Below are 121,494 nucleotides of genomic sequence, written 5' to 3' on the forward strand. Positions count from 1 at the left end.
GGGAGCCCAAAACCAAACACCACAAAAGATCTGACTCAAAACGTTATTGGGCCGAGCAACCCCATGACGATCCTCATGAAAAGTTGGAGACAAGTAGACAATAAGAGGGAGGAGTCCAAATTAGAACACTCAAGTCCACAGAAAGGCCCGTAACTGGCAAGCCTTAACAATGTGGCAAGAAGATGGCAAATTACCCACATTCTGCTCATCTAGGGAGAGTAAAGAACTTTTCTCTTAAGAAAAAAATGCAAGCATCTTTCTTGGAATATGCTTCATTGCAATGATCGAAATCGCCTATACTTTTTTATCATTCCTCTATTTTTACTAGTATTGCCTACATATTCAATTTATGGAAATAAAGAAAGTTGTCACACATTTGCATATATTAATATTGCCGGCCAAGCTACCCAAATTATGGAAAAAGAAACAAGTTCTCTCATGCATGAGAAAAAGCTTAATTACAATGGAGTATGGAGCGACAAATTAAGAAGTAATAGTGCGAAGGGGTAGTTGGCCAAGGAAGTTTGCGTTGAAGTTTGTCCCTAATTTACCAGCTAGAGATAAGTTACATATCTCAGCTATGCATAGAAATTGACGGGGCATAAGTGATAACCAACGATGAAATAGCTGCATTATCGAAAGCATGGTTAATTTTGAAACAAATCATGCAGATAGTGAGCTATGACCTAGAGGCTCGATCTTTTGGGTGCTCCCCAATTTTATTTCCTGACACAAATTGCGTGTGATATCCAGCACTATATCTAAGCTTCCCATCCATATATATCTTATTCTATATACTAATGCTCATGCAGCATATGCATGCAGCTTCTAGCTTCTTATATATAACCGCCTAAACTACCATCCTTTCTCTCCTAGCCTGCACATTAATTAATTGTTGCTACCATGTCGCATTTAGACCTCACGGGGTGCAAGAAGAGGAAGAGAGGGGAGAGGGTGTTTAGGTTCAAGACTTTCGGAGAATCCGGGTACCCAGTTGGGTTTGTTGGGTCCTCATTTAGGGAAAATGTCAAGGCCCTCCTTGAATATGGGCATTTGGAGGGTACTACTACTACTACTAGTGCTGGAATGCAAAGCTGGTCGTTTCAGCTCCAAGTCCATCGCCATGCTCATCCCCTCCACGTCGTGCTCTTTGTTGTCGAAGAACCTATCGAGGCATCACTCAATCGTCATTGCAAGCAATGCCAATACGTCGGTAAAGTTTTAGTCCCATCTCCATCTCTAACTAATTTTCAAATAAAATTATCTGTACTACATTTTTATACCACATCTAATAAAATTGGTATCATCCGATGCTCTTCTGGCTATGTATTACTTAATTTCTATTACATATAGCTTAGGCTGGGGCCATCATATGGTTTGCAACAAGAAGTACCACTTTGTGTTGCCTTCCACGGACACAATGGTGGCTGCAGCTTGTTTGAACTGCAAAGCAGCTGCTGGCAACTACGATATTGGGGGGGTGGACCCGGCGGCAAATGGCGGTAAGCCCTCCAATTTAGTGGAATTACAGGGTCATATCATGCATGGTGTCTTTCACTCTAATGGCTTCGGCCATTTGCTGTACGTCAATGGCATTGAAACTGGCTCCGACTTGACTGGACAAAAAATCTTGGAGTTTTGGGATCGTTTGTGCACTGGATTGCGAGCAAGGTAAGGAAAAAATTTTGTGTCTGACGGTAACACCACGTTATGAATCTCAACATGACCATCGATATTGACTCTGTGTGCATGCTATATTTATACATTTGATAGGAAAGTGAGTTTGAATGACGTTGCACAAAAGAGAGGGATGGAGTTGAGGCTAATCCACGGAGTAGCATACAGTGAGCCATGGTTTGGTCGTTGGGGTTACAAATTTGGCCGTGGAACCTTCTGTGTCACTCAACAAATGTACCAAAAAGCCATAGAAGCACTACAAGGCATTCCCCTATGCTTACTTGTTCACCATCTTGCCACTTCAAACCATGACATTGCTCTCATCTTCTCAAGGTACCACACATTGTCTGATCATTCTTTGGTCACTCTTGGGGACTTATTCAACTTCATGCTAGAGCTCAAGTCCCGCCTACCAACAGATCAAAATTGCATTGATTCCTACAACCCCGGAATGCTGGTGGAAACAACTTGTAGATGGTCTCCTAAAAGGGTTGAAATGGCCACTCGGGTAATCGTCGAAGCCTTGAAGAGGGCTCAGTTTAGGTGGGTGTCTAGGCAAGAAGTTAGGGACGCAGCTCGGGCTTATATAGGTGACACTGGTTTGCTAGACTTTGTGTTGAAGTCATTGGGAAACCACATCGTGGGGAATTACTTGGTCCGCCGGAGCTTGAATCCGGTGACCAAAGTTCTTGAGTATTGCTTAGAAGATATCTCAAATGTGTCCCCTAACCAAGATGGTTTGCTCATGACGAGCAATTCCAAAGTGAAGTCATGGTACAAGATTTCGAGGTTCCAGTTGATGAAGGACATGTTCTACTTGTACAAGTACATCCTCAAAGACCAAAATCTGAGCACAGCTGGGATCTTTTCAGCAATACCAATGGCTGTGAGGATCGTTCTTGATTCCAAGTACCTTGTCAAAGATTATTGTGGGGAGGTGCCTATGAAAGTTGAATTGGGTGGCCTGGAGGGAAAATCAAATCTCTACTGCACAGTAATGCTAAGAAACACTACTGAAGAAGAAGAGCTCAATAAAATTAATAATGCAATGTTGCCACCGTATGAGTGTGTCACATTGAGAAACAATGCTACAATCAATGACCTTAAGCTAGAAGTGGAAAGGAATTTCAAAGAGATTTATTGGGGTTTGAGGAGCTTTGTTGTGGAATCAGTTGCAAATTTGAACAATACAAAGGGAACAGATATGGTTTTTGGGCTGGTTGAGGTGGGCCAAAAGATTGTGGTTGAGGGAAGCAACAAAGAGATTGGGATTGTGAAACAGGAGGTGTATGAATGTGGGCCAAGTAACTATGTTGTGGATTGTCCTTGTGGTGCCAAAGATGATGATGGGGAACGAATGGTGTGCTGTGATATTTGTGAAGTGTGGCAGCATACTCTGTGTGTTCGACTTCCAGACAATCAACAAGTCCCTCATATATTTCTCTGCAATCGATGTGAACGAGAAATCATACTTCTACCATCTCCGTAGGAGACTCACTATATTATCCCTTTAATTTTCTGCTCATTTTTGTGTTGTATTTATGTCATATTAATTTCCGAAGATATCAATCAAGAATAACAAATCAGTCTAAGTGTTTTATTTTCATTTTTACAGCACCTCCATATCTCTATTCTTTTTTTTTTTTTGGGTAATGCTGGGGGCCAAAGGCCCAAAGAAAATTAGCATTCCAAAAAGATAGATTATGTCTTAAAATTATAAAAAGTATTATGTGATGAACTATTGTTGGATTATGATACCAAATCAGTCATATTTCTGTTGCAGGAAAGTTTCTCTTCCAACAATATATTGAACACTTCAAATTAAAAATATATATATACTAATATATAAAAGTTTTATAATTAATTGAAGAAATTAAAACACCAATACGTTTCTTATATTATATTCATACTTTCGCCATATATCCTTACCATCTCATTTTTTCTTTTACGGTGAATAAATCCAAAATTTCACCAAGTATTATTTATTTTTGGTCATGAATTTCACAAAGTACAAACTTAATTTGTCTACAATTCAATTTTGTTTTTGTTGTACAAACAAATAGATTTGTCTACGATTCAATTTCCTGGCCCAAATCCAAATAGATTTTTCATATAGAGAGAACGGGTGGGCTCCGTTTAGACTGGTATTGTGGGTTTTACGTTGGGCTGCTTGGGCACACTAATGGGCCTTAAATAACGACTATCATATTCTGATATGATAAACATAAACTCGAGTGTGATTGTTCACCTAATTAAAGTCTTAATATAAATGGTTATTTATTTTTATCCTTTTTTTTTGGTGAAATCGACAAAGAAAAGGACCTGAAGAAATCTGATCAATAAAGAAAAATATGGACACAATTAATTAATTAACAACTAGTCATTTTAGGGCTAAAACAAGCATATATATAAAGTAGAAATGAATTGAAGTAGCTAGCTTGTTGGAGATGATGAGCACCAAATTTATGTTAGTGGTTGGTTGTTGGCTCGTTGCAGCCTTGCAGGCCTAAAAAGAGAAAGATCAATATCTGTCCCTTCATCTATAAGGATCATATTTTGAAATGGCAACAACTTTGTGTAGATACACTTGTATCACTTACCAAAAATTAAGATAAAAAGAAAATTAAGGAAAGCTCCACACCACCAAATTTGCAGTATGACCACATGAACGTTGTCCTTAATATATTGTCCCTGAAAATGCTACAATCACAATCACTATGACAATTAATGCAATATATTTGACCACCATGGTTTTAACGTAAAAATTGGGCTTCTATTTAAAGGACATATATGCATGTGCAACATTAATAAACTAATTTTGCAAGAAAGCATTCGCAGTGTAATGTTGGGTACCTAATCATAGCATATAAATTTTGCCCCATACGTACATGCATGTATATATGTACCTGATCACTGATGGGCTGATGGCTGATGATGATGAGCCCAAGTACCCTAGTTTGGAGTTGAGGTTAACTGGAAAAAAGTTGCTTTAAAATGAAGTTTTGATGAATTAAGTGTTTGGTTATAAATGTTAGAAGTATTTTTCTTTTCAAACTTTGTACTAAAAATAGCTGTTTTTGGGGAGTCAAAATAAACAAGTAGAGGGTTCTTTTACTTTAGAGTAGCTTTGTCTCATAACTAGTTTAGTTCATAGCAATGCCAAAGTGGTGTTTAAGAGTGGTGTAAAATGTAAATATGTATTGTGGCAGCGGTTAAAACTTAAACACAGGCGATCGAGATCAGTTCTGTTTATAGGAAGCTAAGGTATATTTGTCTCTGCGCACGTTGGGCCAAACTTCGAAGACCACTTGGATCACTTTCTGGAAATTACTCAGTCCGGCTGGAGTCATTTTCTGTCATACTTTATTTTCTTTATCTAATTCCATATTTTCTTTACTTTTCCCTTTTCCTTTTTGCCTTTTGGGTAACTTTGTTTTTCCCATATGCATTTTTATTATTACGTAGGGGCAGGTAGCTTTTTCAGACCCTGACATTACCCACTAAACTCTCTCAGTCTCTCATATGCACACGTCAAAAATGAAAGTTCCATGAAGGTAGAATAAACAGACAAATCTTCTCTATATGCTTGTGCTTGCGATGAAACGATGGATAAATGGCCATGAATATGATAGCTAGCATTAATTCTGTATTCTAACTTGTCCTATTTGAAAATATCAATTAAAGCTTTATTTTATTTTATTATTTTTCTACTTTTTGGTTTTCAGTGTCACAGTAAGGAATACAAATAGAATAGATGATGCCAACTTTGGTTCTTTTCTTAGAATACCAACAAAACTAAACCAGACAAAAGCTCAGGTACCAGTGCAATAACAGATGGTTATTTGCCCCTACCCATCATGAAATTATTGAACCAACTCATTTACTTTCTTAAATATTTTCAGATTTTTTTTTGGGGGGTAATATGGCGCCAAGCAGTTCAAAAAATACAAAACTAGCCAGGAATTACCTTAGGCCTAGTAATACCAGAACAATCAACTTACACAAAAAAAAAAGGTGAAGAAATCTAAACATCTATTCTAAAATTAATTGTAAATGAAAAAAGTATCCTAAACCTTTATAAGTCATTATACAAGCCTCACATTTTCGATGTATAATTTTTCTCTCAACACGCATCCGCACGTATGACGTCATTCAAGCCTAATACGTGGATAATTCATATTGGGTGATATAAGAGTATGTGTGGCAGTTGAGCCTACCACGTGGATAGTCTACTCTAATACCATGAAGAAATTTAGATATTCATCCTAAAATTAATTGGTAATGAAAAAAATAGCTCAAACATTTATAAATTATTATGTAAAATCTCATATTTTCATTGTGATATTTTCTCTTAACAATAGCAGGGGCGGGAATGAAAGACAATTTTCAGATATATCTAACAAAGAACAAAAGTAATTTTAGATCTTTCTGGATTGTACTGTACATTGATTTGAATTAAGTCGGAAATAGCAAGTACTTCGGTAAGGAAAATTGCTTGGAATTTTAGATATTTGCATTGCAAAACAACCTTTACCTAATCGTACCATTAATGATAGCTCTCAAGCGTTGTATTTTAAACAGGTACGTTCATTAATGGGTATATATTTCAATTATAAAATGGGTTTCAATTAGATTTTAGAATGGAGTGAAGAGAGAAATATTATTTTAGTTTAATATATATATTATTACAATTCTTAATTAGAATAGTAATCACAACACTTTTGAGGATATATATTGAAATATTTAAATTTGAATTCAGTTACATAAATGGGAGGAAGAAAATATATGTGGAACATGATCACCGATGTCAAAAAAAATCTAAAATACTCAATCATGACAATTAATGGACAATATATTCTTGTCTAATTTTTCTTTGTTTTGAAGTGTACTTTTAAATATGAAAAGGATGTATTTGTAATTTTCCTAAGTCTCAGGGGGATATTAGGTAATTTAGTTTAAATTAATTAAAAGTGAGAGTGAGACATTATTGTTTGCTTCTGAATGAATTGCAGAGGTTCCAAGTCTAGGAAACTTCAAATCTTGTTTCTTCGTATATAAATATATATATATATATATGGAAACTCAACGTGTTACTCTAAAAGAACTTGGTTGTTGGCTGAGAAAATTATAGTAAAATCCATTTCCTCGTAAATAAAATGATTATTCTAATTAATGTATACATTGCGAAGTGTGGTGGAAGTAGTCCACTATATGTTAATTAATGAATATGAATCTCATAAAGTAAAGGTAAAGGCTTAAAGCTACATATGTTAAAAGTTAAAACATACACATATAATTAGTTAATTAATTAATTAATTGGACTTTTGGGGCTAAGTCAACAGAATTTTTTAAAGCATATTATATGGTTACCACGTTGGATAAAGCCTAAAGGAAAGGGATTAGTTTTAAGAAAAGGTGATTAGATTTGGAATCCACAACACTTGGGAAGGATGATTGCTTTTTCTGATGCAGCATGCCATTGCCTGCCAGCATGTGCTAAGAATCCTTCTCCCATCAATCCATCATCCTCCCACTCTTTCCAACTCAACGTGTATAAGCAGCATCTTCTCCTTTTGAACAATACTCGTCACCTAACCTCTTCAAATTATGATTTCGATAATCTCAGCATATAATCAGAATCGTTCAATATTTATATAATATATTAAAAATTATCTCTGTAAAAAATTAAATCAATCGAAAATTGTTTGGCTATATAATTATTGTCAATTAAATAGAAAAAATCGATGATTTGATAAAAAAATCACTCTTTAATTGAAAACTATCTATTTTTTCTATTTAATTGACAACAATTATATAACCAAACGATTTCCGATTGATTTGATTTTTTGCAGAGATGATCTTAAATATGTTATATAAAAAGTGAACGGTTCTGATTATGCGCTGACATTGCCAAAATCATAATTTGAGGGGGTGGGATGACCCAAGTATTGTTTTTTCCTACTTATATTCACGCATTCTTAATTACTAATATTGTACTGCGTACTCATTAAATTTGTTTATCAACTTTGTTTTACTAAATATTGTCGATCAAATAAAAAACTCTATTAGAGATAAGAAAAAATAATGAAGAAAAAAATTAACATGATTAAATTAGTAAAATATTGGGCTAAAGAGCATATATTATATGATAAACAAATTTGATGAATCTAACATTAACCCCCACCCCATCTTCCCTATTTGTAGATACAATATTATTTTTATGTTTTGGGGACGGTAACCAAACATGCTCTTAATTCTTCAGTGAGAAAGAAATATATATTTTCTACGAGGAGATGCTGAGAGAGAGAGACAGAGACAGAGAGAGCTTTCATCATTTCATGGAGAAAAACCCCACCTCTAGTTCGCTCAGACTTTTTTTTAAATGATATTAATTTGTTCTGCACTTCTACCAAAAAGAAGAATAATACAAGGGAGAGAGAGAGAGAGAGCGAGAGCTTTAATGGAGAAAACCCCCCCTCTAGTGCGCTCAGATTTTCTTTTAAATGATATTAACTTGTTTTTACCAAAAAGAAGAATAATACAAAAGAAACTATATATATTGGATTTGTTTTGATCGATCAATAATTAATATCTGGTATGGTGAGGATATCCATCTAATAACGGTTGGTGATATGTGTTTAAGAAGACTGTGGAAGTGCTGTAGATCGAGTTTCATAATGATATGGTATATCGATAGACTTGGGGCAGCAAGAGTAAATGTGCATTACTGAATCTGAGGACATGTGGTTAGTCTTGTTGCCTTTTTATCTAATTCATCCGTACGCACAACACTAAATTCATTATAATTAGAGGCACTTTCAGATGAGAAAATAATTTATATATGGCAATATTAATGGAACTGAGTTTTGTGCTGGAGGTTGGTGATGAAGTCAGGGGCTGTGAAGGTGGATGTACATGTTCTGGTGAAAATAAGGATACAAATTGATTAATTAATTAAACTTAGAAAATCACGTCCACAGAAGACTATAAATTCCCGGCCAAATGCCCATCTATTAATCACGAGAGCTAGCAATAATACAAAAGAATAAAGAAGTTTTAGATAGATTTAAGGCTTATTCGCACAAATATTTCTTGAAAGTAATTTTCATTCTCACTTTATTCTCTTAAAGTTTACAAACTTTTTCAATAAGTCATATTTCGTCAAATCCATCAATAACTTCGTCAAAAAAGCTAACATGATGCTCATACACTTAAACAACACGTCATATTTTGTAACGGAGCCATTGACAGACTATGAGGGTTTTAAAGTAAGAATAAAAGTTATTTTCAAAGAGCATTTGCGCGAATAAGCCTAGATTTAAAGTAATTAATTAAAATGCTTTAATTAATGTTAATTTAAGTTAACCATTGATAGATAATTCGATATGATGGTCATGGTTTAAGATTAATAGATCGACAATGCTTGTCAGAAATCGAATATACCTATCTTAATTCTAACTTTAAGAGATTACAATGTTTGTCTTTTGATGCACATATATATATTTATAAATTGTGGAAAATGATACTACATTATTAATGATAATTATTTGAGGAGAAATTTTGTTCGGTTGGACAATTAATATGACATATAATCTTGTCAAAGTGTCATTTTGATCATTGATATGTTGGCTTTCACTAAACATATATGTGATTAAGATTCAAAATATGACAATATATAATATCAATATTTAGCAAGAAAACATTACCCTTAATTTGAATGTTATTTCTTAGAGTGACAAAAAAAGGGGGACAGAAATACCCCAATGGATTGCCACTTTACTGGACATAAAAGAGAGTTATTGAAACACTAATTTACACCAAATTTGAAGACCATGAAGTCATGTTATATGCAATAACGAGCGGCAAATGCTTTAGTTTTGAAGTTATAAGATGAAAATCAAACTTGTAGAAATGATTACAGCCCCCTTGAAAATGACCAATCGTGCTAGCTTTTACCTTTTCAAAAGCTGCTTCAAGAAACATGTTAATCTGGATTAGCTCGCCATCAGCATTCATGAAAGCAGTAGTTGTACAGCTAAATAATCCAACTGTTTTATTTGTTTTTCTTTGTTTAAAAATTTTGACCTGATTTTACCTCTGGTTTTTTTGAGACAGAGAGAGAGAGAGAGAGAGAAAAGGTCATGTGAGGGGGGATGTGAGGTCACGTGCAAGGGAGGTGTCTGGCCTGCATTTATTCATGCAAATTACAGTGTGACGAATAATGACTGTTTGTTGTATTCTTATGGGAAGGATGTTTTTTTGTTTCTGTCTAATTCTGTGTGTGTGGGGCTCATTGTTTTAAGCCGCAGTGTGATTGGGTCTGCCAGCCCAACCTCCTCTTCTCTCCTCTATCAGACAGAGACTATCACACACATACGCACGCACATACACACACAACACACACTACACACTACACACTGATCAGCATCATCTCTCTTTCTATAATATCTTTCCTGTACAAAGGGCTTTATAAACAAGACTTGCCACAACCTCACCTGCTCAAGGTGGGGGGTCAATGAAACAAAGAAAGAAAAAGCTCTGGAGAAAAAAGAAAAGCTAAAAGCTACCCTTAAAGCTTAAAGAAAGTTGATTGCAGAAAGCAAGACCCTTTAATTTTCTTCTATCTATCTATCTCTCTCTTTTCTTTTCTTTTTCTTTTTTCTTTTTCTCTCTCTCTCTCTCTCTCTCTCTCTCTCTCTCTCTCTCTCTCTCTCTCTCTCTCTCTATTTTCTCCCCTCTGAGAGAGTAAAGCTGAAACCCACTATTCCAACTTCACCCACTGTACGTGTGTAGGGATTGATCGTGTTACTTCCCCCAACATATAGTCTTGGATCACAAAAATTCACCCATGTTGGACAACAACATCAACCACAACAACACTGCTTCTTCTGCTGCTCCATCATCTTCCTCTGATGCCTTTGCTGCCTTAGAAAATGGAGGCACCAACAAAAGAAAAAGAAGACCAGCAGGCACTCCAGGTATTTGATAATATAATTGTTGGGTTGGGTTGGGTTGGGTTGGGTTGATTGATCTTAATTTATTAAGGAGTTAATGTTTGGATGGATGATTTGAATGGGTAGATCCGGATGCAGAAGTTGTGTCCCTGTCTCCAAAAACGTTACTGGAATCAGACCGATACGTGTGCGAGATCTGCAACCAAGGATTTCAGCGAGACCAGAACCTCCAAATGCACAGGCGGAGGCACAAAGTGCCATGGAAATTGCTCAAGAGAGAAACACAAGATCATGAGGTGAAGAAGAGGGTGTTTGTGTGCCCAGAGCCGAGCTGTCTTCACCATGACCCCTGCCACGCTCTCGGCGATCTTGTTGGGATTAAAAAGCACTTCCGAAGAAAACACAGCAATCACAAGCAGTGGGTCTGTGACAAATGCTCCAAGGGATATGCGGTTCAATCCGATTACAAAGCCCATCTCAAAACCTGTGGTACCAGAGGACATTCTTGTGATTGTGGTCGTGTCTTTTCCAGGTTAAAATATTTCATTTTCCCCAAAAACGCCAAAATTACGTTTTGTATTGTCAAATGTCAATCCATCATTTATTAATTGCACCCTCCTCTCTCCTTTCATTATATATTCAAACCCTAAAACCTTTTTTCCGATCGATCGATCTTCAAATTTGTTTGTTGGGTTTCTTTTTTTGTGGGTACAATTAATCTTCTTGTTGGTTTCTCTCTCATCATGCTTCTCATGTATTCAAAATATACGAATCATTTGCTGCACAAGCTAGATGACCTCATCCTCATGCTTGTCTTCGTATTTGTGATCTAGGCCACCCAATGGAAGTTCTAGGCCGCTTCAGAACCACTAGTGTTCCCAAAAAGAGTTTCCATAAGGCTAAAATAAAATTCAATACTTACCTTATATATGTATATATGACCACTAAAACCACAATATTTTAGTTAAACAAACAAATATATATAATTTCTGTGGTTTACATGTTACTTACTGTTTGTTCTATTTTAATTAATATATTAAACCTAATCTCATATATAATATATCTATTCTACTCTACAAAGATCCCCTATAAATTTTATATTGATTGGTTTGCTTGCTACATGAAGAAGCTCTTGTTTTTGTTAGTTAGTAATTAAAGCTAGCCACCAAGAAAAGGCCATACGTTTTGTTTGTAATGATCATAATCTTTATCTATAGTTCTATACATATACATATATTCAAGTTTGAATCATTCTAATTGTTGGTCGTTAATTTCAGAGTGGAGAGTTTTATTGAGCACCAAGACACTTGCACTGTCCGACATGTGGTTCGGCCAGAATTAGCGGCGGGACTGCAACCGGCCTGCTCATCGCGAACAGCATCGAGCACCAGCCCCTCGAGCGACGCCAATTTGAGCATTAATGCAAAGTTAGCAGCAGCAGCTCCATTGCCTGGAATACCAGTACTGCAAAGGCCAACTGAAGATGATGGGACTCCTTCCACTTCTAACCACCAACAACATATGCTAGAACTTCAGCTCCTTCCATCCTCGGACACCCACACCTCCTCACCAAATTTAGTCGAAAACTGCGCAACCCATTTGAAGCTTTCCATTGGCGGCTCATCTTCATGTGATCAAAACCCCATTCCCATTCCTTCATCAAGTGACCAAAAGAAGAGTAATAGTAATAGTAATATTGCTGCAATGGATGTGGCAAGGTTGAAAGACTTTGCTAGCGAGGAGTTAAGAGTTGCCATGGCCCAAAAGGCTTATGCGGAAGACGCAAGACGAGAAGCAAAACGCCAAATAGAGATAGCTGAGCTTGAGTTCGCAAGCGCCAAGAGGATTAGGCAACAAGCGCAGGCCGAACTGGAAAAGGCTCACTTGCTGAAAGATCAATCCACCAAGAAAATCAACTCCGCCCTTATGCAAATCACTTGTCAAGCTTGTAAGCAACACTTCTTCCATACTTCCACCGCCGCCGGAGTCGGACTGGGACCCTCCGATGAGACCTCCCTCGCCATGAGTTACATGTCCTCCGCCACCACAGAAGGAGAAGGAGAATAAGCTTGCACAGATCGATATATATCCTCATCATCATCAACATGCACCACTGTGAATCAAGTGCATGTTTTGTTGGTTTGTTTTTGTTTTTTTCTTCTCACATGCAACGCTTATTTAAACAGACCTCATAATCTTCTTTTTTTCTCTCTACTTTACTTTTTTCAGTTAATTATTGCTGTATCAGGGTAGGATCTTTATTTCTGACCATTGTTGGCAATTGGCATGGGGAACTATATATTTTGTAATTCGGGTCCTTGTATTTAATATTTAATATATCTTCATTAATTTGTTACAAATAGAAAATGAAAAAAAGTGACGTACTTTCTGGGTTTGCTTTACATTCAATGGTGCAATACTGCAATGCCTTGATATATATCATCATTTCAAGAGAAATACTCATCACGTCCCTAACCTAATGCAACCGTGGTTAGAACATCACATCACCGAAAAAGACAAAAAGATAAAAAACAAAGCCCGATCTTTGAACCTTACCAGCTTACCTCACCGTTTAATTGTCGTTAATTCTTAGCAAGACTAAGCACGCATCCGGCCAAAAAGAAGAAAAAGACTAAGTATGCATGATAAGATGGCAGCTTGTTTAAGCATGTATACCGGCCCTTAATGAAATAAATTAATGAAGGGACATTTGGATTATATATATATGTGTAGTGCACTAGTGCTATTGGAGACTTGAGCAATTTAATTATATATATATATATTTGTTGTACATTTTGGGACCATATATTTTGCTAAAAGATGGGAAAGCGCCTTTCAAAGATGCTGACCTCCAAATTACAAGTTTACAACACAAATAGAGTAGAAAGGAAATTTGAATGGGAGAAGCTAGGAAAGAGAGAGTACTAGTGCATGTGGGGAGAAAAAGATGGGAGGTCGTTTTCAATGCATTTGTAATCCATTTAAATGCTTTAAATTAAAACCAACCATGTTTTTCAGTGCCACTGTTGGAATTGTTACTCTCAGGCACTCGTCCCTCTCAACATAATTAAACAATGCACGACTCACTCTCTCACTCACTCATGTATTATACAGTACTGTCCAGAGAGAGAGAGAGAGAGAGACACTTTCACTCACACATATTGATCACTTTTTCAGCAGAATCAGGAGGGAGGGTGGTGCAGGGTGAGCAGAGCAGCAGTAACTAGCTAGCTTTTCATGACCATTAATTAATTTATAGCTAGCTATAGACTGGTAGGGGGGCCAATACATAACATGGAGTGAAGAAAACTTAGACGATTTCAAAACAAAGCAAAAGCGAGCTCAAAGCACCAAAAGGGTTGGGTTGGGTTGGGTTGGGTTCCCATTTCAGCAATAATATAATTTCTATTTCTCTTCTTTGTTTGTTTCTTTTCGCTTTTGTTTCTGCGTTGGGAGGGACCACGTGCATTTCTTACTCTTTCCCACCTTTTAATGCTGCCTTCCTTTTTCTGTTTAGTGGATTGCCTACGGATGCAATATTGCATTGCTGCCTTGCTGCTTTCGTACATCTTATCACTACCATACCTTCTTTTCAAATTACCTCTTGCGTGTTACTGCCACACCTTCCTTTTTCCAACTTCCTTTTACCCTTTTTATTCTTTTACCCGTACTAATAAATTAATAATTAATACACAGAATAATGGATGATTTTATTTCATTTGTTTTTTTATGTATCACATATATTCATTAACAATATTATGTAGTGTCAGTAGTTGGAAGACCACCATGCCTTGTTTGAAGATGAAGAGAGCGAGGGTGCATGGCACATCTTAGAAATGGAGACAAACTTTTTCCAACATGTAGCATTGTAGCGTAGCGAGTGGATATATATGGAACTTTCCAATTTCCATTTCACCTTAGAGCCAGTCGGTCAGACTCAGACACTCAGCTATATGTGATTATGATTTATGAAAATGTCACTGTTCCTTTTCCCACCCAAAAACTAAAACTTTATTAATAGAGAACCAAAATTTTTTTATATAAATGTATATTCATTCCTCCACCTACAAAAAGTAAAAAAGTTGGGGAAAAAGGTCTATCGGGAGTGCTTTGTCTCCATTTCGTAATGAACCTTCGTCCATGAATGCATACAAAATCTCTTTCCACATGGAATGCAAGGTTCAATTAGGGAGGGTGAGATGTAAAAGCAACACCTTACTTTGGAAAGCTACTGGGTACAGCTTATAGCTACTAAAACATGACATGCATTTTCTTATCGATCGGTCGTTCGTACCAAAAATGTTATGAGATTAAAGACCACAAGTGAACACCTTTGTCTTGTGTAAACCACTAATTTTTATTGCAGTGTGGACCATTTATAGATCCTGCTCTATATAAATAGATATTGGTGATGATGAGGACACTAATGAATATCAGTAATCAATTGGGTTGTAGGCAAGGACTGGTTTATTTATGTAGATGGGGTCTAGTCGTGGCCTAGATCTATTATCTATCCCTGAGTCCTTCCCTGCAGGCCACCAATTATACTGTTATCAATAATGATCCTTCCTTGTACTACTTCTATAGTCCTATATCCTCAATAAATCTTTCACAAAACTGTATCTAGTTACTAGTACCTATATGCATGGTTGGTGTCCTATTCTGCTGTCCTCCTCTCCCAAACCCAAGTTGGGCCAGATTCAAAATTCTCTTAACTAGACTCCCCATCCTACCAGCCCAAGTTTTAGAAAGAATGACTCAAATTAAGCCCAATACAATCTTTGATCTTGGGATGGGCTTAGGTCGGTTTGTGGATTATTGGGCTTCCATATAAGTGTATACAAATGTTACTATAAATGCTGATGTGATATACATTCTGCTGTCCACCTCCCACAAACCCAAGTTGGGCCAGATTCTAAAATCAATTTACCTCAACCCAAGCTTCGAAATTCTCAACTTGATCCCATCCTAGCCCAAGCTTTAGAAAGAATGACTCATAGCTCAACGCAATGTTTGAGCTTGGTGTGGATCGACTAAGGTCGGTTGGTGTATTATTGGACTTCCGTATGAATGATGGTTGAGACTTGAGAATGTAACATATATCTTTTTTCTTCTTCTTTTTTTGCTTTTTTGAGGGGTAACATACATTTAAAATAGAAATAGATTGAAAGAGGTTGATAAAGATGGCTTAAAGAGCCATGTACATGCATACACGTGTATGTAGAATAGATTAAGTTTCCCCGGTTTGATGAGTTGTACTCTGATTGATGTTCTTTTGGGGGTTGGGTAGTGCAAAAGATGATATTATGGATGAGGTTGCGATGCATAAGAAAGCCATGAGTAGGAAGGCTGCGGAGACATTTGCCATGCTGAAGAAGTCGTGAATGACAGAGTAAAGACGCTCCATATCAGAAGTGGCACCAAATCCTGCACCCATTCCCATAGCGAACAGGGCTGATATAACCTGCATATATATGCAGCTCAATTAACCCATTACCCATATATTTGTATTATAATGTATTCATATCTAGACTTGTACTATAACTTTGTAATTGACCAACCTTGTCACCATAAAATTCAAAGAGAAGGAGTCCATCATGGTCTACTAGGCGTTTCCCTGATCTTACATAGTGGACTGCAAAGGGAATTTGGACCAGTGTGTAGGCCAGTCCAATCACACTTGTACAAATCATGTACCTGCAGTATTCAGTAATAAACTAATAATATGTATCAGACAGCATTATAATATATGATAATGTACAGAGGACGTTTAATTACGTACAGATAGGAGTTGAATTGCTTGAAGTGAATTGTGCTTTCCGATCCAGGGTCATATTGGGAGTCAGTTCCAAGGATGATGAGAGAGATTAAAAGGAAGACGAGGCAGAGGACTCTCATCAAAAGCGATGTGATTGCCATCATTGATGCCATGCTAATTGCCATTGCCAGTTTGCCACCCAATAAATAAAGCCATTAGTCCCTTAATACTGGCCTATGGGTACAAACAAAAGGATCCTTAATCGAAGAATGAGGAAGCCATATTATTATTTCAGCAAGCTAGGTAACATATATTTTTTTCTTTGGCTTCAACTAGGAGTTAAAAATACTTACAATTACCTTTTACAGTGACTAAATGGTTACCACTACAGCCATCTGTCCCTTAATTGTAGCGTATGGATACAAATCAATGTTCATTTTATAATTAGCCAATGGATAATGGAAAGAATGAGGAGGTAGTGTTGAACAAATCATGATACAAGATACACATCTCCGGAAAGGATAAGTGCAACAGGCCCAAGAGATCATGGGCCTAAAACATATTTTGGTCGAGCCCAAATACCCAACTCAATTTGTTAGCCGATGAAAAGCCCAAAAGGCAGGACCGCGTCGAAGCTCTGTACGTTTCTTAATTCTTTTTAACAAAAAAAACTTAAATCAGGGAAGTTAAATGCAACTTAAATAATGTCTTAGAGAAACTCTGGCAATTCAAACATAAATGTAACTTTATGTTCAATGTTTTTATAAGACAGCACTAGCATAGGCGATTCTGAAACATTTGCAATTTCTAGTAATTTTAAAGCCACTATACTATACTCTTCGTTCCATTTAGCTAGTGGTGAACATAGCTTAGCTAAAGAAGAAAATTAAGATTTGCAAAGTAGGTAGAAGATCGAAAATCTTTAATATCTGAGCAACAAATCTTACAAAGCTTATAAGAATATTGTTACAATGATGATGATATTGATTGACAAACAAGAAACATACATCTGATCAAGCACTGTTGCTGCTTCCATTTGCTGATCCAGGCATGAGCTCTCTGAGCATGGCCACCACCTGCAACATGTTAGGCCTCTTGGATGGGAAGTCATCAACACACTGCAGTGTTATTTCTAAATACCTGACCATCTCTTTGACTTGTTCAGCTTCTGCTTCATCAGTGCCTTTGGTTACTGAAAGCAATTCAAGGTCTATGACTTCCATCTGTTTCCCTTCTCTGACCTTCATTTTGGCCCAGCCCACCAAGTTAGTATCCCCAAAGTCCTCCTTGTCTGTTGGGCGTTTCCCCGTGACAAGCTCCAACAGGACAACCCCAAATGAGTAAACGTCGCCTTTTGCAGTGCAGCGGAAACTTTGGTAGTATTCAGGTGGGACGTAACCAGGAGTGCCTGCAAGAGTGCTTACACTTAAATGGGTGTCAAGAGCACTAATGAGCCTGGCCATTCCAAAATCGGAGACTCTTGCTTCCATTTCGTGGTCCAACAATACATTGCTTGACTTCATGTCTCTGTGTATAATGTGAGGGATGCAATTGTGGTGGAGGAAACAGAGTCCTTTTGCTGCACCTCTTGCAATCTTTTTCCTTTCCTCCCATGTTAGAATCCGTCTGTCACGTGTCTTGGTTCTCCCATGAAGCATTTCTTCAAGGCTTCCATACTCCATGTATTCGTACACCAGGAGCCTCTCTTCACCAATTTTGCAATAACCCAATAGGGGCACAAGATTTCGATGCTTAATCTTCCCCAGAGTTTCCATCTCTGCCATGAATTCACGGTCGCCTTGGCAGCTCAACCTTATAAGTTTCTTGATTGCAACACTGGAGCCATCTTTCAACGTTGCCTTGAACACTTCTCCAAAACCTCCACACCCTATAAGACTATCTGCTGAGAAGCCATTGGTTGCTTCAATGAGTTGGGAGAATTTGAGCTTCCTTAGCTGTCTTTGGAAAGTTGCAACATTAATGCTCAATGGTTCTTTCTCTTTGTCAATTTTCCAAGTGGTGGCGGCACGAGAGGCTTGCAAGCGATTAAGCATCTTGACCTCCTTTGCCTCCTTGCGCCTTGCACGCATTGCAATGGCCCAGACAATGAGAATGCAGAGTGAAGCAACGGAAATGAGAATCCCCACAAGAATGCTATTAGCCCAGGATGCAACGGATGGCTTTCGACTTGCTCTGCCTGCATCCTCATCAGTTGGAGTGGTGGTTGGTTGGTCATTGTTGCTCTGGCACTCAGGCAATGGAACCCCACAAAGTCCTGGATTGTTAGCATACTGGGTTGCAGGAAGTGTACTCAGCTGCCCCCTTGTGGGAATTTGGCCGGTCAATTCATTGTTTGATAAATCAATTTGCACCAAGAAAGAGAGGTTGGAGAATGAATCAGGAATATGACCCTGCAGTCTGTTATGGGATGCATCAAAGACGCCTAAATTTTTGAGCTGCCCAAGTGATGCAGGAATCTCACCTGATAACTGATTGTGGGCTAACTCAAGAACTTGTAATGCAATCATGTCCCCCATTTCTTCTGGGATTTTCCCACGGAGCTGATTGTAAGAGAGATCAAGATATTCCAGCGTTTGGTATTTTGTAAAGAGACTCAGGACAGGGCCAGAGTACAATCTGGTGAAATCACAAGTCTTCAATGTTGGGTCTTGTTGAAGCCTTTCAGCTCGGATTCCAGCAAATTCTAATAATCCTCCAACTCCTTTACAAGAATTCCCCACATTCCGAACAAACACCAAAGTATTGCCAGACAGAATTCCGCTCAATGATTTTGCTCCAAGCTGCCTTCCAAGTCGGGGTGGGATCTCTCCAGTTAGTCTGTTGCTGTTCAAATCCAACCAAACCAAACTGCTGCAATTTGCTAGTTCACCTGGTATCTGCCCACTCAAGCTATTATTCCCAAGTTGCACAACTGCCAGCCTTGTCAAAACCCCAAATTGCCTTGGGATTTCACCACTCAGTCTATTCATTGTCAGTGATATCCATTCAAGATTACTGCAACTGAACAATTCAACTGGGATTTCACCGCTTAGGCGGTTATTATTCAGAATAAGATCCTTGAGATTCCTGCATTTTCCCAAGTCTGGTGGGATTGTCCCCTCTAACCCATTGTACCATGCTATTAGCTGCTGCAAATTCTCTAGCTTCCCAAGCTCAGCAGGAATCGACCCATTCAGATAGTTTAAACTAAAATCAATGCTCTTCAGCTTCGAACATTCTGACAGTTGGGCAGGAATTTCTCCTGTAATCAGGTTATCTGGCATTCTCAGCTCTTGAAGTGAGGCAGCTCCTGGACATATATCTGGTGGGATCATACCAGATATCTTATTAGAGCTCAAGTCTATAACCTGTAGACTTTTACAAGCTGAAATGGAACCTGGAAGTGATCCAGAGATCACGTTATTACTCAACAGCAAGCTCTCCAAGGAGCTCAGATTCTGAAAGATAGAATCTGGCAGGGGACCTGTCAAATTGTTGTTAGACAGATCGACAAGTTGCAGCCAAGAACAAGAGGAAAAAGAGGCTGGAATTGGGCCAGTAATGTTGTTGTATGAAAGCTTGAGTTCAACAAGTGAGCCGCATGCATTTCCTAATTCAGGAGGAATCCAACCGGTTATCTGATTGTGAGAAAGATCCAATCTCTGTAGGCTGCTCAGTTCCCCAAACGATCTTGGGATCTCCCCTGTAACCATGTTGAATGACAAATTTATAGTCTTGAGACTGGTGCAGTTTGACAAGGACATGGGAATGGAACCCAATATATGGTTTCCTGACAAATCAAGCTGCAACAAAGAGGTGCAAGAGTTCTCAATTTTCAAACCGGAAATTGACCCGGTCAGATTGTTATAAGAGAGGTCGAGAACCTGAAGTTTCTCAGAATTCAATAAGAGATCTCTGGGCAGAGCACCTGTTAAATTGTTGAAAGAAAGATTCACAACGACGAGATTTGGACACTTTGAGAAAAGGTTCTCAGGAACAACACCAGAAACTCCAGTGAATGATAAATCAAGCTGCTGCAAACCATATGGAAGCTGAAGCAAAGAAGTAGAATTTACAGTGACTGAATTTGATGACAGTTTTAAGACAGAAAGCATATCTAGAGAGGCCAAAGAGTCAAAAGAGATTGTCCCCACAAGAGAACACCCGCTAAGATCGAGTTGAGTTACTCGACTCATAGAGCATGTAACTCCATACCAGGTGCATGGACTCCTACCAAGCTGCCAACCTGACAAAACTCCATTTGGGTCCTTCTGAATCACCTTTTTGAACTTAAGAAGAGATTCTGCATCAGTTTTGATGGATCGAACAACACCTTGTTCAGCTGTGGAAATCGAAACAAGGTCTGCAAAGACAAGTATCAGAGAAAGACGAAGAAAAAGCTGAACAGGAGTGTTCTCCATAAGTGTTGAAACAAGCTTTTCTCAGGAAGAGAATTGAGATCACAGAGAGAGCGATGAGAAAGAGTGTAGTGTGTAGAGTGAGAGAGTGGTGAGTATGATGAGAATTTGTTGTGACAAAGCAAAGGGGGGAGCTTTAGGAAAAGAAGTTGCTTTTTGTGTTTTATAAAATGGAAAGCATGGAACGTGGGAAGGAATAAGAAAAGAAGGGAATTGGATTGAAGTTGGTGGTGGGTATGTACTTATACGGTTTTAGTTTGAGTACCATGAATGAACTGTAGTACCAGTGTACTACTGTAAGGAGAGAGAGAGAGAGAGAGAGAGAGTGTAGTGAGCGACTGATTTGACTTTTGGTCAAAAGGGGTGGGATCCACAGACAAGGTCTATCTAAGATCGGCGCATATACCCTAAAATATATAGCAAATAAATAATACTGGCCTGTTTATGATCAAGGATCACTGTCTGTCAGTGAGCGTGAGAATGTTCCCTATTAGAAATGTGAATTGGATCACTCATACAGTCATACTTGTCTCTGATCCACAGTCATGACTTATACCCCATATATGCATTTGGGGAGCAGACCAGTGTAGTTTGTCAATATTTTTGTGATCTATAGCATATATATTCTCATTGTTTGGAAGGTAAAATTGCTTTCCAAATGATTTTCTTTATTTGGTTATGACCCAATTAATATTTTACCTGGATTTGGCTGAGTAGTTCTAAATATTTTCTCCTTTCATGGTCAATAAATTAAGCATAGTTGATTTTGATTTTGTATTGGGGAAGAGTGAGGAAGGAGGAGAAGGTAGTGCAATGTGGGGCCCAAAGGCTGACATTTGAAGGATAATGAATGATACAGTTCAATTGGTGAAACGTTGCCCAGGCTTGAAAAGATAAAACAATACACATAGATCGTTTAATTTAAGATGGGATGGGACTCATGGGAGTGAAGGAATAGAATACAGGCCCACATTATATGATATATACAACAGCAACATCAATGCCCTCTGTGGTTAATGGCACTGGCATGGGAGGTTATGATGTCTCCCCCATTTGCATTTGGTCCCTCTTTTGCTTTTCTTTCTTCTTTTTTTTGGCAAATCACAAATGGCTTGCTGGGCTGAGCCCCTCCTTCTGTTTGAAATATTCATCATCCCAAATCCCAACTCTGAATTTGGTTTAAACCACTAATCTGATCGACTTTAAAGTTATGACTTTATAGCTGGTTTTGGGACCATCCCCTGCTTTAACAACAGCATTTTGACAGCTTCTCCAAACAGCTCAGTTGATGAGATGATATGTCTTTGCAGTCTTGGGTTCTGAAATCCAATGTTCATTGTTCAGTTACTAGCCACATCCATCCTCTTAAGTCTTAACAAATAACAATTAACAAACACATGTTTTAGGGCTGAAGCCATCATATATGTTCATATAGGCTTTAAAGAAACTAATTTAATTTAATGGTACCTACAGAGTACAGACATCTAAACCAAGAGTAATTAATAGTGTAATACATAACAATTTTTTTTTTTTTTTTGGTAAGCAGATTGGTTGTAATCGCTCAGATTTTTCAACCCCATTGCCTAGAGGCTTAGACCCAATGAGAGCACCAGAACAGAGAGATCCACTCACTCCAAAGTGTAGAGATAGAACTGATGATAAGGGTGGATTATTGCATTTTGACCGCAATAAAAGGTGTTACAATCTGTTATTATTACATTTATAATTAGTGCCCAATTTGTCCTTTTAATAATTATTTTCATTTTGGGGTCTGTTTATATATAAAAACTTTGGGTGTGCTTATATTGGTGCTGTTCTCAACACCACCCCAAACCTTGACCTATTACTGTAGTACTAAAGGCTTTCAAGAACTTCTCGGCTCAAAGGCTGAACAAAAGGAAAAATGTGATGACTATTTCTTTTGGGTATTATTACCATTATTAAAAGAATCATTATCATCTTCACAGTATGGTCAACTTGAGGAGGAAAACCCTTCACTTTAAACCTTTCTACTGGATAGAGCCTGACCACTTTTTGAGGCAAAAAGAAGCTAGCTACACTCACTCTAACAGTCATGACTGTAATGGGTTTTGTTTAAAATTTAAATCATTAACTATGGTGAGATTGTGATACACTGATACCTTAACCTTTTACTAACTGCTAGTCTTTGATACCTTGATTTGGTATTGATAATTGTACGTTGATCACAAGGATAGGCCAAATATCTCACCCCCAATCCTTAGTACGTTTATAATTAATTGTATGTCTATCTACCATAAAACAAAATTAAGAAATGGAAAATGTGTTGTTTAGGTCTCATATTCGATCTGCTTGAGGTTGATATATAAATAGGTTGGGAGTAGAAATTGAATCATACAATGATACAAGAATGATATGTAAAAGCCACTAGCAACAGTTGAGACGATAGTTCTTTGAAAAAGAAAATAGGTTTAGGCAATATTTGACGGTCCATATAAATGATAAATCCTATCCTCATCAAAAGCCATGAAACTTGGAAACACCTTTACCCCAACAAAAAACTTAGAGTTGCACGCCAAGGGAATCATCTTTCATCATTTGCAAAGGTCTTTGATATATGCTAAGATTTTCTTGCCAAATTTATTAGATTCACACAAAGAAAGAGAGAAAGAAAATTGAAATTGGAGAGACAAAAGGAATCGAGGTGGTTTTTGGGGTCACCACCAATCATTTGGATTATGCAGAAATGCAATTAGTGGGAAGTGATATCCAAGTCGGGCCCTTGGCGTGCCATCAACGACAACTAGCTTGGTCTTACACTCTTACCCTTCTATATTTGTAGCCCTTTTGCATCAAAAGCCACACTCCAATAGTATTACTTCCCTTGGAGAGATATATATATATATATATTGTAATTAGTTATCCCTTAAAGTTATAACTTTGAAATTGACTCTTTGTTACTAGGTCTAGGTAATTAAAGATCATCGCAAATCGAATGTGTTGGTTGAAAACAGTTAATAATAAGTAGTGGGGTTTGTTCAGCAACAATATCTAGATAGGGCCAGTGTAATCATAAGTTATATATATGGAGAAGCTGAAGTGTTGAAATTAATTCCCATCTTTTTATCATAATTAATTCCATTCAAACACACAAACCATATCAATCGTATCCATATAGTATATACCATGTCGATAAAGGGGCATTGTGGTCTATTTGTATTTTCAAATGTATGCCTTACTAATACTAAATGTACGAGATAGATGATTTCTTATGTGATAATTAACAGTAATTTTCTCTTAGAGTAAAGTAGTGGTCCAACTTTGAATGGTATAATCATAGACTTGAGAAGGTGGGTGCATGCTTGTACGTACATGAATTGATCACAACCTTATTATATAATCGGGGCCGCCTTCAGGACAGTCTTCAAATGTTGAGGGCCTTAAAATTTTATAAATCCTTTATATATTTCTATATTATGTTAAATTTAAGATAATATACATCAAAAGTTGATGATCTCAATTTTAGGTTGCCTCAAACCCTTTAAATCTCAATTTTAATTAAACAACACATGAAAGTTTTAAATTAAGAAGAAAAAAAATGATTGAACTTTTTGATGCATCGTGCCCAATTTCTTAAGAAAAACAAAAACATCAAAGTGTAATGGACTTTAATTTGAGCTCCATTTTAAGTCTAGATATTGGGCCTGTAAAGTTCGGCTTACGGCTGGACCTTCCATTGAGCCTTCAAAGTTTGCTTCTGGGCTTGATTATAATCTTTAAATGGGTGTTAAATTTAAGGAATTAGAATTCCTAATAATAATAAGGCATAAATTCAATTTAGACACATAACTATATATACTATTTCAACGGGGTCCACGAACTTTCAAATATTTCAAATATACACCTGATTTATTATGTAAATTGAAAAATGAAATTCCGTCCATCAATTTATTGAGAGATCAGTTAAATGTCAGCTTGGCTTTTGCTAACGGGGATTAATTGGCGACGTGGCACCAACTCAGCATACATTTCCCGCCAAATGAGGAACACATGTCCACTTGACACGGGCCCACACACCCATCACCTCTTTCCCGCTCGTCGAATGCTCTCCTGACCATTTAGTCTCCCAAAAACATCACGTTTTCCCCCAAATTCGAATATAAATCTCTCACTTGTGTTCAACGAGCGAGAAAGAGATGATGAGTTTGTGGACCCGTGTCAGGGGTTAGATGGACCCGTGTCGCTCATTTGGCGAGAAATGAGCGACACGGGTCCATCTAACCCCTGACATGGGCCTACAAACTCTTTCTCTCTATTATTATTAAATTGTGGGCCTGTGTCGCTCATTTGGCGAGAAATTTTTGCTGAGATAGCGCCACATCGCCAAGTAATCCCGGTCAGCAAAAGCCAAGCTGTCATTTAACTGATCTCTCAACAAATCAATGGACATAAATTCATTTTTCAATTTAGATAATAGATCGGGTGTATATTTGAAATATTTTAAAGTTCATGGACCCCGTTGAAATAGCTTATATAGTTATGTGTCTAAATTGAATTTATGCCTAATAATAATGATAATAGTCTTTTTATTTTTATTTTTAATGATAATAGAGTTGAAGCGCTGCATCATCATAATTTATCTTCAAATAAGGCAGAAGAGGGCTATCGGGCTGGGACCGTTGCGTTGGGGCTGGTGTGCTCTACCGCATGCATGAATTCATCCAAATAATCGAGTCCATATATTCAAATTAATTTGCAAATAAATTAAGTTGAATGACAAAAGAGTAAAAGACTAGAATGAAAATTAAGGCACGTATGTATTAATTTTTCGAGTTAGTCAATGTAACCATCATTGGAGTCCTATAATATATGTGTGTCTTGCATATACGTCTTGAAGTGAAAAAATTAGAAAATGCTTGGGTCCTCATATTTGAAGACCAATTTTGTCTTTATGGCCAATTAAATGAGCTTAATTATAAGAGAGAAAAGAGAATTGTGATAGTAGACTTCATTAAATGCTCATTTGATTGACTATAAGGACAAAATTGGTCCTCAAATATAAGAATCTAAGCATTGCTCAAAGTATTATTGTTAGAATATATAATAGTAATATCTCTTGACAAACAGCAAAAGAAAAATCTACCTGTTACACCTACGTACGGTTAGGACACGTGCCTGAAAAGTACTTGCCTGGTGACTAGCAGGAGGAGGTTTCTGCTTCCAGTTAGCATAATTTCTTGGTCAATAACATTATTAATTTTAAAACAACCTAGTATAGTGCAGGGTTGCCTCTAGTGGGAGTGGGGTCTAGTTCTAGAATCATAGTAGAGTACAGAGTAAAGCATTTGTGGCGGACACGTAAAGAGTTGCCTGGACAGGTACGCTTTCTCTTTGTGAAACCAGTAATTAAGGCAGAAACCTAATTAACCTCAAATTATAGATACAAGCATCTATCTTTTTGTTTAATTATGAGCAATGAAAACCACCAATCAGGATTAGAGATCTCCTTGCATATATGATGTACTTCACAGCTGTGGGATGCCCCCTTCCACTTCAACAACCATGTGAAATTTTAGAGAAGTGGGGCTTGTAAACAACTTCCAATTAAAACAATTCTGATGGCTTCCTGAATGACCTTGAGATATGATTTAGATTGGGAAGTGCTAGAACTTCGTTCCTTGCCCCCTTTTTAGAGATAGAGAAGGCATTGGTATTATTGGAAAAGGATGCTTTTCTATTTGAAAATTTGAATTGAAAAAATATATAGGTCCGTTGATTTTAAGTATCAAATTTTAATAGTTTTTTAGTTTAGATACCAAAATTTAATAGTATCTTAAATTAGTTACTTATTGAAAAGTTAAACATAATAATATAGTAAAGGGTATTATAATTCAAAAATATTATATCACATGCCACTACAATAAAAAAAAATATTTGGTTTGTGTTTGACTGCTACGCAGCAAAAAGGTTTAGGTCTTGGGAGCTAAACCCTAAACCCTAAACTCGAAACCCGAGGCCTAAACCCTAAGCCATAAGCTCCAAAACCGTAGTTCTAAACCATAAACCTCATTTATATACCTTGCACCTCATTTCTATAGCCTACATCACATTTTTATATCATAAATTAAATTAAGGGCAACATTGTACTTTTATGCTCACAAGTACAATTATATTACATTAGCCAACTTCCAAGACAAACTAAAAGCCTCAAGAACAAAAATGTCAAATGAAAAGGCCCAAAACAAATTGGTCAACATGTTTGTGATCTAATTTAAAAAATTATATTTAAATTTGATAATCCAATTAAAATATTATATGATTTTCATGTTATTCTAAAAAATTATTATGATTTGACATTTAATCAAATTGATGCATATAGGTTTACAATATCTTTATTTATAATAATGAATAAACCTGAGCACATTTATTGGATACTAGCTTTTGAGCTGAGTTTTTCCAAAGTCAGAATTATTAATAACCACTCTATAAGATATAATTAATGTCCTCCTAATTCAAAGTTGAAACCACGTACAAATTAAGCTAGCATTATTTAGTGATAACGTACAGCTGTGGTAAATCTGTGTCGACATAAACTCCAGTGTCGCCCTCCAAATTGGATCGAATTAAATAACATTATCTTAAGCTAGTTGGGGTGCCTATATAAAGGCAAGGCATTGGTGCAGTTGGAGAAAGAGCACCAACACATTCTCATAGATCAATCTATCTATCTATAATCTTTTTTGTTTGAAATTTGGAATGGCAAAGGTGACAATTCCTGGGGTGACACTGAGCTCCTCCAGTATTAGCATGCCAGTCATAGGCATGGGAACTGCATCGTACCCACGGGTCGATCCAGAAACCGCCAAGGCTGCAATTCTTGAAGCCATCAAAGCCGGCTACCGCCACTTTGACACCGCCTTTTCTTATGGGTCGGAGCAAGATTTAGGTCAAGCAATCGCCGAGGCTCTGCGTCTCCGCCTCATCACCTCCAGGAACGACCTCTTCATCACAACCAAGCTTTGGGCCAGCTTTGCTCAACGGGATCTTGTGCTGCCTGCCCTCAACACCAGTTTAAGGTTTGGATAATTAAGTATAATATAATGACAAATGAAACAGTACGTGCTTAAGCTTTGTTTTTAATCCAATATTTATATATTGTTGTAATTAAATTGCAATATACGTATATATATATATAGGAATCTTGAGTTGGAGTATGTGGACATGTACATAGTACATTGGCCGTTCAAATTGGGGCAGGGGGTGAAGAGTATGCCTGTGGCGAAGGAGGAGGTAGAGCCCCTCGATATAAAGTCAATTTGGGAAGGCATGGAAGAGTGTAAGAAACTGGGGCTTGCAAGGGCCATTGGGGTCAGTAACTTCACCTGCAACATGCTTCAGGACCTCCTTGCCATCGCCAAAATCCCTCCCGCTGTCAACCAAGTACGTAATAATTAATCAACTTAATTACTCATTAAATTAATTAATCATATATAAATTAATATACTCTTAATTTGCATATATAATTACTTTTATTGAATTTATTTATATATAGTTGGAGATGAGCCCAGCATGGCAGCTGAAGAAATTGAGGGGCTTCTGTCAGGCAAATGGAATCCATGTTACAGCTTACTCTCCTTTGGGTGCAGCAACCACTAAATGGGGAGACGATAGGGTTTTAGGCTCTCATGTCGTCCAACAGATTGCCAAAGCCAAAGGAAAAACAACTGCTCAGGTACAAATTCATTTATTTTTTCGACATGCAGCTTATAAATTAGTCTTTTAATTGCTAAATTAAGCTTGATCAATTAATAAATTACACAAGACTTCGCAATCTTAACTTCTTATAAATTAAGTAAACAATTAGTGCATGATATGCATGGTTTATTAATTTATGAATGCACACATGCCTTGCAGATTTCGCTGAGATGGGTATATGAGCAAGGGGTGAGCTTGGTAACAAAAAGTTTCAACAAGGAAAGAATGAAGCAGAACCTTGACATCTTCGACTGGTCTTTGACTGAGGAGGAGTTAGAGAAGATGAGTCATATTCCACAACGCAAAGGGTTCACATTTGCATCACTTGTTGGGCCGCATGATTTAGTGCTCCAGATTGACGCTGAGTTATGATCCATCCATCATTTGGATTTTTTGCCCTCAACAATTATGATGATCATTTGGCTAGCTACATATGTTGCTGAAAAAGAAAACACAAAATAAAGTGATAGCTATTTAGTCCATGTAAAATTTTTTCACGTGAGGATCATATGTAGGTCTCATCATAAAAAATAAAAAACATTTCCTAGTCGGGAGATATCATATCATCCTAGGACCCACATATATCATAAGGGTGTTGATATACTAATTATGATTCGTACCAGCCTTTTGGTTAAAATTAAATTAAAATATTTTCTATTGTAGCTAGTGATGAAATATGTAATATTAGTTTCACGTTTTAAGCACAGATAAATTTGTTTTGTATATTGATATAGAATTCAAAATCTACATTTATAAAGAGTTCGTTTGAATGTTATGTGAAACTTGAATTGTTGATTATTTTGATGGTCTATAAATTTCTTCATTTGTGTTTTATACTTTTATCATATGGAGACTCGGTCATGTCTATTACATTAGTAAAAAGCAAAAGAGAAGTGGGCTATGTGCTCACAGCACGGCTCCGTATTTTGGGAACTATTCCGCTGCCTGTATTTATGTTAGTGGGATGACCTTCCTTGTCCTTAGACTTCACCATTTCGATGTGGGACAATCCACCTCCTTTACTGCATTCTCCTTTTCTGATAGTGCGGTTGTGGGACATCATACAAATTAATTCGTTTCCTCTTTAAACGTTTTAAAGGCTAATTACAATTAAATGATCTTCAAATAAATTAACTTACTTGGAACCTTGTATAGATTCATGCTGAGATCCCATATGGGACATCTCTCTCTCTCTCTCTCTCTCTCTCTCTCTCTCTCTCTCTCTCTCTCTCTCTCTCTCTCTCTCTAACATTAGATTGAGGTACATACTCAACCAGTTAGTCGTTGCTCATCTGCAAATGCAATTCTATTGTAATATTTTATACTGGATGAGTAGGTCAACTCATATTCCTATGATATTGTTGGATATCATAGGAATATGAGTTGACCTACTCATATTCCTATGATCGAGAACAAAAATCTACTCTGATGGAGATTGTTGGATTGATCGATTCCTATGATATTGGAAAGGAAGGAACAATTCAGGACAATTCATATTCACCAGAAAGATCAACGAACCCACCACTATTCACACTTGATGGCAGAATTAGAAGTTTTAGGTGAATAATTTGTTAGGGGGGCAGAAAGAGCAAATTCAAGGTAGCAATGGAGGTCCCATTTAGTATTCTGTTATGTTTATGGAAATTAATAAGCTAGGGTGTTGATCCAGCACTCAGCAGGTTGAGTCTAAATTCAGCCCAAGCTGATGGTTCAACACGAGCTTAGTCTAGCCCATCTTTGAGCCAAAGTTTTGGCCCAATTTTGGTTTGGCATTTGTCATTTTTTTTTTGTACAGGCTATTCCGATCAACCTAAATTGTTAAGTTGACCATCTTATTTTTAAATTTCAATTTTACCCTTAAAATAAAAAATTTCAATTTTATTTGTCGGGTTATTCGACACTTGTCTGTCGAAATATTTGTAGTTATTCTACACCTAACTGTCGAACATTGACGAATTTTTTGATAAGTAACCATCGAATGAAAATGAAAAAGACATTATTGTCATTAATTATATTCAACCGTAAACTGCCGAATTTCTTAGCATATTTCGGTGGCATATTGCCGAATGAATCGGAGTAATTCCATAATTTATTGCAATAAAGGATAAAATAAAAAAAAATTTATCCAAAATATATTAGGTGGCCTTCGCCTTTTTGTTTATTTTTAATAATTAGGAATTTAGGATGGACTTTATATATATGAACAAAAAGGTCTGGTTGTTTAACTTGTTCTTAGAAATGATATCGACTCCGTTCAAAATAAATCGCAAAGGTGAATGACAAAGAGTCAAAGACTAGTGTGAAAAGGCCACGTTTATATTATTAAAGTTAGTCAAGGTTCCCCGGCCAGAAAAAAGAAGTTAGTCAAGGTTCAATTGATTATTGATGGCCATCAGATATATCATGAATTGAAATATTAATTGTTAGAATAAAAGCAGTATCATGATCATCTCATTGACAAAAAGTAAGGAAAAGAAATTACCTGCTACTTAGGACTTGGCTTAGGAATGAATGAATTAATTAATTAATTAAATGTATCAATTTATACAATAAAACAAAATGATTTTTGAATCCTAAAATTTATTTTTAGGTCTGAATAGCTGAGATCGTTTCGGATTAAATATAATGGTCAGTTATCTCTTTTTTAAATTTATTTTCCCGCACTCATGAGAATTGGTTTGCCGCCTCTCTCTCCTTAATTAATTTTCCCTTAATTGTATATATTCAATTTTTTTTTGGTCTTTCATTTAGATTGAATAATTAGGTTTATTTGTATTTATAATTTGAGAATAGAAATATGAGAAGCCTATTAAATGAATTACGCTTACCAAAATATCAGTGTTTACGCAATAAAACGAGCCGCTTCTCACTCGCGAGAACAAGTGTAGAGAGGCTAATATATCCACATTTTACGTTTTGATAAACAAAGACTTTAACATTATTCTTTTTAATTGAGAGAAATCGGTGAAGGCATTTCATTCATACGAGGCTTTGAAATTTTTTTAATTTATTAATTAACAATTGGTTTTCATGATAGTTGACCTAGAAGATTGGATAATACTCACTAGATCAAATAATTATTGTTCGTATGATTAATCGTCTGGGCATAACGACAAGTCACACAAGGCTTAACATCATGTTGTTTGGGCCTAAGCCCTTCCTAGGCTCCTAGCCCCTGACCTACCAGGCTCCTCCTAGGCTACGACCTCTTAGGCTCCGGCCCCATAGGCTCCGGCCTCCTAGGCTCCGGCCCCATAGGCTCCGGCCCCATAGGCTCCGGCCTCCTAAGCTCCAGCCTCCTAGGCCCCGACTCGTGTCAACTCACTCGGATCCTGGAGACCGGTGACACGTGGCGCTCCTACAGTGCAAGTCATCACAAGGGACACGTGTCATCACCGGATTGGTTGACACTCTTCCAAACGTACTATAAAAAGGTACCTTCTTGTCACAAAAAAGGACAATTCAATCATTATTATACTATTCACTCACTCTGCTCTCAGATCTCTCTGAACACTGACTTGAGCGTCGGAGGAGCTTTGGCCGGCACCACACCGGTGTCCTTCCCGCTCACTTTTGTGTACTTGCGCAGGGTGCTTTGGATATCATTCTCTCTGATTACCTACCAGTCAGACCCAGCTACCCGTTCCTGCCCCACTTCGACGTGTCATCCACTCGGTGGTGGGTCAACGGGCCTACGTGGTTCGACTCGACGTTGACTGCTTTACCATTTTTGAGCATCAACAGTTTGGCGCCGTCTGTGAGAAATCAGTACTTACTGTCAATTATAGAGTAAGTTTTGACAGTAAATTAACAGATTGTTAATTTCATAATTTCATCTTATATATAAATTGTAACTTTCAATAAAAAAAAGTTTATTTTTTAATTAAATACATGGATACTGCATTGTACCATTGCTTTATCAAGAGTTATTTATAGCAAATGTCCTATAAATTATCACATGTGTCTTGCTCTATGCTCCAATTGCTTTCGTCAATCTTATTTTTCTAAAATTTTAATTCGTGTTTCATTTTGCTCAAATTTATGGACTTCGTCAGTCATATTGACGTGACTTATAACTAACAAATTAAAGAAACTTTTTTTTTTACAATATAAGTCTAAAAAGGAAAACCAATTTCAGTAAAAAAATGAAAAAACCTCTTTAAAATTTTGATTTCAGACTTGCCTTAAGGAAAATTAGTGTCTTGGCTACGCGCATGCTATTGATATTTCTAAACATACAATTAAAATTTTTTAATAATTTATTTATCTTAAAATAAAAGTGCTGAAGAAGTGGATTGCTAAAAATAAGTATGTAATTTTGTATTTTTTTTATTTTTTAATTCTAATTATTTTATTTTACCTTAGGACATTGCCATAAAAAATCCTTTTATGAATTAGTCAAAGTGTGTGGTAGTCAAATCCGGGAGTTATGGCTACGTCTTCGATTAGGTAGTGATTGAGTGACTGATCACAATCACAAACATAAATGCTCATGTGGTGGACACGTGGTTGAAAGGAACTAATTGCCTGGAGACACGTACCCTGTTTCTGCTTCCCCTTGGCATCTGCAACAACGCTACTGGGCTCCACTTCTAGAATCATCATTTATAGAAATTCTTGAGGTTCTGGAAAACAGATAAAACTTGAAAATAAATTCAGTGCTGCAGAGTGCAGAATATCTTTTTATTTCTGAATTTATACGAGTTATTAGACCAAAAAAAAAAAAAAGGTTGCCTTAACAAGTTAATTGTGACAACACGTTTTGACAATTTTTCCACACCCTCCTTAATTGGTCTTACAAAATACAACTGCATGCGCATTTTATATTTGTATTTTTAAGGTAGGTTGTCAATTAATTAGTTGTGAACATAGATGTCCATTCCATTCCATAATTTCCACTTCAATACATGGATGAAATTAAGGTGGGTCATGGCCGCCCTGGCTATCTACCTCATTTACTGCATGCTCGATCTACGAATTCATTCCAATCGGTCAATATGTTGCTAGCTATTTTTGAATTATTGTTTATGGATAAAAAATAAAAATACATGTATTAATTGATCGGCAATTAGCAGAGAGCATGCCACTTTAATTGACAATTGATGTGTATATATATATATATCAATAATAAGTCCTAAGTTTTAACTAGCAGATTAAATAATCTAACTGATACGTCAAAGTCTGAAACTTACTCGAAACTTTGAATTGAAAGGAAAAAGGAAAGAGGAAAAAGAATTCATATTCTGAAGGAAAAAGAATTCATATTCAAAAAGTTTCCAACTTTTCGTCGCTTTCTGCTTTCATATGAATATTCAGTGGAGCCTGAATCCACATTAATTTGTCTTTTATTCGTTGGTTGGCGTAAACCAAGTCAGGCTAGCTATCTATCCCATGTTAATTAATATTATGTTCAAGTTCAAGTTCAACTGGAAACTTCTATTCAAGTCTTTTTGTCGCTAGAAAACGTAGGTGACCAAATTGCTACAACTTATGTAAGCAACTACGTATCCTAGGACCTAAGCTCAAATTCAGAGTAATTAATCCCAAATTAAATTGAAGTCTAATAGTGTTATAATTACCGGACTTGATATATGTAGAAAGAAAACCCATCTTCACAAGACACCATTATTATTACTATATATAATCGAATACTTATTATAATTATATATAGGGAAAATATTTTGTGCCCTATTAGGGCACAACATTTATGGGCCCTAATCCTATGTGGTAAAGTAAATTATACACGTCACTATTTATTTATTTTAAAATTTAAGACAAATCATTAATTATTTCTTATATCAAATTAATATAATTTTTTCTAAAAGATCATCTCACCCAACTCAAATTCAAGGGTTATAATTTAATTTTTATTTTGCAAAAATTTTATAATTTTTTGGCACACAAGGCTCATAAAAAAAATCCACCATTTGCTGTGCTCTTTGGAAATTGGATTTGAAAGACTACATGCCCATGGTCATGTCCATGATAATCTGTATGCCATCAAATGAGAAATCGTAGAGTGCTCTTAATCCCTACAACTAATTTCCTCCGACCTGCAAAAGAAGTGGGGTGGCCACTAGTATCCACCTCCAATAATTGGGTGGTGATTAGGTTTAGGTTTTATTTAAAAGTTTGATCAATGGAAACTTTGGCCAAAAAAAAAAAAAGATCAATGAAACATATATATTGATATATATATAAAATCGCAATTACCATTTTATTCGAAAATTTTGATCTTTCTTATGCTACAGTGGCTGGATTGTTTTTTAGAAAAAATTTTCTTAGATCTGCTGGATTTCTTTTCTTATTTTAGTTTGTTCTTAAATCTTCTCTTTTTATAACTTTTTCATTTAAATTTTATAAAATTGTAAGAAAGGTTAAATGAGTCTTTTTCAAAAGTCTACGTGGAAAATAAAATATGAGATGTATTTAAAAATATTAAATACCCTAATTTTTAAAAGTATTTAAAAATTTTATATTTTCATGTCATTAGGGCACCAATAATTAAGGCACCCTAGCACAGCCCTTATATATATATTTGTGAGTCACTGGCCGGCCTCATGATCCATTCACAGGATGTTCCTATTTGAATTGCTTTGCTTCACAACAAATTGAGTATAATTAATTAACCTACAACTACAGGAAATTTACACTATTAGAAATATGATTTTGCTTGAATTGCTCTCATATGGTCTGAGTTCTACCGATGCATAGAGAGGAACTTATTTATTATTTGTTACATATAACATGTGAGACACAAATATGGTCATGTAATAATCGATTACATGACCATATATGTGTCTCACATGTTGTATATAACAAGAAATATGTAAGTTTTAACCCAAATATATAAACTCATCAAATGAGTTATTCTAGAAGATAGACTGTTCAGATGAGATATTCTAAAAGATAAACTGTCATGGCTGTGCTATTGGAACTTTGAATTTATGTACTTTTAAATTTAAATGTGTCCGTTTTATAATTCATATAAAAAAAAATTCGTAATTAAATTTAAAGAAACGGGTGAAAAAGTATAATTGGTGGGTGAGAATAGCCGCACTCTCTATTTTTTGGGATAGCTTGTATTAATTTGTAAGTACTTGTAGTTGTAGATAAGACACCAACAAGTTGATTAATAAGAGTCATGTCATTATCCATCTACCACCCACCCATGGCCCAGCTCGATCGAATAATATATGCAACACAAAAAATAAAGGGTTTTTTTTTAAATAAAATTTTGGACTTTATTTCAATTAGATACCTCGTATTTTGGATTTTTGTCTTAATTTTATATTAAAATTTTTATTTTGTCTGTATATAATATGACATGGGCAGTGTACGTACGTGCGTGCCTATATAAACAGAAGGCATTGGTGCAGCTGGACATCACCAAGACTAGACATCTAAATATCTTTTTGGTCGTACGAACGAATTACTCAAGTGTTTATTTGGGATGGCAGAGATGGTAATTCCTGAGGTGAGTCTGGGGTCCGGTGGTGAGAATAGTATTATAAGCATGCCAGTGATGGGCATGGGAACTTCATCGTACCCACGGGTCGATCCAGAAACCGCCAAGGCTGCAATTCTTGAAGCCATCAAAGCCGGCTACCGCCACTTTGACACCGCATTTTCTTATGGGTCGGAGCACGACCTTGGTGAAGCAATCGCTGAGGCTCTGCGTCTCCATCTCATCAGCTCCAGGAATGACCTCTTCATCACAACCAAGCTCTGGGCCAGCTTTGCTCACCGGGATCTTGTGCTGCCTGCCATCAAGGCCAGTTTAAGGTTTGGATAATTAAGTATAATATAATGACAAATGAAACAGTACGTGCTTAATTAAGCTTTGTTTTTAATCCAATATTTCTTGTTGTAATTAAATTGCAATATATGTAAGGAATCTTGAGTTGGAGTATGTGGACATGTACATAGTACATTGGCCCTTCAAATTGGGGCAGGGGGTGAAGAGTATGCCTGTGGCGAAGGAAGAGGTAGAGCCCCTCGATATAAAGTCAGTTTGGGAAGGCATGGAAGAGTGTAAGAAACTGGGGCTTGCAAGGGCCATTGGGGTCAGTAACTTCACCTGCAACATGCTTCAGGACCTCCTCTCCATCGCCAAAATCCCTCCCGCCCTCAACCAAGTACGTAATAATTAAGCAACTTAATTACTCGATCATTAAATTAATTAATTAATATACACTTCATTTGCATATATAATTACTTTTATTGAATTTATTTATAGTTGGAGATGAGCCCAGCATGGCAGCTGAAGAACTTGAGGGGCTTCTGTCAGGCAAATGGAATCCATGTTACAGCTTACTCCCCTTTGGGTGCAGCAAACACTAAATGGGGAGACGATAGGGTTTTAGGCTCTGATGTCGTCGAACAGATTGCCAAAGCCAAAGGAAAAACAACTGCTCAGGTACAAATTAATTCATTTATTTTTTCTACATGCAGCTTATAAATTAGTCTTTTGCCAAATTAAGCTTGATCAATTAATTAATTAGACAAGACTTTGCAATCTTAACTTGTTATAAATTAAGTAAACAATTAGTGCATGATATGCATGGTTAATTAATTTATGAATGCACACATGCCTTGCAGATTTCGCTGAGATGGGTATATGAGCAAGGGGTGAGCTTGGTAACAAAAAGTTTCAACAAGGAAAGAATGAAGCAGAACCTTGACATCTTTGACTGGTCTTTGACTGAGGAGGAGTTAGAGAAGATGAGTCATATTCCACAACGCAAAGGGTTCACATTTGCATCACTTGTTGGGCCGCATGATTTAGTGCTCCAGATTGACGCTGAATTATGATCCGCATCCATCATTTGGATTTTTTTGGCCTCAACAATTATGATGATCATCTGAATATGTTGCTGAACATTCATGGCATCCTAGGACGTACCCCATATATGCTGCTGTAGTCAATGTTTTTCTTTTTCTTTTTTTGTATAACATATATAGGTTGAATAAAATAAGGCAGAAATATAGAATAATATATATATTAGGATGTAGGGTTTAAATTTGGTGAAGGATCGTGTTGCTTAATTTAATGAATATCTTTGTTTTTTCTTCTTTTTAATGGTTAAAGTCAAGTTAATTAATATTTTTTGGGCATCATAGTGATGCACGTGGCACTACGTTTAAAGCTGACAAATTTTTGTATTCTTTTTAAGGAACGCGCGACTATAGAGTTTGTTTAGACATATCCAATATGATACAGTATTGCCAAAAAATTGACATCTGATTAAGCCCATATTAGTATGACAGACTTGACAGTGAATTTGTAACAAGCTCAAAATAGAAATTGTTGTAGGGGCAGTGAAAGGAAGCACCCTGGCCTCCAAAAATAGGCGTATGCGGCTTGAAGAATAGTTGGCTCTGTTCTGTACTCACCACACGGCTCCGTATTTTCCAAATGCTTCAGCTGCTTGTATTTATTCTCCATTCAGAATAGTTATGTATGTCAAACATCAACAATGTCCAATTTTGTTGTACCTTTAAAGGTCTCCAAAGACATTAATTCAGGATCGTCTATTCAATTCAGAAATTCATGAACATTTCTTGGCACGACCAGAATACACCGGTATTAATTGGTTTCTTCTTTCAACGACAATTAATTTGTCATATAATGTCATAATTATATGTGATCATATATGGTCCAAGATGTACACCGACCCTCATCATCTTCTCTCAATCCTAGGAAAATTAACCATCCGACCTGAGCTAGTCCAACTAAAATCCAAGTGACAGGTGTACTTCCACCCACATCAAAAATGTTTTTCTCTTTTTAATTCAAAAATGTTCAGTATACTAGTATAGTGATCAATCCATCGCTTTCTAAAGGTACTGCACCGTCTAATGAATTCAAATACGGCAACCTAAAATAAAATAAAATCATTCACCATGGTGGCCACATGCACGGATGATGCACCCTTTATTATAATCACCTAATATTCCTTCAAGAATATTCAAAACCCATTAAGGAATTGGGACTATTGACCCTATTATGCATCCAGGATTCAAGGGCAATTTGATCGATTTCCCAAAATCCCCCTTAATTTTTTGTCAGAAGAAGAGTCAAATCATTCATGAAAAACATTAAAGACATTAATTGTTTGGTATTTTAAAGAAAATTAAATAGATATTAAATGGTATCTTTCCTACAAATTATCAACTAGAATACCACGGAAGTAACTTTTTAACTTGGGATTTAACTAGATATCAATTGAGGCGATCACTTTTTATTATGAGAGATCTTGATTTCAAATCTTATGAACAGTTGATTAATAAAATAAAAAAAATAGCTATCAATTGAAAATAAAATACATAGAAATTATTTTTGAAAAAATCATAAGAACTCGGTTCTAAATTTAAAACCAGGTGATTGGACATAAATTATTACGTATAATTGTATACATGCATGTACATACCACACATAAGACGACAGTTACTACAACTATAAATTATTTATAATATAACAAAAGTGAAAAAGTGTTATTAGCATTTATCAGGTGGTAAATATGATAGTAATGCATGCAGTTTATATTGAATTACAAACTGAACCTGATTGGAAGAGGGAAGTATACGTATAAATATATGTATATATATATATACACACATATGAGTGAGGAGATCTGAAAGACTGCCACGTAATCACGTATGTAAGATTCGTTAGGCTAAAAGGCTAAAAGCAGCTTTTCGTTGTGAACAGTTATAATGATTATGATTTGCGATTCGCCTATATTTTACATACCAGGTTGAAGTACTGGACTATTATGTCAATGAAATTATGTACATACGTAGTGTTATTGCAAGAATAATATTTTGAGAGGTTAAGAGGACGGAAAATTTATTTGAAGTGCAAATAAATTAAAGCTCGAGCTGTTGCAAAAATAAATGGATCGGTGAAATAAATTAAAAACCAAAACCCAGAAACCAACAGAAAACTGTATGTTATGATTTTGGGCCTTTTGGCCTTGTAATATATTGAATCTTTTTTCTTAATTTGGCCGTGTGAAAAGTGGTAATGTGATATATATTACTTGTGTATACAGCCGTTACAAAGATATATAGCAACTATACAGAAACAAACATGGAAAGAAGTAATAACTACAGCCTAAACTACAGAGATTTGCTGGATGAGAGAAGGAAACAGAATCAGTCAAAGGTCTGCAGCAATCTACTCCTATGATTAGGATTTGAAATGGTAACACTCCCCCTCAAGTTGGAGAGTATGTAGCAGTAATCATTCCGAATTGAATTTTCTCCCGTACCAAATGACAGTCCAGCTCGATATGTTTCGTACGCTCGTGAAAAACTGGATTAGCTGCTATGTGTAGTGCAGCTTGATTGTCACAACGCAAAACAACGGGCTCTTGAATATTGACTTGAAAATATTGTAACAAGTATCTCAACCAGGTCATCTCACAAGTTGCATGTGTCATGGCTCGATATTCGGCTTCGGCTGAAGAGCATGAGATAACATTCTACTTCTTTGTTTTCCATGATATTAGTGCGTCCCTTAGAAAGGTACAATACCCAGTGGTAGATCTTCTCGTAGTTGGGCAACTAGCCCAGTCAAAGTCACAAAAAGCTGTCAGCTTCAGGTTGTTTTCTGAAGGAAACAAAAGTCCTTGGCCTGGTGAACCCTTTAGATATCGCAAAACTCGAAGTACCGCCTCAAGGTGTGGCTTTCATGGCTGGTGCATGAATTGACTAAGTATATGTACTGAGAAAACAATGTCTGGCCTGGTTATAGTAAGATATATGAGGCGCCCAACAAGTCTCCTATAGTGAGCAGGGTCATGTAACAAATCACCATCAGTTGGAGTCAGCTTTAACTTTTGCTCCATAAGAAAATCATATGGGCGTGCTCCAAGAAGACCAGCATCTTTCAGAATGTCCAAGGTGTATTTTCGTTGAGAGATGGCAATTCCACGCTTGGATCTTGACACTTCAATGCCCAAAAAATATTTAAGGTCACCTAGGTCCTTGAGACGAAATTTTTCATGAAGGACTCCTTTGAGAGATTTAATGGAGGTTGGATCATTGCCTGTAATTACAATGTCGTCAACATAAATCAATAAAGCAGTAATAGAGGAGCCATGTGACCTGGTGAATAGAGAATAGTCTGCTTTGGACTGAGTAAATCACGCCATTTTTATAGCATTAGCAAATTTGGAAAACCAGTTTCGTGGTACTTGTTTAAGTCCATATAGTGACTTGTTGAGTTGGCACACAAGATTCTCCCCCTGTCGACGAAAGCCAGGTGGAGGAAGTATATATACTTCCTTATCAAGATCTCCGTGGAGGAACGCATTTTGGACGTCGAGTTGGTGGAGAGGCCAATTCCGAGTAGCGGCAATGGCAAGCAAGCATCGAACAGTGACAAGTTTGGCGGTGGGAGAGAAGGTCTTATGATAGTCAAGGCCTTCTTGTTAGGTGTAGCCTTTAGCCACTAAGCGAGCTTTGTAGCGCTCAATGGTGCCATCCAAACGATGTTTGATTTTATACACCCATTTGCAACCAATGGGCTTGTGACCAGGAGGCAGTGACGTGAGGGTCCACGTGTTATTTTACTCTAAAGCAGTAATCTCAGCAGCCATGGCTTGTTGCCAATTGGGATCATGCACATCTTGATCATAAGTAGTGGGCTCTGTTTGGCCTGTAATAACAGCTAAGAAAGAACGATGTGTAGGTGATAGACGTGCATAAGAAACAAAATTGGACAAGGGATAACGAGTACCTTTCATAGAACTTGGCATAGAGTCAGACAATGGAACCTGGGTATGCAATATAGCATGAGACATTTTATAGTCACGATGCCAAATAGGAGGTTGTGTAGGACGAGTGGAATGACGGGTTGGTTGCAGATGAGGAGATAGAGGAGCCGTCGCCGAGGAATCCGGTTCTGTGGGGGCGAAAGCGATGGGAAGAGTTGGATTAAGAAAAACCGGCTCCGATGAAGCAAGATGAGCGGAGCTGTGGTGGTCCGCATGAATGGTGGAAGAATTAGATTCATCCACAAGAACAACAGAAGGGGACTCCTCCACTGAAGGAAGAGATTGGTCAAGATGCTGTGAAACATTAGATTGATGATGAAGTGTGGAGGATGGATCCATATATGGCTCATGAGAAGAATCTATGTACGGCAAAACAATTGAATTTGGCCGTGTGTCATCTGCAAAGTTTGAATAAGGAAAAACATTCTCATAAAAAGTGACATCACGACTAGAAAAAAATTGTTTAGTGGTGAGATCATAAAGGCGATATGCCTTTTGCCCAAAAGGGTAGCCGACGAAGATACAACGGCGAGCACGTGAGTCAAATTTTTGGACAGGATGGACATTTGTGGCATAACAAAGACACCCAAAAACCCGCAAGTGATCCATGTAAATTAACCCGAAAAGAAGTGTTGTGAATTGTAAATTAACCCGAAAAGAAGGGACACAAAGAACATTGTTTAAAGAAATATTGGAGTTAAAAGATATGGACCCAATGGAATGTATTGAGCGTTAGCACCAATAGGTAATTTAACAGATGAAGAAGTCGATGAAGACGACGATAGAGAAAAAATTGAAGGTCGGTATGTGATGTGATCCGTCGCACCACTATCAAGAATCCAAACCTGTGAAAAATTATTGGAAGAAACTGAATTTTGTAAATCAGAAAAATAAGAACTCGCCAGACCTGTAATGTTTGTTTCCGCGTGAATGGCAAAGGTGGAACAAAACTGATCCATGATAAAGAGTAGAATTTTAAAATACAAAGAGCTTCTCAACCAAAATAATAAAAAAAAACACCAAAAGACTGAGAAGAAATCAGATCGTGGTGAAAGTCCCAGAGCTTATTGCTCTGATACCATGTGAAAAGTGGTAATATGATGTATATTACTTGTGTATACAGCTATAACAGTTACAAAGATATATAGCAATTATACAGAAACAAACATGGAAAGAAGTAATAACTACAGCCTAAACTACAGGGATTTGCTGGACGAGAGAAGGAAACAGAATCAGTCAAAGTTCTGCAGCAATCTACTCCTATGATTAAGGTCTGCAGCAGTCTACTCCTATGATTAGGATTTGAAATCGTAACAGGAAGATTCTACAAATATATTCTGGTCGTGTCCAGAAAGCAACAACTTCATTTGATTTTTTATACCCACGTGACCGATCGACCCATCAACGACTACCAACCAACTACTCGTGACCCAGGTGGATATGTGGAGAAAACAAAAATAAAAAATAAAAATTATGATGATTTAATTAATTATCACATGGGGATGCATGCAACATGCGTTCCATGCCTATATAAACGCAAGGCATTGGTGCAGCTGGACCTCATAACACAACCTTAGACATCCATCGATCTATTATCATTTTTGTTTGTTGTTCGAATTTGGAATGGCAAAGATGGTAATTCCTGAGGTGACACTGGGCTGCGGTGGTGAGAATAGTATTATAAGCATGCCAGTGATGGGCATGGGAACTTCATCGTACCCACCGGCCGATCCAGAAACAGCCAAGGCTGCAATTCTTGAAGCCATCAAAGCCGGCTACCGCCACTTCGACACCGCCTTTGCTTATGGCTCCGAGCATGACCTTGGTGAAGCAGTCGCCGAGGCTCTGCGTCTCCACCTCATCAGCTCCAGGAATGAGCTCTTCATCACAACCAAGCTCTGGGCCAGCTTTGCTGACCGGGACCTTGTGCTGCCTGCGATCAAGGCCAGTTTAAGGTTTGGATCCAAACATCAATTTGTTGTTGTTGCATGTTGTTGATGCAAATACTAATATATATATATATATATATATAGGAATCTTGAAATGGAGTATGTGGATATGTACATAGTACACTGGCCGTTGAAATTGGGGCAGGAGGTGAGGAGTATGCCTGTTGCAAAGCATCTTGTACAACCCTTGGATATCAAGTCAGTTTGGGAAGGCATGGAAGAGTGCAAGAAACTAGGCCTCGCCAGGGGCATTGGCGTCAGTAACTTCACTTGCAAGATGCTCCAAGACCTCCTTTCCATCGCCAAAATTCCTCCCGCCCTAAACCAAGTATGATTATTCATAAATAGAACATGCATGATCCTCATTTGTTATATGTATATATATGTATATGTTTTTTAATTAATTGCATGTATATATTCAATTTGATTATGTAGTTGGAGATGAACCCAGCATGGCAACTGAAGAAAATGAGGGAGTTTTGTAAGGCAAAGGGAATCCATGTTACAGCTTACTCTCCCCTGGGTGCTGCCAGGACTAAATGGGGAGACGACAGGGTTTTAGGCTCTGATGTCATCGAACAGATTGCCAAAACCAAAGGAAAAACAACTGCTCAGGTACTCAAAGGCCATTAAATAAATTCATTTTCTCTGCTGGATCGCATGCAATTAAGCAACAACTGAAATGTTTCAAATTAAATATTAATTTATGGGTTGCAGATTTCGTTGAGGTGGGCATATGAGCAAGGGGTGAGCATCGTAACCAAAAGCTACAACAAGGAAAGAATGAAACAGAACCTTGACATCTTCGACTGGTCTTTGACTCAGGAGGAATTAGACAAGATGAGTCGTCTTCCTCAGCGCAAAGGGGTCACATTTGCCTCCCTTGTTGGACCGCATGATTTCGTCCTTCAGATTGACGCTGAATTATGATTATCATTCATTTATCAATTATTTGTGATGCTTCCACAATTGCTTTGTAATAGTTACGTTGATGAAAATAATAATATAAAAATGCCGAATAAGATTAAATTTTAATTGAGAACGTACTTAAGCTTTGGACTAGAAATGTAGGGGCAATCCGGAGGAAGTACCCCTCAAAAAATAGGCATATGCCGCTTTATGCGACGAGCACACGGTATTCTTTAGTAAAAGGCGAAAGAATAGTTCGCTCTGTGCTCGATGCACGGCTCCGTGCTTTGGTCTTGCTTCAACTACTTTTTATTTATACTCAAGGGAGGACCTGGTGCTCGCCTCTCCATTCCGATGTGGGATAACCGACTCACTCCTTTTCTCGTAGAATCTAATCTTTGTTAAAACCCTTGTTCCATCATACAAATTATTCGGTTCCTCTTTAGAAGTTTTAAAAGCTAATTAATTGATCTTCAAATAAACTTTACTTGGAAGTTGGAACCTTATATAGTTTCATGCTGAGGACCTATATAATGGGGCATCTCTTTCTTTTTCTTTTAATCTTCTCTCTTTAAGAATGAAGTACATACTCAGCCAGTTGCTCATTCATGAACTGGAAATCCTAGGGAGATTTTAGGCTATTTAAAGGCAAGTGAAATGATAGTTATCTATTACAATGCAAACGGGTGTGCTTGATCTATACATTCAGATATCAACTAATAGAAATCTCTTAACTAGATGGAGGGAAATGGATCTTTGGATACGGTATGCTTAAAATGTATGACTGAATTGCGCGTATGGTTTGTGCTGGACAAGTACTTGATCCACCCTTTTAAACACACAATCTACTCTAATGGAAATTATTCTGTTAATTGATCAGTTATCAGCTGTTATACTATCAAACTTAATGTGGACGATTGCACATAAAGTTATGAGGATGGGCCTTACACCCAAATGCAGGCCTTTCTCTGATTTCTGTTATTTAAATGTGAGATATGAAAATGATGAGCGCACAAGTATAGCAAGATTAACAACAAGGCTGGATTACTCAAGAGCAACATGGAAAAAAGTCATTTCAGAGAGTAAGTAAAATGTGACCATACAAAGTGTTCCCCACATTAATGTGTCTCATAGATACATACAGTGAAGAATAGTTATGGATGGCCAACAATGTCCAAATCTTCCTAAAGCCTAAAGCAAACGCACAACAGAGGCCTCAAAAGACCTCAATTCAGGAAAGCTTGCTTCCTCTGCTTCTGAAGGCACTTTCTCACCTACCGTCTAACAAAAATCATAGACTTTTCCCTATGATGGAAAGTAAGAAACAAGGACAAATCCACAAAGAAGGCCAACTAACCCACTACTCACACTTGATGGACTTGTAAATGTGACGAACAAAGAGCAAAGCAGCACGAAAACCCACGGTACCAAGCATGAGAAAGAAGCCATAGCAAATGCAAGCCATGTAACCAAAGAAGAATGAGGTTTGCATAAAACCAGACATATCAGATCGGGCATAGTAATAATACAAGCAGTAGCCATAGATGAAGAGGCCAGTAGATCCACCACATAGAAAAGACCTGTCATAAAACAAGAACTCTAATTAGTCCAGACAAGTGGCAGGCAGGCAATCCAATTGGCACTAATTCGAAGATTTTCTAGCTTAAAATGAATGGCATTGAGTATCCAGAATGAAGAAAATATATTTGAAAAATTATACGCTCTACCTGTAGAGAAAATAAAAACCTTTATCAGCATCTTTCTTTTTCTTCTTTTATTTTTGCCAGTAAAATATGAATTTCCTAAATATATAGGCATGGAAACTCCAAACTCCCACACAAATTTCAATAATAAAAAAAGTAGGAAGAAAAATCATAATTTGGGAAAGCACAAATCACAGTACAAACTGCAAATAAGAACTCTGATTAGTCTGAACTCTGCAAATTCCTAGCCCAAAAACTTTCTTGAGAATTTTCATTAATACTTGCTTTCATCTGTGTATAATGGGAAATATAACTGTACTTGCTATTATTGAAACTAGAATATGAATATCTATGGAAAACTTAATGCAAGAAAGAACTTGTTTACCTCCACCACCACTCATGATCTTCAGCAGCAAGTTGGAAATAGGTCAAAGCCACAGTTATAAAGGCAGTGACAATCAAAAGAATTATAAAAACAATAAACAGAATGCTGTAGATGGTGTAAATCCTGTGACCCCAGACACTGGCAAATATGTAGTAAAGTTCAATGTATATAGCGCTGAAAGGGAGAAATCCTGCCATGGCCATCTGAGGAATACTTGTCCTGTACCATGGCAGAGGTGGAATTTCTCGAGGATACTTTGTAGTGCGGCAAGGAGCTTGGAACTCAGCCTTGCTGTTTTTGCCAGCAATACCACCCAAGACAAGCAATGGTGATGTCACCAATGTCCAGATAAGGACAATTACCACAATAGTACCAAAAGGAAGAGCTGCAGTTGCACTATAAGCAATTGCAACAGTGTTGAGGAAGCAGAATGTCAGGAACAGAGGACCACAAAAGAGGCACCCAGTAAGCAATAAATTTCTCACCTGTCAACCAGAAAATGGAAACTAAATCATTCCATTTCACTGATTAAGTATCGACTTGTAAGCTACATTTATTTATTTATTTTTATAAGCTACATTTATTGCTGACAGAATCCATGTATACTTACCCAATTCGTTCCTTCAAGCTGACAATAGAAAGAAGTTGCAGTATATCCTGCTATGCCAGACGTGAGTGCATATATGACCACAAGGGCAGTGAATAAAGCTCCTCGGTTGTATGGATAAAATACACCAACCAGTGCAAGCATAAAAATGAATATTGTGCTGGAAATGTACAAAGAAGCAGACAGTAACATTTAGTACAGACACGTAATATTCCAAAATTCATATCAGAAAAAGATTACGATAAGATCCTTAGTTCCTTACAGCGTGAACAACTGGGTTCCAGAACCATGAGCTGCAGAAAATAAAGATTTGTGTTTTGGGTACCGGAAAACATCACCGTGAATGTACTTCCATCCTGTTTCTTCTTGGTCATCAGCAGCTTCCTCATCTTGTGCATACCTTTTTAAGAAATTAAATATATATGATGAGTAAAGTAAATTGTAAACAGACAACCCAGAGATTTTCAGATCAACAAGCTACCAAGGTTCACAAATAAATCTCACTTCATGAAATCGTTCTTCAAGACCCTCATAAGAATCGTTGCAAGAAAACCCGTCAGGAGGAGAACTGTGACACAAGAATTTATGATTGAGAACCAATGAATTTCCAAGTGATGTGGCAGCGAAGAAGACTGTGAGTATTTATCCATTCTATTCTCGAAGGGAATATTTGTATCCCTCCATTTCACCGTGTACATGAAATCAGCATCAACATCCTTGTCCTCTGTCAAGTCCACAACAGAATGAGGATCCATCTTGGCGCCAATTTCAATTACCCGATCTTTGTTGTAGAGAACTTCAAATTGGATATGCTTGTAAAGGAAATATTTGTATTCACTTGGGTCAGTTTTTCCTTCCTTGTCAACCTTTCCTAAAAATCCCCAGATGGGCAAGTCATCATAATACATTTGGAAGTAGTAGTCCTTTTTCACAGCGTTTCGAAACTGAGCAACTTCTTCCTTGGTCAGCTTCCTTCTACAAGCAACTTCAGAGTCTTTCTCTTTTCTGAACTCGAGATTATAAGGAGCACTAACAAGACGATCTCCATTCAACACCTCTCCAAGAGCTTCCCTCTTCTCTTTCACATCACCTACCATTCAGATTCATTGTCCGCCAATTAAGATACAAAAGAGACAATGCTTAAAGGGTCCATCTATTCTTATAAAACATCGACTTGTTCTGGAAATTTCAGTAGAAACAAATTCCGTAAACCCAGCTGCATAATTTAAGTCAAGTGGGGCGTAGTAATGTGCTTATATTGATGGAAAAATTTAACGGGAAAATCATTCCAGCATTATTTTCACCACAAAAAAAAAAAAAAAAAAAAAGCGCATGAAGAATTACTGAACTATTTTAGTAAGTGAGAAAAATATTAGATATTTGCCGACGAAATGTTAGATTTCGCAGCTAAAATTTACGCATTTCGTAGTTAGGAAATTTTTTAAAATTTTTGTTTGGGCAATCAATTGTATATGAAATGAGGAATGTAAAGGTACAACGTTTGAGATATAAAACCTGCTGAGCAGAAGGGTAGATCAAAATACCGATACGTTTCACTGAAACCAAACAACCAAATGCAAACACACATTAGTCATTACAATCACAATCCTTGCTAGTCTCAATGTCAGTGTCCATACAATAAGGGCCTCTTTGGAAGAGATGAAAATCTTCCAAAATTAGAAATTGCATAAAGAATCTGTGAAAATGGAGATCCAAACAGTGGATAGCCCCAGATCCAAACGCGGATCGGGAGGAGATTTGACATCGTTATCGTTACCTGGGGTTGTGGAAGGGGCCGACTTTGTTGGCGTAGAGGGGGACGGCGTCGCCCTCATTGTAACGGTGATCGGAGGCATCCGATCTCACATGGGTGGCACTGCACGTGATTAAAACCGCGAGGACGAGAATGGTTGAGAGGTTCTTCATGCTTTTTTCGAGTCTTGATGGAGAAGAGGAAGATACACCCAGAGGGATTTTCGACTGAGAAAGAGAGAGAGAGAGAGAGAGAGAGAGTGAGAATGAGCAATCCACTAGGCAACCGGATAATATATTTTTTAATTATTTTTACTTTTCTTATATATATATATATATTTTTTTTTTTTCTCTCTTTATCAGCTTTTGTTGTGTACGAAGGATCTATTTTAGGAGGGACTGAGGGAGAAGGATATTGTGATCATTGTGAGAATTTGTTTTGTTTTTAATTACTATACTTCGGATCTCATATTTCTTTTTTTTGGACAGAAAACAACATAATAAAGTTTTTTGTAATAATAAAAAGTAGTAGAATAATTTTATTGTTTATATGAATCTTCAATATATTTTAAGAAATAATATCTTAAATATTTAAAATATTATAATTAGGTATTCAATCTGATTAATATAAATAATTTGATAGATGAGTAAGAGACAACATATAATTTTTTTTATATATAAAATAGAGACAACACATGTTATTAAAAAGAAAAGTAAGAGACAACAAATTCAAGGGTTAGATTTATTTTAATGAATTATTGATTTTACAATTGCATTAAATATACTAATTAAATATATGGGTTAAATACAAAAATGGTCCACGAACTTTACGGTGAATCTCAATTTGATCCACTAATTATAAAAAGTGTTAATTTGGTCCACAAACTTTTCAATTTGTATCAAAACAGTACAAACGCTAACTTTCATCCAAAAATTAACAGAATTGGTCACATTAAAATGTGATGAAAGGATTGAAATATCTCTGAAAATGTGGTTACTTGCTGTGCACATGATCACTTTTCGTTAAATTTTTCGATAGAAGTTAACGTTTGTACTGGTTTGATACAACTTAAAAAGTTCGTGGACCAAACTGACACTTTTTATAGTTAATAGATCAAATTGAGATTCACTGTAAAGTTCGTGGACCATTTTTGTATTTAACCCTAAATATATTGTTCCTCACTTGTCTTTCAAGTTAAGTCCTTCATATGAATCGAACTGATTAATTATTAAGCTTTCTTTTGGTAAAATAAGGGCAAAGCTTAAAAAACAAATAAAAAAGGCAAAAATCAAACTTTGTAACAACTCATTCTATTAGTAGTATTGTAGTACATATAGTAGGATATATCAGATATTAACTTTGTTTGTTTGATAATGACATTTTTATTTAGGGTGTTACTATTAGATTAAAAAGGCAATCATAGAATGATAATTTTTCACATTTTTTGGTTTTATACTTTTATGGTGCGTTTGGATGAAGTAATTTGAAATTACTAAGGAATTCACAAATGACGGAATTAAAAATGACGTGATTTAAAATTCTAGAATTTGTAAATTCTCTTGTTTGGATAAATGTAATCATAATGGAATTTAAATACGAAATTTATAGTAGTTTTATAAAAGAGTGATGGTGATGGTGGCAACAATAAAAATGATGTTTGTGGTAAGTTGATGATGGTAGTAGGGGTGATGGCCCACGGGCGAGGGGAGAAATGGTGATGGCAAAAATTGGGGTATTGGAGGTGGTGGCAACGGCGACATTGGAGGTGAAGGTGGTGGCGACGGCAACGACAATGGTGATGGTGATGGCACTGGTGATGGAGGCGGCGGCGGCGGTGTCAGTGTCGGTGATGGCGGTGTCAGCGGTGGTGACAGTGGCGGCGATGGTAGTGGTAATAGTGGCGGCTGTGGTGGTGTTGGTGGTGGTGGCAGCGGGTAGTGGTAGTGATGGTGGCAGTGGCAGTGTCGGTGGTGGTGGTGGTAACGGTGGCGACGGTGGTGGTCGTAGTGGTGGTGGCAAAGGTGGCGGCGGTGGTGGTCGTAGTGGTGGCGGCGGTGGTGGTCGTAGTGGTGGCAAAGGTGGTGGTGGTGGCGGCGGAGGTGGTGTCGGTGGTTGCAGTGGTGATGGTGGCGGCAGAGGTGGCGGTGGCGGAGGCAGTGGTGGTGGTGGTAGCGGCGACATGGTGGTAGTGGTGGTGGTATTGTAATTAATTTGGCAAAGTGATGGGTGAACACGACTTTTTTTTTTTATAAAAATTGGAATTTTGAAAATGACACCAATTTAGGTGGAATTTAAACTTGGAATTTACAGCCTTCAAATCCCAAGTTTTTTTCCATATAGAATTTACGAAATTCTATATTTATGGACCCAAACAAGGAAATTAGAGCATGTAATTTCTTAAATGCTGAGTTTTATTTAAATTCCAAGTTTTTTTTCTCCATCCAAACACACCATTACACAATCTACTTCTTTCTCTCTTTATGGTGACTTTTATTAGATTACACGTTACACACTTACACTACTTACACGCATTGCATGTGTGTGATTCATCGAGGCCCATAACCAGATCAAAAGAAAAACCGAAGCCCCTAACTACAAGGCCAGGTTGATAAAATTCAAATTTCATATGAGGATTTCTAGAAATACCCAGCAATTGATCAGTAAAACAAGGTTTTACAAGTCAGGCCGGCTCTTGAGATGAGGCTGGCTGTCTCTTTTTCTTAAAAAATAATAATAATAATGTTTGGATCAATACATCCAAAAATAAAATTGAAAATTTTGAATTTTTTTTCAGAAACGAGGTACACCGATGAAAGTGTAAAACAGTTGACCCATTTGCTTATTGAGATTGGGCCAGCTATGTGTTACGCTGTCCAGCTCACAGAAAACCGGAGTTCATACTATGGGCTTTGCCATCTTTTCTCTATTCAGGCCTCGAGATGTGAATATGTCCAACATCATCTATTGTTTGTCTTGGATCCTTAGGCCCACTTGTAATGTAAAATTGTTAATTTTCCGAAACAAAAAAAACCAGGAGATCATTATGGGACATGTCAAGCTCGGGTTCCTTTTTGTTTGTCGCATGCATTGATGTATTCATCTTGATTTCAGGACTAAGATAATGTTTTCTGGCTAAGACCAAGTATACAAATTAATAAATTTAATTTTTATGTCCATGTCATTTAAGTCATCGCCTACCATAAGATAGCTATATATTACCTTAATTATTTGTTAAAGAAAACTTGTACTGTTTTGCTTTTGTTTAAGGAACCCCAAATCGTATTAGTTCACGTACTTCTTCTTTAGCCTGATCTTCACGCTTTTTTTAAACGGCTGAATGAAGACTAGTCCACACACTTGATGGAAAATCATCATAATGATTAATGACAGATCAATTTGCTTACGTCCAGTAGACCCAAACTATTTTGACATGTACGTAGATGACAACATATCTGGGTTTGAGTCAATTGCTTATTGATATGACAATGATAATGTAATATATATAGTTTTTTATGGGATAGATTAAAATCCAATTGCATAGATATGATAGAACCCAACCTATAGATTGAAATTTAGTTATTTGCTTTCATTTATTTTATTCAAGCATGTATTTTCAATCAAAACTCAGCCTTTGTATGTTACTAATTCACTATGTTTGTACTATTTCTGTACGCATCAAAATGCAGGGAGTGAAATTAATCCCACTAGGGCAAGACTATGATGTATGCCATATTCCAAATTACCAATGCCCCATCATTGTTGCGAGAAATGCATACTGTGGGTACGTTGTCAACTTCATTATCTTCATTGAGAAAAAGTTGGGAACCTGTAGGGCGAAAAACACAACAATAGAAAAAGTAGGCAACTTCATAAGAAGAACTTACTTATTTCTATCAATTATCTCTATCACAGAGATAAATAAGTTATTCTCCAACTTTAATGAGAGAAATAATGAATATTTTATTTATAAAAAAAAAAGTATTTTATTACAAAAAAAGAAGGAGTATTTTATCTTTTTTGCATATTTACTATTACCATATTCCTTAAGTGGCTGTAATGATGTAATCCCCAACATAATTGTAATAAATAAAAACTATTTAAGTTTTTAAAATTAGTTAAATTAGTGAGGATGAATGAAGTAATGAGTTAGAATTAAATTAGATTTAAGGTTAATATAATAAAAATTAAGAGCTGTTTGATTTCGTAGCCCTCATCATGTCTCCAACTCAATAATGATCTTTGTTTTCCCCACATTTAATAGTTGTTAGAAAATTGATAATGTCAGAACACAACATTAAAACCCGTAGTATATATGAAAGCCATCCTTGAAAAAAAAAATGGTGATGGAAAATCAATGATAGTAGAGTCCGAGGTGTTCATTTATAATTTCATATTATTGTCGGCATGCAGTAAGGCTGAAACGTCAAAAGATTTTGAAAGTATTGATATGTTCGGAATGATAAAATAAAAGATATTTTTGGTTTTTATTAACAATGGGGGGGTATTTTGGATATAAAAATTTTATTCCGATTCTCCTTCCCTTATTTTGAACCCATTTTAAGAAATTTCATTCCCCTAAAATTAGGAATCTCACTTCTGATTTTGGTGAGCTCTATATGCATTTCTTTTCTCTTTCAAGTTTAATAAACACAAAAATGAGAATCATTCTCTTATTTTTAACTGTTAAATAAACAAGGAATGAGAATAAAATAATTTATAATATTAGTAACACATAAATGAGAATCATTCTCGTTTTCCCCTTCCCATTGCCTTTAGGTAAACAGGCCCAGAGAGTGACAGGCAGTGAGTGTATCAATCAGCTCTGATCATCTTAAATACTCACTACTACTACTTAATAATAAGTTGAAAGCTGAAATTGAAATTCCGGTGAGAAATGGCGACGGTAACAGAATCGGTGTTGCCGTACAGAATATTGGGGGTGGAGGAAGAAGAAGAAAGCTCATCAACGAATCCAACGGACGCAGTGGCATTCGTGGGGTTGTGTTTGGTGTTAGGAATCGCGAGCAGGCATCTCTTGCGTGGTACCAGAGTACCCTACACTGTCGCTTTGCTCGTACTTGGCATTGCCTTGGGTTCCATAGGTCTCCTTCTTCTTTTTTGTTTTCCTTGCTTGCTTATTGTTATTTTGTTTTAATTAAGCTTTGCTGCTTTCAGTGCTTTGGTTCTACAAATTAAACAGAGTTAAGATCAAGCATGTTGTTTTACTTTGATTAATTTTCTTTTACTACTAGTAGTGGTAGGTCGCTCAAGAAATTTTTAAGACCATCAAAATACAACCATTTGTATAATGAAGAATGTCAGCTTAAATTTCGGTTGGTGTTGAAAATCCAGGAATTTCATTCCGAGGCAATACTTTTTTTTTGGCCTTAATTATTCTACTTGAAGATTAAAACTTTGTCAAAAATGTTCATTAGGAGTTGCATTTCTGAACTCTAAGCATTATACCCGATTTCCTCCATGTGTTTAAATTGTGTATTTCAATAAATAATAACTTAGTTAGTGATTGACAAACATGCAGAATATGGTACACATCATCAAATGGGGAAGATTGGGGATGGCATTCGAATTTGTAAGTTCCAGTTACGTCTTTGCTGACATAGTATTGCGAGTTGCGACACCTATTATAGGCTTAGCATCCGATGCTAGTTTTTGCCTTGGAGGGCTTTCTTATACACCTCTATTAAACAGCTTTAATATTCTTATTTTGCAGGGGCAGATATTGATCCTGACCTTCTATTGGCTGTTTTTCTTCCTGCCCTTCTTTTTGAGAGTGCATTTTCTATGGAAGTGCACCAAATAAAGGTTCCTCTTCTTGCTCGTATATTTTTCATATTCTAAATGCATGTAAGTATCAGTCACTTGAGGTCAAAGCTTTTAGCTTTGTGCAAAGTCATTGCTTGATTTGAATTATGTCAAACATGAAATGAACCAGCGATTTTTCCATTTTTCATGCAGAGGTGTATGGTTCAAATGATTTTACTAGCTGGTCCAGGTGTTTTGATATCAACCTTCTGTCTTGGATCTGCTTTAAAGGTATCCTACACCTCGCTAATTAGACTCTTATGTTTTTGTTATATAATAATATTGTGACATACTACTGCAGCTCACCTTCCCTTATAACTGGAGTTGGAAAACATCATTGTTGCTGGGGGGACTTCTGAGTGCTACTGATCCTGTGGCTGTTGTCGCTCTGTTAAAAGAGCTTGGTGCAAGCAAAAAACTGAGTACAATAATTGAAGGAGAATCCTTGATGAATGATGGGTATAGATTTTCAGTGATCTAGCACTATTTATTGTCACATGCTCTCTATTCTCTACTAATTCAGTATTTCACGTTAATGTATGAAACTTATTGATTTGTTATCTACAATCGTGTGCAATTATTCCTTTTACATATTTTCTCCTCTGAATGTGTTTAATTTCATGTCCAGGACAGCAATTGTGGTTTATCAGCTATTCTATCAAATGGTCCTTGGAAAGAGCTATGACTGGGGGGACATAATTACATTTCTGACTAAAGTCTCACTCGGAGCGTATGTCTCACATATTTTCTTTGAGCAAGGATGACAGATTTTTTTTCTGGTTATATAACTCTTTTATTGGTACAGTGTAGGCATTGGTCTTGCTTATGGTATAGCATCTGTCCTGTGGCTTCAGTTCATTTTCAATGACACTGTGATAGAGATCACACTAACACTTGCTGTGAGCTATGTTGCTTACTTCACTGTATGTTCCTTTCCAAACTCAGGATGCTTCATTGTTTAGGTTCATATAATTATTATGCCAAATTGCTGCTTTGGTATAACAATATATATATATATATATCTACATGTGCGCATAAATTTCATGCAATTATTGAAACCTGTCATACAATGATCAATGATTATGGCATTAATTTTATGACAAGGAAGTTGACTGCTTATTTATGATCGTTTCCAAATCTATGTCGAATCTTTTTCTGATGTTCATTTGTGTCTATCAATGTAGTTTGCATACATTTATTAAATTGTCAAAAGAACCGATGATTGCAACCTGTCAAAACATAAAGGTTGATGTTTTCAGTTAGAGTATATGCAAAATTGTAATGCATTTCACTTTTTTAGAAAATATTTTGGTGATTAGTTGCATCTCTTGTGTATGGAAAAACTGAGATTTTTTTTTTGGTGCAATAGGCTCAAGAGGGTGCTGATGTGTCTGGTGTTTTGACGGTGATGACTTTAGGAATGTAAGCTGAAGTACCTGGTAAAGTTTTTTCACATTGGAGAATACATTTATCTTTATATCATAATCTGTGGACAGGTTTTATGCTGCGGTTGCGAAGACAGCTTTTAAGGGTGAAAGCCAACAAAGCTTACATCATTTCTGGTATATCTTGTCACTTTGAACTAAAGCAGCTTGTTTGAGTTATGAGAACACAGGTCCAAATGATGAGGGGATGCATCTTATTATTTTTAATTCCTAGAACAGAAAAATACAGGAAATATGTGAATTATTGATTTCAAAACAGATGACTAGAAAACTATCTGATTGATATTCACAGTTGTTCAATTTACTCTTTATGAAAATGATCATGTGCTCATAATTTATGCATCTTTTGGCAGGGAAATGGTTGCTTATATTGCTAATACCTTAATTTTCATTTTGAGGTAAGAGCATATTTTAATGCTCTTAAATTCCATTTTGTTTGGTGGCAATGATAAAATGGAAATCAGCCTAACTAACTTTTAGCACTTACTATACCACGTGCTTAATCATGAGATACATACATTAAAATGCATATTTTCTCTTTTTCTTTTTCAGCGGAGTTGTTATAGCTGAAGGTGTTCTCAGCGGTGGCAATATTTTTGAAAATGGTGATCCTCAGTTTCATTTATATATATATATATATATATTCATTTTGCATGCATTCTGAACCCTTCTTATGATGTTACTTATCAATTTTTACCATATCTCAGTAACTCTAATTAGTTTTGTTTCAGGCATTTCTTGGGCCTACCTTGTTCTTCTCTATGTTTATGTACAAGTTTCCCGGTTAATAGTTGTTGGAGTATCGTTTCCCTTTCTTCAGTATTTTGGCTATGGTTTGGATTGGAAAGAGGCAATAATCCTCACATGGTCAGGTCTGCGAGGGGCTGTAGCATTGTCACTTTCACTATCGGTTAAGGCAAGCTGTCATTAGTTAAAAATTCATGTTTATACAAGGGGAAAATAACTTTACCCCTTGGTGCTATGTCCCAATTTCAAATTAGCACCCTGTGGTTATTGTGGTATCTGTTACAATGATTTGAATGCCCGTTATTTTTTTTTGCCTTAACAATTCATTGCTTCTAATTAATTTACTCTTGTTTTTGTAGCGTACTAGTGACAGCTCTTCACTTCTCAGTCCTGACACAGGATTCCTAGTATGTATCTGGAGAGGAACATGCACACACACACACAGAGCCACTTTTTTTTTTATATGATTATTGTTTAGTATGATAGATTTTTAAACAGAACAAATTGATGAATCTTGGGAACTGGATGGGAAATGCATTAAAGTTGGTTTTTTTGATATATTAACATAAAAATTGTTTTCACCTATGCAGTTCGTTTTCTTCACTGGTGGAATTGTCTTCTTGACACTTATTGTGAATGGTTCAACCACACAATTTGTTTTACGCCTTCTAGATATGGATAAATTATCAGGAGCTAAGGTGAGGATTTAATTGTTCTTTGAAATATATTCTGCATTTTCCTTACAATACTGTTTTGTGTCTCCCTTTCTTTAAGTAGGACATTTTTAAATAACGACCACACAAAGCACATTCTTATTCATGTTTCCATAATAGGCATTTTTGCATGAAATTTTTTCCCCCTCCTTTCATTTGGTTTATATATTAAATTTGTTTTAATTACAGAGGCGCATACTGGACTACACAAAACATGAAATGTTGAACAAAGCATTAGAGGCCTTTGGTGATCTTGGAGATGACGAGGAACTGGGACCTGCTGACTGGCCCACAGTGAAAAGATATATTGCAAGCTTAAATAATGTGGATAGCGAACGTGTACACCCTCATACCGCATCTGAAAGTGATAATAATCTGGACCTTACAAATTTGAAAGATATACGTGAACGCCTTTTGAATGGTAAATTTATTATTGTGTTTATTTTTCAGTCCTAGTACTTATTTCAACACTTATGTGCTCTACTTAAGAGCTTATACACTTTTTATGTTGTATATCTCTTTAAACATACAACTAAAATGTTTAAAGAAACTTTTTGCCAGGAAAGAAACTCCTGGAGATCGATTTGATGCATAACTTCCCCATGGATCCAGCCCTGTTGTGAAAATTAAAGTTTAAATCTATCTAACTGTCACCTCATTTGCTAATACAACAACGATTTCTCATATCAGGCGTCCAAGCTGCTTACTGGAGCATGCTTGATGAGGGAAGGATTATGCAATCTACTGCAAATATTTTGATGCAATCAGTAGATGAAGCTATTGACTTGGTTTCGAATGAGCCTTTATGTGACTGGAAAGGTTTAAAAGCTCATGTTCATTTCCCGAGTTATTACAAGTTCCTTCAGACAAGCATTTGCCCGCAGAAATTGGTAACATATTTCACTGTGGAAAGGTTGGAGTCTGCATGCTACATTTGTGCTGCCTTCCTTCGTGCCCATAGAATTGCAAGACAGCAACTTCATGATTTTATAGGTAATAATCTTCCTTGGTAGTTAATACCATTTGGTCTCTTTATACTTAAAAAAAAATTGTTTTTGATCTTATAATGTCTTTTCACCTGTTCAAAGCATTTCCTTCTGTTTTTAATTTTAGTTTTCATGTAATACTTAATAGCTGTTCTTGTCTATTAGACTATTCAATTTGTAAGATTTGGTATATTTTCTAGGCTTAAATTATACACTTTAGATTTTAAAATTAAAAATTGAGTGCTTTACAAATCTCATTAAGTGCAAAGATGCTAAGAGAGAAAAGCCAAATCGTAGTAAGGCCTATAATGCATTGTATGAAAAGTAGGGCCCAAGGATGGCGGAAGAGATATCTGCAAAATTGCTAGCATTAGGAAGAGGAGGTGTAACTATTTAAATAAAGTGTACTAAACATGAGAATCAGAGGGTTTTAGTAAACGGGGTTGAGATTATAGAAAGGTGGAGTTATTTTATTACACTTTTTTAGAAGGGATTGAGAAGAACTTAGTAGTACAATAATGATAAACATCTCAAGAACACATGGTGAATTTGAGTGTAATTACACTGCAGTTAGGACCTTGTACGCTTGAAATCTTAATTTATTTTGAAAATTTATGAAAAAAAATGCAAATTAGAGTAGTTGAGGTTGAAGAGGCTATGACAAAGATGAAAGTAGGAAAAGTTTTTGGCCCCAGTGGAATCCCTATTGAAGCTTGGAAATGCTTGGGCAGCATAGGGATAGAGTGGTTGGCTAACCTTATGATATTATCAACTTAAAAATTGCTTGATGATTGTAAAATTCAGACTTTAGTACCTATTTATGAGGATAAATATTATTTTCAAAGTTGCGCTGTCTTTTAGTACGTACTACTGGTGGAGAAAAATTTGTATTAGGAACTCTTGTTAGTTTATAAAGAGTTCTCACAGTGTTGGTTAGAAGAATCCTGTTCTGCCATTTCTCTGTATGTGTGATATATGCCTTTGTTATTTATTTTTTTACTTTTTTTGGTAATTCTGAAAAGGACACTATTTGTTAATCTGGCTTTATCCATAAACTGCTAGTGTTACTAATGTGATTGAACATGTTTTTAAATGTTCTTAATATCTGTTGTTGTGGTAATCCTGTGTTTTGAAAATTATATAATTATTCTGCATCTGCTTATTCATTTAGGTGATAGTGACGTTGCTTCTATCGTCATTAATGAAAGTGAGGCAGAAGGTGAAGAAGCAAAAAATTTCCTGGAAGATGTTCGCGTCACATTTCCTCAGGTTTGTTAGTTAACTTTCCTTCTGGTGTGCTATGATGACCAGTTGTGCTGGATCTTAGTTGTAAGTTGTTCAGCCAAAGTCCATTAAACCAACCACACATGTGGTTAAAGTTTTTCTCTCTTGATTCTTGCTTAGAAAGAATATTTTAGCATGAGATTGTCTTTGATGCATGAATTTGTATATTTGGAATGTTCAGGTTTTGCGTGTTGTGAAAACAAGACAAGTAACATACTCAGTTCTGAACCATTTAATTGATTATCTCCAAAACCTTGAGAAGGTTGGCCTATTAGAACAAAAAGAGATGCTTCATCTTCATGATGCTGTCCAGGTGCCTGTTGGTGATGTTTTATCTTTTATAATTATTTCATTTGTGCATCACTCTTTCATGATAATAGAAATTGTTTTTTTTTTCTTATTTCCATGCAGACTGACCTAAAAAAGCTTCTAAGGAATCCCCCTTTAGTAAAGATTCCAAAATTAACTGATTTGATTAGTCTCCATCCTATGATGGGAGCTCTTCCTTCTTCAGTTCGTGAACCACTTGAAGGTTCTACCAAGGAAACAATGAAATTCCGTGGTGTGACACTTTACAGGGAGGGCTCCAAGCCTACTGGTATTTGGCTTATTTCCAATGGGATAGTCAAGGTAGTTAAAAGTCTGTTGTGGCAGTATTTTCTGATTTTCCTCATGGATGAGATGATAAATTAGAGTTATTTTTGGCAGTGGACGAGTAAGAGCATAAAGAACAAGCACTCACTGCATCCAACTTTTACTCATGGAAGTACTTTGGGCCTATATGAAGTGCTAACTGGAAAGCCCTACGTTTGTGACATGATCACAGATTCTGTGGTTCTTTGCTTTTGCATTGAAACTCACAGGATACTTTCAGTGCTCAGGTCTGATCCCTCGGTAGAAGACTTCCTCTGGCAGGTATTGCGTTACTAAAAATTCCATTTTTGTGTGGCTCTGGTTATTGTTACTGACTTCTTAAACAACAGGTCAATGGAATTATGGAAGTTTTCAGCCCTTACATGTGGAACTTATATATCCATTACAATCAAAATGACAGTTAATTTTGTAATGTATGGCAGGTGCAAAAAGATAATATGATGATTTGAATTTTATAAAATGTAATGGATTTATTATTGTGTCGCTAATTTTCTTTGGTTCAATTTAATGCTTAGGAAAGTGCAATTATTCTCGTGAAACTTCTCCTTCCCCAAATATTTGAGCAAATGGCGATGCAAGATTTGAGAGCTCTTGTTGCTGAAAGGTCAATGATGACCATACACATAAGGGGAGAATCTATTGAAATTCCTTACCATTCCATTGGATTTCTATTAGAAGGATTTGTTAAAACCCAAGGTGTCCAAGAAGAACTGATCACATCGCCTGCAGCTCTGTTGCCCTCACATGGTTACCAAAGCTTCCAAAATCTGGGAACATCAGGTAATAATAATATAAACTCCAATTTCAAGATAAGTCACCATAATGGTATTTTAACCTATGGCATACCTTATTACGTGACTACAGTGAAGGCACCTGGATGTATTTTTTTCATTAACCCTTTTGTTGCTGATTGATGGTAACAGGCACCAAGGGAGCCAGTTTTTCTCATCAAGCTTCCAGTTATCTTGTTGAAACAAGAGCAAGAGTGATTATATTCAACATGGCGGCGTTTGAATCTGACAGTGCTCTAAGGAGAGGATCATCCTCATTTGTATCACATGCAGTTGATCACCCCCATAGACCTCTTACTAGAGAACATGGTGCTCTTATGAGCTGGCCTGAACATTTCTACAAGCCAAAGCTACAAAAGCAGAACCCTGAAGGGATTGACCAACAAGCTCACAACTTGTCTGCAAGGGCAAGGCAGTTAAGCCTTTATGGCAGCATGGTATGTTCCCTCTCTCTCTCTCTCACGGTTTTTTGCAAATTTGGAAGTCTCAGCTCTTCTTAATGACTAACTTCTTTTATTTTCTTTTCTTGTTTTACAAACAAGGTGAATGTCCGCCGGCACACCCAAAGTTTTCCAAGAAGTGGTCCCATTAAACAATCACATACTGTGTCTTATCCAAGAGTTCCATCATACGACGGCCGTCCACTTGTTTCTGTCAGATCAGAAGGGCCTGCCACTGTAAGAAAGAACCTTGAAGTGAGAAACTTCGCTGGAAATTTAAGTCCTCCAGGGCCACAAAGTAGTGCATACCCAAAAGAGAGTCATGAATCCAGTGATGAATCTGGTGTTGAGGATGATGTAATAGTGAGAATTGATTCACCAAGCAGGCTTTCGTTTCGCCATGCTTCTTGAAATCCTGAAAAGCCTACGGTTGTAATCTATCTTCCCGCGTATACTTCCATTTTACATTTTTTTTTTCGTTGTACTTCCATTTTAATTAATTACTCAAGTGAAGTGCAATATTAGAGTAATATAATCAATAGTTTGATTCAATTTTTAGTATACTTCTATAATCCGAGTAATATACTGAAATTGCTAGTTTTTGGTTGTAGTGGGCTTCGCCAGTTGAATATAATCTGATAAGATTAAATGACCAAACTTCTGTTTCATAGTGGCATGATAGAGAACTTTGTTAGCAAAACCAAAACACCCAAGAAAAATCCCATTTATTGATATAATTTTAAAGGACCAAAAGAAGGAAAGAAAAATATTGATAAAAATATATTCAATGGAGGACTCAATATGAATCCAAAAAATATATATGCATCCAAACAATTGCACCTCTGAGGACTCAATATGAAACAAAAAGGTGTTCCTTTAACCCCGAAAGTATTTTCCTTTTATACAAGTATAGTTTAATGACAATAATTTGGCAGAAGTGCATTTTGCACCTTGAAACTTCTACCATATACCACATCTCAATATTATATTCTGTCAACATTCAACTTGTATATCACTTGAATCCTGATGATTCGATATGAAAAAAAAAAAAGCACCTTCAAGCCTCATAAAGCATTCCAACCTCCATACGCTGAGGCAGAGGCACCCCCAAAGCAGGCAGAGCAGACCTACAGTTACCATGCAGAACTTCATAAAATGCTAACATAATTCTATCAAACCAGCTACAATTCTTGCCAATATGAAACCTTGTCTTTCCTCGAACATGAACCACACCAGCACTCCTTGCTTCTTCCAAATTATTTATCTCTTCTTGGATTTCTGAAGGATCAGATGACAGATAGCCTGAGCAGTTCTGTATATGTGCCTGCAAGCTATTAGTGACTTTACTAACAAAGTCATCTCCTTCAAGGTTTAGGCGATCTGCATATCCATACTGAATAACACACCCATAAACCCCTTCCAGGCCAAGTTTTTTGACAACAATCCTCTCATGGGGAGCAACCTTAGGAACCAGTAGGTATCGAAGAGTAGTGAACATAGTGACTTGGTGAAGGGATTTCATGTTTTTAATATAGTGTCCAAGAACCGGAGTGAGCCCGTCTTGAATGTTAGTGTAAAAGAAGCACAACCCACGAACCCTTTGAACACTGGGATCAGATAATAGTATTCCTAGTCTGTCTGAGGTTATTTTATGAGTCAACTCATATTCTATTTTTCTCTGTCTCCCATAGTACCAACCAAACATAATGAAAGCAAGGATAAAGGATATGGCAAAAGGAATCCATCCACCTTCAGGGATCTTAGTGAAGACTGCACTCACATAAACACCTTCCATCACAAAGAATACACAGAAGTAAAGAGCAACTAGCAAAGGCGGCGTCCTCCATATTATGATCATTACCAGTGTCAGTAATATTGTGGTGATGAGCATGACAAGACTCACAACAACACCTGAAACAAGGTTGTTGCAATAATCAGAAAACTATAAGCAAAGCAAGAGAGAAGGTGAGCAAGCTGAGAAAACTATACCAAAAAAAAAGGCCTATATAATGATGGTCAAATTGTTAACAAGAAAAGGAGCTGCAGAATCAACTTTCCTACAGTAACAATAATGTTTTACTTATTATGAAGGCTATAACAACCACCATAAGTCTGTAACTTTGGTCTATTTTCTAAGATTCCTGAACTAATACAAAATATTATTTGATCTAAATAAAATAATGAAAGTTGCAAGCTTATTGATGGAAAATTTCAAACACCAACATAACAAAACAACTATTAGTCTTCCCTTGTATTTTTCTCGATGTATGGGTGATAAGTTTAACATACCAAATGCATTTCCAATGTCTTTTCCATCTCCAAATATAAGTATGACAGCAACACAGAGAACCATGAGGATGTAGTTGACTTCAGGGGAGTAGACCTCGCCTTCTTTGTTAGAGGATGTGTGCACAACCTTCACTCGAGGGAAATAATCCAGTACTACAGATTGCTTGATTACAGAAAAGGTGGCTGATATCAGAGATTGGCTTGCAACTATTGCAGCCAATGTGGATATGACAAAGATAGGCCAGTAGATAGTAGTCGGTATAAACTTATAGAATCCATCATCATGATCATTTGGATTTTTGATCAGGTATGCTGTCTGTCCCGCATATGTCAGAACCAGAGATGGATAGATTGTAAACAAGAAAGCAATCTGTTGAGGAAAATGATTCAGAGAAGCTACTTAAAACAAAAGATATGAGAACCTTAAGATGGAGAAATAGTATTGGAAGTAAACCTGAATGGAGCTCCGATTGAAATGACCAAGATCTGCAAACAGTGCTTCAGAGCCTGAATAAGACAGGTAACACTCATTAAATGATTATTTCCAAAGGACAAGTGCATAAAATAGCATTTGCATCTATATCATAATGCTATGAATTCAATTTGTCCAGTTTTGTTTGTGTGACTGGGATTGAGCCTTTCTTAATGTCTAAGAACACAAGATCCATAGGTAATCAAGTATATTTTCTATATTGATTAATTCACATGATGACATGAACATGATGCTCACCTGTGATACAGAGGACAGTGCCACCGAGCAACAGCCAGCCTTCCTTTCCGTTTCTCCAAAAGAAACGGAAGATATAGTGTGGTGATATGGCCTTAAATATGCTTGGATAATGATGTATGATGCTATAAATTCCTACAAGTGGAGTACTCAAAGTCCATGCACCCATAATGGGGGAAAACAGGAAGCTCACTCGAGATGTACCAAACTTTTGTAGCAAGAACAGAATGATAAGAACTACTGCAGAAAGCACTTCCACAACAGCTGCAACATATAAACCAGAATAACAAATAAATTCAAAGAGAATATAATAAACGAAGAAGTCAATAACCTGGATTACCGGGGGGGGACCTCAAGATGTACGAAACTTTTATTCTAATTTACAGGGGCCCCACAGTTTTCAAAGCTCATTGTCATAGTTCTAATGATGCACATAATACTTACATGTACTCACAGAAGGAAAAGGTGCCCTTACTCCATCCATTGCTGACAAAACTGGAGATATAAAACCATAAAAAGTCAATGAAAAAATTTAAAAGATACTTTTCCAAAAGTAATAGAAGGATAGAATGCACAATGACATACCAGAGATTGCTGGTGTAAGAATTCCATCTCCAATTACCATGCACATGCCTAGCATAGCAATAAAAAGCAACACCCTTCTAGCAACTATCCTTTTCCTGAAAAACTCTGCAAGCCTACTCTCCTTTTGTGTGCCCTCATGCAAGATTGAGTGTGAAGGACTTGAGTTTGAATTTGCAGGTCTTGAAAGGATTCCGATATTCATATTTCTGCAAAGCAATGAATACAGGGCAAAAGTTCCACCTGAAATCATTCAGTGTCCCGCAAGTCAAATTTTCAGGAATTAGTGAACTTGGATAAGCATATGCTTCAAGTGCAAGTACGGTTTCAGAATTTTTCAGCTACCAATTTTTCCAGTAACCCATTCCAGCCCAAATGTAAGTAATGTATGCAAAATGAAAGAACAAGATGCTTGACTACACAAGATCACACAAGAAATAAATGTAACTCCAAATGATTCCACACACCACTCTTTGACACATTATTAAAAAAAGGCAAATTTAATCACACTAAATTTTAAGTAAGAAAGGTGGCTTGGCCACAATTGAAGCACATGAAAATAGAAGTGTGCGCCCGTATATACCTTCGCCTTGATCGTCGGCATTAAGAGCTATGCAGGCGTACTTGACAACCCCAATAAGACTAAGAGTCCAGAACATTATGCTGTAGATACCCAAATAGTCATCTTCTGTTGGAGACTTGAGTGGCATTGAAGGGTATACATAGAGTGGGGATGTAACAAGTCCTCCAAAGACTACTCCCAGTGTCCTGTATGCAAGTAGCAGAGTCTCCCGTCTACCTTTCCCCTGAATCAAACAACATATTTATAAAAACCAATATAGTTTCACATCATTCAAATATACAATTGAGCCCGGTGAAAGTAATTAAAAGGAAAGTAGAAAACAGGTTCAACTTAGCTTAACCTTAATCCTGACTAATTGAGATGGTTAATGGGATTCTTATTTTGTCATAACTGATAAGCAGCTAAAACTCCAAACAACCTTCAAGTAATTACACTATAACATTTGAGCACAGGAGTAGCATATCAATCTGCTGGTGATTAAAACGATTAAAAAGAAACGAAGAAAAATAAGTAATAATAACTGTAAAGGGAATAACTGCATACCAATCCATGAAAAAGATCACCACGGCCGTTGCATGTCAATAACCAATCACAAACAAACACATAAAAGTATAAAACAAAACATAAACAAGCATGCGCTGCATACCCACATATATAAGTAGATTTAATGCTTTTGTTACATGGTTTAAGATCATATATATATATATATATATATATATATATATATAGAGAGAGAGAGAGAGAGAGAGAGAGAAAGAGGTGGGATGGTGTTAGGAAAGGCTATAAGGGTGAAACCTTATTGTTGTGTGCATTTTGAATGGACCCGTTGATAGTAATACGACGACCATTGATGGCAGAATTAACAACAACAACAACCTCGGGCACAGTCACCGGCGAGTCTGGTGGTTCAAGTTGGCGATCCATTGGACACCACCACCACTTACAACACTCTTATCACCGAGTACCCACTTCAGCTCTGAGCCTCTTGACTCCGAGAGAGACAAGGCAGAGTAGAAGAAGAAGAAGGCATTTGTAAATTGCAATTGTAGCTTCTTCGAATTCGATTGCAGACTTAAATAAATAAATTAATTAATGAAATTGAGATTTGAGAGTTTGTGTGAGTGTGAGTGTCCATGTATTTGGAAATCTTAAATCCCAACAAAAATAAAATATATAATATTAAGTTCCATCATAGCATGTTTGATGTTTGAGTCGTGCACTAAGTATTGACCAAAAAACAAAAAACAAAAAACAAAAAAAGTCGTGCACTAAGTTGGGTTTTGTGGTGTTTTACTGCTATACGGCTTCGTTTTGATACGAATCTCCAATTTTTTTTTTTTTTTTGAGAGAGAAAAAGCCAAACAGGCCTAGAAATATATTAAAACATAGTGAGAATTACAAAATCCTTAATTCGCTACATCAAAGTACAACCAAAGACCAAATTCGTAAAGTTTCACCCAAGGAAGGACCATTCATAGTGAGAATTACAAAATCCTTAATTCGCTACATCAAAGTACAACCAAAGACCAAATTCTTAAAGTTTCACCCAAGGAAGGACCATTGGATGCAGAACAAAGTTCGCATCCCACGTGAACTCAATTTCGTGCTGAATAGTTGATTTGCATAAGGAAGTAATGAAGGGCATAAACACACCCCTCGTGTTCGTGGCACCTTCATCGTCGATCTCAGACACTGATAAACAAGCTCCAAACTGAGTCTAAACTGGCTACAAACTTAAAAAAACAAGCATGACCAGACTATTAATAAAAAAAATCTATACTAGGCAGGACCTAACTAGAGCACACAAAGCCGCAAAACCCCTCAAGATCAATACCAGTAAAAAATCCGGCAACTTATTCCGACAAACAGTGAAACATAGGCAGCACATCCACCTCCGCAAAACCCAACTGCCGCGAAGCCTAGTCACCACAAAGCCAAACGCCGACACACACTCCCATAGAATCCCCGGGGTGGAGAGGGGAAAAACTCAAACAAACAAACAACGAAAGGGAAAAAGGTAGGGGGAGAGAAGAGGGCTGGAGAGAAAGGCTCGCGCCCCCTTCCCCTAGAAGGTTCAAAGTCAGTGAGGGGAACTTGAGGAGAGAGAATAGAGGAAAAGAGAGGCGGCTAGGGTTTATACGAATCTCCAATTAATTATATGTCTTTTTTTTGGCCGGTAATTAATCATATGTCTTTGACTTGTTAAGAGTAAGGTGAAGCAATGTTCCACATTGAAAAATTAGAGTTTAACATATGTGTTTATAAGGTATTGGACCTTTTCACTTATTGCCAATTAATTTTAGATTAGATACTCAAATTATATTATGGTATCAGAGCACGTGTTAGACTCAAAATCTAATCACATGTTTATTAACTACACGTGATTAGATTTATTGTTGTGCATTAACTACAAATTTATTTATTTATAATCTCTTCCTTTCACATGTTTGCTATGTAATTACTGTAGGTCAGGTCAGGGGACTGTTGTGCATTAACCATATGCGTACTAAACGGAGGCGATCAAGTGCAGCATCAAAACTATGACTAGTAGTCTGGTACTGTTCTTTTAACAATACATCAATTTTATTAAGAATCCTACTACTATTCTGAGATTTGGAATCCCACTAGCATTATGAATTATATAGATATCGAACCCAAAAACAAAAAAGCCTGCCTCACACCAATTAAATATTGAGAAAAAATATAGTGCATTCAAATTTGAAATCATAAACGAAAAACAATTAAATGTATGTTGCTCGTATTTTGTGCAGAAAAAGTCACAATATCGATGTCAACATGGAGGCTCGAAACACGTGGCCCCAACAATGGCTCCTTAATTGAAAATAGATATAATAGTTTTGGTTCTTTCTAAATATAGTCATGATTTCAACTATTAAATTGAATATAAAAGATGCATTTAGTATAGATACTAGATAGATCATTTTTTCTATTGTCAAACGTCTGGTAAAATAATATGTCGAATATTTTGTAAGATAATATTCATAACCGATTTGTACAATGTGTTTAAAGGATAGTAGAGCATCGTATGGACCACATGAAAAGTGAGAACTTTGTAGCTTTCTTTACGAGGTATAAAAGGAAGACTCCCGATGCAATAATTATGACACTATTTATATATATCATTTCGGCTCACCTAAATAATATAAATCAGAGACAAGTGAGAAATAATTCGTTTAAATATTAAATTTATTTTAAGGTAAATTATTAAAAAGTCTATTTTAGAGCATTTTATATAAAAAAAACTCACATAAAAAGTTATAATGATAAATAGATTCACTTTGCATAAATAAGTCTACGTTATATTTTTTTTATAAATTTTTCTTTTTAAACTAAACAAATTACCACTGTCGCACTGTTCATCTATGCCCCGGGCAATGATTGCCAATGCCAAACAGTGATATAAGTTTTTAATAAAAAATCTTTAATGAATTATTAATTTTACAATTGTGTTAAATCCAATTATTTTTATTGTAACCAGAATGGTGGTCGGAAAAGTCTCCAGAAGTGAGATAGAGAGAGAATGGGATGGTGGGATTTCATATACCTAGTTGCATATGATATTTTAAATCCATGGATTTGGCCTTTTCAAATCCAATAATCTATCATAGATTTAGGCCAGATCCAAGTCAGTTCTTTAAATTAAATCCAAACAAGTGTATTTGGATTTGGGCTTCCCAAATCCAAATCTCTCACATGAAATACCTGCTTCCAAACAGGCCCTTAGTGTTTTTCTTAATTACATTGGAACAACAAATTAAGTCATTAACTATTATAATTCTAAATCTTAGACTAATTTCAAAGACTTAAAAGTTCCCGTGGCCATAAAATTAAAGAAACGTCCACACACTTATATATACATGACAGAGTTAATCAATAGAATTAGATGACCTCTGAAATCAATTTATTTGAATTACTGAATGTAAACTATAAGAATTAATTTATACTCACTGTTATCAAATAAAAGTAAATTAATGACTGGTTCAAACTTCAAACCAAAGAGGCAAGAGGTGGGTAGGACAACGTAAGAATATGGTACAACCGTACAAGTAATATAACTAATATAGTATGGCAATAAAAATGGATAAGAATCAATATACATTTTGCCAAAAATACCCTATGACTAAGTATTTTCCCTCCACATTTTCTGGCATAGAACAGCTTGGATCCCCCTGTTTTTCTTCTTTTTTATGCAATGCACTTGATAAAGCCCATAGACGAAAAACGGGCCGAAGCCCAAACAAGCTAGATCGCCCTTTGTCGTACCGTACGACAAAGAAGGCACGGCCAATCAATTCTATACATTTCATAAAGTCACAATACCTTTTTTTGCACCAACAACTTTCTCATTTGGATTTTGGAGGTCTCACTGTCTCAGCAAGATGATAAGAAACAATAATAGAAGGGGAATGAATGCATATTCCAAAGTAAACGCTGGAGTCTTGTAATAAAAAAGAACGTGACATCACTCGAAGATACAAACTTAGGACCTTAAAATTTGAGCAAAAAATTAAAGCGTGTGTGGAAGTGAAAGCAAGTGACCCGTTCAAAGCTGGAGGAAGCCAAAGCCTAAAGGGGACTTCACACTTTTATAGCGTAGGCGTGTATACCGTATATGAGAATTGGGCAATTTGGGTTTGGGTTGCGAGAGTGGTGGTTGACTGGTTGGGTACTTGGGTGTGGGATTTTATACAAAGAACGAGTCCGAATGGCACAAATACAATAAGATTATAAGAGATGAAGAGCCACCATAACACGCATCCTACTCGGTTAAACCAATCTACGCGGCTTCTACACTCATATTAATTGTCGACTGTCGACCATCGACACAACCTCCTCCACTTCACTGCCTCTTCTTCGAACTCGCAAGTCACAAGTAACAACAGCTAAGCTAGCTCTGTCTATCACTCATTGTAATTGCCAGCTAGCTAGCTAGCTAGCTAGCTCATTGCTCAACCTCAACCCACTTACGTAACCCACAATAGAAGCAGCCACCTACTCAGTAGCCACGTACACCACACGCACCCATGTCTGCTCCCGGACCACCACCACCGCCGCCACCACCTGCCACTCACGGCGTCGCTTCTGCAATGGCCCCTCGCTGGATCCCAAAACGCGGCAAAGTTCTCCTCAAAGTCCTCAAGACCATCTTCTCTTGTGCCTGTCTTGGTCACACAATTAAGAGAAACCCCTCAATGGTTTTTCCTCACAATTAACTCCATCTCTCATCATCTGATTCCAGGAGGTCCTGTTCTTGGTACTTGTAGGAATTTCAATTTCAGATAATTGATTGTCTAGGACTAGGAGGACTTGATTCGTGTTACACAAATTAAACATTGGGTGGGTGACTGGGTCATGTATACTTTCTCTTATATAGATCGTTTTCATTTTTGTTTAATGAGATTCATTTTAATTTGTCCATGGGGTGGGGATGTTATTAAAGGTCTTCCATTTGAATTTTGATTTTTGAAGTCACTTATTTTTTGATCGAGTAAGTCATGTCTGTGAGTCCCTCGATAATGTAATGTATGTTCATTTTGCTTGTCCTAATAATTGAAAATTGAGTCTCTCCTTAAATTTCTTGTTTCTCTTTGTTTTTGACTTCTTTTGTCTCTCTGTTCGATCCAAGATGGCAAAAACAGGGCCCCTATTTTTGTTTTTATGTTATTAGTTTTATTAGCTTTTTGCTTAACAAATAAATAAATAATTGTAAATAGAAAAAAAATTCTGTGGCGGCCATACTATGATTACTATCCATGATGAAGTGGCGACTGGCGACTACAATCTAGTAAAAATTCATTTTCTTCATATTAATTTGGTGATTGGCCGCGTGGCAGTTGGACCCACAAATAACAGTTGCATTAATATATCCAGATTGACATGGTCCAATCATAGGCCAAAAGGTTTTCACTATGTGGGCGATTTATCTGGTATGGGTCAAAAGTCAATAACATGCATACCTTGAAAAAATTATTGACGTGGTGTTATCAATATATAACGTGGTATTATCAATATATAATTTGGCTGCAAGACTCTTGACTCTCGAGTAACGCATCAAGTACCCAATTCATATAGCTAAGTCAACAATAATGCGCTATGTGAGAAAACTGTGCGCGTAGCTCGTTCACTTTTATCTTACGTGGCACAAGATTCTTGGTTAGGAACTAAAGAACATGAGTAGAATTATGATTTATGAACGTGCAATATGGTTTACCGTTTACTTCAATAATTAATGCAAACCATGAATAGAATATTTGACGTATGAGCATCAGGTTGAAACGGGATGGAAGTTGGACTGAATTTAACGCTTTGACTTTAGACTTTGACTGATCATTTAGGACGATTGTATGACCTAGCTGCGATCCTCCTGCAACAGTAATTATGTTTTCATTAGACTGCATGACCCGACCCAACGAAATCAGAAACATTTAGGTATAATAGGATACATTCCATTTTCACATTCATCTATGTTGGTAAGGTTTTTCTTGAAATTTAAAAATCTTAGAAGAATAATAAAAATAAGATTTTCGATTCTTTATATACATTATTTTAACTTAATATAAGGGATTTATAAAATTTGAGAGTTCTCAATATTTTGAAATCTAAGACGGTTGTCTACTCTGTGTACACTTAAAGTCAACCTATACATGTTGGTCACGTAATTAATTATTATAACATGAATATTCTACACTCGTTGAACCGTTATGCTTAAAATTTTCTCTAAAAAAGCACATGATATCTTGAACATTTCCTATGTGTGATGGTCAATTTCAAAATCTCAAAGGGATATGTAATGTATAAATATGCTTCTAGTGTATTGATATTTACTTTTTTAGGACATAAGTGTGTCTTTATAAGCTAGCTAGATATCTTGGCAACCCTTGCAGTTGGCAGCTAATATATGGCAATTAGCTAGCATATATGGATGGTAAATTTTCTCTAACTGAAAATCTTCATGTCATATGTTAAGTGATATAGACACCACATTGTCTTACCTTTTAATTGAAAAGATGGCCTACAAAATTCTGAGTTTTTGTTAGCCAAATGCCCAACAGCAAGTACTATATTATCACACAACCTCTCGCAATGGTTTTGCCCTTAGACCTATGCGGGCTTTCATGAGGTACTATGTTGGCCCAAATAGTTTTTTTACACAGGGTCCAAGGATTAACAAATGATTATAGAAAAGTCCACACTCGAGTGGGCAGAGGGCCCATATTTTATCTCGACCCTCTAACACCCGTATTTCTTCTTGATAAACCAATCAACGATGCTCATAGGCTCATAGAGTCATAGCCATATTACAAAAGGGAAAATGTTTTTGGGGTCGGATAACATTTTACATAACGATTTTTTAAAAATTATTTTACAAAAATAAAAACAAGAAATTAAATTATGCATATTCAAGATTTAAGAATGCATTTGGTGGAATAATCTGAAAATATTTTATGAGAACAAAACAATAAAAATGCGTTTGGTACTAATATGTGAAAATGACAAAAAAACATAGCAACAATATCTTAAAAATTATATTTTAAGAAAATTATCATATAATACAATAATACAATAATTTATTTTAAGTTATTTTTTGGCATAAATTCAATTTAGACACATAACTATATATGTTATTTCAACGAGGTCCATGAACTTTCAAATATTTCAAATATACACATGATTTATTATGTAAATTGAAAATTGAAATTCCGTTCATCAATTAATTGAGAGATCAGTTAAATGTCAGCTTGACTTTTGCTAACGGGGATTAATTGGCGACGTGGCACCAACTCAGCATACATTTCTCGCCAAATAAGTAACACATGTCCACTTGACACGGGCCCACACACCCATCACCTCTTTCCCGCTCGTCGAACGCTCTCCTGACCATTTAGTCTCCAAAAAATATCACGTTTTCCCCCAAATTCGAATATAAATCTCTCACTTGTGTTCAACGAGCGAGAAAGAGATGATGAGTTTGTGGACCCCTGTCAGGGGTTAGGTGGACCTGTGTCGCTCATTTGGCGGAAAATGAGCGACATGAGTCCACCTAACCCCTGCCACAGGCCCACAAACTCTCACTCTCTCTATTATTATTAAATTGTGGGCCCGTGTCGCTCATTCGGCGGGAAATGTTTGCTGAGATAAAGCCACGTTGTCAAGTAATCTCGGTCAGCAAAAGCCAAGCTGTCATTTAACTGATCTCTCAACGAATCAATGGACATAAATTCATTTTTCAATTTAGATAATAAATCGAGTGTATATTTGAAATATTTTAAAATTCATGGACCCCGTTGAAATAGCTTATATAGTTATGTGTCTAAATTGAATTTATGTCTTATTTTTTTTATAAAATAGTTATGTGATTCCCTAGACTTATTAATAAGACATTCTTATAATCTTATTAATATGGTTAGAATGAGTGGACGAAACTTTTTAGCTCAAACTCATAAGAATCAAGTCAGCCCTTCAAACTTTTTCTTCAATATACTACAAAGAGATCGAAGTTTGTAGCTCTTCGCTTCCCAATGCGAGTGATTCATCAGACTGAAGCTGAGAACATATGGATTCACCATTCACCTAACATCTCCAAATCTCCTCTACAAGACTGAACCCAACTAACAAATCCAAATACATATTAAACTCAAAAAATAAAATAAAATTATATGTTGCTTCTCTCACCCTTTCTCATCGTCACAATATTCATCACTCGCATTAAGTTACTCCCACACCCAAATCCAAAAGCTACAATGATTACCATTGGAGACCCGATTTGTGGATTCAACTTAGAGGTTACATTTACGGCAAGAACATAGTGATCTTTGTATCTGTTGATTTTCTTAATTAATAGATTTTTGGTTTGGTAATGAACAGAGTGATTGTTTGTATCTTTGTAGATTAATTTGGTAATAATTGAAACTTGGGTCAAGCAATAACGGGAGGACAATGAAAAATCAAATTTCATGTTTTCTATTTGTATCCCATATTTTTCATATACGGTGGAAACGTATGTGAGATATTTTCAAAATTTATGCATAGAATTAGATCCGTACATGGCAAAATCATTAATAATATATGTAAAAAGTATAAACTTGCAGAATGAAATCCCGATAGCAATCCAATATATATTTAAATCAAAAGGAGCAATTCACCATATTGGGGATTTGGAAAAGTAAAAGTGGATGATATTCTCACGTATACCAAGGATTTTCTTTTTCTATTTTTCTTCAGCTTTTTTAGAAGATATATATGAAAAAGGGTAAAGATTTAAATGACTACCATGTGATCACAACCAAACTAAAGTGATGTTAATTGAGTACATCAATAATCAATACTATCTTGGATGGATTCATATAGTATTAAATCATAAAAGAGACAAATCATGCGCATGAGTTAGAAAAAAACTTATGGACATTAAATCTTCTGCTTGGTAGAAAGCTTTTTAAAAAAGTTTAGATTTTGTGTGGGATTATTAATTAGACGTACTACTTGATTGTGACCCTTTATTATCTTCATTTCTCCTTTTGGAAAAAGTAGAGTATATATATAGTCCATGCATCCAATTCATTCGAACCCTATCCTGCATCACTACTCATCCTTTTAGGTCTTTGGTCTTTTAATATGATGCTTTGATTTTTATTTTTATTTTCTTTACGTAACTTTTTTTTTTTTAAAATGTATATATTTTATTTTGAAAATGATACCCTTTTATCTTTTTTTCCCCTAATAATATAATTGAATCGGTAGGTTTAAATGTTTAATTTGTTTCTTTAAAGAGAATGAACCGAATCCCAGTAGTGTGCAGTGTGTACCTGTCTACCAGACCTAGATTCTGCAATCCAAAGAAATTTGGGTATGAAGGACAAAATCTTCTTCACCGAAAACAACAACAACAATCATTGTTGTAATGAGACAAAACACAAATTCACGTCAGTCCTACGTCACTCGCATCAAGCAATTCATATTCGGCCACGTGGACGTAGACTGCGTGCTAGGACTTTTGCACTTTAATACAAATATGTGGCTGTGACTGAGCAAATAGCAATTGATCGAGCATGTGATGTGCTCCCTTTTCGTGAGTTTGGTCAGGCCATTAGAAATTTACAAGAAGTCAAAGGGTATTCGCAGTGAGTGTGATGCAGAGTGCATCTATAGATATATAGCGCCATTAATTAACTTAAACAAAGTTACAAATTGTTAATTTAATACTATTAATTGGGTGCATATGTTTCATATTGGTCCCATATGTTAGATACTGTCTTCAACCCTGTGACTGTGTGAAGTTTTAAATTGTGGGTGTTGACCTATGAGGCTGTGAAGAAGAAGACACCACAGCTAGTGCTCATTAGCTAGCACATGAAGAATATTGTAGGCATTTAATTAAGTAAAGGATCAGAATAGTATTACAAAAATGATTAATTGGTTCACTGCTTAATTAGAATTTATAGGAACATATATAGCTAGCTACTGGCTGCTGCCCTCATCCTAATGCCTTAAAGTCTCGAGGTCTGGTATGTTTCATTGAAAATGATTTTACTTTTAGTGGTAGTAGTTGGAGTCCTGGAGAGGAGGTCTGCAGCAGGTAGCTGTCAATAGCTAATTATTAATGGAAGATGATAAAGCTTTCATTACCAACAAGCATGTAAAATAGTGGTAATTCTGATTAATCCACCCATCTTATAATATTCAAGATTAATTAATCAACAAATCAGCTAGGCATCTAAAACTCCAGAATGCGTTGCAATCCTATAGCGCTAGCTAATTAACAAATTAATAATGGATTATACATATGTATTTATATATATATATGTTATCTGAAATTCCGGTAGGTACTGTTGGATAGTTATAATGATGTACGCCACGGTCCCCATCTCAACAAAACAAATGGGCAGCCCTTTATATACATAGATGAGGCAAAAGCAAACATTAGGTGTCTACTTTACACCTTTGCCACACAAGGGTATATACGGTAAAACCATTACATAATAATGCCTTAGACGACAGGTCTCTGTGTCCACAATATATAGCAAGCTTTAATCTTTGAAGGGCCATTCTAAATTTGTTTCTATTCGATCGATCTATTCTCTCTTCTTTTCTTTGTTTTAGACCTTTTTCTTTATACTTTCTTCTTTTAATTACAGCATATATATATGTATTATCATTAGGAGTGATCAGAAAAGATTTGTACGTGCATATATGTTGTTGCACACCTAATGTCTAAGTAATTAAGTACAAATTAATTAAAACTTTGAATAACAGATGGACTTAACATATGGTTCTTAATATATTATATAATGTGTAAAATTAAAGTAATCCGAACATCTTATATACAATTGATGAAGAGATTGAGCATGAATGAAAGTAGTAATTAGCGAGTAAGCCCGAGCCATGGCCCATTCGATCGACGCATGCATAATTGCATATATAGGAATGAATTAACCTTTGGTTCTGATAATAGTGATAGTGCCTCTGCCCTGAGTGTGAATTCTGGTAAGGGCCACCACAGCTTTGCCAGAGAGGCCTGGTCCATCAGGATGCGATACGCATGGCCGACATGCAAAGTCCCCAACTGGGTGTCGTACTGGCCGTGTTGGCGGCATCAGGATCCTCTCGTTGATGTCGTTTAACGTCACGTCACCTTCTACCCCTCCTGGTTTCACCAATGCAAATGGATACACCACCCTTGTACTACTACTCATCACCCTCTTCTTTCTCATCATCTTATCATCACTACTACCTCCTGCATGCCAAAATTAATTACTCTAATATATATTAAATCTTTAATTGTTTATTTCATCATATCCATATATACAACGTGTACTAATACTAATTCAGACAAAGAGAGAGACCTGCTGCAGTTGGAGGAGCATTAATACTGGAAACAAGGGTTTCTTTAGATGACTTGGTGTTGGCCGAGTCTTTGTAAGAAGAAGAAGAGGAGGAATCAATAGCTTCAGAAACTGACAATATTGATCTTGTTTGATCTTGTGGTGTGTTCATTATCTTTTTGACCATGTCTGTCTCCCCAGAGATTCGGCTCTTTGGTGTGGTTACACTTACAGGATCACCTAGCAAAACTGGAACCATGCATATATATATTAATTAATTAAACCCATAATTAAGAAATTAAGAACCAAATTAAACTAGATTACTTACCTGATAGCCCACTAGAACCAATTAGCTGGCTCATGCAATCAAAATTCTCAGACATGACTTCCCACTCTGAATTCCAGTATCTCTGCTTTGCAAGAAGACTAATGCTGCTGGAGTAGTCTTTGCTGATTTCATTATCGGTGTACAACAGCAACCGTCTTCTTTTGGAACGCTCGCCAAATTCAAGCAAAGCGTCTTCTAAGTAACCAGTCGACAAGTCTGAGTCTAGAGGTGAGCAAAATGGTGCGTTCATGTCATCGTGATCCATAACTGCAGGAATAATATGTCCAAAACGGATCATATATATTCAACGACAAATCTATAATTAATGTGGACAGAAACAGTGAAAGAGAGAAAGAAAGGAAGAAAAAGTGGTCACCTAAAGACATTCTGTCTGTGTTGACAACTCCAAGGCTGTGACAATCCCAACCTCCTAGGGAAGAGCTATGGAGGCCACTGCTAGTGTAAGCCATGGGCATGGAGTGATGAAGCTCACCCATCTCTTCTCTCTTAAAGTCTTAATGAATGAGAGGATGACCCATAAATTTGATGGTGGAATGCTTCTATTTATGTGCAAGATATGGAGAATGGAAAAAGTTAAAGAATTATATGATTTTGGAAGAAGCAGTCAGTCAACGGCAGGAATAGAGAAAATAAAAAAAGTGGGTGTCTCTTGGGATTCGGAAAATGTAGTGTATGTGTATCTATGGTCCACTTTTAATTTGATTATATGTAATGTGGGTGTGGGGGACTAAATAATTGCAAGGGTACTCTTATGATGGTGTGTTGCATGTAAAAAGCTATGTTATAATTTGCAAGGTACAAAGATATGCTGAATCAATTACTGTTCAGCACATACCAATTCAAATTTCAGCTTTTCCTTTTTTGTTTTCCTTGTCATCACAGAATACAGATGTGCTTCCCAACCGTTCCTCTTTCTTTTGGGGGCTTTTTCTACACCTTCTCACCATGGTGGGGTCATATCAGTCATCATCTTCCACCTCTATATTTCCTTCCTTTTCTTTGGTTTTTACATGGCTGAGTGTCATTGAGCTGCAGGGTCCACTGCTTCGCATGCTTTGTGGGGTTCACTCAAAATGAAATGGATGCAAGAAGAAAAAGAATTCATAAAATGTATTTTATATTTCATGGTGGGTGCATGGGACCCACCTCTTGATCATGGAATTTGATGGACCAAACTACCAAAGTGTGTGTAATATCGTGAGTTTACCCACATTGTATTTCGTGTGAAAATATTGATTGATCTATAATCCGACGGCAGAGCATGTTTGTTTGATGTGTGGTACTTTGTGCCAGAACTGATAGGATTTTTAATCTGACGGTGGGGATGAGAATGGGCCGGGCCTAGCATATAAGTTTTCAAGTCTTCTCCAGAAGTCCAATCATATCTTATTGAGAACCAGGCCCATGGACAGCTGGATTCATACAAATTTTTTTTTACTGCTGATCATAATCAACCACTGTCTCAGTTCCAGTGGATTTTAGCACAAATCTTTTGTTGTCTGTGTGAATGAGAATTTGAATTCAATAAAATGGGACCCAAATTTTCACTGTGTTTTGGCTAATAATATAAAGCTTTTGGGATTCTGTTCTGTTTTGCACATGCACACGACAGAGGTTGATCAAACTAGCCAATCTTTCAAAGGTTCTGGAAGGAAATCATTATGTGTTGTTTTGGTAATGGTAATGAATAATTATACATTCAGAACAAAACAAAAAAGGATCGTTAAAGAGTTCAATTAATCTAACAATAGAAAAACACTGTTGATCCATTCATTTGAACACAACATTTTATAAATCTCAATTGTTTCACATTCAAAATGATGGGTATACTGTGTGCATGCAATTTGATTAATAATTCTTGAAGCCAAACGTTTAATAATTCTGGGCCTTGTAACTTGTAAGTAAATACGGGTTTGCCAAAAGAAATGCAGAGAAAGACGATCTGTTGGTAGGGATAGGAACCGGCCATAATCCTTAAATATGTACGTACTTTAATTTAATTTAATTCAAATATTGCGTTATATATGCTTACTGTATTTGTACCCTCTAATATATATGATCCATTAACGAACGAGGCTGCATCCAGCGGAAAAGAAAAAAAATCTGTAGTTTACTTTGTTGTTGGGACTGAAGCTTATAATTGGTTAGGCAAGCATCCTTTGAGAAACAACCTAATGGAAAGCATTACATTCATAATTGTTATCCATATGGTTGGGAAAACTTTAGGCTTGAGTTGTGCCCTTTTTTTTGGGACAAAGAGTTGTCCCTTATCTATGCCATTGTGATTAGAGTATTTGATGTGAAAGACATGGGAAATGCTTTTAGACTCCAGATTCACATATGCACATTAACGGATAACATTGAGCAAGAAGATTATGTAAGCTCGACATATCAATTCGGTGTCTCATTTATGACAAAAGGAACAAAACTGTTGCTTCATTCATTTGAACTTAAAATCTTATTAAATCTCATTTGTTTCCGATGCCAAATGAATGCACAATTGAATAGTTTTGGATTATGGGTATACTGTGTGCATTCAATTTGGTTAGCTGGAAAGCTCTTAAAGCCAAACGCTTAATAATTCTGAGCCTTGTAAGTAAATACGAGTTTGCCAAAAGAAATGCAGAGAAAGATGATCTGTTGGTAGGGATAGGAACCATAATCCATTAGATAAGCATTAGGACAGTAATGCTAAATTAAATAGTACATAAAACTAATTAGTAGTGCCTGAGGGTCAACGATCACAACATACTAAGATAGTATGACCCTTGGTTACATTTTATTCAAATTTAACACTCTCTAATCTCATTTTAACATTTGATTTGCTAGTTCCCCCTTTTTATATGGCCAATTAATGGTTGGACTCTCTGATTTTGGTTTATGGGACTACGTACCCTGCAAACAGAGAATTTCAAGGATAGTCAGAAACTCAGAATGCAGATCAGCCATGTGAGCTATATGGGGCATGCATTTTTGCTCATCTTTAGTAGAATGATGGGAATGGGTTCTAGTGATTTACCCACTACAACAATAACATATATACATAGTGCAACAAGAAAGCAAAAGCAATCAATTTTCTAAAAATCACCATATGTAGCACCTTATATGTGCCACTTTCACAGTTTCACAAATACTAGCATCTTGATTAGGAATCTTGTCAATCAATGGCATTGGCTTTATGTTTATAAAATTAAATTTTCCCATCTTGTATTGATAGGCTAAGTTTAGAACAGCACCAGCATTAATTTTAATTGGAAAATTATTTGAGCAAATAATTATAATGACATATATGTATAAATATAGCTACTTACTTCCACACTTCTTTCCAGCAGGTCGGTTCCTGATGTTGCATCTCTTTGGAATAGTGATAGCAATTGCAGGATTAATCCCAGCCTGCTTTGCCAAAGGTGACAATAAAACAGCACAAAGGCATCTGGGGGCAGTCTTTATCAAGGCCCCAACTTTGGTGCAACAAATTGGGGGAACCTTGGCCCTCACATTTCCAGCTGCACTCAAACATGGGCTCAAACTGGTTGCTGCAGCCCTAATTGGGGTCCTTCCACATTCTCCAGCTCCATCGACTTCCAGAATAAACATTTTTGTGGCTATCAGAAACACAAACACAGAAACAATGCAGGCTTTCATCTTCAAGGTCATATTTACTAGACTTGGACTTATACTTAGGGTCGATTTTCTGATCTGATCTTGTACACTGACCTCCATAGTCCTAGGCAAAGTACATATATATACCATGGTTTTGGATTAGTGCGGTGGTTGTGGAATTGTGGAAGGATGACTATTGGTTTGTGCCTTGGTTTATTCAAGATGTAATCATTAATGAACTCCACACTTGCATATAATGTTCCCACTGAGCATTGGATAGTGCCATATTAGTGAGTGATATCAGTCTTTCACAGGGTGACAGTGTGACACATTAGATTTTGTTCCAGCATGTTCACATGAATTTGAGCTATTCTTTGAGTCGGTAGAGTGTGAACATTCAAGAAATTTATAACCACCCACAACACATGGCAAAATCTGATTTACTTGAAGCTCATGTTCCTCTTAACATCCCTATCATGGCCAAAGTTAAAGCAGTTCTGCACTACTAGGAAGCAGGGGTTATGAATTTTGCTACTTACTTTCGTTTCAACTGTTGATCCCAAGCCAAAGCCACTACGTGTTAGTGTGTTACTCAACGCTAACACAAAAATAAAAATTAAAAGAAAACGTATGTGAATGTGAACAAGAAATAGGCAAGGCTTACTTGTCTGAAAGCTATAGCTAGCTGCTAGTAATGGTGCGAGACTGAGAATTTTACAGAGGGAGTAGAAAGAAAAGAGTGAATTCGTTAAAAAGGAGACCAGGCAAAGGGAGGCTCAAGATGGGCTGTAAATGGGCTTGAAGCAGGCCTGGGCTTAACTTCAAAAAGTTGAGTGGGGAAGACGTTGTGGAGGTTTCATGGTGAACCTTCTGAATTACTGCCCAAGACTTGCCTCTCCAAAAGGGAAAATCTTGGGCACAACGTTGACTGTTGAAACTTGTTCCCCAATCAAAATGCTCGACGATTTTCTCTGTTTCGGACACCATAAAATCCGACACCATTCTCATTGTCTCTCCATCAGACATTCAGACTCTCTCTCATTGCAATAACCAAAAGTCTCATTGCACAACAATGTGCCTCACTGTCTCCCATTTAAGATGATGGAAATACATTGCACAACAAGTCCCAAGTGAAGCTGGCCGGGCACAGTCATCAAATTAAGTTGAGGATCCTAATTCCTAAGGTGTACCCTATAGGAGATTATTGATGGTTAGGGTTAATGTTGACATATATCACAAAACTCTTTGTTGATGGCTTAACGATTGCACATAATGGTCGGACAACTACTTGGGTCCCTGTGAAATATGAGAGACTTTCAAATTTCTGCTCTAACTGTGGGAAGTTAGGGCATTGCCACTCTGACTGTGATGAGGAGTTTTGGTTGGATGGTAAGAGAAATATCAAGTTCAAAAGCAAATATGAAATGAAACTACTGTTTTATTTCATGCATATATGCTTTTGTTCTGTCTTAATTAAACATCACTTTTGCTCTTGTCCTAACATTGCTAAACATAAACAGTACAGAAGCATATATGCATAAAATTAAACACTACTTTCGTATGAATAAAAAAGAAAAAGCAATTAAACAGTTTTTCTTTCTGTATTTAATAGTCACAAATTCACAATATATGCACGTACAGATAGAAATAGGCAGGTGACCGTCGAGCAAGGGTGTAACTGTAATCCAAACACAATGTGGGATTGCTAAAGAAAAACAAAACACAATATCCTTAATTGGTCAATCTCAATCTTTATGAATAGGCATCAAATCTATATATTTAACCCGAGAAATTAACATGACTCATTAATTAGTAGTTGTGCTGAAAGTACAATCGAATTCCGAAAAGAAAAAACTCCAAATTAATTAATAACTGATCAGATGTTACAATGAAAGTTGTAATAAACTTAGTTAATGCATGCCATATATGTCTTAAAATTGAAGTGCAGTTCCCAGTCAGCAGTAGTGAGTGGCAGTTGAAGCGTTACGCACCATTACTGGCAACAATCTGTAATTTGTTGAGCACACTCGTGTGAATGTTGCCATTGTTAGCTTGTGGCAGTGGCAGCAGCTTATCGAGCTCTTTCATTACGTGTGTGATATCAACGACAAGTCGCTCAGCAAGAGTGCGCGAGAAGTCTTCCCTTATGACAACACGAAGAAGGGACACATGCTCAGCATCCGCCGGCATGGAATATGCAGGCACAATCCACCCGAAACGACGCAAATGCTCAGACACCTCGAATTCATCATAACGGCTTCTTTCCTTGAGAGAAAAGGCCACCACCGGAACCCCAATGTCCTTTGACAATATCTTGAACTGCCCTGTCTTTTCCAACCCTTTTTTTAGCACCATTGCATTTTTGTGACAATTTTCCATGATATTACGGTATCCCTACAACCCACGTACAAAAACAGAGAATATATTATTAAGAGATCGATCGATCATAGTAAATTGGGATCATTTTTCTTTTATCAGGGTCTCACCTCAAAACCCAATCGGGTAAGCTGATAATATTGAGCAATAATCTGACTAGACCCTGCAAATAAAATGAAAGCATAATATTGAGCACTGTGATTCATTGTCATAAATTGAAGCTGACCAAGTTAAGTTATTAATTGGGTTATTGTTTGTGACCTTTAGAGAAATTGAGGGTGAAGGTGGGTTGATCAGCTCCAAGGTAATTTATGTGAAAGATAAGATCTTCAGGCAAGTCATCTTTGCTCCTCCAAATGATCCACCCAATTCCAGCATACACAAGACCATACTTGTGCCCGCTCACATTAATGCTCTTCACCAGTGGAAGACGGAAGTCCCATTCAAGCTCAGGATACAAGAATGGCGCAATGAACCCACCACTCGCCGCGTCAACATGAATTGGGGTATCCCACCTGCCAAATGCATCAAGCATAAAATGAATCAAACATGTCACATATAATTGAATCCTTAAAAATAGTGCATGTTTAATTATTTGTTTATGTATGTACCCAGTTCGCTTGTTCTTTTCTAGCAAAAGATCATTTAAGAGCTTGACATCCTCAAATTGTCCATTGTAAGTGGAACCCAAGATAGCAGCAACACAGATGGTGTTTTCATCGACCATGTCCACAGCCTTGGCAGGGTCCATGACATAGTAGCCTTCTCTGACCTTGACTTCCTTGAGTTCAACTTCAAAGTACCTTGCAAATTTTTCCCAGCAGACTTGGACATTGGCACCAGTCACAATGTTGGGCTTGTCATAAGGCTTGCCCTCCGCTTTCCTTTTCATCTGCCACTTCCTCTTGAAGGCAAGGCCTGCCAGCATTATGGCCTCAGATGACCCCACTGTTCCTGTTCCGGTCGCAGCTTCATTCTCTTCATAGGGTGCATTAAAAAGATCGGCTATCATGTTCACGCACCGATTCTGTACAAATTTTTTAATATGTATAATTAGCATTAATATATAGTACCGAAACAAAATTAATTAGCATCAATTCCCCTTTGACCACACCGGGCCATACCTTTATTATGATTTATGAACAAAGCTATTGACTAAGGAAAACTTTGAACACAATACTACAATTGGTCTTGGTCAATTGGACAGAGTAATTTCGTATTTTGGTCTGAAAGTAGTAAATTCGAATATGACCTCATAGCAGGGTCTGTTTTGGTCATTTCCTTTACGGGTCACGGGTGTGGTCTATTTTGCACCAAAAAAGGCTTTTCGATGTATTCCTTTTTTGGGTCTGGAGTCTGGACACCAGTACACCCCCATTCAGCAATAAATATAGTATGTGTAATGTGTGAGATCGAGATGGTATACCTGAAGGTCAGTGGTAACAGGGTATTCATCCATGTCGACGTAGTTCTTGTTGATAGAGTCCATGATAAGCTTATCACACTCTGGCTCCATCCACGTCGTCACAAACGAAGCCAAGTTCAACCTTGGCTTACAATCAAGCATCAGCTCGTCACTAATCACCTGGTACGCCACCTCCTTTGGTATTGAATTCTCCGGCATCTTGTACCTGCATCCATCGTTTATAAAATACAACCACAATTACTCGATCGACATTCAATAATCAATTAATATTCATGGATCAAACAACAACAACGACAACGATGAATGTATATTAAGAAGAAGGAAATTCGTATTGATACGTACTTAGCAGGTGAGTCTCGGATATAGCGAGAGGCAAAGGTGGATTGGACCGACACATCGGATGCTGAGAATGTTTTTGAGAGCCCCATGCTTAATTGCATGTATTTGTGATTAATAAACAAAACAACAGGCAGCAGAGAGAGCAAAACTGCTAATAGGGAATTGATCGAGTACTAATCAGGACAATTAAGAGAGATATAAAGCGTTGGAATTGCTTGGAGAGAAGGGTAGAAGACCATTATGGTATTTATAGGGCCATCTGAGTCTCCTTAGTGGTATATCTTACCGGATTCTCTGTGAGAACCATACTAGGAAAATTGGACCTCATTGAGGGGGCGTTTAAATTTTCTAGAAGCTGCTGATCGAAACAACTATAAGAAAAAGTTGACTGAAAAAAGAAAACTAAAAGAAAATTAATCTTTCTGGTCAAAAAATAAAAAAATAAAATTAATCTTTATGCAAAAAATTAAAATTAAAAAACCATTGACACAAACAAATTTGTGCATGGTTTTTACAATCCTTTGTGCAAGAAAGTAGAAAGTTAGAAACAACACGGTAACAAAAAAAAAAAATTGAAAATGCTAAATCGCGCGACCACGTCCTTCGTAAACGAATTTGGGTGTTTTGGATGCAGCTTAAGTTCCAGCCGTGTACGTGTAGTGTAGTTAATGGTCAAGAATCTTGACTCAAGATGGAAGTCATCATAAAACGTTGAATCGAATATTTGATCAAGTTGGTTACACAAGCTATTTAGATGGTTTGGTTCAATTTTGCAGCTTAATTATGGTGTCTTAAACCTTTTTTGACGATACATCCATTCTCAAATAATAATAATAATAATAATAATAATTAAGGGTGATTTCGATATTAGTCCATTAAATTTTGTTTTTTTTAGAGTCTAACACCATTACTTTTTTTTAATAGTTAAAACTCATATTTAAAATCCTGCTCCACCTAAGATAACAATATTCCATTAGATCTCTACTTTTTACAAATTGTGCCACTATGTAATTATTTTCAAATTGTGTCACTTTTTAATTGTCATTAATTCTCCCATTAGAAAATGAATCTCCTTAAATTTAGTAAAACACTTAATTTAAGGCACTTTTTATGGTGTGATATATATATAAATATATAAATAGATATATTTTCTCATTTGATAAAAAAAATATATATATATATCTTCTTCAGACCATGATTGAGTCAAATATAAAGAACCTACAACGAGAATTATATGTAGGTGTTTTAATTCTTCTAGGTTCTTTAATATTTTTGTAGGTTATTTGTCACTAAAAAAGAATTGTATGTAGGTTCATTAGTTGTTGTAGCCTTGTAGGTAATTCATTTGTTAATGATTTAGAGTTCATTAGAATTGTGTGTATGTTCATTATATTTATATATAATTTTGTTTAGGTTCATTATATATTTATTAGAATTATTTGTAGGTTATTTATTTGTTTATAATTATTAATATAATTAAAAAATTCATATATGGGCATTCATGATTGACATTTGGAAAAATTGTCCAACAATATATGAATCATTAGCATTTAAAGCACAAAAATTGTAAAGAGTATATACAAATGTTACAAAAAAATTAAAAGTCAACTAAGGAAAAAACATCTTAAATAGAAATAAGGGCATATGAGGAATTTATAAAGTTTAAATTTAAAAAATACGGATTAAAAAATCTAAAAATAGAAATAGAAAGAATGATGAATTGGCAAATGGTCAAAGGGGTTAACACACGAAAAAATAATGTCATGGGTTTTAATGTAGAAAAAATGAATTTGAAGGGATTTTCCTAATTGATTAATTCTTGACGATTGACCACCGAAAGGCAAATGGGAAAACAAGATGTGCCGCCCTCCAACTCTCCAAGGCTCCAAGCATGGAGGTGTTTACTTGGACCAAAGCCTTTTTGAAAAGATTAATTGATCAAAATTTACAGTGAACGCAAAGCATCTTGTACAGGAGGTTAGTTGTATGAAGGCAGTACGTAATATTGTATCTGCACTTTGGAGGAACCAGGCATATATTCTTTTTATCTCTATAAATTAACAACTTTAAGACTTGCGAACTTGGGAAGTTCCAAAGCACCATTCCATCAGGTTCGTTAATTTCGTAAATGAGATCGAGATATATGAACCGATCGATCGATCGATATAAAGCATATCTTGCAGATCAGGACTCAGAAGATCATGGTTGGTACGTATATATATATATATATGCATACAGGAACCTACATATATATATATCTTTCAATTTTTTCTCAAAACAACTTTAAGACTGCAAATTTGCATGGCAACTTCCACTCGTTACATTACTGATTGATTAATATATGGTTTTATTACACTTTACTCACTTGAATTTTTGAGCTCAATTTCACTACACTACTTAAAAAAAAAAAATTATCTCAATTTACCACATGAATTAAAAATTTGTTATAATTACTACCTCTGGCTCATTTTGTCTAACTTTTGTTAAAAATAAGGATATTTTGTTCTTTTCATTAGTTTTTATTGTATCAAAATAGGTAAAGTGTAAAAAAAACTAAAATTCAGGTAGGTAAAATGTAAAAAAGCCTTAATATATACCTTTCACACTTTAATTTCTTCTCATAATGATTTGATTTAATTATTACCAATGAAATGATGTAGGACCATAGACATACATGAATTCACGTACACAAAACTTTATCACAGGGAATGAGTATGAACATTAAAGTTCATTTAATTATCACAGGGAAATTGCTTCATTATATAAATTAAAAGACATAATTAAGTAAATGAGTTTAATTACCTTTTTTGTTCATTACTCATCTTTGAGTAGTCGGCAAGAAAAAAAAAAGCAAAAGAATTATTATTATTTTTCAAAATAAGATAATTAATAATTCATCTCAAATTTCAGAATTTGAATAAAATTAATTTTTTTTTAGAATACTACAATCTGTGGTACTTGATATGCTCAAAAAAAGAAAAAAATCTAATTACTTGACTATGCTTTTATTGGATCCAGATCCTACTTGTAGGCTTGACCTAAAAATATGGAATGATGTATTGGTATGTATGCAATATTGAACATTGATTTCCATGACTTCTTACATCATTTAATTGTCATCTTTTCATATATTTTCGAACTCATTGCTGACCTCTTTTTTTCTTGTTTTCTTATAAAATTCTTAGGAAACTTCGGGTCTTCAAGAATAAGAATGAGATGCAGACCAAAAATAAATAAATAAATAAGGATGAGTTTGAATTCAATGGGTAAGAAATAGCCTGTAGTACTTTTAAAAGGTCGAATTTTTCAAAAAAATAAAAAGGTGTTTTGCGCAAGGCATGAGCCCCTGGTATATCTTACTATTTTTCACATAAGTCAAAGCTGGCGGTTTCAACTTTCAAGGGCATACTAAAGGAAGCGGAGAACAGAAACCGGCAACTGTGTCAGCCAGTGGACCTCCCTTCAATTCCAGCTTCACATTGGCGACGCGGCGAATCTAATTCACCTCAGCTGACTTGAAGCACCGTGCAAGCAAAGTCATTCTAAAAGTAAAAGTTTCTTTTCCTTGCTACAATACGGGCCGAAGCCCAATGCGATATTTAACATGTGGAGCTAGACGGGTCCAATTAACAGGCCCAACGTCTTTTATTCTTCCAAAACAACAAAGCCCACTATTTGGAGATCGAGCAAAGCCCATTGGTTGATGAACAAGGCGAAGGCCCCAAAAAACAAAAAAAATCTAGTACTTAAATAATTTTACAATTTTGGATAGATTCATAACATTATATCAATTTATTTTTACAAAAGAAAATGTCTCACCTACTTCATTTGCTAACTCTTTCATCACATCTTCTACAATTGTTTTTTTTTCCTCATTATAAAATTTTAAAATGTAATAATTGAGACACATTGTATTTTCCTGAGTGGAATATTCGAATCCCCCTCTTCAGATATAATAAAAATCTGAACACTTATTATGAAAAAATATATATAAATTTTACAAAAGTTAGTTGGCAACTAAAATTCTTCCTTATATTTTAAGGTAAAGATATGAATTTGGGAAGGTGTGCCCTTTTATCTATTTTCAATCGAATTAAGTCATTAACAAAGAAATTGCCGTAAATGTTTTGTCGGATTCTGAACAGTGAACAGCAAGCATGACTCAGATTTCTGGATTGGTTAGTGGTTGAAAAACTAGCTTTCGTGCCTTTTAGTTTTAGTTTTTACTCGACTAAATAGTCTAAATTGCAAAAGCCTAAATATTGGACATTAATCGTAATTTTACTGTATAATAATAATATTTTAAGGTTGGATTAGTCTCCCAAGTCCGAAGGTCTGTCTGTGTTTTACGTCACGTAACAGGAGACCTTAACCCATACGGGCCATGCCTCTATATCTTTAATATTCCAACTTCCAAGGTGAATCTATATCTTGCTTATTAATTATTATCTATTTATCTCTCGTCTATTATATGCAATTGAATTGCTTCCCAGAAAGAAAGAAAGCGAGACAGAGAGATGGGTTCTCAAGAGGAAGATAGATCGCTCTTGGAAGATGGTCTTATTCAGGTTCCAACCCTCTCTCTTCTCTTTCTTAGCTGCCTCTGTATTACCTAAAGTTCTGTCCTTTTTCATGAAACTGTTCTATTGGTTTCCAAAATTTGGTCTTTAATGTGAAAAATAGATGATTATTTTTGGCATGAATTGGGTGTCTTGTAAAACACTTTTTTTTTTGGTTGGAGTCTTGCAAAACACTTTGTGTATGAGTTTGAGGGGGTTTGACTTATGATCCATTTCAATTTTCAATTGGAAATACGCCCCTAGTAATAGTATGAGTTTGTTCGTAAGAGGGAATTTTGAAATTGAGAAACTGGGATTGGGTTTTAGTCAATTTGTATTTTGGGGAAATTGCTAAATCAGGTATATGCTTACAGTTATACAGTTAGAAGTTAATTGTGCCTTACAACTTCCACAAATTTGCAGAAACTTTGTAATTTATCTTCAGCCAAACCATACTGTGGTTTTTTTTTTTTTTGTGGCCAACAACCATACTGCGGTTTAAAGCATATCTTTGCACCTATATATTAATGGATGAATTATTTTCCACATGTAAGATATTTATTGCAGTGAACTTCTCATGGACAAGCTCTTCAGTGCCAAATAATTTTAATAATCAAACGTTTTGCCCTTTTCTTTTGTCTACATGTGTTTCTTTATAATTGTTGTTTGAATACCGATCACTCTATTGGCAAGACATTTACTTCACAATGTAATTGTCTTCCCTGGAAAAAGATTTTGAATTTCTTTTACATTTCTTTATTTCAATGTTAAAGTTTTGAACATGCGTCGCATTATTTACTTGATGTTTTCTATTGTATCTTCAGAATGAAGGCAATGGACTGTACACAGGAGACGGCTCAGTTGACGTTAATGGGAAGCCTGTTCTGAAGCAAAATACTGGGAATTGGAGAGCATGCCCCTTCATTCTAGGTGATCTTTTGTGCTTTACATTCCTTTTGTACATCAAATAAGGTTATTTAGTTTTAATAGTTTTGGTATACATGACAGGCACTGAATGTTGTGAGCGTTTGGCCTACTATGGGATTGCCACTAACCTGGTTACTTACCTTACTCACAAATTGCACGAAGGAAATGTCACTGCAGCAAGAAATGTTACCACTTGGCAGGGCACTTGCTATCTTACACCTCTCATTGGAGCTGTCTTAGCAGATGCTTACTGGGGAAGATTTTGGACAATTGCTGTTTTCTCCACGATTTACTTCATTGTAAATACAAATTAAAGTGCTTTTCCAATTTTTTTGCTGCATGCAAGAATTCATCTGATATACTTGACCATCTCTTAAATCATCAAGTCCCCTAGGTTAACCTTCTTTTTCATCTTCATGAATTTAAGTCTGTCATCCTTTAAGACATTTTGTTGTGATAGGCCCTGGATGTTAGCAAATATTTAACTAGCTTGATCTTTGGACTTTGGGTGATTAGTACCTTGGTATTGTGATTGGACCAGGATAATTACACACTAGGCATTTCCTGCTTAAAACTTTTGAGGCCTTGTTGGATGACTAGTTCTGTTTCAAGAAAACAGTGGAAAAAGAAAAAGAAGAACAAATCGTATTGGCATGCAATCATAGTAACTAAGAATATTAAAGGACATAATTTAGTAACAAAATGTAGATGCCCGCCTATTATTCTGTAATCTCAAAACTACTATGTGCCATTTTTTTCTGGTATTTTCCATTTCAATTACCTTATATAAAAAGGGTCATAGAAAGAAATGTTCCACAACCCTATAGTTACCTTTTAAGAGTGGAAGGTATTGTGTTTCTGATTGTGCATCTGAAATAGCAAGCATATTAGGGGTGATGCTTCTTGCACCCATTATTTTAAGAAGTGCTTTCTTTTCTTTTTATTTTTCTTCTTTTTCCCTACTTGCCTCTTGTATATGCTTACCAACCTTCGTAATGTCTATTTGGTACAGGGAATGTGTACTTTGACTCTCTCGGCAACAGTTCCTGCTTTGATTCCTGCCGAATGTGTGGGTTCTGTATGCCCTACAGCTACTCCTGCACAGTACGCAGTATTCTTCTTTGGGCTCTATCTGATTGCTCTAGGGACTGGTGGGATCAAGCCATGTGTTTCATCCTTTGGGGCAGATCAGTTTGATGATACTGATCCTAGGGAAAGGGTAAAGAAGGGATCCTTCTTCAACTGGTTTTACTTTTGTATCAACATTGGTGCTCTAATATCAAGTAGTTTACTGGTGTGGATTCAAGACAATGTTGGGTGGGGATTGGGATTTGGTATTCCTGCATTGTTTATGGGATTTGCGATTGCTAGTTTCTTTTCAGGCACACCCCTCTATAGATTTCAGAAACCGGGGGGGAGCCCTGTTACAAGAATGTGTCAAGTTTTGGTTGCATCATTTTATAAGTGGAATTTGGATGTCCCTAAGGACAGTAGTCTCCTATATGAAACACAAGATAAAGGCTCTGCGATTAAAGGAAGTCGTAAACTAGAGCACAGTGACGAACTGACGTAAGTGTCTTCTAACTATCTTTGTTTGCTTGAAATTAATAGATACATTATGATGAAGTTATTTTAAAGGATTGCTAGATCTCCATATTTGAAATTGGGAATAATTAATAATTTAATAGACTTACGCATTTTCTAAGAAAACTTAAATGGCCCATTTTCAATTACTATGCAAATTGATAATATCGACTGTGCTATTATGAACATTTAAATTACATGTTTCTTGAATAACTCGACCACAATTTAAATTGTTCCTAAAATTTTTGATGAACTTTGTTTTTGATGCAGTTGCCTTGATAAAGCCTCTGTGATATCAGAAGACGAGATAAAAACTGGGGACTTATCCAATCCATGGAGGCTTTGCACCGTAACACAGGTGGAGGAGTTGAAAATTTTAATCCGCATGTTTCCAATTTGGGCTACTGGAATTGTCTTTTCTGCTGTTTATGCCCAAATGTCGACTATGTTTGTGGAACAAGGGACGATGATGGACACATCTATCGGTTCTTTCACCATTCCCCCAGCCTCCCTCTCAAGTTTTGATGTCATCAGTGTTATTTTCTGGGTCCCCGTTTATGACAGGTTTATTGTCCCAATTGCAAGGAAATTTACTGGTAAAGAAAGGGGTTTCTCGGAGTTGCAACGAATGGGTATTGGTCTCTTTCTTTCGGTCCTATGCATGTCAGCTGCTGCTGTGGTAGAGATTAAACGATTGCAGCTTGCAAGAGAGCTTGATTTGGTCGACAAGGAGGTAGCTGTACCCCTTAGTATCTTTTGGCAAATACCTCAATATTTCTTGTTGGGTGCTGCAGAGATATTCACATTCATTGGGCAGCTTGAGTTCTTCTATGACCAATCTCCAGATGCCATGCGAAGTTTGTGCAGTGCATTGTCGCTTCTGACAACTTCATTGGGGAATTATCTGAGCTCTTTGATTCTGACAGTCGTAACTTATTTAACAACAAAGGGTGGGAAGACTGGATGGATACCGGACAACTTGAATGCAGGTCATCTGGATTACTTCTTCTGGCTCTTAGCAGGACTCAGCCTTATAAATATGTTGGTGTACATGGTCTGTGCCAAGAAGTACAAAAAGAAGAAGGCTTCTTAAGGCTTCTCCAGGAAGGCATTTCTTCAAAACATAATGGAAGAAATTGAAGTTGTGTTGGTAAAATGCTTCTCCTAGTTGGAAGTTGCTGAAGCCATTTGTAAAAATCATTCTGTTATTTGTGCTTTGTATATAAACACTATTAGCTCCGAATTCTTCCAAGGTCCTTTGAGATTTAAAAAAAATTGTTTTCTATTGGATTGAGAAAGATGACTTGTAACCATCTTTCCCATGCTTAAATCATCAGTTAGTCTTATTTTGTATGTTATACGTATGGCTGCCACTAAAAGTAGGTGGCTTTCATCTATCACTCGGTTTCTATTTTGGGCATGTGGCAATGGGTTTGGTTTAAACTTAACCAGTGAGTCAGTGACTCCCTACTTATTTTGAAAAAACTGTTGTGGAATAAAGCAAGCAACTCCCTACTTATTTTAAACCCCCCAAAAACAGCTTCTTTTGACTCTAATTTTAAAAATAAGCTTTTTTATCAAACATAAACAGCTTACTTTTGCCACACCTCTATACCAAACCCATTTATAATCTCCTTCCCTTACTTAAAAACCAAAGCAGAACACTAGAACAGAGCAAACTCATGACACTGACACACATGCTCTTCTCCTCCCATGGCTAGCTCCTTCTACTCATGACTACTCGTTTGGGCTTTGGTTACTGATTGTCTGGAATCCCAAATTAATTTATCATTACTCATTAGTCAAAATTAAAAATCATTTTCTTATTGTTTATTATTTTATCAGTTTGAGCTTTTGTAAGTAACGGCATGCAGGTTACTTGCAAGTGATGGTCTGAGTCGTCTGACCAACCATTCACTCTTGCGTGCCGTCGTGAAGAACTCACGAATCATTGTAAAGTCGTTGGAAGTGGGCCCTTCATTAATTGATTCTCATCTAATCTTTCTTTGGAGTCTTCGGAAGATACATAGAACTCTGAAAAGAGGTTAAAGACTTAAAGGAAGCCTCAAAACAAAAAGGAGATATATAGAGAGAGAGAGAGAGAGAGAGAGAGAGAGAGAGAGAGAGAGAGAGAGAGAGAGAGAGAGAGAGAAAAAGATGTGTTCTGAAGATGATGATAGAGCACTTTTGGAAGACAATCTTTTGCAGGTTCTACCTCTACCTTAAACATTACACTGATCAACTTTCTCACTTATTTTTTCTTTTATTATTCCTTAAAAGTTTCTTACACCTATAAATTCAGTTCTTTTGGTCTGTATAAAATCAGTTAAATACCCAAATAGGCATACATACATTATTTTCAATTCAATTTTGTTTTATTTTTATTTTGATACTAATTTAGAGACGTCGAGCTTTGGTTTTGGGGCCTTTTAGCGGGAAAACTTTGAAACATTATCTCCTCTTAGCAAAAACATCCCAACAGAGCATAGTTCGTTGCTGGCACTGTGACTGTGAGAGTGATGAAACTGAACCCCTTCCAGCATTGACTTGATAAACTCGCTGTCGTTGTCACTGTCATCTATTAAGAGCAGTACTATTTGGGTGAGTTTCATTGAGATAACCCACCTGAGCATCCATCTCAGTAAATAGTCCATTTATACCCAATTAAGTTAATGGCCAACGGTAGGGCATCCCTGTCTCTGAACCCAGCATTTAACACCCATCAGTGCATCCGTTCGATGGGGATGACCAACCCAGAAATTTGCAGGTATTTGTGGTCTGGAGTTTACGTTACTCAACAACAAAGGACATTTCTTTACCCATGATTTTGCTTCTGGTTTAAAATGTCTCCAGGGTCAAAACCCAAAAGTATTTGAGCAATTTTGTTTAAATCTAAGCCTTAAACCCAATTACCCAAAGACTTATTTAGGCTGTGATGGTTGGGGTGAATAAAAGACAATCAGCTTAGCATCCAGTTTCCTCTTCACCCCAAACATATCAGACCAAAGTTAGGTACATTTGATTTGATAGGCCATCCTTTAAAGTTTTATTCTTTTGGTTAGTTCCTTCATTAGCTTGGCAATAGCCATTCCTTAGTCTACCTTAAATGCTTGAATTGATATTCCTTGAATGTTTGCCACTAATTTGTAGTGCAGTGGTACATACTCTAGACATTACAATTTCAGTTAGGTTGTTGATGCCCCAATTCTAGCTGTGCGTGGATTGTACGTACAAACGTGTACAGAGTTCTATGTTGACTTCTTTGTTTTTTCTTTTTTCCGCAATTGTATGTCCTTCGGATTCTGGTCATGTTTTATTTTATCTATGTATGATGTTTTATATTACGTTTTCAGAATGAAGGCAGTGGACTATACACTGGAGATGGTTCAGTTGACATAAAGGGGAAACCTGTTCTTAAAAATGAAACCGGACAGTGGAAAGCGTGCTCCTTCATTCTTGGTGATGTACTTTTTTCATCATTGCGCTTATATGTATCCAAGTAATCTGCTGTTCTATTGTTCATAACAGTCGCAGTATAAAATACAGGTACCTTTTTTTGTGAGCGGTTGGCCTTCTATGGCATTTCTACCAATCTTGTCAATTATCTTATAGACAAATTACATGAAGGAAATGTCGTTGCTGCAAGGAATATTACAAATTGGAAAGGAACTTGCTATCTTACACCCCTCATTGGGGCCGTCTTAGCTGATACCTATTTGGGAAGATATTGGACAATTGCTGGTTTCACTACAGTCTACTTAATTGTAAATATCTAAGCAGAAGTTATCATTTTTATTTCAAATACTTGACCACATTACCTCTCACTTGTCCTCATCTCCCTCAAGCCAGTAAAGGTAGAGCCTTTGGTTTTTTTTTTTTTTTTTTCATCAATTCTTTTAATGGCTTTTACAGAGAAGAGTTGAAAAACTACAATCATGTTGAGCTGCAATCTCTACTTTCCTGGAACTTAAACTCTGATGTCATTAATGCCATTGACTTGGAATAAATTGGGGCTTAAGAAAATAAAATTATTTAGGAGTGGAAGGTTTTCATGTTTGTGATTTTTCAGTTCAGATCACCATCTCCTTAATCCTTAAGTTTCAAGGGAAGTGTACTCTAGCCTATATAAGGCGACCTATATGGTCGGAACTTGGGATGGATAGATGAGGATATGTTGACTTGCACTGGATCAGCTCAGGGCGGGTTGACAAGGTTTGGTGAGGGAAATGATGTCAGACTGCCTATTTTCTATTTCTTTTCACCCACTTATCATCGTCTTTACTGATAGCTTCTATCTACATGAACTTTTATACATCTTACTTTAATGTTGGATGACTGATTTTGTGTAGGGAATGTGTACACTGACTCTCTCAGCATCAGTTCCTGCACTGAAGCCTGCTGAATGTTCTGGTTCTGTATGCCCTTCAGCTACTCCTGCACAATATGCAGTATTCTTCACTGCTCTATATCTGATTGCATTAGGGACTGGTGGGATCAAGCCTTGTATATGGCCTTTTGGGGCGGATCAGTTTGATGATACCAATCCCACAGAAAGGGTGAAGAAGGGGTCCTATTTCAACTGGTTTTACTTTTCTCAAAACATTGGTGCTATCATAGCAAGTAGTTTACTGGTGTGGATTCAGGACAAGGTTGGGTGGGGTATTGGATTTGGAATTCCTACAGTGCTTATGGGTCTTTGCATTGCAAGTTTATTTTTAGGCACACCTCTATATCGACTTCAGAAACCAGGGGGAAGCCCTCTAACCAGAATATGCCAGGTTTTGGTTGCATCATTCCGTAAGAGGAATCTTAGAGTACTTGAGGACAATAGTTTCCTTTATGAAACACAAAACAGGAGTTCTGCCATTGAAGGAAGTCGTAAACTGGAGCACAGTAATGAACTGAAGTAGTCTTCTTCTTCATTGTCCAGGGTTGGACTATTTATATTTTAATTTGGTTTCCCCAATAAGGACCATTTATTCCAAAGTGTTTGCTTTTGTGACACTTGGAATATATCACATAAATTATTGGACATCCCTTGAGGTGTAAATTGCTGCAAACTGACCATTTAATGTACTATGTCTTTTCTGCAGGTGCCTTGATAAAGCTGCTTTGATCTCAGATGCTGAGATTGAACGTGGGGACTTCTCCAATCCATGGAGTCTTTGTACCGTTACACAGGTGGAGGAACTGAAGATTTTGATCCGCATGTTTCCAATATGGGCAACAGGAATTGTGTTTTCTGCTGTTTATGCCCAAATGTCTACACTATTTGTGGAACAAGGGAAGATGATGGACAGAATTGTTGGTTCTGTCACCCTTCCTGCAGCATCTCTCTCGTTTTTTGATTTTGTAAGTGTTATCATCTGGGTTCCCATATATGATACGGTAATCGTCCCAATCGCTAAAAAGTATACAAAGAACAAGAGGGGATTTTCACAGTTGCAGAGGATGGGAATTGGCCTCTTTGTGTCAATCCTATGCATGTCAGCTGCTGCATTGGTAGAGATTAAGAGATTGCAGCTTGCCAGGGAGCTTGGATTGGTTGACATAGATGTTGCAGTACCACTTAGCATACTTTGGCAAATTCCCCAATATTTCTTGTTGGGGGCTGCAGAGGTTTTCACATTCATTGGGCAGCATGAGTTCTTCTATGAGGAAGCACCAGATGCTATGAGGAGTTTATGCAGTGCATTGTCTCTTCTAACAAATTCACTGGGGAATTACCTCAGCTCTCTGATTCTGACAATTGTGACTTCCATCACAACAAAGGGTGGGAAGGCTGGATGGATTCCAGATAACTTGAATGAGGGTCATCTTGATTATTTCTACTGGCTTTTAGCTGGACTCAGCTTCTTAAATTTTCTGGTCTACATGGTCTTTTCCAGAAACTACAAAGAGAAGAAGGCTGCTGCTTAAAGGCTTCTTCAAGGAGGCATTGCTGCCTCTATTTATTACAAATACAACTTTGATTTGTAATAATTTTCCAAGTTGGCATGCAAGCATTTCCGGAAACAATTGTTTTTACAACAAGTGTTGTAAACTTTGTGCATTGATTGTGGCTATGAACATTTCATGCTGTACAATTGTAAGATTTCTTGGTCGACAAGGATTGCAGACTTGCAGTATTAGTATTTTATTGTTTATTGCCCGTATTTTTATTTTCTAAGGAGAATGTAATCGGGTCGACAAGGTGCATTTGATCAGCATCAACTACCACTTGAATTTAAAGTAAATAATATATACATATCATAAGAAAAATGAATGGATTGGACTCATTGTTTACTGTCACAGATGTGGTTTTGTAATCTTTTGTTAATATCAAACTCTATGGAGTATGGATGGGTCCATTGGTTACTAATGCCTTTAAACGTTTCCTTTTTAACATAGGTAGCTTCTAATGCCAATGGATGGGTCCATTGGTCACCACATTCAGCACTCAAATTTGTTTTCCAAGTTTTCAAATTTACCCCTGAATGTGCTTGTTAATAAAATTAACAAGAATGAATCAAAAAATTAAAGAATTACAGCTATGATTTTTTTTTTTTCGTCTGAAAGTTTTAATTAATTTCTAAATTTGGTATTTAGTGCAACCAGGAGTAAAATTGGAAATTAAAAAAAAAACTCTGATAACGGGTGTACTGATCATACCTTTGGGAAAATTTAGAGTTCCACTTGGACAGAATAATTTCGGGAGGCCCATTGGTTTATGGGCCTCTTGAACCCATGATGTCGTGCCCTAACCTAAACCTTGTTGCTTCTTCCCCCTCTTCCTAAACTTTCCCTCAGCCTCAGTTGCCATAGCACTGATAGCAGTAGTGCTCGTTGATTCGCTGTAGATTCGTGTCGTTGTTCCTCCAAGTCCAAGATGAGGCCGATTTTGATGAAAGGCCACGAGAGGCCCTTGACCTTTCTAAAGTACAACAGGGACGGCGACCTCCTCTTTTCCTGCGCCAAAGATCACAACCCCACGGTTTGGTTCGCCGACAATGGCGAGCGACTCGGTACCTATCGCGGCCACAACGGCGCCGTTTGGTGCTGCGATGTCTCCAGGGACTCCGCTCGCCTCATCACTGGTAGCGCCGATCAGACCGCCAAGCTCTGGGACGTTCAGACCGGTCAGCAGCTCTTTTCCTTCAATTTCGACTCTCCGGCGAGGGCCGTCGACTTATCCGTCGGCGATAGGCTCGCCGTCATCACCACCGACCCCTTCATGGAACTACCTTCTGCGATTCATGTCAAACGCATTGCCAAAGACCCCGCCGATCGTAACCTTCTATTTCTCGACCTTTTTGATTTTCAATAAATAATTATACATATATATAATTAAGTATAAATAATCGATGCCTTCAAATTCTCAGAGACTGGTGAGTCCGTTCTGGTAATCAAGGGTCCTCAGGGAAGAATAAACAGAGCTGTTTGGGGGCCTTTGAACAAGACTATCATAAGCGCTGGAGAAGACGCAGTTATTCGTATTTGGGATTCTGAGGTGATTAGCTAATTTATTGTATGCTTGCATTAGAAATTTGGGAGCTTTACTATTCCTGGCTAAGTTTTGCTTAACATTCTTTTCAATTTTGCAGACGGGAAAACTACTTAAAGAGAACGAGAAGGAATTGGGTCACAAAAAGACGATAACATCACTTGCTAAATCGGCAGATGGCTCGCATTTCCTCACTGGTTCCCTAGATAAATCTGCCAAGGCACTGCATCTCACAATCTTTATGTTTTTTTTTTTGTTTCTATTAAGTGGTAGTTTCTGTATTTTTACTGATTTTGTGTTTTTTGCTGCAAATTTTTAGCTTTGGGATATCAGAACGCTGACTCTTATCAAGACCTATGTGACAGAGCGTCCAGTGAATGCCGTTGCACTGTCTCCTCTTCTTGATCATGTAAGATTACATGGGTTTGGAGTCATCTTTTATGACAGTGCAAATATGATAAAATGGTTTCTACAAACACATACTAATAGTTTGTGCGTTCAGTTTCTAGTATTAAGTTTGATGAGGTCATTCATGCCACTTAGTTTCTTTGTATCTCATGTATATGAATTTTTTTTCCTGATACATTGTAAAGGTTTGATCATTTTGTCAATATAAAGTTTCTTTTGTGCTTTCCAGGTGGTGCTTGGTGGTGGTCAGGATGCATCAGCTGTCACCACAACTGATCATCGTGCTGGGAAATTTGAAGCCAAATTCTTTGACAAGGTAAATCATAAATTGTTATATATATATATATATATGTATATATTATAGCATGAAGGTCCCTGGTTGCATCACTTCAGTGCATGATTTTTTTCAATATCTTGTGCTTAGATTCTTCAAGAAGAGATTGGAGGTGTTAAAGGGCATTTTGGACCTATAAACGCTTTGGCTTTCAATCCTGATGGCAAAAGGTATAGTTCAATCCCATAATTTCACTTTTAGGTTTCTTGAATCGATGATGAACAAAGGCTTCTTATTTAGAATTGGTTTGGATTACCATGTTTAGGAATTTCACATTACTTTTGTCTATGAAATATTGCTTTTACTAATGATTGAGTAATAAAAATGTTTAGTATCATTAAAATGTATTTGTGTATTAAGTACCATAAATCATTTGTGTAGCTACAAAAATTTCATACATGCTCTATGGCATATGTACCTGGTTAAAAGTCTAACCAAGGGTGGTGGAGTGTAATCTGAAGTGTTAGGTATGGTGCTTTTATTGGCATTGTTATAGGTTGTGATGTAATGTTAGTGCTGATAGTGGCACATCTACACAAGTGTCGGAGGTTGTGTCTGATGATCAATATTTTAATTTTTCCCATAAGAGTTGGAGCTCCTCTTCTGAGGCTAAATGAGTGTTTGGGCGTAAATGCTGTTACTTTTATTTTTCATATTTTGTTCTTCACCTTTCTTATATTCCATTCATTCAGTTTTTACTTTTATTTGTCTAAAATTCAAGTACTTTTATCGATGCTTATTTGACTAATGATATGTGGATTATTATCTGCCTGAATATAATGAGAAAATTGTCCTGGACGAAGAGCATTTTCATATTGCTGTAATCAGTTGTGCTTTAACGTCAAAATATTCTAACTATATTTTTTTATATTATGTAACTGTCAGTTTCTCAAGTGGAGGGGAGGATGGTTATGTACGTCTACATCACTTTGACCATGATTACTTCAACATCAAGATGTAGGTTTGCAGCATATTTTGATAGAAATTCTTGCTTGGGTGCAATGCTGAAAGCTTTCCCTCTCCCTGAACAACCTATTTTTAGCAATTATATCTGTAGTTCTGGTATTGTGATTAAACCAAGTTCAGTGTTTTCTTGTTGTTGTTGGAAGAAAAACAGTTTTGTAGAAGATTCTATAGATGAGATATTCAAATTTATCCTACTTGTCATTCCAATAACTTTTTAAATCTGAATTTTACTTCAAATTTTAGCTAGAAGGAGAAAGCAAATGCAGACAGCTGTCGTTGGTGGCATTTTGATATTAGAGGAGAGCAATTTGAACCATGATGATATGGTCCCCTGTAATTGTTTTGATAGGCTACATTTACAAGATGGAATAGAATTCGTATTTAAACTTTTAGAGGACTGCATAACTGACCAATTAGTTGTTTCTTCTTTTAAAGAGTATGAGGGGTTTGTCAAGGTTCCGAATTGAAAGACTGCATTAGGAAAATTCTCACTGTTCAATTACAGTTCGTCGTTTTAATTGCCACGAACATGATGTAAGAAGTTGGAGTCATTACTTTTAGCTAGAGATTTATATATTTTATGAATTATAAGTAAGATTCCAAACTGGCTCATAATTTCACGCCCGTAGCTAGCCTACTTCTTTTCTAACTTCCTCTTCTACTTACTCTTTTTTGTCAATCTTTTGGTGCTGGGAAACCTCAGGTTGTAACTTGTAACTGCTAGGTGAAACAGTGAAGACAGTTTAAGCTCATTAGAGAGATAATATCATGCTTGGTAATATTTGGTAGTATAATTATTTGGACTGGCAAATATTGGCCTTCATTACACAGTAAGTTTATGATTATTTTGGTAGATGACGCTTAGGGTATTGTTAGCAACCGTATAACCCCCATCAAGAACAAGATTATGGCCTGTTATGTAGCCGGAGTCTTCACTTGCAATGAACAAGGCAGCTTGTGCTACATCTTCCACAGTTGGACTTCTCCCGCGCAACAAACTCCCCGTCTCCGCCACAGTTTTGCCCACATCTTCAGCCTTCAAATCCATCCTCCCAAGAAGCTTTCTGTAGGCATCAACAAGCATCTCTGAAGGAACCCCATGAGGTGAAATGCAGTTCACGCGAATGCCATGCACTCCCAACTCACAAGCAGTGCTTCTTACCAGGCCATTGATGCTCTCCTTGGACAATGTGTAGCCATGTCCTCCGAGCCCTCCCATGATGGCCGCCGAGCTCGATGTGCAGATGATGCTCCCTCCTTTTCGAGCTTTGATCATGGCCCCTGCAGCGTACTTGATTCCATGTACAATGCCTAGAACATTAACAGAGACAAGGTGCTTCACATTTTCCATGTCAATGCTGGTTATGCTCCCCGTGGGGCCAGGAATGCCAGCATTGTTGAACATGATGTCAACTTGGCCTTTCCATTTGAGTGCAAGCTCCACAGCTGATTCAACATCAGCTTCCTTTGCCACATCGCAGTGTATGTAGCGGCCACCAATAGATTCAGCCAGTGCAGCCCCTAAGTCGTCAAGTATGTCAGCAATGACAACGTGAGCACCATTCTGGGAGAAGAGCTTAGCTGTGGCAGCTCCAATCCCTCTTGCACCCCCAGTTATAACAGCAACTTTGTTCGCCAGCCTAACAAAATTTTAAGCACAAACACTGCATTTAAGCATACAATGTTAACCAGAGCCTATTGAGATTGAGATGATTAGCTGCGGGACTAACCTCTTTGAAGGCAGCAGCCTCTGCGCTTCGCCATGCATTTGAGTTGATGACTCCATTTGATCCCTTGAATGTGTATTGGCATTCTGATGATGGTATATAATGGAAGTTGAAATGCCATAAGCATTAAACAATGCTCAAAGATTTGGGTACAGCTAAACAAGTTGAGCGGTGCTCTTTACAAGTTTGATTACTCAAATGCTCCACACTTTTCATTCCTTATAACTACTTCGAAACCATAATCTGGGTTTTAGTGGGTAGTGGGCTGTGGGCTGTGGGCCTGGTGGCCCATCCCTCAGTAATTCTATTTCAGTTTTGGCCCAATATTTTCACTAATTCAAGCTAATATATTGATCACACTCAATTATAAAAAAAATTATTGTGTGTAACCGTAACACCACGTAATCATGTTACGTGATATTACTAATCTACTTAAATTATAACATGTGTATAATAATTAATTTCTAAAATCTTAAAATTTAAAAAAATTTTAAAATCTAAGAAAAATACCTTAAAATCATCCACATATTATAATTTGAATGAATTGATAATACCACGTGATTATATGGAAAAGAAAAAATTTGTACTTATTCCAAAAAAGTATTACAAGAAGTTAATAACTACTTTTCCCATATCGTAAAATTCCTAATTCCCAAAGGGCCAAAAGAAAATTTTCTCAATATTTTCAGAATTTCAGGTTAAAAAACGAAGACGATTTTCTGAGCTTTCTGTTGGTTGACCCAAAAAAAAACAAACAAAAACAAGCGCCCAAGAAAATAATAAGGCATATGGTAACAAATCCGAATCCGCATCGTCAATCCGCACACCAAAAGGACCTTGAACACCCCGACACTGAGAGCCGTCGTACACACACCATCAACGCCACCAATAGTGCACACCCAGAACCAAAAATGGCAGCGGAGGGATCGTCGAAGAAGATGATAGCGACGCAGGCAGAGATGGTGGAGGCGAGGGTGCCGATTCCGTACAGAGACCAGTGCGCCCATTTGCTGATCCCTCTGAACAAGTGCAGGCAGGCTGAGTTCTACCTCCCATGGAAGTGTGAGAACGAACGCCACTCCTACGAGAAGTGCGAGTACGAACTCGTCATGGAGCGAATGCTCAAGATGCAGAAGATCCGCGAAGAAGAGGCCAAGTTGAAGCAGACCCAGCAGCAGGGAGTGTCCATTCCTCTCATTCCAAAAACTGCCAACGCATAATAGAACCACTATTATTGGGTAATTCCCTAATTCAAATCGGTCTGCTTCTTTTTCCAGTTATTGGCTTTTTTTATTTGAAGTTTTGTTCATTTTGTGTGTGTGAATGATGGGTTGTTGTTGTTGTTTTTCTGGTATTGTGTGCTGCCTTTGTGGATTGTTGGGGTTGTTTTTGGCAACCTAGGGTTTATGGTTGATGAACGCTAAATTTGTGGTTTGCATCCTAAGACCAATATGGGTTTTTGTTTATAGGATTTATTCATTCATTCATGGGCTCAAGCACGATGACATAATGTGTGGTTTTTGGTTGCTCGGTTCTTGTGCTTTGCCCCAATTTGATTTAAATTTATAAAAGCATTGGGCTTTTAATTCATAAGAAATCAAATTCACTTTATTTCTGGTTATTACTATTTCAATAGATGCTGCAATAGCAGAAGAGACTCCATATTGGTAAAATGTTGAACCAATTTACCAAGACTGTAGGGTCTATGTGAATTCTTTTCTGCTAGCTGGTTTAGATATTGAAATCACCGTGAGCATTGGGAATTTAAGCAATGTTTAAATGGGATTGTGACCAATGCTTCAAAGTTTAGAACATTGTGGATCTGAAACATGTATTTCCATGGAATGTGAAATGTGAAAAGGGATGTCATAAGATTCAGAGTCTTTTATGTGGTAAAAAGAAAATGAGACAGACTCGTTTATCTTTTGTTCATAACTGTGTCTTCCAAAATGCAGGAGGACTTTTGCTTCAATTTGTCCTGTATATGGAATAGGTAAAGAAGTAAAACAATGAATGATTCTTTTTAGATAAAGCCCATCTTCTTATACACCTGTGTGTGTGTGTGTTTCATGAGCTTCTTCCTCTGAAGGTTGTCCCCATCCCTTTGAGAACTCTTAGTTTTGGGATTAATTCCATTAGTTCAATAGAAATCATATGTTTAAGCTCAACTCGGATTCAAATTATCACTATCAGCTTTAGTACTATTATCCTTATTTTGGTGTCCATTTGTTTTAGATCATTTAAGGAGTCTTAGTTATGTGGATTATGATCATTTTAGCCATTTGCTGGGTATTCATATTGTTGAATGTTTGCATATTATGCACTTGCTATGTACATGGGACTGACCCAAATATACTAGTTTATAGCAAGTTTACATATGATCTTAACGTGCGACAGTTACTTGTTTTAGTTGAATTTGTACAACTGTACTCTTATAATTTCTAATTAGAGAAGCCATTAGAAGAAAAATCTGGGAGGATATGTATGAACTATATTAACTGGTTGAAGGGATTGATTTGAGTGTGAGGCCGGTAGATAACTGGTGATTTTTACTTATTGAAGACATTATATGGAGTTTCCTTAAAGCTAACTGTTATTTTTTTTTGGTTCCAGAAAAAGTGTGTGTGTGTGTGTGTGTTTTTTTTTTATTTTTTATTTGTTGTTAGTTTGAGTTTCTGAGATTTCCTTTTGCATTCCTTAAGATCTGTGGTAAAATCATTTGCACCTTTTGTGCGTTGCATTCATTTGTGAAATGTTATATCAAATATTTGATATGAGAGGTTGATCTATGATGGCTGGTTAATGCCCATGTTATGAAAAATACATGAGTCCCAGGTTTCTTCATGTCATGTGAGGCATATGACATATTCTCTGTCAATGTTCACAGACTTGGACAGAAGGTTAAGATTGCAACTATTTTGACTATAACATTGTTGTTTATTTGCATACCAGCATATGGTATCCTGTCCTCATGTTACTTAGGAATTTGGGTTACTTAGTCAGTTATTAGAAGGGCCATGGGGTTAGTTACCTTTACCTCAAGAGATGAGGGTTGGAGATTATAGGTTGCTTCATATGAAGCTTAAGGACTGTGACTTGAAGGAAATATAATGTATGTTACAACGCTATGACTTTTGTTGTTTCATGGTGACAATTACAGCTATCATGTGTAACATTAGAAATTTGGGTAAGGTTTGGGGTAGGGAGAGGTTAATGGGGAATTTTTGTTATATGATTTGTATAGAAGATGCTATATGACTAGATAGCTCAACCCTTGAAGGAAGGACCGCGTATGCTCTGTGTGCTTGTTTAATGTAACCTGCCATGATATTACTCTAAGATTGTGTTTGGATGCGGATTTAAGAGAAGATGAACAACTTCAGAGCGTCATGTATCTAGCTCTAGCTCTTAATTAGTACATTTGTGCACTCAAATATGCACACTCAGAATTAGTGAGTCATTCATTTCACAAGTCATTGTTCTGATGAAAATTCCATGTTGAAGAAAAGAGTAAAAGCAATAACAGGAACTGGAGTACGTGAATTGCTTGAGGGTCTTTCAGTAAGCAGTTCTCACTAATTAATAATTATTGTATATTCAGCTGATGACCTGATATGAAGTCTTCCTTTTATCTATCCTGCTTTGCTATGTTGAGTTTCCTTATATGCCCCTTTATTGGTTCTGCCTATTCACTCTGGTTTGAATATCTAACAGGAAGCTTGAGTTTGTGGGATTTGGATGTTTTGATGCTTTTCGTTGCTACTGACGAGAAATTTCTTAACTCGAATTTGTGGGATTTGTACTGAGACAAATGTTATACTCTGTCCTGTTGTTTTCTCAGTTGTGCATCCGGTTTCATGGTATTGAATAAATTACATTCCTCATTCCTTGACATTCGTATTGTGACTTTCCGAAAACGTAATTGTGTGTTCGAGCGTGCTCTCATATTGTATTGAGCTAACTTCAAAACTGTATATGTTGGGATAGACAACCCTTGGCTTCAACGTTGGGATCAAAATGCAGTTACTTTGGTGGAGGAAGAAATGGGCATGTTTGTTTATACAGCCATTTATTTAATTTGAGAATTTATCATTTACCTCATTTCATAAATGGGTTGACGGTTTGACTTTAACTCATTATTAACATGTCACAACATTTTTTGTTTGAATTAAAAACTTAAAAAAAAAAAAAAAATCAAAACAAAACCCAACTAGAATCTATATCGATTGGGTATTTGGGATTCATTCATATAGAATAGAAAGAAAGTTGATGGTTACAACTTGAAAACATCAACTACCCAATAGCACCTCCCATATATTTTATGGTAATTTTGCTTACAGCAAGTATGGAGGAATAAGACAAACAAGCGTTACATAAGTTGGTCCACAAACACGATACTTTGTACAAAATCAGTACCTTCTGCTTTATCTCAATCCACCCCTTATTGAAGCTTCAATACAGGTTCTGGATCTTGAATTTATTTGTGTAAGATGGGCCTAAATTCTTTAAGGATCACATAATCCCTGGGCCTGCCCGTTTCCCATTGGGCTTGGTTACAATTTTACAATTGTGTTATCACCTAATTAAATAAATAAAAATAAAAGCTATACAGCGTGTTCGAGTTACAATAATGGGGAAATCGGTTTCCTAATTGTTGTTGGAAATCATATTCTTTAAGGGATAAATAATTGGCTTCCTAATTGTTAACGGAGATCTTGAGGTCTCTAAGTCGGTTATACTACAAATATATATTTCAAAGCTCGTAGTGATTAACAGGAAGCAACCTTCATCTTTTTCTAGGTTTGAATGGCTTCAGACTCAAACTATGGATTAAGGTATCTTTTTCATGAAGTTGTTTATGTTGAAGATAAATTTTATGTTGTTGATGATTGGAGCAAACTCTTATCATTTGAAGTAACTACTCACTCCAACTCAAATGTAAAATTGGTTGCACACGGTATTAAACGCAAGCCGCAGACGAGGAAATTAATATCTGGTGCATTTAAATGAAAAAGAGTTTTTGCTTGTTCAAAGGTGTATGAAATGGAGAGATAGCCAACGTGACACAAAGGGATTCAAGCTTTTCGTATTGGATTTTGACAAACGCAAGTGGATTAAGAAAAAGACCTTAGGTAATGTTTCTCTCTTCGTAGGTGATAATTGTTCAATATTTGTGTTAGCTTCAAGTTTTCTAGGAATTCAGCCGAATTGCATATGCTTCAACCACGATTGGGTTCGTGTAAGTAACTATGAATCACCTTATGATTTTGGTGTGTATGACATCAAGACTCAAAGAATTTCAAAACCTTAATTACACCACACATGTTAAGACCCTAGCCTAGTGAAAAATATGGCAAATCTTCGTCCAATCTGGATTGTGCCAACTTTTCAATGTCACTTCAAGCTTTTTAAACTATTTTTGTTTCCTTGAGTTTTTTCTTCTAAACTTGTTAATTCATTGTTTGATATTAGTTTTATTTATTGAGAGATGGAGTCTAAAAGCTTGGCTTCCTCTGAAAGGTCAAGTATTACTCGTTTGATCTTGTTATCATATATCGATCCGTTGTCTTATTCTAGCAAGTATTGATCTTATCGATCATGACAAGATTCACAACATTAATCTGGAGATCTGGAGACATATATGCACTAATAGTGCCTAAAAAGTAGTTATATACTTATATATGCAAAAAGTTGATATCAATCGAAACGAAAACAAATAACACGAACAATCATTCAAACTTTTCCACCTAATTCGATGCCCTGAGGTGAAAAAGTCATAATGGTGGGGAACCCTTCTCAATTAATTATATATATCATTCTTCAGTCCCAGACCACAGTGTTTTCATTCCTTATTTTCCTCTAATTCTTTATGGTTTTCTACTTTTCTTGCAAAAAAAAAAAAAAAAAAACTAATACTCGAGCATTAATTTGGACAAATTTAATAATATATACATGATTAAAGAATGGGATGACCTGGACCAAATTAAGTAGCTGGATCATATAGAGACTAGAAGAAGCCTCATCAAGCAGGCAGGAGGTGAGGTAGAATTAAGCTACCAAACAAAATTATCCCCGATCAAAAATACTATCTTACTTTTTTGGGCAAGAAATTGTCAAAATTACCTAATACATTGACCTCACTGGTGATTTTCCTTAAAGGAATTCCATTGGAGGGAGGTCCGGATACACCCTTGCCACGTCAGCTTAAACCTTGCATGGCCCCTTACGTGCATGAGAGAGAAAGAGAAAGAGAGAGAGAGAGAGCTTCCAGAGGATTCGGATGAGAAGGAATTGCAAATGATCGAACACGTCGATATCTCTATTCTCCACGACTCTACCTTTGTGAAAGTCAACGGCAACCCACCTAATTAGTCCAAATCCAATTTCAAGAATAAACAAGTTAATCCATGTGGGTCCTACTAATTTAATCATCACATAATCACATATTCCCTAGAAGAATGATATCCCCGGTATAATTAATTAATAATTAAGTACACGCACTCACAATATTTCCAATTTCAACTTTGAGTTGCATGCTATGCACACCCCTAGTATTCCTCTTCCTATCACATGTTCGAAGTGGTCCATCATTAATTTGTTGGCTTGTTATACATTTATATAAAATTATATATGTATGGGGAACCAAATATATATTTATTGTTTGTTTTTATGGTACTAAATCATATATAGTGATGGTTACATATTATATGTTAGCCATTGCTGCTATCTTTGACTCATTTGGTTAATATATTAATATTCCATGTTTTTCGTGGGTAAGCTTAAAATATAACTGGTTTCTATCAAGTGTCTATTTTTAGGATGGGTCTATTCACATTCGAAATCTCTCACCACACCCACGGGCGGATGCAGGGTGGGGTTCATTGACCCCATAAATTCAAAAATGCTAGGCTTGAGTAAAAATATTGATCCTATGAAGCTTGGATTTTGGTGACAAGTGTAGGGCAATAATGCAAGTAAGATGCTTGTGTAAATGTCTTAAAAGAGAAAAAAAGACCGGAAGAAATTGTGAATTACGTGAAATGCATCGTGAACTTTTTAATCTTGATCCCAAACTATTTAATTTTTGAATTCACCATTGATGTCGGTCCATACCAACCCAAATTATACTAAAAAAAAAAAAACTTTCAAGGTCATCATGGTTGGCCTCGTCTACATGATCTTTTTGTAATGTTTAAGGATTATAATCATTTTTGTAATTTTAAAGGGCTATAATTACAATTAAAATGTTCAAAACTTGGGTTTGATTAGAGCCATGCTATTAATTTATACTGGAATGAAGGAATGGTTCGATCATGTGGACATAAAATGCCCAAGGCCAGAATGACCTGAAAAGCTCGTAAGACAAAGCAGCAATACTATTCCCATCATTCAAACTTTCTACCTACTAATTGATATCTTTAGAAAGGAAAGTCAAGATGGTGGGCACCATAATTTCTTTAATCATTCTTCATTCTCCAGACCATCAAAATAATAATTTTCAATATACCAAATGACTAATATCAAATTTGTTTAAATTTCTTATATTTGGTAATTTAAAAAATTAAAATTAAATATCAAATATTAATATTTTTTAGAAAGACACTAATGTTTTTTAGTTTAAGTACTAGCCTAAAACAAGACATTTTAGATTAGACCATAAATCAGTTTGTTATACAGTTGTGACTGTTTGAAATTCATAAAAATTTAAAGTTTATAAGAGTTTAGTGCTTTTGATTTAGATTTGGGAGATGAATTCTTATAACCTAGAGACTAAACATTAAAATTTAAGCCTTACAAACACTAAAAAAAACAATAAATCAGTAGAAAGTTGTGACTATTAAACAGTTACAGCTCGGTAAAACTATGTTTTTTAAATTTGGTACATAAACTGAAATTTAGTATCTAAAATGAAATTACATAAATATTTTAATAGTTAAAATGAAATAACATCGAAATTTGATACCTAAAGTCAACAACCTTTATTAATTATACTTCCACAAGATAAAATTTGATGGAAATTCTAATAACACTATTTTCATTTTTAACCCTTTTCAAACATTGAAATGAGAATAGTGTATTTTATGGGTTTTTGTTAAAAAAACCTTTGAAATGTGTAACAAATGCTAACTCTTGTAATGTATGCGTATTTGCCAGGTAAATGAAGGACAACGCTTTGTCCAAATAGTTGGGCTATAATGTTTAAATGATCGAAGAGCGCTTTGATCATAAAATGACTGAAAATTGTATGGGTCAAAAGAAGCTGGTTAGTGGGTTAGGCACGTAAGATGCGATTCATTTGCCTTGATTTGAATGGCTTCTTAATAATTAAAGAGTAATTCTCATGATTCAAATTGTTTTCGTTTTCCTTCGGTTGTGCTGGGATACGAAAACGTAGGGGTCGCTTATGTATGGATGAGATGATGACCATCTTTTTGGCAAAGTATATAGTACTTTTGCAGGTGCTGTCAAACTTAATACAGTGACTTTCCTTTAAAATAGAAATTAAACAGTGAGATTTTCTTTTTTTTGTTGCCGGAGAGAAAAAAAAACAGTGCTTTTATAGTTTTATGATAAGTCGTTTTCAGAATAAAACAGGAAAAAATATTATGACATGCTATGCAAATCTTATACGGTCGGAATGTTGGTTCTACTTTCTATTAAAAACAAAAAGAAAAAGAAAAAGAAAGAAAGAGGGATGTATCTGTTGAATGATTTGTATATATATATGTTCATAATTTAGTGGAAATTTGATGTTATGTAATGAAAAAAATCTAACCATCTCTTATGTAATATATATATAGGGTACATGTAGTGGCACGTTGACATTAAATAGTTGGCAGTTTAATTGATGAATGCTCATCCCGATGGAAGAATTGATGATGGAACAAGAGCGAAGGAGGGAAGAAGAACATCAAATCAATAGGATTAGCCAGCAGTTTAATTAAATAGGTAGGTTGTAGGTAGCTAACTGAAACTGAAACAAGAGAAAAGGGAACAGCCAACAGAGAAAGAGAATATTATATATATATATATATATATAGAGAGATCACGTAGCCAGTGTTAATTAGTCTCCGTCATTAGCCCGGCGATTGACGAGACTCATCATGCAGCATCAAAATTAAAACTCACAATTAAAAATAATAAACAAATCCTCGATCGTCTCTCCATCCCTGCATATATAAATTAACCACCATATATGTACATATAGTTCAAATCAAAGACTCATAGCTCTCTCGCTCTCTCTCTCTCTCTCTCTCTAGATCATTAGTTGAGTCTTAGATTAGGGATTTATTTTATGATAAGCAAAAATGAACTCCTTAGAGTAATGTTTGGTTTTATTACATGTAGGTAGGTAGTCCCACACTCCCACATGCATATAGGATGCATACAGTGTCCACATGCAATAGGCATGCACACACATACATGTATATATATGTATGAATGTATGGTGCGCATATATAGAGATAAACAGGAAGCTAGAGAAGGAGGAGGAGAAGACACAGTTATCGAGGCACATTTACGTTTACCTGCACACGCCAAATATACCGGCGTCCTCGAAGCCGCCTCCCCCTCTCAGATTTTTCTAACTTTTTGTCTTTCACCATCTTCTTTTACTTTTACTAGCTTAGCTGGAAGCCTGGACCTCCGCAGTACTCTACTACTGCGCTTGCTTCAGCCTTCAAAATATCAATATTAATCAAATTAATATTCTTTTCATTTTCTGGCCTTTACTTGCTAGCTTGCGAATTAAATTATGTAAATTAATAATGCAAAAGAGAATATTATAATAAATTAAGTTACTCAATTTTGTTATGTAGTACTGTTGCGGTGCAGTGGTGCTTTTGCAAGAATTTCAGAATATTGAGTAAAGAAATCAGATATGAAATGATAAAAAATTGGTTGCATGGTGATGGTTGGTTCTGGTGTTCTGGACACTGGGAATTAGCTAGCTTTTGCTTGCCATATGCGCATCATTCCATTTGCGCAGGAATTTCCATCATTCCTTTCTTCCCAACCTCTCTGCCGCCATCATTATCCTTCGTACTCTACTCTACACATCACACATGCCCTGATGCCCATTCCACACAAACAAACAAATATATAAATACAACTTATTTAATTATAGTCTATCGGAGAGATCGACTCCTTTTTGCTAGCAAGCTAAGCGGCTAAGCCTACCTACCTATCTAATAATACTAAATTACAAATACGTACGTAGCTATTCATTTTGTATTTTTCTCATCTCATTTAATGCTCTACCGATTCTTAGTGCATACTTAATTATCAATTGGTCTAATAATCACACTCAATATTTTATGTTTAAATCTAATGATATAGTTGTTGATTAATTCGAAAAAAGCACCCATTCAATCGGTAACTGTTACTGGATAATTTTCTTTGTTTTAAAGTATTATTTAAAATTTAAGATTTTTTATATTAATATAATTTTAAACTTTAATCAAATTATCATATAGTGATACAATCACATAAAAAATTTCTCTGTTATTCGACTATAAAAAAAGAGTTTGTTTTTATTTCAGCCTAACATATATGAATGATGAAAACGTGGCACTATTACTGTAAAGGGACTACTAGGGTGTCATAATAATTTGTGCCCTAATGACATGATATTGCCACATAAACTTCTACAAGTTACTATTTTATCATCTCCTCTTATTTAGGTCCTTTTTTTTTTTTTTAATCGTGACTATACTATTTCATTATAGTAGATCTAATAGATAAAATTAAATTTTTTTTTAAACACAACTACTTTTTTTTTTTTCAAACGTGAAAAAGTCTCGAGTTTGTCTTCTCTAAAATCTCATCAAACCCAACTCTTTTGAAAACCTCAAATCTACCGTACTCAACTCAATGATTCATCTGACTATACCCATATGGCTATCTCCCTTTTTATTTATTTTATTAATAATTGCCGCTTTTCTTGGTTGGATTTGTGATATTATAGTATAATCTTTAATTGAAAAATTCATCACTTCTATATAAATCATATACATGAGAGCCAACTTAGTTCTATCAAACCTTTTAGTTGTTCTAATTGATGAAGAGCATAGATTAAGGGCTACAATAATATAAAAGAGCTGGCGTAAACCAAATTGGAAACTAGAGGCTCATCCTCTATTCCCAAATTCCAAACCAATCTCTTGACATAAGAGATTGTTGGTGTGGCTGGGACTGTCATGTGTAGCTGAAACTAATATTTAGGGTAGCTAGTGTCAATAATTGAAGAGAGAGCATGATGCAATTCAATGTGATTAGAGAATTGAGGACAAGCTAGTCTATAGTTTTTCTTTTCTCTTTCAAAAATTTATTTTGTCCATTAGATCTATTCTAATGAAATAGTGTAGTTGAGATTAAAATTAATGGAAGACAAAGGATGATTAAGATAATTTTTTATTAATAATAATTTTAGTCATTATATTTTAATTGGGTAAGGTTGTCTTTTAAAATAATAATGTGGCAAATAAATAATAATGTGTACAAAATAATTTTGCCACATCAGATTATGGCACAAAAATCTTGGATCCTAATAGGGCACAAAATCTTTTCATTATTGTAAACATTAGTCTAAAAAAAAAAATAAGGCATGAAATTAAAATGGAAGAAATGTTATACATGTCAATTAAGTTAATTAGGTCCCAAATGCAATGGCCCAAAAAAAAAAAATTAAGGAAAGTTAATTAGGTCTCCTTTGCCAATTTGGCATTAGGCATTGGGCGTGTGCAAATTACAAATATAGCACCACCTCCTGAATAGTACTATTCCTTTTGCAACACCTGGTTAACACGTTTCCTTTTGCATGTAGTACTATTCGTTGTTTATCATACTCATACATCGATCTCAAACAGATACTTTCACACTTCGATACTTTGGCTCTGGACATTCTGATTTGGATGCCTGAGATCGATCTTGAAATGCTCAGCTGGGCATACAAGTAGCTAGAGCGTACGTACGTTGAGAGTTAAGATAAAGACAAGTCGAAGAGCAACCAGAGATTTATATATATTGTTGGATATATTTCGGTCTCACACTCATCATCATCTTCAATATTGATTCTTGAAAGGCTCAAGCAAACTTCCAAACTTTGCACATTCATGGTAACATTCAACGGAAACGGAGGGTTTCCTTTAACATTCATCCAAAATATGAAGGGAAAACAAAAAAAGGAAACATTGTGTTTGTCCTTGTATAAGATGGATCATGATTCATGTGATAGCTAGAAAGCCTAGAATTAATCATACAAGGGTTTTTGACAAAGATAGTACAAAATTTAGCTATTATACTGAAAATAAAAAATTACCATTTTGATATTAAAAAATTTAGATTGAATGGACAAAAATACCCTTTCAAATTTGGCCTCGAAACCCTTCATGGGTCTTGACTCTTACTCAAATGGCCTCAAAATTGCCAATTTTTTTTCCTAAATTAATGATAATATCAATTTTATCCTTTCGTTGACCAACAAAAGAAAAAGAAAAAAAATTGTCCCATCCCTAAGTCCTAAGTCCTAACCATATCCTACCACTCAAACCTAAAGCCACCCTACATTGAAAACTATGACTACGGTATCCTTCCTGTCAATCCCATTGCCAAACCCTAGACCCTAGCACATCGGATTCAAACTCTAGCTTGGGGCAGAGACTCATTCTTTTTTGTACACATGAATTACGACAAAAAGTTGTTCATTTCTACCAAAAAAAAGTTTTCCAGTTATCAAAGGCAAACACGCCTGATGAGAGAGTTGGATGAAACGTACGCAGTTGCTAAGAATTATGATGATCGCGTGCAAACACAGTGCGCAAGGGGCGCGTATCCTAAGAATATATTGGAGGCCACATAGCCATGAATGATATTAACGGGCACTAAATCTGTCGTGTACACAGCCAGACAAGGAACATGAGTACCTTTAAAATTTACACGAAGCTGAGGTGTACTTCAGCACAAGAGAAATTGAGGGGTATTGCTGCACAAAACCAAGAATTTTTTAAAATGAAAAAAAATTACTTATGGGATTTAATTGCATTGATCAGCTTAACAGAATTAAAAATAAATAAATAAACAAAAGACTTAGAGTATAGTTCATTTTATAAGTTTTTCTTAAATTAAGATTGGTAGTGATTTAAAATTTTTAGTTAAGTCCTTTTATTTTTCTTCTTTGACAACTTTATGTTAGGTTTTAACTCTAAGATTTTGGGTTCCGCCTAAAATCTCAAAGTTAAAACCTAACATGCAGCCTCTGCAAAACCCACTCTACACCCTAGGAGGGAAAATACCCTTCAAATTAGGGAATGACTTTATTATGAATTAAAATGATTTTCTTATAAATTAAAAATACTTTATTATAAATTAAAAGAATTTTCTTATAAATTATTATAAATTAAAATGAGTTTCTTATAAATTTTAAAATACCTCCGATTTTTATCTAAAAACTGTTTTTCTAAATGATATAAATCTAATTATTTCTAAATAAAAAGGCATTGAAGGGCTCTTAGTTTAACTTCTCGCTTCAATATGAATATTGTATAATCTTTATACACTAAAAATGTGGAGTGTCAAAACTAAATAAGAGTATCAATAATAATGAATATTACTTAAAATAAAAAATAAGATTAATATTTTGTATTCTTCTAAAAAAACTTTAGATTTAATAGTCAAATTCGTTGTATTTTTTGTCATATACTACACACTTGAGATTTTGATCATTTACTTTACAAATCATAGCAATTCAAAAACATATTTATTGAATTAATGGAAGAAATGTTAATGTGTTATTCAATTACAACAATAGTACAAGACTATAATCAAAATAATTAAAATTATAAAGAAGAAAATAAAACTTAACTGATCTAAAGTACATTGACTAAAAAAGAAATTTAGCCTATTTCACCAGTAATATTCGAAATATGTGAATAACAAATCCAAGGCATTATAATTTCATGTAAATTCATACTCGTTTCTAATCCTTCATACAAAACTATTTTTTTTTTCAATAAACAATCAATGCCTGATATTGCATTGTTTTGTAATTTCATTTTTTATGTGTCCTTCCATTGAAAATAACAAAATATAATCATAAATGCCATGAAATGGGGGATTTGATAAATTGATATCACTGATTTGCCAATAGCCGTACAGCAATACCGAGTTTTTCAATAGTCGGCACCGTCTTTACAATTTACAGATCTACTGCGCCATGGTGAAGGTGCAGCGCCTCCACAGTCCCTCTGAAGTCTGGGCCATGCCCCATGCGTGCTGTGATTTGATTCAATTAAATTCCTTATACGGAAATAACTCATTATATCTTCTTGTCCCAACTTGATGTGTTGTCCTTTCCTACAATCCCAACCGTTCATTTTTCATCGATATCCGTATTCCTAATATTGCAAAATAAAAGGACGGTGGAGATTGCCCCAGGGTACGTACATGTATCCGTGTTCCTTTCTTTAACTTGTCTGGTTTGGCTTTATTATTCTTCTTTTGCCTAGCTTGTATGATTTGGCTGACTTTGAGTTTGACATTAAAGGCCTCAATGGCTCAATAGTCCAACAGGAATTAGAATGGTAAAGAGTTTTAACTTTGACCAGTTCCAGAGAGAGAGAGAGAGAGAGAGAGAGAGAGTTTTGGAATATTGGGTTTGAACTTTGAAGGGTAACCTCAACCTGCAGACCTCATACCTAAAGTGATTGAGAAGCAAATGGAATTTAGAATTATGGGTTTCTGTGGGAATCAGATTAATGACCAAAATTAGCAAAGAAACGAAATCAATATACCCATGCGTTTTTAATGCCTAAATTCCACAGGAAAACAATATATTTCCATGCACCTAAATATATCTATGGTCCTGTAGCTGCACATACATTAAGAAATAGTTAGGATCCTTTGTCCTATACCCTTCAATTTCACCAACCAGGATTACAAAAAAGTATTATTGTATTATCTGGTTCATTGAATTAACTAATAAATGAATTTAAATGGAATATAACCCTCCAACCCATGAATTAAAAAGAGTTAATTATTAATAAGGCACAACATACCACTTTTTTAAGTCATACCCAAGGAGTAAAATTTCGGTTTCGAGGAAATTTTCGATGGAAATTTCGACGGAAATTTTCGTGGAAATTTCGATTAAAATTTCGATTTCGATAAAATTAGATAAAAACGACGGAAATTGTTATCAAAATATGGAAATTTTGAATGAAACTTGACCATATGTTTATTTAACATATTATCTACTATATTAATAAAAAACATTGAAGAAACCAAATTATATAATAGGTTTCATGTGATATAAGATGAATATAATGCGCGTTGGAGGCAAAAACTGTTAAACAAAATTAGTATAATGAATAATGAAATCAGTATATTCTTTATACTCTATAATTTATACACTAACCCTAATACTAAACCCTATATACTCTATATATTCTAATACTCTTTATACTCTATAATCTATGCACTAAACTCTATATACTGTATGTTCTTTAAGATATGGACCATATGGTATAAGATATTATGATTTAGGCCCTTTAGGGTATTCTTCCCCACCAAGCACCAGCCCCTGCCTCTCTCCCCCCAACCCAGTCCATCCCCGACACACCCCCCCTCACCCAGCCCCTCCCAGCCCCTTTTCTGTGAGACCCTGTATTTTCCAAATAATTATTTTAAATATTTTGAGAATTTATTTTAAGGATTTTGAGAATTTATTTGAAATTTAAAAAGGTTTTAATTTAATTTTAATTATTTAATTATTTTTGTTTTAAATTAGGCTTGACCCAAAGTTAACTTTTAAATTTAGTGGACTTTTGATTCGGACTTTGGGCACGTTGGATAGGTCTCGAGTTCACGAGTTCGTAGACACGTAGCACGCGTCGATCGGAGTTATGGTTTGAAAGTTACGGACATTTGAAGTAAAGGGCAATTTTGTAATTTTTACAAAAGGGGTTTTAAAACCCAAAAATCAGATTTTTATCCCTTTCTCTCTCCTCTCTCCTGTTTCTCTCTCTCTCTCTCTCTCTCTCTCTCTCTCTCTCTCTCGCGTGCATCACCTTCGCCGCGCCTGCCACCGGCGCGTGGCGGCGCGTCCAGCCATGGCTGGCAGCGGGACCGGCCCAGATCTCGTCGCCGTTCATCCTTCTTCCTCCCCCTGGTGGCGGCGCAGCCCAGAAATCTCCCCCGAGTCGCGAACCAGCTGAGGCCGATCCTTGGAGCTCCGGCGGCGATCTCACTTTTCCGGCGACGACGCGACCTCCCATCACCTGGGTTGTCTTCCTCTCGTCACGGTGAGTCTGCCCATGTGCTTCCCTGGCTCCGACGACCCCGCACGGCGGCGGATCGAGGATTTTGCCATTTTCCCGAAAACAGCCCCCAAATTTCGGCGAAATTTCGCCAATTTCGCCGAAATTTCGCGAAATTTCCGAAATTTCGCCGAAATAATTACCGAAAACAATTGGGTATGTGATAAAATTTCGGTGACCCAAAAAAACGAAATTTTCGGCGAAATTTCGCCGAAAATTTCGAAATTTCATTCCTTGGTCATACCAAAACTTTTAATTTATTTATTTTTAAATCGTAAAATATAATTAAAAAAAATCAAATATGGAACATTCAATACTATTCAAACTCAAGCATACCCAAATTTTAGATTAATTTTTTAAAAGTTTAAGGTAAATGGTGTAGTCTTTAGAATTTGGGGCTAAAGCCCTAAAGCCCTAAATATGAAGTCATAAAACCTAAACTATAAATATTTAAACCTTAAAACAATACTACATCATTCAATAAAGTGTAATTTTACTCAATTACAAAATGTAACTCTTGTAGAGTTACATTATGCATCATAACAAAATAAAGTATAACTATTTATATACTGCATCATAACAAAATAAAGTGTCTCTGTGAGGGTTACAAATGGCGTCAATAAAAAAGTTGATTTTTAAGCCACAATGAGTGGCTTAAAATTAAATTTTTTTCTTGAATTTATGAGTGAAACTTACAATTTTTTGTGACTTTTTATTAATTTACTTAATTACGAATACAAATATTTTTTTTGTTTTTTTTATTAAGAGAAAAGTAAAAAAGAGTTTGTACGTACAGTATAAGGTGTTGGCTCGTTAAATGCTGCCAACCCATTTAAAAAGGGGACCTAGCATGAGATTGATTGAAATCCTAACATTTACTTTTTGGCAACAACAAAAAAAATAAATCCTAACATTTACTTCAATTCATGTGATTGGAATATGCCCATAAGAAAAGTCATAAACCATTAAACCATAGTCCTCTCCCAAAATAAAAAAAAAGAGGTCCAATAAATGTTGCAACTAGGGTGTTGACGCACCCACAGTGCACCCCATGAGTTCATTCATGCTATACTGTTGTTGTGAACAACTGAACATTAAACCAAATTACAAAGAGAATTCTACGAAAAAGAATTAATTTTGGTTGAAAACTCGAAATGTCTTTTTATCGCGTATGGGTTAGCTAGAAAAGTCATTATGTGGATTTTATTATACAAGACAATGAAGACATGCAAAAAGGTGGTTCGCTTAATTAGGGGCATCCCAAAGGGCAAGGACCACCAACACCACCCCTTTCCTCAGTCCTCACCAAACACAACAAACAACATAACTGTTCCCATCGTCCCAGTATTAAACAAAGGGCATGCAGCACAGCAGCAGGGGTAAAAACGTCCGTTCACAATGTGAATATTTGAATCCTATTTTTCTTTGACCTTCAGAAAATCAGAAAATGTATAGGCGCGCCCGGTAGTACCAGCCAAGTGGAGTGTCCCAAACAACACTCTCAAAAACTCAAAGGACTGAGAAATGAAAAGAAAAAACAAATAAAATAATAATAATTTAATGA

The 121,494-nt window shown here is 36.2% G+C and overlaps 18 protein-coding genes, 1 non-coding gene and 1 pseudogene across 23 annotated transcripts; 10 read left to right on the top strand and 10 right to left on the bottom strand.

Annotated features, from left to right (window-relative positions):
• Positions 1-903: 903 nt before the first annotated feature.
• MS1 (RING/FYVE/PHD zinc finger superfamily protein) lies at positions 904-3,166 on the top strand. The gene is made up of 3 exons (XM_086234118.1): positions 904-1,213; positions 1,359-1,671; positions 1,774-3,166. Exons 1-3 carry the CDS (start codon positions 904-906, stop codon positions 3,164-3,166), a joined length of 2,016 nt encoding a protein of 671 aa, XP_086090244.1.
• A 6,998-nt stretch (positions 3,167-10,164) lies between these two features.
• SGR5 (C2H2-like zinc finger protein) lies at positions 10,165-12,980 on the top strand. Of its 2 annotated transcripts, none has more exons than XM_086233446.1 (3): positions 10,165-10,655; positions 10,770-11,163; positions 11,909-12,980. In XM_086233446.1, exons 1-3 carry the CDS (start codon positions 10,526-10,528, stop codon positions 12,696-12,698), a joined length of 1,314 nt encoding a protein of 437 aa, XP_086089572.1. In that variant the 5' UTR covers positions 10,165-10,525; the 3' UTR covers positions 12,699-12,980. The 2 variants fall into 2 exon arrangements, with proteins under 2 accessions (XP_086089572.1, XP_086089571.1); XM_086233445.1 differs by having other exon boundaries at positions 10,166-10,655; positions 10,758-11,163.
• Positions 12,981-15,861: 2,881 nt separating this feature from the next.
• On the bottom strand, positions 15,862-16,574 carry LOC147295709 (CASP-like protein 4D1 pseudogene; annotated as a pseudogene).
• Positions 16,575-17,110: 536 nt separating this feature from the next.
• On the bottom strand, positions 17,111-20,978 carry BRL2 (BRI1-like 2). Its single transcript, XM_086231346.1, has one exon. The coding sequence runs from the start codon at positions 20,808-20,810 to the stop codon at positions 17,403-17,405; it is 3,408 nt and encodes a 1,135-aa protein (XP_086087472.1). The 5' UTR covers positions 20,811-20,978; the 3' UTR covers positions 17,111-17,402.
• A 6,549-nt stretch (positions 20,979-27,527) lies between these two features.
• LOC147295711 (D-galacturonate reductase-like) lies at positions 27,528-29,156 on the top strand. The gene is made up of 4 exons (XM_086231348.1): positions 27,528-27,862; positions 27,983-28,226; positions 28,339-28,518; positions 28,701-29,156. Exons 1-4 carry the CDS (start codon positions 27,543-27,545, stop codon positions 28,911-28,913), a joined length of 957 nt encoding a protein of 318 aa, XP_086087474.1. The 5' UTR covers positions 27,528-27,542; the 3' UTR covers positions 28,914-29,156.
• Positions 29,157-35,944: 6,788 nt separating this feature from the next.
• LOC147295712 (D-galacturonate reductase-like) lies at positions 35,945-37,391 on the top strand. The gene is made up of 4 exons (XM_086231347.1): positions 35,945-36,326; positions 36,436-36,679; positions 36,781-36,960; positions 37,143-37,391. The coding sequence occupies exons 1-4, from the start codon at positions 35,995-35,997 to the stop codon at positions 37,353-37,355; spliced, it is 969 nt and encodes a 322-aa protein (XP_086087473.1). The 5' UTR covers positions 35,945-35,994; the 3' UTR covers positions 37,356-37,391.
• A 2,846-nt stretch (positions 37,392-40,237) lies between these two features.
• Positions 40,238-41,935, bottom strand: LOC147295713 (uncharacterized). Its single transcript, XM_086231279.1, has 2 exons — positions 41,124-41,935; positions 40,238-40,655 (listed from the first exon to the last, which is right to left on the bottom strand). The coding sequence occupies exons 1-2, from the start codon at positions 41,933-41,935 to the stop codon at positions 40,238-40,240; spliced, it is 1,230 nt and encodes a 409-aa protein (XP_086087405.1).
• A 1,014-nt stretch (positions 41,936-42,949) lies between these two features.
• Positions 42,950-44,205, top strand: LOC147295714 (D-galacturonate reductase-like). The gene is made up of 4 exons (XM_086233911.1): positions 42,950-43,281; positions 43,360-43,603; positions 43,711-43,890; positions 43,993-44,205. Exons 1-4 carry the CDS (start codon positions 42,950-42,952, stop codon positions 44,203-44,205), a joined length of 969 nt encoding a protein of 322 aa, XP_086090037.1.
• Positions 44,206-44,346: 141 nt separating this feature from the next.
• Positions 44,347-44,465, bottom strand: LOC147295715 (U5 spliceosomal RNA). The gene has a single exon (XR_015120979.1). It is a non-coding gene; the product is annotated as a U5 spliceosomal RNA (small nuclear RNA).
• A 759-nt stretch (positions 44,466-45,224) lies between these two features.
• Positions 45,225-48,882, bottom strand: LOC147295716 (Endomembrane protein 70 protein family). The gene is made up of 7 exons (XM_086232449.1): positions 48,657-48,882; positions 48,395-48,435; positions 47,384-47,969; positions 47,142-47,279; positions 46,883-47,039; positions 46,273-46,757; positions 45,225-45,764 (listed from the first exon to the last, which is right to left on the bottom strand). Exons 1-7 carry the CDS (start codon positions 48,803-48,805, stop codon positions 45,545-45,547), a joined length of 1,776 nt encoding a protein of 591 aa, XP_086088575.1. The 5' UTR covers positions 48,806-48,882; the 3' UTR covers positions 45,225-45,544.
• Positions 48,883-53,393: 4,511 nt separating this feature from the next.
• Positions 53,394-62,067, top strand: SOS1 (sodium proton exchanger, putative (NHX7) (SOS1)). 3 transcript variants are annotated; one of them, XM_086232446.1, is made up of 23 exons: positions 53,394-53,734; positions 54,172-54,222; positions 54,364-54,455; positions 54,609-54,686; positions 54,757-54,914; positions 55,084-55,185; positions 55,261-55,378; positions 55,825-55,877; positions 55,952-56,017; positions 56,254-56,298; positions 56,453-56,505; positions 56,632-56,816; positions 57,007-57,054; positions 57,238-57,345; positions 57,550-57,781; positions 58,051-58,353; positions 59,518-59,615; positions 59,812-59,943; positions 60,042-60,260; positions 60,339-60,545; positions 60,800-61,064; positions 61,208-61,512; positions 61,618-62,067. In XM_086232446.1, exons 1-23 carry the CDS (start codon positions 53,527-53,529, stop codon positions 61,924-61,926), a joined length of 3,435 nt encoding a protein of 1,144 aa, XP_086088572.1. In that variant the 5' UTR covers positions 53,394-53,526; the 3' UTR covers positions 61,927-62,067. The 3 variants fall into 3 exon arrangements, with proteins under 3 accessions (XP_086088572.1, XP_086088573.1, XP_086088574.1); XM_086232447.1 differs by lacking the exons at positions 53,394-53,734; positions 54,172-54,222 and having other exon boundaries at positions 54,365-54,497; XM_086232448.1 differs by lacking the exons at positions 53,394-53,734; positions 54,172-54,222; positions 54,364-54,455; positions 54,609-54,686 and having other exon boundaries at positions 54,774-54,914; positions 55,089-55,185.
• Positions 62,068-62,371: 304 nt separating this feature from the next.
• LOC147295718 (putative potassium transporter 17) lies at positions 62,372-66,804 on the bottom strand. Its single transcript, XM_086232665.1, has 8 exons — positions 66,492-66,804; positions 65,697-65,919; positions 65,117-65,356; positions 64,976-65,026; positions 64,535-64,795; positions 64,259-64,311; positions 63,805-64,174; positions 62,372-63,426 (listed from the first exon to the last, which is right to left on the bottom strand). Exons 1-8 carry the CDS (start codon positions 66,618-66,620, stop codon positions 62,573-62,575), a joined length of 2,181 nt encoding a protein of 726 aa, XP_086088791.1. The 5' UTR covers positions 66,621-66,804; the 3' UTR covers positions 62,372-62,572.
• Positions 66,805-76,963: 10,159 nt separating this feature from the next.
• LOC147295719 (XRI1-like protein) lies at positions 76,964-78,435 on the bottom strand. Its single transcript, XM_086233845.1, has 4 exons — positions 78,241-78,435; positions 77,865-78,131; positions 77,558-77,785; positions 76,964-77,448 (listed from the first exon to the last, which is right to left on the bottom strand). The coding sequence occupies exons 1-4, from the start codon at positions 78,359-78,361 to the stop codon at positions 77,144-77,146; spliced, it is 921 nt and encodes a 306-aa protein (XP_086089971.1). The 5' UTR covers positions 78,362-78,435; the 3' UTR covers positions 76,964-77,143.
• Positions 78,436-80,523: 2,088 nt separating this feature from the next.
• LOC147295720 (Bifunctional inhibitor/lipid-transfer protein/seed storage 2S albumin superfamily protein) lies at positions 80,524-81,583 on the bottom strand. The gene is made up of 2 exons (XM_086233793.1): positions 81,197-81,583; positions 80,524-80,780 (listed from the first exon to the last, which is right to left on the bottom strand). The coding sequence occupies exons 1-2, from the start codon at positions 81,540-81,542 to the stop codon at positions 80,764-80,766; spliced, it is 363 nt and encodes a 120-aa protein (XP_086089919.1). The 5' UTR covers positions 81,543-81,583; the 3' UTR covers positions 80,524-80,763.
• Positions 81,584-83,279: 1,696 nt separating this feature from the next.
• On the bottom strand, positions 83,280-85,816 carry LOC147295721 (glutamate decarboxylase 4-like). The gene is made up of 6 exons (XM_086230590.1): positions 85,633-85,816; positions 85,291-85,495; positions 84,476-84,891; positions 84,126-84,379; positions 83,975-84,027; positions 83,280-83,882 (listed from the first exon to the last, which is right to left on the bottom strand). The coding sequence occupies exons 1-6, from the start codon at positions 85,728-85,730 to the stop codon at positions 83,472-83,474; spliced, it is 1,437 nt and encodes a 478-aa protein (XP_086086716.1). The 5' UTR covers positions 85,731-85,816; the 3' UTR covers positions 83,280-83,471.
• Positions 85,817-89,983: 4,167 nt separating this feature from the next.
• Positions 89,984-94,094, top strand: LOC147295722 (protein NRT1/ PTR FAMILY 8.3-like). The gene is made up of 5 exons (XM_086234544.1): positions 89,984-90,197; positions 91,013-91,118; positions 91,197-91,414; positions 92,128-92,684; positions 92,970-94,094. Exons 1-5 carry the CDS (start codon positions 90,147-90,149, stop codon positions 93,790-93,792), a joined length of 1,755 nt encoding a protein of 584 aa, XP_086090670.1. The 5' UTR covers positions 89,984-90,146; the 3' UTR covers positions 93,793-94,094.
• A 717-nt stretch (positions 94,095-94,811) lies between these two features.
• Positions 94,812-98,845, top strand: LOC147295723 (protein NRT1/ PTR FAMILY 8.3-like). Its single transcript, XM_086234543.1, has 5 exons — positions 94,812-94,907; positions 96,053-96,158; positions 96,246-96,463; positions 97,049-97,605; positions 97,793-98,845. The coding sequence occupies exons 1-5, from the start codon at positions 94,857-94,859 to the stop codon at positions 98,616-98,618; spliced, it is 1,758 nt and encodes a 585-aa protein (XP_086090669.1). The 5' UTR covers positions 94,812-94,856; the 3' UTR covers positions 98,619-98,845.
• A 588-nt stretch (positions 98,846-99,433) lies between these two features.
• On the top strand, positions 99,434-102,282 carry LOC147295724 (eukaryotic translation initiation factor 3 subunit I-like). Of its 2 annotated transcripts, XM_086232278.1 has the most exons (8): positions 99,434-99,967; positions 100,061-100,188; positions 100,283-100,402; positions 100,502-100,591; positions 100,820-100,906; positions 101,015-101,094; positions 101,810-101,881; positions 102,134-102,282. In XM_086232278.1, exons 1-8 carry the CDS (start codon positions 99,568-99,570, stop codon positions 102,135-102,137), a joined length of 981 nt encoding a protein of 326 aa, XP_086088404.1. In that variant the 5' UTR covers positions 99,434-99,567; the 3' UTR covers positions 102,138-102,282. The 2 variants fall into 2 exon arrangements, with proteins under 2 accessions (XP_086088404.1, XP_086088403.1); XM_086232277.1 differs by lacking the exon at positions 102,134-102,282 and having other exon boundaries at positions 99,439-99,967; positions 101,810-102,079.
• Positions 102,283-102,713: 431 nt separating this feature from the next.
• On the bottom strand, positions 102,714-103,676 carry ATA1 (TAPETUM 1). Its single transcript, XM_086231280.1, has 2 exons — positions 103,621-103,676; positions 102,714-103,530 (listed from the first exon to the last, which is right to left on the bottom strand). Exons 1-2 carry the CDS (start codon positions 103,674-103,676, stop codon positions 102,714-102,716), a joined length of 873 nt encoding a protein of 290 aa, XP_086087406.1.
• Positions 103,677-104,368: 692 nt separating this feature from the next.
• LOC147295726 (NADH-ubiquinone oxidoreductase B18 subunit) lies at positions 104,369-107,511 on the top strand. The gene is made up of 2 exons (XM_086232794.1): positions 104,369-104,855; positions 107,332-107,511. The coding sequence occupies exon 1, from the start codon at positions 104,406-104,408 to the stop codon at positions 104,835-104,837; it is 432 nt and encodes a 143-aa protein (XP_086088920.1). The 5' UTR covers positions 104,369-104,405; the 3' UTR covers positions 104,838-104,855; positions 107,332-107,511.
• The last annotated feature ends 13,983 nt before the right edge of the window (positions 107,512-121,494 follow it).

The sequence above is a fragment of the Dryas octopetala genome, chromosome 2 (genome assembly GCF_963921425.1).
Source record: "Dryas octopetala chromosome 2, drDryOcto1.1, whole genome shotgun sequence".
Taxonomy (NCBI): Eukaryota; Viridiplantae; Streptophyta; class Magnoliopsida; order Rosales; family Rosaceae; genus Dryas; species Dryas octopetala.

Bases quoted from the DNA above. Each gene is read 5' to 3' on its own strand.
- MS1 (XM_086234118.1), top strand. From the start codon at position 904: ATGTCGCATTTAGACCTCACGGGGTGCAAGAAGAGGAAGAGAGGGGAG. The intron at 1,214-1,358 runs GTAAAGTTTTAG...CATATAGCTTAG, and splicing joins CAAGCAATGCCAATACGTCG to GCTGGGGCCATCATATGGTT. The intron at 1,672-1,773 runs GTAAGGAAAAAA...TACATTTGATAG, and splicing joins TGCACTGGATTGCGAGCAAG to GAAAGTGAGTTTGAATGACG.
- SGR5 (XM_086233445.1), top strand. From the start codon at position 10,526: ATGTTGGACAACAACATCAACCACAACAACACTGCTTCTTCTGCTGCT. The intron at 10,656-10,757 runs GTATTTGATAAT...TTGAATGGGTAG, and splicing joins AAGACCAGCAGGCACTCCAG to ATCCGGATGCAGAAGTTGTG. The intron at 11,164-11,908 runs GTTAAAATATTT...CGTTAATTTCAG, and splicing joins TGTGGTCGTGTCTTTTCCAG to AGTGGAGAGTTTTATTGAGC.
- BRL2 (XM_086231346.1), bottom strand. From the start codon at position 20,810: ATGGAGAACACTCCTGTTCAGCTTTTTCTTCGTCTTTCTCTGATACTT.
- LOC147295711 (XM_086231348.1), top strand. From the start codon at position 27,543: ATGGCAAAGGTGACAATTCCTGGGGTGACACTGAGCTCCTCCAGTATT. The intron at 28,227-28,338 runs GTACGTAATAAT...ATTTATATATAG, and splicing joins TCCCTCCCGCTGTCAACCAA to TTGGAGATGAGCCCAGCATG. The intron at 28,519-28,700 runs GTACAAATTCAT...CATGCCTTGCAG, and splicing joins AAGGAAAAACAACTGCTCAG to ATTTCGCTGAGATGGGTATA.
- LOC147295712 (XM_086231347.1), top strand. From the start codon at position 35,995: ATGGCAGAGATGGTAATTCCTGAGGTGAGTCTGGGGTCCGGTGGTGAG. The intron at 36,327-36,435 runs GTTTGGATAATT...AATATATGTAAG, and splicing joins GCCATCAAGGCCAGTTTAAG to GAATCTTGAGTTGGAGTATG. The intron at 36,961-37,142 runs GTACAAATTAAT...CATGCCTTGCAG, and splicing joins AAGGAAAAACAACTGCTCAG to ATTTCGCTGAGATGGGTATA.
- LOC147295713 (XM_086231279.1), bottom strand. From the start codon at position 41,935: ATGGATCACTTGCGGGTTTTTGGGTGTCTTTGTTATGCCACAAATGTC. The intron at 40,656-41,123 runs GTAAAATAACAC...TCTATTCACCAG, and splicing joins GCTGAGATTACTGCTTTAGA to GTCACATGGCTCCTCTATTA.
- LOC147295714 (XM_086233911.1), top strand. From the start codon at position 42,950: ATGGCAAAGATGGTAATTCCTGAGGTGACACTGGGCTGCGGTGGTGAG. The intron at 43,282-43,359 runs GTTTGGATCCAA...ATATATATATAG, and splicing joins GCGATCAAGGCCAGTTTAAG to GAATCTTGAAATGGAGTATG. The intron at 43,604-43,710 runs GTATGATTATTC...TTGATTATGTAG, and splicing joins TTCCTCCCGCCCTAAACCAA to TTGGAGATGAACCCAGCATG.
- LOC147295716 (XM_086232449.1), bottom strand. From the start codon at position 48,805: ATGAAGAACCTCTCAACCATTCTCGTCCTCGCGGTTTTAATCACGTGC. The intron at 47,040-47,141 runs GTAAGGAACTAA...GTACATTTCCAG, and splicing joins GGAACCCAGTTGTTCACGCT to CACAATATTCATTTTTATGC. The intron at 46,758-46,882 runs GTAAGTATACAT...TCTGGTTGACAG, and splicing joins AGCTTGAAGGAACGAATTGG to GTGAGAAATTTATTGCTTAC.
- SOS1 (XM_086232446.1), top strand. From the start codon at position 53,527: ATGGCGACGGTAACAGAATCGGTGTTGCCGTACAGAATATTGGGGGTG. The intron at 54,687-54,756 runs GTATCCTACACC...ATACTACTGCAG, and splicing joins GTCTTGGATCTGCTTTAAAG to CTCACCTTCCCTTATAACTG. The intron at 55,878-55,951 runs GTAAGCTGAAGT...ATCTGTGGACAG, and splicing joins ACGGTGATGACTTTAGGAAT to GTTTTATGCTGCGGTTGCGA.
- LOC147295718 (XM_086232665.1), bottom strand. From the start codon at position 66,620: ATGGATCGCCAACTTGAACCACCAGACTCGCCGGTGACTGTGCCCGAG. The intron at 64,796-64,975 runs GTAAGTATTATG...TATATGTTGCAG, and splicing joins TTTTCCTTCTGTGAGTACAT to CTGTTGTGGAAGTGCTTTCT. The intron at 64,175-64,258 runs GTTTACTTCCAA...TTTCCTCAACAG, and splicing joins TCAATCGGAGCTCCATTCAG to ATTGCTTTCTTGTTTACAAT.
- LOC147295719 (XM_086233845.1), bottom strand. From the start codon at position 78,361: ATGGGTGAGCTTCATCACTCCATGCCCATGGCTTACACTAGCAGTGGC. The intron at 77,786-77,864 runs GTAAGTAATCTA...GCATGGTTCCAG, and splicing joins TGGTTCTAGTGGGCTATCAG to TTTTGCTAGGTGATCCTGTA. The intron at 77,449-77,557 runs GTCTCTCTCTTT...TTTGGCATGCAG, and splicing joins TGCTCCTCCAACTGCAGCAG to GAGGTAGTAGTGATGATAAG.
- LOC147295720 (XM_086233793.1), bottom strand. From the start codon at position 81,542: ATGACCTTGAAGATGAAAGCCTGCATTGTTTCTGTGTTTGTGTTTCTG.
- LOC147295721 (XM_086230590.1), bottom strand. From the start codon at position 85,730: ATGCAATTAAGCATGGGGCTCTCAAAAACATTCTCAGCATCCGATGTG. The intron at 84,892-85,290 runs GTATACCATCTC...AAATTTGTACAG, and splicing joins CTGTTACCACTGACCTTCAG to AATCGGTGCGTGAACATGAT. The intron at 83,883-83,974 runs GTGAGACCCTGA...CGTGGGTTGTAG, and splicing joins TTACCCGATTGGGTTTTGAG to GGATACCGTAATATCATGGA.
- LOC147295722 (XM_086234544.1), top strand. From the start codon at position 90,147: ATGGGTTCTCAAGAGGAAGATAGATCGCTCTTGGAAGATGGTCTTATT. The intron at 91,415-92,127 runs GTAAATACAAAT...TATTTGGTACAG, and splicing joins TCTCCACGATTTACTTCATT to GGAATGTGTACTTTGACTCT. The intron at 92,685-92,969 runs GTAAGTGTCTTC...TTTTTGATGCAG, and splicing joins GAGCACAGTGACGAACTGAC to TTGCCTTGATAAAGCCTCTG.
- LOC147295723 (XM_086234543.1), top strand. From the start codon at position 94,857: ATGTGTTCTGAAGATGATGATAGAGCACTTTTGGAAGACAATCTTTTG. The intron at 94,908-96,052 runs GTTCTACCTCTA...TTACGTTTTCAG, and splicing joins TGGAAGACAATCTTTTGCAG to AATGAAGGCAGTGGACTATA. The intron at 96,159-96,245 runs GTGATGTACTTT...TATAAAATACAG, and splicing joins AGCGTGCTCCTTCATTCTTG to GTACCTTTTTTTGTGAGCGG.
- LOC147295724 (XM_086232278.1), top strand. From the start codon at position 99,568: ATGAGGCCGATTTTGATGAAAGGCCACGAGAGGCCCTTGACCTTTCTA. The intron at 100,189-100,282 runs GTGATTAGCTAA...TCAATTTTGCAG, and splicing joins TTCGTATTTGGGATTCTGAG to ACGGGAAAACTACTTAAAGA. The intron at 100,592-100,819 runs GTAAGATTACAT...TGTGCTTTCCAG, and splicing joins TGTCTCCTCTTCTTGATCAT to GTGGTGCTTGGTGGTGGTCA.
- ATA1 (XM_086231280.1), bottom strand. From the start codon at position 103,676: ATGGAGTCATCAACTCAAATGCATGGCGAAGCGCAGAGGCTGCTGCCT. The intron at 103,531-103,620 runs GTTAGTCCCGCA...AAATTTTGTTAG, and splicing joins AGGCTGCTGCCTTCAAAGAG to GCTGGCGAACAAAGTTGCTG.
- LOC147295726 (XM_086232794.1), top strand. From the start codon at position 104,406: ATGGTAACAAATCCGAATCCGCATCGTCAATCCGCACACCAAAAGGAC.